Below are 144,179 nucleotides of genomic sequence, written 5' to 3' on the forward strand. Positions count from 1 at the left end.
AGACATATGTAGAGGAGAGATATACGCGGTGCATGCAGTTAATTTGGTGCACCTGAGGACGAATGGGTGTGCGCGTTGCAACATGAGGTTTGCAATGACAAACCACCAGTAATTAAGGGGAGAAGCGGGTGCAAACGAAGTTGAGCAGGTGTGCACGTTGAGGCAGGAGGTTGTCGCCGGGGAGACGGGAGATGGGGGGTGATGATAAGGGATTAATGAGGACACCAGGCGCCAGTCAGGCAGTGGCTTAAGGGGAGGCACGTGAGGACTCGGAATGAGAGGAGGATTGTGCGTGAGCAGAGGAAAGTTGCCCAGGAACCAAGAGTGAAGACATCTTGCCGCTGCCGCTCAAGCGGTCAACGAAGCCTCAACCCTCACACCGTCGCCGGGTGGGTGTTGGTTGAACCCCCAGCCCGGGACAGACGGGTGAGCGGGTATGAGGCAACGTAGGTGAGGGCAGCGGTGGAGATGCAGAGTTCTACGAGCTGCTGTGTGCAGAGTCGCTGAGTGCGGAGTTGCTGCGTGCAAAGTCGCTAAGTGAGGAGTTGCTGTTTGCAGAGTCGCTGAATGCGGAGTTGCTGTGTGCAGAACCACTGAGTGCGAAGTTGCTGTGTGCAAGTCGCTGAGTGCAGAGTTGCTGAGTGCAGGATAGGTGAGGTACAGAATAGGTGAGAGCGGAGAGAAGTCAAGTGTATGTGACAGTAAAGATAGATATAGGAGTGCCTACAACTGGCGTGTGAACAGGAGTGATAAAGTGTAAGCAGGTGACTTGTTACCACGTGCCGGTGTGAGTAATTTTTGAAGGCACTACACATAATGTAGCGGCAATACCTGCTAAGCGCAAGCAGGTGATGCCTTTGTGCACCACCAGTTATCTTCCGACTGGCGTCTGTCTCTCATTGTAATTCCCACCACGCATCTATATACATTTGTTTGGGCACTTGTATACTTTTATTAAATGTTTTGGTAGTCACCACATTGATGATTCTTGTCATAGCTGGCAACGTGCATCGATTTTAAACGCTATTCTTAAGGCACATTAGCTTGATTGTTTTCATTATTTATTCTTGATTTCATAATTTATCCTGAATTACAGGTTATATCCCTCCAACAATCATTTGACAAATAATAGACATGGCACATTTAAGATAAAAAAGCGTTTAGCTAATTAAACTAAATGTATGGGAGAAATTAGGCCAACTCAGCCTATAGACTCATTGTGCATTAATTTTGTTTTGCGCAAGTTGAGCAAAAAAACGAAAGTCAGCACAAAGCAGTAAGACACCCACTCGTTATGGACACTGCTGCAGGATGTTAAAATGCAGCATGATACATATCCACATCACCACGTTTTTTTGTACTGACAGGCTTTGCAGAGTTGTTCCATCTCATTCTGAACCTCCAATTGGCAGTGACTATTTTCAGGCATCATCGTTACGAACGCCATTCAGGGGATTCTTTCAGCACGCTGCACCTATTTCTCTTAATTTTATCTTCAGAATTGAAAAAGAAAACGTTCACAGCATTGAATCTTGACTTAAAGCTTTCGTAACTGCAGGAATGCATATTCTTGGTTCTTTCGGTAAAGTCACGTAGATAAAAAAATAAAATAAAACATGTTTTTATGTTATGTAAAAAAAAATTTGTAAGTTATTTTAAGTAATTATGAAATAAAGTTATTATTTTTCGTTAAAGTCACGTAAATAGAAAAATAAAATAAAATAAAACACGTAGGTAGAAACATAAAATAAATAAAATATGTTTTGCTCATTGGTTTTTTCGGTAAAGTCACGTATGTAGGAATACCATAAAATTATATTAGAACAAATCAATCACGACGTTTCGACCGCAGCACAAGCGATCTTCATCAGGTGTAAAAAACAAATCACGGAGGTAAATACAGCAAGAAGATGATTTGTTTTTTACACCTGATGAAGATCGCTTGTGTTGCGGTCGAAACGTCGTGATTGATTTGTTTTAATATAATGTTATGGTATTCCTACATACGTGACTTTACCGAAAAAAACAATGATTAATTTATGCAGTCACGAAAGCTTTAAATCTTTATTAAAATGTTTTATTTTATTTTTCTATCTACGTGACTTTACCGAAAAATAATTACTTTATTTTATAATTACTTAAAAATATTTAAACATTTTTTACTGTATATATATTTTTTTCTATCTACGTGACTTTACGGAAAGAACCAAGAATAATAAATCTTCACCTCGATGCGGGATGGGGGTGGTGTGATTGCGTTGTGACGTCACGCCGTGGATGTGAACATTTTGCTGAACGCGCGGCCGCTCGGCGCACTGCGAGTCAGTGAGTTGGGACAAGCGCGTGAACCAAAACAAAATCCGACTCGGGTGAGCAGCAATCACTCTCACACACTCTCACACACACACACACCGGCCTGCCAGTCACAGAGTGTAATAACTATAGATGATCGTCTCCGGGGAGAGAATAATAGTGTTTGGTGTTTACGACGTGAATTTGATTTTTTTGTTTTATCACCGTGTGTAAAATGTGTTTATTTAACATTCCGTTCATTCCACGTGATTATTATTATTATCGTGTGAAAATAAGGGACGCGTCGCGAGATCATTGGGTGGAAGTCATTCGGATGTCCGCGTGGATCGATGATGATGATGATGATGGTAACCACGTTTGCGCACCAGGTTTCCGTGTCAATTGCAACAGCTAACATCTGAGGCAAGTGCTATTTTAATTGTGTCTACTTCCCCTCCACCCACCCCCATCGTCCTCAAACCCCTACTTTTATTCACCAACACGTACTGCGCCTGCATGGTGAAGTATGGTCAAACAACCCCGCATGGCTGACGCGTCGTGCGGTAGGCCGTCACTCGGCGGTGGATTGACAAAAGGGGGCTGTGAAGTCGAGCGAAGAATACAATTCAAAAGATTACTCGTGTGAGAGGATGTGCTTTGAATTAGTCGCAGTGGCGTTTCGAGTGGAACGGGCTTGCTTGTGTCGCTGTTGCTGCTGCAAGGATCCTAAACACACAAGACGTGCACTGTGTGGATGTATTTGTAAATAGAGCGGGGCATACTGACCATGATTATGTTTACACCTGCAGCGGTCTTATATGTCAAGTTGTTCTTCTATTGAAAGCGCTGCAGTAGCAGGGACTGAATGTTGAGTGATATGCAACGAGTCAAAGCTCTCTCTACTCAGTGTGCTGAAAACTCAACAACCCGCACTGACCAGTGTGGTGAAGTATGGTCAGGTAACTCCCATCACCTGGGATCGGCAACCAAAATAACAAGAGCAGCCATTTTTTTCGAATTCGTAAAAAACCCCACAGGATTTCAGGAGCCGCAATGCATCTGAATACGAGACGGTGGTCCTTAATAAATAAGGTCACAAAGCAGTCCTTAAAGAGCATCACGCGGCTCCGGAGCCGCAGATTTCCAACCCCTGCACAAGGCCCTTCATCCATCAGTGTATGAGGACACACCAAAGTGTGTTGTCATTATTGCATAGTACAGCACTGTTGAGTTGGGGTGGGGAGCAGTGGTCCGCACTAGGCGCTATGAAGACCAAAACGATGTGACACAAATGTTGAAGCATGGATTCTGGTAAATACAATGGGAGAAATGCTGGAAAATAAAGGATAGAGAGATGCACTTTTTTGGGAGTTTACTGAGACATCTTTCCTGACCTATCATTGCTTCGATATCAACCGATACCTTCATTGAAACGTAGTACGTAAAAATCCATAATCTGTTATAATGGTGATTCCAAGATGCCGGCCAAGCGCCATGAGCCCTTCATCACCGAACTGTAATAATACTATTGATTGGTTTATTTTATCTCGTGTGATTCACGTAAATTGCATCTACCAATTGTCGGGAAACCACAGACAAGCTGAAAGGCAGCCAAGCAGTGGGTTTGCACCAACAATTGTCCAGGCTCTGCGGTTTTCTCTATATGAATACGTTTTCAGCCAATTAATGAGCGGTCATACGTAGTACAGCAGAATAGATCGTATATCAAAATCCCAGTAATACTCGGTGATATGGGAGGGACCATATCGCGGATCTCATAATCTCGGGTGCACCACGATGATTAGTCCTGTGTAAATGGTGCGCCGGTGTGATATGCCACCAATTACGGCAGGAATTAGACGCGAGATTCCATTAATCAATGAACAAAAAGTCTAAAAAAGCAAAGAATTATTTCACACTGACCCAGTGTTTAAATAGATAATCAAGGAGCAGTGGAGGCGAGGGTTGGGGGTCTCAAAAAATGTTTGTGAAACGCCCTTAGCCGTGGGCATCTAGGATCAGTGGAAGCGAGGGTTGTGGATTTCAAAAAATGTTTGTGAAACGCCCTTAGCCGTGGGCATCTAGGAGCAGTGAAGGCGAAGATTGGGGATCTCAAAAAATGTTTGTGAAACTTACTTATCAAAAAATACGTGTATTTTATGATGTTCAAATCTGAATTATTCTCAACGGTCAAAGATAGGAGCTTCTCTGCCCATGGAGTATTAAGTTCATTATTTTTGTCCTTTTTAATAAAAAAAAATAACGGAATATTTCATTTTACGGGTTTTTCCGATTGGTACGTCTTTAAATAGAACACGTTACATCAATTCGTCAACAATTTTAGTTTTTGTTAGCAGAAAAATGCACGGAATGTTTGTTTACATTTATCTGGGCTAATCAGCGCGCAGCATCATACTATATGTTACGGAGCTGTGGTGTTTGGTGGGCAATCCAACCTTATGGCTGCACCAAAGACTACACTGGTGAGTGTGAATATATTTAAAGCACAGCACACTATTTATTTTATCTAAGTCAGCTTTTAATTCCAATACTGTGCCGTATAAATATTGCATTTTTTTACAACTAGCTTTTTTGCCCGTCCAAGGACGGATGTATATTGCAGTAAATCTGAAAAATTCAATAGAAAAATTGTTCAGCTCATGATTATTAATGAGGGGGGTTGCCCCATGTGGAGTGACGTCACCCGTTAATGGTTATTGTGGAGGGGTGCGGCATGTTGAGTGACGTCACCCGCTCATGATTATTAATGAGGGGAGGGGTGCGGCATGTGGAGTGCGCGACCTTGTGCGTTCGTGCAAATTTCCACGCGGGCATGAATATTAATGATGTCACGCACGGATGTAGCACTGTGCTGCGTAGATTTATTTTTTACCGTCACTTTTTTATTTAATTCAGCTCGACCTTCCTCTGCGTTAGTGTAAAAATCCACCCACTCATTAATATTAAGGAGGTCAGTGGGCCTCATGTGGCGGGACGTCACACGCGGGACACACATTCTTGGCTCATCATAGTACTAGGCGTTGTTCGGGGGCACCTGCAACGCCCCTCACAACCATTTACGGCCTTTGGCCAGGAAAGTCACGAAAAAAATGTACACACGAACGACGCATTCACTCAAGCACCCGATGCTCCATTTCGCAGTTTTAAAATGAAACATCTTTGAATTGTTATTCTTAGCTCTTTCGGTAAAGTCACGTTGAAGGGAAACAATAAAATAATAAAATATATTGTTTCCCTTCAACGTGACTTTACCGAAAAAGCTAAGAATATAAATTACTGCAGTCACGAAAGCTTTAAATCAAAATCTTTGAATTGTATTATGTTTTTAATTAGATAATTTTATTTCTTCATTAAAAGCTTATATAATTTTACATCTGGAAGACTTAATTGAAAACGACATTTCGTGTGAATTTTCTCTCGTCGTTAAGTAGATGGCCTTGCTGGGGATTCGGTTCGATGCGGACTTTCACCCGTTTGGGATTGCGGGATCGAGATAAGGCAACATAGACCTCGCCGTGCAAGAAGACCGCCGTCTGCAGATCGATTCCAACGTAATCGAACGTCTGTCCCTGCGCCTCCGTCGTTCATGCAGGGGGAGCATAGGTTTGCACCACAACAAAACAGTTTGATTAATGATTTATAGTGATTGTTACAGGCTCGTACAGGATCATGAGTTTTAATGCTAATGTTTTTTAAAGAAAAAAATAAAACATCCAAGCATTGAGATTTAACTGTGCGTTTATATATGATTTGTTATTCATATGAAACTTTACCATTTCGATGATTTAATATAATTGTATGAACCGTATTACTAATAATGTACAGGGTGGCACAAAAGTTAGGAAACATAGGGTGGTATTTATTTTAATAAACAGTTTTATTAAATGTATTTGAACAAATGTTCAAACTGACTTCCATTAACATGAACACATTGAAGAATTTAACCTTTGAAATAAATGTAGGACTTTTTTTTATTACAGGTCTAATCTTTGAACATTGATCAATTATATTCGTTGGTTCTTTCGGTCAAGTCACGTAGATAGAAAATAAAAAAAAATCACGACGTTTCGATCGCAACAACAAGCGATCGTCTTCAGGTGAAAGAAACAGACTGCTGTGGACAAAGCATTATTTAGACCGAGGGGGGGGGGGGGGAGGGGTGGGGTGCCGCATCGGGCAAGAGAGTGGGGGCTAGAGATTGTGAGAGATTAGCATGGAGGGCATGTGAGAATGAGAGTGCAATCCACAGGGCATGTGAGAGTGTGCAATAAAATGAGACTAAACGAGTGTGCAATGAAATGAGGGCATGTGAGAAAGAGAGTGCAATCCCACGAGGGCTTAGGCGAGAGAGAAATGAAAGCTGAGACATCAAACTTAGCAAAACTTAACAATGCAATGCAACTCAGAGAGTCGGCCGACAACAGTTAAAAGTTTACCTGGTTGATCAAGTCCTTCCAATGATTGCTCAATTTGTATCCATCTTCTCGGTTGAAGTTATGTCTATGTTTGTATATCTGGACGGCTGAACAAATCTTTGGTAGCCAGGTTTGCAGAGCACCTCGGTCTTGGAAAAAAACTATTTCGTGTGTGCCCACCGCATTAAAACAGTGATCCGCCACAGCAGAGGTATTGGTTCTGCCGTGTTTAAGGTTTCAGATTTCAGTTTAATTTATCTGGTATAGCCCTGTGAGCCATTCGGCTCTTGAATCGGGTGCAACTGCAACAAACAAAAACATGAACAAAATAAACATCTTAAAGTGACTACGCGCAAACGGAAAAATCCAGGAAAAAACAGCAAAGTCTTCCAGAAAAAGCACCGTATATCAATGCTGTGTGCAAAAATCCCAGTGGGATGCAAGTCAAACAATAACAACCATAAAACATTTTGATTTAAAGCTTTCGTGACTGCAGTAATTCATATTCTTAGTTTTTTCGGTAAAGTCACGTTGAAGGGAAACAACAAAATAATAAAATATATAAAACAATAAAAAATTCTCACGACGTTTTGACCATAATTCAAACGGTCGTCTTCAGGTGTGGTGGTTTGCATGAATTTATTTTTAAATGGCGCATTTATTTATTTATAAAAACGTTAGCGTCACGCGCAACGATTTGGCAGTTTATTTAGGACTAGTCCATCTATATTCTGAAAATAGGAGGGGGGAGACGAAATTTTGTATAATGTATGCTGTCTGAAAGCCACTGTAAGCGTGAACAATCAATTAAGACCTGAAATGGTTTATCAAATCTTTCCAATGATTGCTAAGATAGAATCCATCTTCTCGGTTGAAATTGTCTCTGTGCTTGTATATGTGGATAGCCTCATGAACGAATCTCTCATGGAAGCCAGATGGCTTACAAAGAACTTCTGTCTTGGAAAAGTCAATGGCATGTGAGCCTACTGAATTAGAACAATGATCTGCCACGGCCGAGGTGTTGGTCCTACCGTGTTTAAGGTCTGCTTTGCGCCGTTTAAAAATAAATTTATGCAAACCAATACACCTGAAGACGACTGTTTGAGTTATGGTCGAAACGTCGTGAGAATTTTTTATTGTTTTATATATTTTATTATTTTGTTGTTTCCCTTCAACGTGACTTTACCGAAAAAACTAAGAATATAACCATAAGACAATTTAGAATAAAGTTATCAGTCTAACTCTGTACTACAACAAACAAATATGGCTAAACCAAGACGTTTTCGAAATCACCAAAATAAAGCTATAAAAGCAATGTAACAGTGATCATAGGAACTGTGATTGAAATTTAACAATAAACGATAAACATAACATGTACTACCAAACTTTTCAGCCATGGCTGGCTGCATGAGTCACTCCATAACAGCAGGAGTATCAGTAGGAGTATCAAAAATTTTCAATGCACCTTTAAGATCAGCACACTATAATCAAAATACAAGATCATACTTTGCAGCGGTCATCCGGAGCGAAACATTTGATTTCAGGCCACTGAATAGCAGTGGCAGCTAGGGGTGTACAACTCCTCTAGAGCAGTTTTGAGTGAAGATCTCATAGGTAGTGGTCCAAGTTGCAGTTTATTGGCGATAGCATTTCAGACCCTGGGGGCATCAACAGCAAAGGCCCTTCCTCCAGTATTTGTACGGCAATAAGGAATGTGAAGCTGGTAAATGACCTTAGGTCACATTTTTTCTTCGAAACAGAGAGGAGATCCAGCAGGTAGTCTGCAGATTGTTTTTAAGTACATAGTTAATAAATAAGATCTGATGCACAAGCCGTTGAACATTAAGAGATGTTAAGTTTGACCCAATGTAGAGATCACAGTGGTGGGTCCAATATGGGCAGGTCAATGCAAATCTTAAGGCCGAGTGATAAATTGAGTCAAGCTTCTTCAGTACAGTACTGGGTGCTGATTTATATACGATGTGACAGTATCATTAGACCTCCTTTGCCAGAACCAAAATGTAATAATAGGGTTTTTCCCCTTTTATCTGGCAACAAAACTGAAACCTTTTTACAAGGATTCATGTCTGCATTAACCACAATACCTGCAGTCAAACTGCAGGTATTGTGGTTAATGCAGACCAATATTATTCATAAAGGTTTTTGGGTTAAATCGCGTTATTTATAAATGTGTCGCAACCCTCCACCACCCGACACGGCCAATCAGCGAAATAAGTGTCACGTTGACAAAAGACAAATAGTTCACTACTTTAGCCCACCGGTGTGTTGAGTGAATCCACAACATTTACAGTTTGAGTACGACGTTTCGCTGGTAATTACATCCAGCATCATCGGGCAATTCGCCAGAATAGTAAAGCCCTCGCTTGCTCCCGATCTTAAATAGAGCAGCAGGGTGACGTCATCATTTAACTCATTTCAGGTGCAATGATTTGAGGCGTAGGGGGGGGTATTGTAATTCTATAATCGATTGGTAATCAGTCAATGGTTATGATTAGTAATGAGTTGTAGATTGATAATTAGTTAATAAAGTATTAAAGCTTTTGTGACTGCATAAAATTACTTATTGGTTTTTTCGGTAAAGTCACGTATGTAGAAATACAATAAAATTATATTAAAACAAAAAACAATCACGACGTTTCGATCACAACGCAAGCGATCTTCATCAGGTGTCAAGAACAAATCACGGAGGTAAATACAACAAAAAGATGAGAGACGAGAATTCAACAATCCTGAAAAAACATTATGTGAAGCACATCCAGTCAGGCCAAAAACACAGTTAGACACTCCCTGGCGGACCATGAATTTCAGAAGTGTTAAATTTCGTGTTCAACCTTTGTATTGCACATACCAGCATAGATAGAATGAAAAATACGAGGTACACGGTCAGTAGAAATACATATACAAGTCCACCAAGAGGTAAGGAGGGAGGAAAGACGAACAGGGAGGCAGAGAGAGGGGGGGGGGGGCGGAGGGATGAACAGAAGCTTGAATAGGAAATACGGTTGGAGGGGGGGAGGGGCCAGAACGAGAGCGGCAGCTCAAACACGCACATCTCACACATACAAAACGGCAGCTCAAAAAATGACCACCTCTTGTAAATACAAAACGGCAGCTCAAAAAAGGGCACATCTTACACATAATTACAACAGTAACTTCCCCGTAGAAGTGTGATAATAAAGTATTAAAGCTTTCGTGACTGCATAAAATTACTCATTGTTTTTTTCGGTAAAGTCACGTATGTAGAAATACAATAAAATTATGTTGAAACAAAAAACAATCACAACGTTTCGATCACAACGCAAGCGATCTTCATCAGGTGTCAAAAACAAATCACGGAGGTAAATACAACAAAAAGATGAGAGACGAGAATTCAACAAACCTGAAAAAACATTATGTGAAGCACATCCAGTCAGGCCAACAACACAGTTAGACACTTCCTGGCGGACCACGAATTTCAGAAGTGTTAAATTTCGTGTTCAACCTTTGGATTGCACATACCAGCATAGATATAATGAAAAATACGAGGTACACGGCAGTAGAAATACATATACAAGTCCACCAAGAGGTAAGGAGGGAGGAAAGACGGACAGGGAGGCAGAGAGAGGGGGGGGCGGGATCGGAGGGATGAACAGAAGCTTAAATAGGAAACACGGTTGGAGGGGGGGATGGGCCAGAGCGAGAGTGGCAGCTCAGCTACTGACCGTGTACCTCGTATTTTTCATTCTATCTATGCTGGTATGTGCAATCCAAAGGTTGAACACGAAATTTAACTCTCTTCTGAAATTCGTGGTCCGCCAGGAAGTGTCTGTGTTGTTGGCCTGACTGGATGTGCTTCACATAATGTTTTTTCAGGTTTGTTGAATTCTCGTCTCTCATCTTTTTGTTGTATTTACCTCCGTGATTTGTTCTTGACACCTGACGAAGATCGCTTGCCTTGTGATCGAAACGTAGTAATTGTTTTTTGTTTTAATATAATTTTATTGTATTCCTACATACGTGACTTTACCGAAAAAAACAATGAGTCATTTTTTGCAGTCACGAAAGCTTTAATACTTTATTATCACACTTCTACGGGGAAGTTACCGCTGTAATTATGTGTAAGATGTGCCCTTTTTTGAGCTGCCGTTTTGTATTTACAAGAGATGGTCATTTTTTGAGCGGCCGTTTTGTATTTACAAGAGGTGGTCCTTTTTTGAGCTGCCGTTTTGTATGTGTAAGATGTGCGTGTTTGAGCTGCTGCTCTCGTTCTGGCCCCCCCCCCCCCTCCAACCGTATTTCCTATTTACGCTTCTGTTCATCCCTCCGACCCCCCCCCCTCTCTCTGCCTCCCTGTCAGTCTTTCCTCCCTGCTTACCTCTTGGTGGACTTGTATATGTATTTCTACTGACCGTGTACCTCGTATTTTTCATTCTATCTATGCTGGTATGTGCAATCCAAAGGTTAAACACGAAATTTAACACTCTTCTGAAATTCGTGGTCCGCCAGGAAGTGTCTGTGTTGTTGGCCTGACTGGATGTGCTTCACATAATGTTTTTTCAGGTTTGTTGACTTCTCGTCTCTCATCTTTTTGTTGTATGTACCTCCGTGATTTGTTCTTGACACCTGATGAAGATCGCTTGCGTTGTGATCGAAACGTCGTGATTGTTTTTTGTTTTAATATAATTTTATTGTATTTCTACATACGTGAGTTTACAGAAAAAAACAATGAGTGATAATTAGTTGTAATGTGTTTTATTGTGTTTATATGCTACGTTAGTAATCCGTAAATTACTATGTGGTTCCCCTATAAGGAATTGTAATCTGTCTTATTTAATAATACGCTTCCAAGCCGCACTAAGCCTGTAGCTGTCAGTGTGATTAAAGATATTTTTATTCCTCTCAATTTCAATGGATTCTCTGATTAGTCTTTGCCAGTAATAATTAGTTTTACACAACACTTCAACGTTATCAAAATCAATTGACTGTCCTTGTTGGACACTCAATTGGCTACAATAATGCTCAAATTAACAGAGTACTGAATGCCAAATCGCGATCGCAAAGCAATACTGCTGAAAGCGATCAGATTGTTAAAACAATTAAAATTCCATATATCTCAGGAGTACCTGACAAATTAGCCCGTGTTTTGCAAAAGCAAACATTACAGTAAGATTTGGTACAGTACACAAAATTCAAAAACTAGTATCTTGCACTAAAGACGCATTACGTAAATTATCAACAGAAAGTGTATATCGCATTAATTGTTTATGTGGCAAATGCTATATTGGACACACGGGACATAACATCAGCATAAGACTAAAAGAACATCAAAGAAATATTAAATTATCTCAAACACAACTGTCGGCACTGGCAGAACATGCTTGTCAACAAGGACACTCAATTGATTTTGATAGCGTTGAAGTGTTGTGTAAAACTAATTATTACTGGCAAAGACTAATCAGAGAATCCGTTGAAATTGAGTTGAATAAAAATAAATTTAATCACTCTGACAGCTACAGGCTTAGTGCGGCTTGGAAGCGTATTATTAAATAATACATTCTATAATTCCTTATAGGGGAAACGCATACTAATTAACGGATTACTAACGTAGCATATAAACACAATAAGACACATTACAACTAATTATCAATCTACAACTCATTACTAATCATAACCATTGACTGATTACCAATCGATTATAGAATTACAATACCCCCCTACGCCTCAAATCACTGCACCTGAAATGAGTTAAATGATGACGTCACCCTGCTGCTCTATTTAAGATCAGGAGCAAGCGAGGGCGTTACCATTCTGGCGAATTGCCCGATGATGCTGGATGTACTTACCAGCGAAACGTCGTACTCAAACTGTAAATGTTGTGGATTCACTCGTCAACACACCAGTGGGCTAAAGTAGTGAACTATTTGTCTTTTGTCAACATGACACTTTTTTCGCTGATTGGCCGTGTTGGGTGGTGGAGGGTTGCAACATATTTATAAATAACGCGATCTAACCCAAAAACCTTTATTATGAATTGATCAATTATGTATTGTCTCAATTCATTAAGGAGTCTTGGCCGAGTTTTGTCAACAACATATTTGAGGTGGCCCCACAGGCAGAAGAAAAATATATATTAATACTGATGATAGATAAAATGTGAACTTAAAGAATAAAGATTTTAAAAAATTATGCCAGTGCTAAAATAAATTAAATAAGCCTATGTGTTCTGAATCTCGGTTGGATGATCTCCCAAAGCAATATTGGTCATGGGGATTCTTTCAATATACTTCACACTGGTCAGTGCAGGCTGGTCAATGGGCAGGGGGACAGGACCAGTTGAGGTATCACTCGCCACTGATAATAGCTGTGGCGAGATGTTAACTATCTCGCCTGGTATACAGGAGGTCGTGGGTTCCATCCCGAACCTGACGCCTGTATATTTGGAGTTTGCATGTACTCCTCGTGGTCACGTGTGTTTATCTCCGAGGCCTTCGGGTTTTCCCTCCACATTTAGAAATATGCCATTAGAGTATTTGGCTGCCATAAATTTCTACAAGATAAGCCACTTCGTTGAGCTATCATTTGTGGCCAGGTCGTTTCTCAAAAAGAGCTGGTAAAACAAAAATAGTTTCTAGTTTAAAAAAATAGTTTAAAAAAGTCGCATGATTCAGAGGACAGTGCACTATTCACTGTTTAAGTACCTGTTCAAAGGATACAACCACATTTGATTAATCTAGCCAAAATTATTAATCCATAAGTGGATTGACAAATTTATGAATAATAATCATAATTCATTTTTGATGGAGCACATTTTACGCTGGATGCCTTAGAGCTCTTTGTACATCATAAGCTTATTCTCTTTGGTTCTTTCGGTAAAGTCACATAGGTATAAAACAAAATAAATCACGACGTTTCAGGCGCAACATAAGCGTCCGTCATCAGGTGGGAAAATGCCTAAGTGTTGAGATATAAAATCCCACATGTTTGCTCTAAAAAATACTTTGTAAGTTTACTGGTAAACCCTGGCTAACCGCATTTCACAATTCGCTTATCAGGTTTTGCTAAGAAAAAAACCCATCTAAAATGAAAAAAATGTTAAACAATACAATGTTTTACATACTCTATACGTACTCTACAATTCAAAATGTGTTATGCAATCCTAAAACCCATTCGAACATTCAAAAAGAGTTAATTTAAAATGTACTTCATACGTTAGTGGAGGAGGGGGGATGGGTTACGGTTGAGGGCGATGGGGGAAGGGTGGGGAAGAGTTTGGGGAAAAGTTTGGGAAGCCGGTGTACCCTCGACATTATTTCACAGCAAACAGAACCGTGAGTTGACTTTGCTTTTGGCCTCTACGCGAACGGTGTTAGGTTAAAATGGCACAAGTTAAAATATATAAAACAATGACACAATGAAACGGGACCGTATTAACAGTACAGGTGACCCCCGACTTACGACGGCTTTTACGTCCTTTCTTATCGTAATTAAGACCCCCACAGTAACGAGCACAGCTCATATCTACGACCACCTAAACTAAAGACTGCCACTGATGCCGAGTCGATTGATGGCGTTGCTTTGCTCTTCTACCGCACGCGTATGTAGAGTTATAGCCCGATAGTCAGCAGCTGCGCTGACAGCGAACGCAGCGGCGTCTATTTCGCAATGCTCTTCACTTCTTTGTAAATGTCCTTCTACTTTTGAAACTTTTTCTCCTTTCGCTTTGTCCGAGAAGAGGAAATCTGATGCACGTGCAGAAAGTGTACTTAAGGATTTTCAAATGTAAGGGGCCGTCCATAAATGACGTCACGCGACTTTGGCCGATTTTAACCTCCCCTCTGCCACTCGTCACACGACGTCACAAAAAGTCAGACCCCCCTCAAATATGACGTCACAAAGCACTGCCCCCCCCCCCCCAAACCATATTTCCATTTTGAAAATAAAACGTGCTTCAAATCACTTTAAACTATTGTCATTGTAGTGCGTATTTAATGTGGTGCTGCACTGGGATGTTGTAGGAGAAAACATGTGTAGTGGAGTAAAAGATACGCATGGGTAAATTGGCCATATACAGTACATACAGACATACAAGCAGTGTGGGTCACATAAGGTTGAGCAGGTGGTGGAGTCACGGGTGGCGTAAACAAACCGAAGTAATTAAGGGAGTCATGGCACGAGGGCTGTGATTGGTCGAGAGACTGTTAGCGTTAAGTGGCGGCGTCACGAAGTCTGGACCGTTGGACAGGTGCGAGCTGGCGGAAAAATGCCAGCGAGACACGTGGCAATTAATTAAGGCTGATTGGAAAGGGGATAAAACGCTAGGTGATTTGGACGGGGAGTTGAGTTGTTGTTGGGGAGTTGTTGGCGAGAGGTGGAGAGCAGCTAGAGATGCGAAGAGGAGAGCCGGCAAATGTTAGGGAAGAATAGATTTTTCGTCTCCCCCCTCCTCTTTTCAGAACATAGATGGACTAGTCCTTCTAAATAAACTGTCAAATCGCTGCGCGTGGTGCTGACGGTTTTTTTATAAATAAATAAACCGCTTACAAATAAATAAATTAATGCAAACCGACACACCTGATGACGACCGTTTGTGTTGTGGTCGAAACGTCGTGAGAATTTTTATTGTTTTATAAATATTTTATTATTTTATTGTTTCCACTCAACGTGACTTTACCGAAAGAGCTGAGAATATGAATGACTGCAGTCACGAAAGCTTAAAATCAAAATGTAGCGATAGGGAGAGTTAGCGTTAGCAGAGGGGTAGTTACGGGAGAGATAGGTACAGGGAGAGTTATATATAGACAAGTCACTGTGTGTGAAGAGGTAGACGAGTCACTGTGTGTGAATAGATAGACGAGTCACTGTGTGTGCGGAGATAGATAAAGTCACTGCGTGTGTGAAGAGATAGACGAGTCACTGTGTGTGAGGAGATAGAGAGAGACCCACTGTGTGTGGGAAGACAAGGAGTATGAGCGGACGGTGCTGAGGGGAATTCGAGTGTTCGAGTTGGCGGAGCGCGGAGAGGAGAAATTATAGTGTGTGTGTGTGAAATTATAGTGTGTGTGTGTGAAATTATATAGTGTGTGTGTGTGTGCGGAACGATGGAAATAAAAGTGACGGTGGAAAAAAGGCGGTTGTCGTCCGAGTAAATTCACGGCACTACACACGTATTAAAAAGGCGTTGGAAAGCTGAAATTTAGCATAAAATTCACTAGAAAATATTCAACGTCTAACTAAAACTGCAGATGTTCAGAATATTATATTTAAATTCTCTTATAATTATAAAATATTAAAAATAATTATAACTATAAAAAATACTTGGAACGTTGTAGTAGAACGACACAAAATAGAGAGTACAATCATAACAATCACATTCATTCCACAGAATGAAAAGCCCTGGCAGAATCATTAAAATCATAATGTTTAATAACAATCATTTAAAAAAAATGTACAAAATTGATGCTTCTCCATTCTCCCATGGGGAAACAAAATGCTCCTTCATGGAATAAATAAAAGGTGACCTTAGTAAATTTAAATAATCAAATAGTGAATAATGAAAATTAATCAAAATTAGTGTTGTTATAACAATTATATTTAAGTAGAACGTGTTGTTATATTTAAAGTTGCGCATTTTGATGTGACGTCACATTTCTCAAACGCCCCCCTCGTCACAAATGTCTTACCCCCCTTCCCCCCCCCTAGGTGCGTGACGTCATTTATGGACGGCCCCTAAGTCTTTGTTTTTACTTAATAAATGTTGGTAAAGGTTATGTTAACTTACAATAAATGTCTGGGTTATTTTCAATTCTTTTCATGGTCCATTTTGGTGTTTTTTATGGTACGTAATGGGTTTCTAGGAACGGAACCCCAAATGTATAACATGTTGCTTATGGGAAATAAGGGTTTTACTAACTACGGCTCCACTTAGGGGCCGTCCATTAATGACGTCACGCACCTAGGGGGGGAGGGGGCAGACATAGCTCATAGTTCATTTATTTGGTATGGCCCTGTGAGCCATTCGGCTCTTGAATCGGGTGCAACCGCAACAAACAAAAAACATGAACAAGAAAACATCTTAAAGTGATTATGTTACTGTGCAAACAGAAAATCCAGGAAAAAAAATATCAAAATATTCCTGAAATAGCACCGTACACCAACGCTGCGTGCAAAAATCCCAGTGGGATGCAAGTCAAATAACAAAAACAACAACCACAAGACAACTAAGATTAAGGCCATCAGTCTAACTCCGTACTACAATAAACAAAAACATGGCCAAAACAAAAAAACGTTTTCGAAATCACCAAAATAAAAGCCATGAATGCAATGTAACAGTGATCATAGGGACTGTGACCGAATTTTTTACAGTAAACTACATAAATAAATTATAACACCAAAATCTAGAACCATATTTTAGGCCACTGAATAGCAGTGGCAGCTAGGGTTGTACAACTCCTCTAGAGTAGTTTTGAGTGAAGATCTCATAGGTAGTGATTCAAGTTGCAGTGTATTGGCAATAGCATTCCAGACCCTGGGGGCATCAATAGCAAAGGCCCTTCCTCCAGTTTTTGTATGGCAATAGGGAATGTGAAGCTGGTAAATGAGCGAAGACCTGAGGTCAAATTTGTTATTTGAAACAGAGAGGAGATCCAGTAGGTAGTCTGCGGAATTTTTTGTAAGTACATCGTGAATAAATAAGATCTGGTGCACAAGCCGTCGAACATTAAGAGATGTTAAGTTTGACCCAATGTAGAGATCACAGTGGTGAGTTCTATATGGGCAGTTCAATGCAAAACGTAAGGCCGAGTGATAGATGGAATCAAGCTTCTTCAGTACAGTACTTGGGGCTGATTTATACACGATGTCACAGTAGTCAAGTAGAGGCAGTATAGTAGCTTTTATCAATTCCAAACGGAACATTGGGGGGAAGCAGGGCTTGTGTTGATACAGAAAACCAATTTTTATTTTTGTCTTTTTACCAATATTATCAATGTGATCTTCAAAACTAAGTTTTGAATCCAGGATGACCCCAAGATACTTATAGATCTTGACTTGCTCTATTTGATAATTATTCAAGGAATGTAATTGGGGAAAAATAACTTCCTGCTTTAGTCCCGGAGAGAAGCACAGCACCTTGGTTTTGGAGGTATTCAGGACTAGTTTAAGAGAAACTAGCTGATGTTGTAGTTTGTTGAAATCACCCTGGAGCTTAGCAATCACGTCATCCGGAGAGCGGCCAGCAGTAATCAGTATCGTGTCATCTGCAAAAAGATTTACCCTGGAATGATCCAGTTCAGTGCCCAAGTCATTGACATAAAGAGAGAACAAGAGGGGGCCGAGGATGGAACCCTGTGGAACCCCTTTTGTTATCTTAACACTGTTTGACCTCCATCCATCTGTGAATACAGTTTGGGTGCGAGAAAAGAGGTAATTTTTTAACCATTGTACTGTGTTCTCGGAAAAACCGAGGCAACTTAGTTTACTAAGCAGGGTGTTGTGGTCTACTGTATCAAAAGCTTTGGACAGGTCAAGAAAAAGACAGGCACAGTACTGCTTATTATCAAGGCTATTGTAAATTTGATTCAAAGAGTCTAATGCAGCAGATGTGGTGCTGTATTTTTTCCGGAACCCAGATTGTTTTAGATGTAGTAGATTGTTGGTGGACAGGAAACTGCTAATTTGGTAGTTCAATAATTTTTCAAAAATTTTCATCAATGGGGACAAAATTGAGATAGGTCAGTAGTTATTGGGATCATCTTTAGGGCCCCCTTTGTGAAGTGGACGGACATAGGAATGTTTCCATTCTAGAGGAACTGATGCTTCTTTGATGGACAGGTTGAAAATATGGGCTATAGGTTTGTATATTAGGTGACCAACAGTTAGTAGAGCAAAGAGGGGAAAACTATCTGCTCCGGTAGAGGAGGACCCTTTGAGGTAGGACAGTTGTTTCAGAACATTACTTTCGTAGATTGGTTGGAAACTAAATTCATTTAATGTTTGGACAGGGGTGTAGGAATTTGCAGGAGCAGGGGTGACTCCCAATACATTATCAAAAAGATTACCAGCTTCAGAAAAATGAAAGTTAAAATTGTCAACTATTTTTTGGGGATCTGAAAAATATTCCCCATTTCGGTGAAGCTCAACGGGCAGATTTTCTGTTTTGGATGCCTTTTCGATAGATTTGATTGTTTTCCAAAAAATCCTGGCATTTCCATGTGATTCCAGGAGAGTGGAGGAAAAGTAGGCATTTTTTGCATGCCATAATTTTTTTACGCATCTATTCCTTAAAATCCTGTATTCTAGCCAGTCGTTTACCAAATTACTTTTCTGAGCACATGCCCAAGCCTTGTCCCTAGTTTTCATGAGCTTTGTAATCAAAGGATCATACCATGGTGGGCGGTTGCCTTTAGTTTTAAATCTAACCAACGGAGCATGTTTGTTAAGAATTTGGAGAAACGTGTACCTGAAAGTCTCCCAAGCTGTAGTCAGGTTGGGGATATCACAGACCTTATCAATATCCGAGTGAAGCACATCATTTGTAAATGCCTGAGTGCTGAAGTGCCTCAAAGAGTGCTTCTCAACAATTTTAGGGGGGGCTTTGGGTCTGGCTGATGATCTCACACCAAAAATAAAGGAGTGATCACTAAGGTTATTACCCAGAACACCAGTCAATGCGAAATTGTGAGGGTTATTTGTCAATAGGACATCAAGCAGAGTTGACTGTCCCGGATTTTTTAGGTTGGGTCTTGTGGGGACATTTATTAATTGAAACATGTTAAATTCATCTGTAAAATTTGTGGCCACGGCCGGCGGGTTTAGCCAATTCCAATTTAGATCACCCACTAAAATTATTTCACCTTTAGGGAGGCCCCCAAAAAGCTCTCTCAGTGCCGATGCAGCTTCAACATCCTTCCCACAAGGCGGTCTATAGCAGCACACTACCAATATCTGTTGATTATTTGGGAGAGTTATTCTGAGAGCCAGACCTTCAAAGCAACATTGTTTAAACAAGGAGTGAGCTGGTGAACATGCAATAGTGTTACGAACATAGATGGCAATTCCACCTCCTTTAGATCCTCGGTCAAGCCGAAAAAGGTTGTAGTTTTCAATCGTAATCTGCAAGTCATTGACGGCAGGAGTGAGAAATGTTTCTGTTAGGCAAAAAATGTCCGGGTCAAGATTTGCCACTTCTAGTTTTAGTTGACTTAATTTAATCACAAGCCCTCTGATGTTGACATGTAGAACACCAACACCTTTCCTGCCAGAAAAATCTACAGAATTATACGAGCTCTTTTCATTTGGGCCAGGATGAAGAGCGGCGAACCTTGGACGAATAGCAGCAGCTCGCAGATGGTGTTATTTTTAAGAGCAGAATTAAGTTTGGAAGGAGTGCTGGTGAAGTAATGGGACAAATATAGGGTTTAAAAGGATACAATGATGGAGTGTAGAAGTGTCTATGAGCTGTTTCATTTGCAGGTGTAGTGGCAAATCGAGCAACAAGTATTGACGCAGTAGGATACACAGCAGGAGAATTGCCATCTCTAAAATATCCGGGGTATACACAGATTTACACACAAGTGGAATAGAAAAATATATATACTTGTAGGCCGAGCGTGAGAAAAACGTCTTGCCGCACTCGTCACACATGCACGGCTTCTCGCCCATTTGCTAGGGTTTAACAGCGCCCACCCCCCTCTCCCAGACAGCAGATTCTTGGCTGTTGTGGGCTCGGCTGAAAAACGCTTGCACCGCCTCCTTTCCCCGCCGCAGGATGGTGCTCGAATTAGCCCTCCTTGAGCTCATCCCACGACTGGAATGTTGTTTCTTGGCCATTTGTGACGATGTGTGACGAAGCGGGGGGGGGCAAAAATCGTCAAAAATCGCGTGACGTCATTTATGGACGGCCCCTTACGATCGTCGTCCAGGGGTCAATTAGGTTGTAGGTGCGGCGGTCGCCTGTCCTGTGCTCGCAGTTAGAAGTACTGCAGTTATATACAGATCTGAATGAAAGAGATGATTATCCCTAACTCTCGATGATTGTTTGTTGTGCCTGCTTCCGTAGTGTTTCACCTGTGCCGTTTTCACCGTACACTTAAACGCACGTGCACTACACACACACCGATGTATTTTATTGCACATATACTGTATTGTACGTGTGCGACTGTCTTTAATTAACGAGTTTTATTGTTTTTACTCGGATTGTAATTGAAATTGTGGCTAGCCGATTTGTTTTCAGCTTGCCGCATCAATGCACCTGCCTCCGATTAGTCCCGCAAGCTGGGATTTTATTCAACGGTTTTACTTAACTTGATTCCTCTGTTTGTCGTGGTCAAATCTTGTAATCAAAATTTCGTCCACTTCCCGTTGTCCAATAAATTCCACATTTTGCACAACGTACTCAAATCCGGTGACAATGTATGCCTGCATCAATTAATCTATTAATTCGATACTTTAAAGCAATTTACATTTTGTATGAACGTTTTTTTTATTTATATATACTTGTGTTGGTCTAAAGCGCCGCGGCCCCTAAACTGTGGAATCGGCTCGCGCAAAAAACAGGCGCCACGTGTCTCAGGCGCCATTGACGTACGACCGTGAGTTAAACAAAGTTGTTAATAAAACCGTTGTTTTGAAAAAAACTTTTTAAAAGGAGTTTATTTAAACATTTAATTCGCATTGTAGAGTGTTTTTTTAAGAATACATATTTCACAATAATGTATCACAAATCTAGTTTTACATGCTGTAACAAATCCATGTTCATTAATCGTTAATACATTAAAGTACTAAAGTGTGTGAAATGTTAGTATATATAAGTAGAATTTTTTTTAATATTCTTTTAAAAAAAAAGTATTAATTACAACTTACCGTTTCAGATTTCAACATCCAACAAGCCACGGTTAGATTCACAAAATTTGCCTAAATGGCAAAGCAACCAAAATTCGTCTCAAGACTAAGGGTGCTTTTTTGCTTGTTCTTTTTATTATCAAGCGTGATACTTTTGGCAGTATTCGTATGGATGAGCCAAAGTTCACAGTCTCCAAAAGCATGCCCCACTAACTCCACTCATAATAAATGGATGCCCAACCACAAAGCCGGAGAGATTTTCTCTGACTTGTCCCCTGCAGAGTTAACAGCTGTACGCAAATTTCTGCTAAATCAAAAGCCGCTCAATATTGTCCCAGTCACAAAAGCAACCTTGAAAAGCAATTACATCTACATGATTGAGCTCCACAACCCAACAAAAAGAGAAGCCCTGAATTACTTGGACCATGGGGGACCAAAGCCTGAACGAGTTGCCAAGGCAGTGGTTTTTCGTGGTGCTGACAGTTCAGTTTCTGTTGCAGAATACTTGGTTGGTCCAATTCCGAACCCAAGATGGTACAATCTATACCATCCCTCAACAAGGAAACGTACAATTAATTACTGCTCACGACCAATATCAATTCCAGAATACAAATACTTGTATAAACAACTGATCCCCGGTATCATGGGCAAAATAGAACACATTTTGAAAGAGAGTTATGGCTATTGGTTTCATAATTGTGGAGACAAGTGTCTGATTGCAGCAGACCTTCCCATAAGAGGTTTTGAATCTAATCAAAGGCATTCCTGGCTTCAGTTCTTCAGAAATGTGGAGGGTTTCTATCTGCAGCCAGTTAGCCTTGAAATCCTGATCGATCACAACAGCACAAATACGGATGATTGGAGCGTGATGAAAGTAAATTACTATAGCCAGTATTTTGACAGTGTTGAAGAATTTGTTCGGAAATACGACGAAGGAACCGTCAACAAGGTGAAGCAATTGGATAGCAATGCGAAGTCTGCTGCGTATGATCGTCGCGGAGCCTTCAGAGTAGACACGTCTCAGGCGGGACCACGGCAGTACGAGCCCGAGGGCCACCGATACCGGGTTGACGGGAACTTTGTGCAGTACATGCCCTGGACGTTCGCTTTCAGAATCTCCTTCACGGGTCTCCAGCTCTTTGACATCAAGTACAACGATGAGCGACTCGTGTATGAGATGAGCCTCCAAGACGCAGTCTCCTTTTATGCTGGAAACACACCCGTCGGGATGCAGTTGAAAGCCATCGACTCGGGCTGGACCTTTGGTGCTGACAATTTTGAGTTGGTGAGGGGCATAGACTGCCCGGAGAGTGCGACGTTTTTGGACATCTACCACTTTGTGGACACGGACAAGCCGACGAAATACCCAAACTCCATCTGCATTTTTGAGCACAACACCGGAGTGCCCTTGCGTCGCCACACCGACAGCGACTTTCAAAACGGTTACACGTTCTACGGTGGCCTGGTCAGCTATGTGCTCGTGATTAGAACTATCGTCGTTGTGTACAATTACGATTACATAATAGACTACATATTTTACCAGAATGGAGTCATTGAAACAAAAACCCAAGCCACCGGGTACCTCCAGACGAGTTATCTATTTGGAGACGGCACCAAGTACGGCACCAGAATATCCGATCACGTCCTGGGAAATGTGCACACGCACATGTTCAACTACAAGGTGGACGTCGAATTGGGAGGTGGGTTTTCATGACAATTTCTTTCTTGTAAACTTTCATATTATGCAGTGTAATGTGTTGGTTTATACTTTCAAGGGCCGAGTGGTGGCACAGTCGTTAGCGAACTGCACTGTGAACCCAGCAAACCTGCGTTCAATTCCCGGGTTAGAGCGAACATAAGTGTTCTATTTTGGCCCTGGGCCTCACGTTTGCTAACCTGCACTGATCTCTGTGGTGAAGTGTTGACAAATGATCTTTATGACCAATACAGTGTCGAGATGGCTTCATACCCCCCCCACCTCCAAATAAGAAGAACATAACCGCTTTAACCTTGCACATATGCACCGAGGTTGTTTGCCCTGCGTTTTCCAGTGTTTGATATTTCCTTCAGTGACTTGACACTCAGTGACTTGGTGCTCTTTCAGTGACCTCCTCCATTGGGGTTCTATTTAAATCTCACACGAGCAGTCACTGCTGAGGCACTTCAGGAAGTCACTTTAAAAGTTTTGTTTTTTATTATGTCAGAAAGCCCAAAACACACAGCCCAGGTACGTATCAACAAGAACTAATTTTAGGTGGAATCTGTCTTCCCTAAAAAGAAGACGTGTAATGTTAAATTATTATTCATTTTTCCAAATAGCTTCCCAGAAATAGTTTTGTAGAAATGGTGTGATTCACTAAATGTATCATCATTGCCTAAAAACTAGGAATACATTCACCGATGCATTGAGTGTGTTCACTGTGCATGCACTTAAATGGCTGCCACTTTTATGGAATTGAGAAAAATAAATGTGTTGTACTCCACAATATCGTTTTTAAACCTCTCGATAGCTAAATAGTTATATTCTTAGTTTTTTCGGTAAAGTCACGTTGAAGAGAAACAACAAAATAACAAAATATATATAAAACAAAAAAAAATTCTCACGACGTTTCGACCATAACTCAAACCGACACACCTGCTGATGATGACCGTTTGAGTTATGGTCGAAACGTCGTGAGAATTTTTTTATTGTTTTATATATATTTTGTTATTTTGTTGTTTCTCTTCAACGTGACTTTACCGAAAAAACTAAGAATATGAATTACTGCAGTCACGAAAGCTTTAAATCAAAAGCTAAATAGTTCTTAAACTGGTAAGTGGCAGCCTTCTGCTATTTCCAGTGCAGTATTGGTTGTGCCCTCAAGGGGAGTTGGTAGTAGAGCAATGGATTCTTGAATCCATCTATGCAGATCTTTGCGTGTTATCATCTTCCATTGGTGCCTTTTCTCTGGGTAATCCAAATTCGTTGCAAATATCAAGTATACATTACATGATTAACGACTTGGTGAGACTTTCTGTGTAAATATTATGGAGGTGATGCTTAAAAGGTTTTATGAAGAAGCTACTGAATACTTTGCTGGACTTATCACAGAGTTGTATTTGTTCATGGTACTTTAAATATCCTGCAATGGAATACATTTGTACATATTTTACACATTTTCTATTGCGATAATATACAGTAAAGCGAAATATGAATACAAGGGACTTTGTTATCATGTTTGGGAAACTCTCAAAAGTGCTTTTTATTGCAGTAGGTCTTATTAGTATACATTTTAAACATTCCGTTTTTTATAATTGCAATTCAAGCAATTCAATCTATATACAAATAAATAATTCTACTTGAGTAATTTAAAACATGTCATGTACAAAGTATGAACGCAAGAAAATTATTTCAGGGGGAACACATTGGGACACAGCGGAATCGGCAATATCTATACTCTTTGGTTCTTTCGGTAAAGTCACGTAGGTAGAAACAATTATAGATCACAACGTTTCGATCGCCACACAACCAATCGTCTTCTATCCCACCTGAGGAGGAACATCGCCACCTCCATGTGGGGTCTTTCGGTTAAGCCACGTAGATAGAAAAAGGAACATCGCCACCTCCATGTGGCGATGTTCCTTTCTGATCTCTCTCTAGCTTACATTTACAAGCAAATTTCTCACAATACAATGGCCATCCCCACAGCTTAGGTTATCAAGATTTCTCATATCTTAAATTTACATGCAAATTTTATCTCTAGCCCCGCTCACTGACCCTTGGGCTACACCCATCTCAAACCTTTATAACTCCCTGCCTTAGCAATGCTCCCGCCATATATTTTTCCTGCCTCAGCAGCTCTCATTTGATGGCGATTGCTTGTGTTGCGATCGAAAAGTCGTCATATTGTTATTATTATTTTTATAATTTTTATAATTTCTCTATCTACGTGGCTTTACCGAAAGACCCAAATAATAGTTACTTATTTACTTGGAAAATCCACACTGACACTCTGTCAGGAGGTTCCTGCAATTGGGATGTTTGTCCATCTCCATTTCCATTGTATGCTTTCGTTATGGAAGTACACTGGATAACCCAGGGGGGAACAGATGGAGAATAGGCGAAGAACATAACAAACGCCACCGAGAAAGATGCCAAATCCCGCATCAAGCCCAGGGTCCTTGCTGCGAGGCAAAACAAAGTTGGCCACCGTGCCACTGCAATAACCTCCATAATCAGAGGTGCAGGGGAAGGACAACAAACCAGACCCGCTTTTTGTGTTTAGTTCGTCGTCGTCCTCCTTGCACCTCAAATTAACACTGTTGGATACGCACGGTGTGAAAGCAGTTCAACATGCATACGTAGCCATCTAATACACTTCATGCTTTGTGATATACTTGTACAATATTAAACCTTCACTTGTATTATGTCGACAGGGACTGAAAATAACTTTGAGACGGTGTCTTTACAAATGGAGAACATTCCCATTCCATGGGAAACAGGACGCACCAAGATGCAGCCCACGCTTCACCATAGCCTCAAGAGGACTGAAACTGAGGCGGCATTTAAATACGACTCCCAGCTGCCGTATCTTGTGTTTGTGAACTCTAAATCTAAAAACAAGTGGGGTCATCCACGGGGGTATCGGATACAGCTCACAAGCCATGGCAAGCCACTTCTGCCTGAGGATTACGAAGAAGAGAAAGCTGTTGCATGGAGCAGGTGAGTCGAGTATTATTCGTAATAAGCCATACAGTATTACTTATACCAGAAGAATAGATTACCTTTGCTAAAACACATTTATAATCATCTACAACCCTTTGTCCGTCCACTGCTGGATGAAGGTCTCCCCACACTCGGTGGTCATATGGGGGTTAGTTCACGATTCGCCACCCACACTACTCGGTGCGGGTTGGTGACACATGACGACCCAGGACCTCATGTTCTGCTGTCACTTGCCACTGAATTTAGCCATGGGTGTTACCCACTGTGCCACCGTACCAATGCCTCATCTTACCTACAAAGTTGTCCATTATTGGAACTGGAACCAGTCTTTCCAAAGGAAAAACACAGTTAATTTCCCACAAATTGGCACTCATTGTATTGATTCCTGGAGGAATCATTGGCAGAGTTGCACCCCCCCCCGCACCAATCGATATTTGAACCCCCAATGTCCTTCAATGCGTGCCACGCTTTTTGCCAGTGGGTTACTTGGTGGAACCGTGTGCTGTTGATGGGGGCGGGGGGAGGTACATTGTTTACAGCTCACGTTTCATTTTGCCAGTACAGGAAGTTTTAACATTTTCTTTTGTCTTGTAGTACATTTTATGATTCTCAGATATATTTTCTTCCTCAAATAGATACCAGATGGCAGTGACAAAATACAAGGAGACGGAGCGGTACAGCACCAGCATTTACAACCAGAATGACCCCTGGGACCCAGCAGTTTACTTCCCGGACTTCCTAAATGATGACGACAATATCGTGAATGAGGTGACTTCCCAATCGCAGCTAATATATGAAATGGTTGTGACCTGAATCGTGATGGCCTTTGACCAAGTCAAAGGTCTTTTAAGCTAAGGCAGGTTTGGGGCTGAATAATACTTGGAGATGGCTGACGACTAGCATGTGCTTGGCTGGTGGGGTTACAATGTGGGCAGTAGAAGGCAGTACAGCAATTTGCGTTGTTGTGCTGTCCTTCAATGCTTCTACATCTCTCCTCGGCGCCTTCATCATCCGCACCGAGCCGTGTGGTGAATTGTGCTCTATTTAACCCCCACGAACCGGATGTGGGGAGGCCCTCGTCCAACAGAGAATGGACAAGGGCCGTACGTGTCATCAAAATGCTTGCTTAAGTAGAGTAAGCAACTCCTAACATCACCATGCATGGGAAGTCCACTCCAACTTTTCTTAAGGGATTATTATAGTTGTTTCGTGAAATGTTTGTGCACTGTAGTGATCACTGTGTGTTCAAGTGTCAGTGGAAGAAAATTATTGTATTTCATACACGTCTTTGATTTTCAGTAACATAACCAGGGACACTGGTGATTATTAGAGTTACACCATTTGGTTCAATTGGAATTTGATACATCTGTAGTGTTGACAAAGGAGGCAGAGACTTCTTTGTAGGCAACACTGTTTATTTACTCCAACGTCAGAGAACGTCCCTAACACAGAGAGGTAACGGCCTCTCCCACCCGATAGCCGAGAGGATGATATGTCCTCATACTTAGTGTGCCCTCACACTATACCCTGCTTAACGGGTACCGCCACTGGGCCGTTCGGATCTGGCACTGACAAGGGCCGGAGGTCGGAAGTCCCAGGGCACTATCTCGATGTCTTGAGTTTTGAGGTGAGTGCGGACTGACTCAAGCTGGGAGAGCTGCTGCCCTTTATATCCTTCCTCTCCCAACCGTCCTGTCTCGAGAGGGTCTGGGTCCTACCGATGGCCCCCCCAGCCCCCTCCCTCAGTGGGCTGTGGCCCCCTCACCCCTGGTCAACGGTTATTGTAGTTGTGACTCATACAATACTGCTATGCAGGTAAGTATACATGTTGCGCGTAACAATGCCACTACATCACCCCTCCCCTCGTAGCACACAGCCATCTCGGCTGTAACAAATCTCAATAACAAGGTAACAGTAACAAACATACACAAAATAAAAACATATAAATTCTGCCTTTGAACAGTAAATGCCATAACCCACATATACAATGTAAAATACAACGTTTTAATAATGAATCAATGAACAACATGTTTGTGTGGTGTCGATTGCCACGTTGTGTGGGGGGTGGGGGGAAAGAGAGTCAGCGGGGTGTCAACGAAATCGCAGGGTCTTTGATCTTGTGGCTGGGCTCGTCATGTCAGGTGTAGCCTCCGGCTGTGCCTGTGGGGACGGAGCCGGTGGCGACGCTATTCCTGCAGCGTCTGTGGTTTGAGGCACAGGTGTCAGGTGATCCCCCTGAGCATTTGACGCACTCAGTAGCTTGTCGGGCACATCACAACCACGGCCAGAGCTAAGTATGCATGTGTAAGGAGTGCGCGAGTGCACGAACGGTTTCAGATGCGACGGGTGAATATACCAGGAACGTCGTCCCCAGCGGATCTGTATACATTGAGGCCGAACGACACGCACCACCTCGACCAGCCCCTTCCATGGTTGGGCCAACTTAGACGAAGTACCTGTTGAGATCTGGGGGCAATGGAGCCACGCAGTGTCTCCTGTCACCCATTTGTGGTTGGAGGTACGAAGACCTGTAAGTCGTTCGTTGGCCCTTTGTTTAGCATCTGACTTGACCCGGGATGCTTCTCGAGTCTCTGTGAACCTATCTATGTTGTAACGTAAGGATTCGTCAAATTTTGGCACATGTTTAGAGCTAGTCAGACCCAGCTGTGCATCAATTGGGGGACTGCTCTCCCGTCCGTACATGAGGTAGAAGGGAGAGAATCCGGTGGAGGCATGGGGAGACATGCGGTATGCTGCTAGAAACCCAGCGATACGCAAATTCCAATCCAATTGAGAATCGTTGACATGATGGCTAAGCATAGCCGTGAGTGTTCTGTTTAGTCGTTTGACCAAACCGTCTGTGGGTGGTATGGTGAGGTACGAATTTTGTGGGTACCCAGCAGAGCGCAGACCTGTTTGAGCAGTTTGGAGCAAAATTTTTTCCCTTGGTCAGTCAATAACTTTTCGGTCGCACACTTGTCCATGACGTAACCATTTACGAACGCGTCCGTAATAACCTGTGCAGATTGGTTGGGGAGAGGCCAGGCCACAGGCCACCGTGTGAGATACTCAACCACAACCAATAAGTATCTATTTCCCTGGGCAGTAGTTGGGAATGGCCCCAGCACGTCAAGTGCGAACAACTCATTAACGCGATACACTTTGATGGACTGTAGGGGCGGCCGACAAGGTGTAGTGGGATGATTCCTTCATGCACACTGGACACAGCTCCTGAGTATGTTTGCCACGTCATCAGCCATACCTGGCCAGAAAAAGTCCCTTTGAATGGTGTCCAGCGTCTTTTGTAGTCCCAGGTGAGCCAATTGCTCGTGAACGACACGCACCAATTTACCTCGCAGAATTCTGGGGACGACGATCACCTGCTTGTTTAGAGTGTCGTCCCGGAAAAATAGGAGCCCGTCCTGCATAACTGTTCTGGCTGAACGACCCAATCCCGCAGCCCCTTGGGAGTTTACAGCACGCCGGCGCAGTCTAAGCAGCGACGCGTCCTCCATCTGCGGACGCCCCCACTCGGCGATGTCCAGGTTGAGCACAGAGTCGCATGGCTTAGTACCCTCATCCTCCTGTTGCATGGGCGTTTGCGCTCCCGCCGCAGCCGCCAGTGGTGTGGTTGACTGGCAAGAGGGCTGCTTGCAGCGACCTGAGCCGGATAGGCAAGTGCAGAGCGAGCGCTGTGGTAACCGCGACAAAGCATCAGCATTCGAGTGCCGGGTCCCTTTCCTGTATTCCACGCTAAACGTGAAACCCTGAAGTATCTCCAACCATCTGGACAATTGGACAGATGGTTGGTTCACTCGCAAGGCGTACTGTAATGCCGTGTGATCCGATCGGACCCGAAATTCCTACTGCGTGACGCAGTAGCGTTGTTCTGTCGGTGAGAGAACTCTACTACCGTATGCAATGACCCTTTCCATGCCGTCAACGATTTGAGATAGAACAGCACCAATACCTGTATCACTGGCGTCGGTGTGCAAGATAAATTGCTTGTTAAAATTGCGGTAACTGAGTGTCGGAGCATCGGCCAGAGCATTTCGAAGGGTTTGAAAAGAAGATTCCTGAGCCTCGTCCCAATGAAATTTAACACCTTTTGCTGTTAAGGCGTGGAGTGGTTTGGCAATTGTACAAAGTTTGCAACGAAGCATCTGTAATACGACGCAAATCCAATGAAACTACGCACTTCCCCTACCAACGTAGGTGTGACCTATGTCCTCACGCGCTTCGTCTTCTCAGGATCTGTAGCAATGCCAGACTCGCTAACAATGTGGCCAAGGTATCTGACGGATATCTGCATAAGATGCCACTTCTGTGGTTTAAACTTTAAGTTAGCATTCCTCATTTTTCCGAATACAGCTCGCAGCCGTTCGAGGTGCTCATCGAAGGTGCGGCTAAAAACAATGACATCGTACAAATATATTAGACAAGAGTCCCATTGAAGACCGGCCAGAACGAGTTCCATGAGTCTCTGGAATGTTGCTGGCGCGGAGTGGAGTCCCATGGGTAACCGATTAAATTGGTGGAGACCTTGTGGCGTGCGAAACGCCGTTTTGGGTCGGGACGTCTCGTCAAGAGGTAACTGCCAAAATCTGGATAGCAGGTCCAATGTTGAAAAAAATTGAGCGCCGGCCAAGGCGTCAAAGGAGTCGTCCATCCGTGGTAGTGGGTAAGCATCTGCAATTGTGATTTTATTCAATTTGCGAAAATCAACGCAGAAGCAGAGGCTTCCGTCGCGCTTTTTGTCAAGAACAATTGTCGTACCCCACGGACTGTTAGATGGAGAGATAACATCGGCTGCCAACATGTCATCAACGGCCAGCCTGACCTGTTCCTTTTCAGCAGGACTCATTCTATATGGATTTTGGCGTATGGGGGCCGCGTCCCCTGTTTCAATGTGGTGACTGAGCAAATTGGTGCGGCCTAAGTCAAATTTACCTTTACTGAAAATATCGGAAAATTCAAATAGGAGTGATCTCAATCAGCTGAGTGAGCATAACGAATCAAGCCAGCGAAAATCTGTACTTGAGCTCGGCGTTGGATATGTACCAACCCCAACGCTACTAACGATGTGTGTCTCGCCAAGTGCCGGCGATGCATGAGCAACGACAGTACCTTCACAAATGACCGACGTGTGTAAACTCGTGTTCAAGACCTGTATAAAAGGTTGTCCCTCTGCCGATACCAGTGTCTGAGCCCTGACAAGTGCCAGTCCGTGTGTTGATTTCTTAGATGGTTCAAGCAAAATGCCAGCAGTAGTCGTAGCAGGATCGAGCTGCTTGCGCAATCGGAGAGGCACTAACATTTGCGCTCCCGGCAGGATTTTTACCGAAACTGCCACGAGTGCATGGCACTCGTGGCAGTTTCAACACGGCGACCGGAAGGCAACTCGATGCAGCTCTGATCGATCAAAATTCTGATAGGCATTTTGGTCAAAAAGTCCGTTCCAAGGAGACATGGAACGGCTAGCGACGTTGAAAAGAAAATCGGTCCTGCTAATTTAACATCCCCGATAGAAATTTCAGCATGAAACTGACCTATAATACCAAGTGATCCGCCATTGGCTGCGTAACAAGGCACTTCAACAGGGCTCAGAGGGTGATATTTCCCGGGCAGCATGTCATAAATCAACTGGGAAATGATGGTGACGGACGCACCCGTGTCAATGAGTGTTCTAATCCTGATACCGTCAATGGAACCCGTGACGACCGACGTCCCCGCGGTCTCAGCGATCACCCTATGGAGCAGCTCCGACCACTGACCCGGTCGAAGCTGCAGTCTATCATGCGAACGACTCGGCGCGGCGCAAGCCGACGCACAGCCCAAAACGACGCGGTGAGGTGTGTGAGGTGTGTGAGGTTTGCTATCTGGCCGGGTGTGTGTGGTGCCGCGACTCGCCTCTGAGTGTTGGGAAAAGGTGGAAGATCGTCCCGTCGGTGTTGGGGTCATTGGGAGCCGCCGTCAAGGAACCAGGCAGCCCTATGCGACGTGCCCTTGCAGGCCGCAGTTGTAGCAAGAGACGGTGCTGTAGTCCTGACGTTGAGGCGTCCTCTTGCGAGTGTTCTCCTCATGGCGACACGGACGATTTCCCCAGCTGGGCGCTCCTTGTGCAGCACACGCTGGAGGAAGATTTTCCGTAGCGTTGCGATCCACGGCAGTGGTTGCCGAGGCAACACAATTCGGCGCTGTGCCTTGTCGCTGGAAGAAGAGGTGTGCTTGGATGCTCTTCGTCACTTGTAGAGAAGAGAGGTCGGAGTTGTCGATGGCTTGCACCATCACACATAACTCACGAGCCAGCACCAATATTTTCTCCATGACTATTGCGTCAATGCCTTCCTCTCCCATTCGTGGATATGCAGCCCTTGCAAGTGCCAGCAAGGAGCTGCGGTAGGCGAGGAAGGTCTCGTTAACACCTCGCTTCCTGTCATCGAAGCGGTGGCGCGAGTGTGATGGAGGGTCGTAGACCGCCGCCAGCTGCTTCATCGCTTGGGGGAGGGTGGAGCGGTCCGCCAGTGGCACTGAGATAAATGCCGCCAAGGCATCGTCATCCAGAGCCGAAGTGAGAGCTTTGAGCGCGTCTTCCTCCGACCACCCCGCCATTTCTGCGTTGACCAGGAATCTCCTGCTGAAGGCAGCCCAATCTCCCTCGGCCGTGGAGAATGCCTTCATAACGGGCAGCCGTTATTGCAGAGGGTGAGAATTTGGCGGTTTGGATGCGGTTGAGTCGCCCGTGGCGACCGTCTCAGTGGAAATGTCCATTGATCTGTCGATGAGACTGGCTATAGCTTCTGTAGGCGCGATCGGTCGGTTTGCCACTCCTGGCTCGCCGACTTTTAGCCGGTTGAGAATAGATGCTGCTGTGTGCAGGAGCTCGGCAAGCTGCGAGTGTGCAGCGCGCATGTCGTCCATAAACGGCGGCGATGGGCTGGGCAGCCCAGCCGTGTGCACCGTGATGGACGGCCCTTCATCACTCCTCTCATACGAGGTTCCGGGACCCATGTGCAGCCCGTCTTCGGCGGCGTCTTCAGAGGTGCCCACGCGTGCTGTTTTGCTTCGAGTGTCCATGGTGGTGTGGATTCTTTGTCTCTTCTGACACCAGTTGTAGTGTTGACGAAGGAGGCAGAGACTTCTTTGTAGGCAACTTTTTATTTACTCTAACGTTAGAGAACGTCCCTAACACAGAGAGGTAACGGCCTCTCCCACCCGATAGCCTAGAGCAGGGGTCACCAAATTACGGCCCGCGGGCCGGATTCGGCCCGCGGCGTCAGTCCATCAGGCCCGCCGACGGTACTTGAATTTGGTTGATAAAACGTATGGAACACGAGACGTTGTGATACAATTTAAATATTATGTTTAGAATACTAGGAGATCTTCACACGTGCGGAGACCTCCTGACTGCTATGTTCCTTAAATTTACTATTTTAAATTATTGTATGTAGATTTTCTTGTCAATTGTAATGTTTGCTTATTTCGCGCCATCCCAAGTACTTCCCCGGCTCGTGGTAGCTCCGCCTATGCTCTGACGTTACCATGGTTTCCATGGCAACGTCATGGCAACACGTTACCATGGTTTCCATGGCAACACACACAAACACGCATCTTTCCCGCCCCAAGATTTTCCAGCTGTCAACACAGGTCCGACGCTCCAGAAATATTTATTTATTTATTATGCGGCCCTTGCGCTCGTCATTCTTTCAGTTATCCGGCCCACTGTGAAAAAAGTTTGGTGACCCCTGGCCTAGAGGATACGTCCTCATACTTAGTGTGCCCTCACACTATACTCTGCTTAACGGGTACTGCCACTGGGCCGTTCGGACCTGGCACTGACAAGGGCCGTAGGTCGGAAGTCCCAGGGCACTATCTCGATGTCTTGAGTCTTGAGGTGAGTGCGGACTGACTCAAGCTGGGAGAGCTGCTGCCCTTTATATTCTTCCTCTCCCAACCGTCCTGTCTCGAGAGGGTCTGGGTCCAACCGTTGGCCCCCCCAGCCCCCTCCCTCAGTGGGCTGTGGCCCCCTCACCCCTGGTCAACGGTTATTGTAGTCGTGACTCATACAATACTGCTATGCAGGTAAGTATACATGTTGCGCGTAACAATGCCGCTACACATCTAATGTTTATAAAATATAAAAAAATATATTCAGTGAAATTCTTAACACATTAAAAATGGTCAATTGCTGTGTTTTATAAATTGTAAAAAAAATCCCTCAAATGCCTTTTATAATTATGATATAATCTCATAGGGGGTTAAATATCCATGGCAAATTTTAAAAGATCAACAACAGGAAATCAAGTCTAATAAATCGTTTTTGGCCATGAAAACAGCATTCCTTTTGAGGTTACAGTCATAAGAATAACTAATAATTTTCACTCCCTTGTCAATGCATTGCTAGGTGAAGGGCCCTTCCATGACATTTCAGTACGGATTTATAAAGCCGGTGACCCAGAACCAGTTAAATGTCAGCTGACATTTATTCAAATTAGGTCGCTGGGTTCAGAGTGCAGTAGGCCAACCACCGTGCCACCGCTCTACACCTTGTATAGAGTACAGTACATGTTCATATGCATTTCTTATTATACATTATGTTCATTACAATAAAATGTAAAAAAAAATTATAACTATGATACTTGTTGACTTGTGCTAACCAGTTGACTAGGAGGAGTTGGACGCTTGGTCATGCTGAAAATTAAAAACTTGTATTTAACAAATAACCTTGTATATTTGGCCTTGTATGCATTTTTTATTCATTTTGGCAAGAAACATTGGTTAAACTTGTCCATATTTTTTTAAATTAAACAATAGCCCAAGATGATGAGGAGGGAGAGAAACGTGTCTGTTTAAAGTTGTGTTATACTGGTAGGAAACGTAGTGGACTGGAAGCCCAACCGGGATTAATTCACAGGAGGCAGTGGATTAATTGTGTATGTCTGTCCACGTCGGAGGGGTGGGGCTGGGTGGAGAGGGGAGGGTAGGAAGGGGCTGGGTGGGGAGGGAAGGGGAGGGGAGGGTGAGGAGGGGCTGGGTGGGGCTGGGTGGGGGTTGGGAGGGGTGGGGCTTGGTGGGGAGGGGCTGGTCACCCCGTGGTGCCCTTATATGGACTGGAAGCCCAACCGGGATTAATTCACAGGAGGCAGGGGATTATACACTGCACTTTCTGGTGCGACCTCTTTTACACTGCACTTTCTGGCGTCGTTTTATAATTCTGCTCACTTTTCATTTTGCTTTCTTCTGCGCACGACCCTAATAAGTTTGGCTTAAATATTCGTACATAATTACTTCATAATTACTTCTAAATTTCCTACCAGCCCCCTCCGCAGGAATGTGTTTCCAATTGTTTGTACTGATATATATTTTCTACTTTATTAATCCCATGTTTGCCTTGCAAAATATGTTTTGTTTCAGTGGGGGCTGCCACCTGGTTAAACTGTACACTCAAGTTTTGTTCATGTTGGATGGTGTTTACGACATAGTGCCCCTTTTCCTACTCACCTGCCACAACAGATGGGACAGATGAACGACCAGACGAAGATAGCATTAAATATGTAAAGTTGATTATGGATCAAATGTAGCACATTCCTGCGGAGGAGGCTGGTAGGAAATTTTTAAGTAATTATGAAGTAATTATGTACGGATACTTAAGCCATAGTTGTTAGGGTCGTGCGCAGAAGAAAGCAAAATGAAAAGTGAGCAGAATTATAAAACGACGCCAGAAAGTGCAGTGTAAAAGAGGTCGCACCAGAAAGTGCAGTGTATAATCCCCTGCCTCCTGTGAATTAATCCCGGTTGGGCTTCCAGTTCATATAAGGGCACCACGGGGTGACCAGCCCCTCCCCACCCAGCCCCACCCCTCCGACGTGGACAGACATACACAATTAATCCCCTGCCTCCTGTGAATTAATCCCGGTTGGGCTTCCAGTCCATTACGTTTCCTACCAGTAATATTATTAAGCCATGGGTGTATAAGAGTCATGGTGAACTTTTTTAGTGAAATTGATTGTCATCTAACACAATAGTCAACACCCTACCTGGTTGATTACGTTCTTCCAAAGATTGCTAAATTTGAGAGAGAGACACAACACAGACAGGTTGACACATAGACAGACACACAAGCAGAGACAACACAGAGACACAGAGAGAGACACACATAGACACACAGAGAAACAATGCCTCTGTGTCGAGGCCTTAGAGAGAGGGGGGGGGGAGAGAGGGGGGGGTAGAGAAATTAGCATGTCAATGAGAGAGTTGTGTGGAAAGCCACCCCGTAGCGGCCGGGGTACAGAAAGAGAAAACTGACCTATAGACAAACAAACTTGACAACATTTAGAGAGAGAAATAGGAAGTTTGAGAAAACAAACTTAGTAAAATTTTGGAAATGTAATGCAATGCAACACAGTCAGTTAACACACAGTTAACATATAGCCCGGTTGATTACGTTCTTCCAAAGATTGCTAAATTAGAAGTTAAGTGTGAAATTTGAGAGAGAGACAAAACACAGACACAGAGAGAGAGTGAGAGAAAACAAACTTAAATCCTCCCTGTAGGGTAGTTCAAACTTGATTTGAAGCTTTCCTGACTGCAGGAATTACTCTTTGGTTCTTTCGGTAACGTCACCGTGTCTGTGTTGTGTCTCTCTCTAATTTAGCAATCTTTGGAAGAATGTAATCAACCAGGTTGGGTGTTGACTGTTGTGTTAGCCGAATCTCTGTGTTGTATTGCGTTATATTTCTAAGCTTACTCGGTCTGTTTTCTACCTGATGACGATTGCTTGTGTTGCAATCGAAACATCGTATTATATTATTTAATTTATTTTCTTTCTACGTGACTTTACCGAAAGAACCAAAGAGTAATTCCTGCAGTCACAAAAGCTTCAAATCAAGTTTGATTGTCATATTTACCAATTCGTTTTTTTATTTGAATGGTCACGATACTTTGCGTTTTGATTACGTCCAACTACCTGACCTCGAGTCACCTTCCCTATGCTCCTCAGGACCTGGTGGCCTGGGTGACGGTGGGCTTCGTGCACATCCCCCACTCGGAGGACGTCCCCAACACGGCCACGTCGGGAAATGCAGTGGGATTCTTCTTCCGGCCGTTCAACTTCTATGACGAGGACCCATCGGTGGCTTCGAGGGACGTCGTGATCCTGCGGCCAGGGCCCCTCAGCTCTGGAAAGCCTGTCGTGTCCTGGTGGACGGAACAGAGCCCCACTGAGCCCAGCGTGTGTCTGCCCAACATTCAGCCGTTATCCTACAATGGGACGCGCACTCCCGTGTAAATAGTGCAAACACAGACACCACAAATCCATCTTGCTCATCTAGAAACGAGGGTTGTTCTGGAAAAAACTTTATAACCCACCCATATATTCCATATTACTGGTAGGAAACGTAGTGGACTGGAAGCCCAACAGGGATTAATTCACAGGAGGCAGGAGATTAATTGTGGATGTCTGTCCACGTGTATCCGGACACCCGGATATATAACAAATGCGCTCCTAGTGGGCATTACTGGTAGGAAACGTAGTGGACTGGAAGCCCAACCGGGATTAATTCTCACAGGAGGCAGGGGATTAATTGTGTATGTCTGTGGATGTCTGTCCACGTGTATCCGGACATTCGGATATAAAAAATGGGAGGGGTGGGGCTGGGTGGAGAGGGGAGGGGAGGGTAGAGAGGGGCTGGGTGGGGAGGGGCTGGGTGGGGAGGGGAGGGTGGGGCGGGGAGGGGCTGGGTGGGGAGGGGCTGGTCACCCCGTGGTGCCCTTATAAAACTCAACATTTAACCTACTCACTACGGCTTGTGCCCGCCCTCACAGTCGGGCATATTTGCGGAATACACCACACCGCCGTTGACCCTGGCCACTGACCGAGCAAACAACGTTCCTACCAGCCCCCTCCGCAGGAATGTGTTAAATATAATGCATACTATTTTAAATGGAACACTTTACAAACCTCTATAGTTTAGAATTGTATAATTTCACTTGCCAGTCACTTAATCTGCCGACTCCAATCAAATAATGAGATGGAATATGCTCTCCATTGAATGTATTCTATTTCAATGCAAATGAGTGTGTCTTATCTGGCTATGCATAATCACGGAAGGTCATAGAATCAGAATGTTGCAACTGCTATATGCTTTTATTTGGTGCAGTGTTTTTATATACTTTTATGTAAATTACACTTTTAGTTCTCATTGTCAAAATAACCGTTTGCTCAAACATCAATCAACTCGCCTTTTGCCCGTCCAAGGACGGGTGTATTGCAGTAAATCTGAAACCTGCAAGCGGAAATCGGACCGCGACGTGATATATTCATTGCATGAATGCGTGTGCAATTTGTAAGGGCGCAGTGACACAGACCTATTTCAGTTTAAGGTTATAATCCTTTGTTCATAATGACGTCCTTTTTACTTTAATGTCTCAATAACGTTGCGGTGATCGGTGAGGGTTCTGCCTTTGTAGTGAGGGTTGTAAGTTGACGCCGAGGAGGGGGGAGGAGGCACCTCGCCCCCCCATGTGGAGTGACGTCAGCCGCTAATTATCACTAATGGTGGGGGTGCCCATTTGGAGGAAGTCACCTGCTTATGATTATTAATGAGGGGGGCTGGTCGATGTGGAGTGACGTCACGAGCGTTAAGGACATTCCTAGGTGATTATAGGAGGTATGGTAGCAGATATGTGCTGCACACTGCATGTTTACTGAAATTAGTTTTTTTTTTAATGTGTTTTAAACATTCTCTGTTAATGGGGAGTTGCCTGCTGGTGTTTTAATACTGTAAACAAAAACCTTACATTCAAAGTATTTTTTTACAATGTCATTTTTTCAAATGTACTGTATTAGTCTACTGTAATCATGATGCGTGTTCTATTCACACACGCGTGGACCGGATAAAACAGAAAAAAACACATCACAAGACGACTACTAAAAGTTAACTGGCGTGCTGTCAGCTGTAAGAACATTAAGCAGTATTCACATTAATATTCAACTAATATGCTCAACCTGTCCCATGCACAAAACAAACTTACATTCTTCATTTGAAGCTTTCGTGACTGCAGGAATCCATACTCTTTGGTTCTTTCGGTAAAGTCACGTAGGTATATATGACCCTTGGGCTACACCCATTTTAAACATTTTAAAACAGTCTGCCTCAGCAGCAGACCAGGCTTTCCCACCTGATGATGGACGCTTGTGTTGCGCCCGAAACGTGATTTATTTTATTTTATACCTACGTGACTTTACCGAAAGAATAAAAAACTATTACATCTTGACTTAAAAGCTTTCGTGAATGCAGGAATTCATATTATTTGGGTCTTTCGGTAATGTCACGTATGTAGGTTCAAAGAAAATAACAAAAAAATAACAAAAAACTACGACGTTTCGATCGCAACGCAAGCGTTCGTCATCGGGATGAAAAAAGAGGGGGACAGCTGCTGAGGCAGGCTGTTTTAAAGGTTTAAAATGGGTGTAGCCCAAGGGTCATAAACGAAGTGGGCGGGGCTAGTTATGTTAATGTAAGAAATTAGCATGTTAATGTAAGATCAGAGAGCGGCCTCCACGACGAGGGCACGGAAGTGGCTATGTTAATGTGAGAGATTAACCATGAAATGCTAATTTATTTTCTTTGAACCTATCTACGTGACTTTACCGAAAGACCCAAAGAATATAAACTATTACATGTGTCAGATATGCATCATGTTCAATAACTTGTACTGCCACTGCAATTTAACTGTTTTTACACTACTAACCGTGTGTTGAATGTAGACTACTTTATTTTATTGCATGTACTTTATGGAATATTAATAAAAGCAAATGTGACCGAATGCTTTTCGTCTGATGTGGCATTGCTATTGTTTGCATATGTGTGTATGCTCATATTTGTATACGTACACGTCACACATTGCAGTCCCTTCACATCCAGTATTGGGTATTGTGGGCAACTCTCTGCTTTTTGTCAATTAGACTTAAACTTTTTCCCCACAATGTTTTAGTTTATATTTGAACATGAATATATCGCCTATGTATTTTTTAAACATATTCCTCCATTGTGTTAAGAAATACAGAATCTCAAGAAGTTTGCATGAGAGAATTAATATTTATTGGGCATATTGTAAGTCAAACTAGCTGGTGATGCCGATAAGTACTGTATTCAACCGTGATTTGATTATGAATATTCATTCCAAGTGGTAGATCTACTAAGGGAATTTGGGGCTTCAAGCCTTGCAAAAGTATAAAATAAACTAAAAATCCCACCCATTGTACAATTGGTGCTCCAACATCACAAGGTTATTCACCACCATTGCCATGACCGCAATTACTGTATAACTGCCACCACAATAATCATCAGTGATTCATTGAATAACCAACCCCCTAGACATCACAATATAGAGCAAACGCAGTGTTTCCATGCTCAAGGTAGCGATGAGGGTCACAATCCAGTGCATTAAATTTCACATTACTATCTTGAGGGTGAGTCTTCCTCTCTCCTGCTATAACCGACCATATTTCCATTTACATTGTTTAAACCTGATCAGATCAAACCAGAACTTAAAACCCATACACCGCAGGAGAGATCGTCGTGGATTATGGCTGATAATAACGAAGAATGCATCGCAAACTCAATGCGTTTGGCCTAGAAGAGGGTCCAAAAGACAACAATTGTATTCACATATTAATAATTCAAAGTTCGACTGAAATTACGCAATACTATGGTTGCAATTTTAATGTTGGCAGATGGCCAAATTCTGCCAAAGTTTTGGCAGAGCTGATAGGTGCTTTGGCATGGTGTTTCTCTAGGGAGCAAATGTCCATCTGCCCAAATTTCAATCTGTGAGAATAACAGGGCATGGTTCAGAAACAACATTGATAAAAGTTTGTAAATGTGTTGAGAAGTTCCCGACGACTCACTCGGAGGCTGAGGTAAGTTAAGGGCTTCCGCCAAAGGTTTATTACAAATCTTAACAGCACACAGGGGTGAACAACTTCCCAGGGGTTAGGGGTCCCGGGCTAGGTCCCGACACAGCCGACTGCCTTGTGCGTTCTCCTCTGCGCCGGCCGTGGGATCGGCCAACACGGCCGACCTTGGAGCACAGCCACGTCCAGCCTGGCACTGTGCTCTCTCCCCTATCCCTACCCTCTTGTCCCTGGCTCCCCGTTCCACCCTTCTCAGACCCTACTCTCCAGCTACGACCCCGCTGACGTCACGGGGTCCCCCCTTAATCCTTGAGAAGCCGTGACGTCATTCTGCTGCCCCGAGCGCATGACGTCACGTCATCGCACTGGACAGCACACGTGTCGCCACTTCCCCATTCTACTCCTCTACAAATGCATGCCGTACCTTTGTGTGTACACATTACTACATATGCTCTGTGGATGCTTTATTATCAAGCCAAACATCCTACCACCGCTTCATTTCATTCCTGACCCTAAAAATAGGGTTCATAACTATTGTTACCCAAATAATATTCCTCATGGAAAGCAAAAGTAATGAGCCCCATTTGTGAACACACTGTATAGTATATATTGTATTTTATTTAGATATCTTTGCTGGTTGTGCCTAATTAATCAAAGTAAACAATGTTTAATTATATATAGCGTTGTTCATGCAAAGTGTATCTCACAACGCTGAGGAATTACAGCTGACGCCAACAATTGCCCATGCTCTACCATCATCTGCATATTAAGATGTGCTTAGCCAGTTGAGTGCTTATGTAGTAGTTGAAACGAGGGCACCCTAGGAAAAAACCACACATTCTGAGTAGCAATCAACATGCTTCCCACTTAGCCACTTTGCAAAAGGACAACTCTTAAGTGAATTCCATCACCTTACAATACCAATAATGCGTTTACTGCATTCCTAAACTCCGTTGGGAGGTGGTCATTTAAGACTTTGTGGCATCATTCAGAAACGCTGCTTAATGATAACCAACGGTGCCACATTTGTAAAATTACCCAGTGTAATAAAAAAAAGAACACTACATGCTCCCACTCGCGGTCCCCACCTTGCTGGGGCAGTGAGCCCGAATTTCTCCCTCCCTTCCCTCTAAACCCAGGACCATAGAGTTTGGAGTTTCTGTGCCCCTTCCCCACGTCACGGTCGTGCTCTGTGCCAGGTTCACGTTTAAATACGATCAAAACAAATACAAAAATACCAACTGCTTGGAATGGACATTGCTCAAGATGTGTAAAATAGTTGTACAAATGTTGCAGAAAGGCATTCAGTTTCTACGAATACACGCTACAGCGAAAAGTAATGTACGGTTTTGTCCAGAGCGTTGACGGACAAGTGGGCTTCAGTTTTTAAAGTGGCGAACTAAGATGGCCGTGCTCCTACCGTCGACCGAGGAGAGCACGACAGGCTCATGTTATGGAGATCCCCCCACTCTTCCACAGGATACAGACGCTCTGCCTCGGCCACAAACTCTTCCGCGACATCCAACAACAGCAGGCGATCCTACGGGCAGGTGTCCCAGACGGGTGACAGATGGAAACCCAGACTTTATGAATGTTGTATTTAGTGGCATTTTAAAGAATGTATTATATGGTTTGTTCAAGCTTCCCCAATGCTTCCTTTATACATTCCGATTTCAGCTAGAATAGGCCGGAGACACTGCACATTGTATTACATATTGCTTAAATGGTCTCCTATGAAGTGATACAAAGTCTTTGGAAAATATCATGCCAAATTCCCAAGATATACTGTCTAACTTAACTCTATCCAAATATAAAAAAGTCAGGATCTAGCCACAATTTACATTTCTCCCATAAACTAAAAACAAAATATCGGAATGTCTCATTAATATTCATATCAGGCACATGTCATGGAAGTGAATGACAACTACTGCTCAATGGGCAAACAATTGTACTCTTCATTTTGAGGTCTTCGACACGTGCATAAGTCAATTAAAATTAATAAATGAAGTAAAAACTCCACACGTGATACATTTAATTTTGATAGTTCCAGGAAGAGGCATTCAGCTTCTGTTTGAGGCCAAGGTTATTGCGATATGCCTTCTGGTTGCTACAGCCTATTGAGATACAGAAATATTTCTGCTAATGAATATATAAATGTTTCCCTGTGGCAGACACATCCACTCTCACATACAAACACATAACACACTTACCAAAAACCCGAAGATCCCGTGTAGCCTAAACATACTTTTGGGGCATGTGCTGTTACCGGCATGGCACACGAGGGGCTGAGTGGCCGGTACCACACCCGGGCACCAATGTCTCCCTAGTGGCTATGTTTACACATTGTATCATGTACTCATTTGAGGCTTTGTCGACCTAGGGGAGGCCTAGGACCGGTTCAGTTAATCGTCACTGGTGGTGGCCATGAGCGGGTAGCAGAACACGCGTGCCAACAAGGACACTCAATTGATTTTGATGTTGAAATTTTGTGCAAAACTAGATACTGATTTGAAGCTTTCGTGACTGCAGGAATCCATACTCTTTGGTTCTTTCGGTAAAGTCCGTCATCACGTGGGAAAGCATGATCTGCTGCTGAGGCAGACTGTTTTAAAAGGTTTGAAATGGGTTTAGCCCAATGGTCATAAAGAAGTGGGCGGGGCTAGTTATGTTAATGTAAGAAATTAGCATGTAACTGTCAGATAGGAGAGCGGCCTCCTCGACGAGGGCACGGAAGTGGCTATGTAAATGTGAGAGATTATCATGCTAATGTAAAATCGAAGAGTTGTGCAATCCAAAGGCATGAGAGTGCAATCAAAAGGGTGCAATCCAAAGGACATGTGAGCATGAGAGTGCAATTCAAAGGCATTGGAGTGCAATGCAAAGGACATGTGAGCATGAGTAATCTTAGAGAGAGGCATAGAGAGAGAGACAGAGTGTCGGAAATTACAGCTGACATAGGCAGGTAGGATGGAAACATCACAGTCAGTTATGTGATGTTTCCATCCTACCTACCTATGTCAGCTGTTACTTCCGACTCTGTGTGTGCGTGTCTCTCTCTCTATGCCTCTCTCTTAGATCTCTCATGCTCACGTGTCCTTTGCATTGCACTCTCATGCCTTTGGATTGCACTCTCATGCTCACATGTCCTTTGGGAGAAAAAAAACAGTTCTGATTGAGTACAAACCAGACAGCGCTATCAACATTTTGGTGGTGAGTGTAACAGTGTTTTGCTTTAGTTTTTAAAATATAGATTGGATTCAATATATGTGCAGTGCCTGTTGTCACTGTATTCACAACACACACTCACCAGCACCACAAGGTAGCGCACCGGGGGCACATCGAGCGGGTGGAAAATAGCCGTGCGCACAGACAAATGGGTCAACATGTTCAGGGCCCTCTCTGCATTTGGTCCATCGCTCATGCTTCCTCGTGGCGTCACCGTGAGCAGCACGGTCGTCTCGCCCTCAAACCCTGCAGCACGGAGCACAATCCCACACCGGACCGGGAAGAAAACTCACGGCAATCCAGTAACGTAGCGCGTACCGCCGCTCGTTGCAGAGGTTCACGGTTAGGTTTTTAGCGGCCGCCCAAATAAATGCTGCGGGTGTATTTACCGTAAAAAAAAACCACTACGCGCCATAATAAAGGTTGTTTTTGGTTAGATCTGGTAAATATAAATGCATTGTTATCCCACAACCACACGACAGAGCCAACTAGCAAGGTTTATCACGTAAACAAAACGTGCCAATTAGTTGCTAATTCAACACACCAGTGTGTTGAGAGTAAACGACAACATTTACAATTTGAGTACGACGTTCCACTGGTGATAATAACCAGCTTGATCAGGCGATTTACCAGAATTCTGGACAAGTCCTCCTGCTTCGCGGTGGACTTGAACACATCCCGTGACATCGTTCGGGGTATGGTCCAAATATAACAAATTTGATATATGACCCGCGAAATACTCAATTGGAATCTACACAGCATTTGCAATCATTACCCCACACTGCAACAACCTCCTGAAAAAAAGTATTGCGACTGAGTGAGGCTTTCCTGGGTAAAGAAGCGTGATAATGAGTATGAACATTAAAAAAAAAATACTTTGGCCAAGGCTCAGCTTCTGAAAGTGGAAGTTCGTGAGCCTTCCTGGCACCGTCTTCTCGACTGAGCCGTTTCACATTACTGTGCTGTTATAAGCGTTGCAAGCCAGTAGCGTGACCCGCCTTGAGCAGGGGGCGCCTTGCCTTGCCCCGCCACCCCCTGCTGGCCAAAGCTACGAGTCGGGGCCCCCTTGACAACCACCATCAGATATGCTTTCAACGGTGCAAAAGGACAAAAACGTATTTAAAACGCGGTTTAAATGTAATTTTACGCAAATTATTACATTTACGTTCCACGACGTTTTCTGTTCATTTAATTAGAGCGGTAACTTCATACCGCAAAAGAGATACTGCGGAGCTGCTGCGGTGGCTGCATTTTCCAGGCACGACAGCTCGAGGCCATGGGCGTAATGATGGGATTAGGCCAAGAGGAGCTGCGACCTTTCACCGAGATGCGACCGCGCGAGACAAATCAAATATCGGTGCCCCACCTCGCCGATTGCCGCACCCCCTGAGCTGATAATAATAGGTAGCAAACACCGTGGCCATTTGGAATATACAGAAAGTCCTTGTGCTTTTCTGGCAATGTAATGAGCAACGCATGCAAAACACGTGAGTTATCGCATGTCCGCGACGCAGCGCCTTTGGAGGTCAGGGTTGGCGGATCGCGCAGATTTCCTCGCGAGCCGAGAATCCCACTAACGTTGGCCACGCGGTGGCCATGAGATGGCAGTCCAGCGAATGTAATTAACAAACCTCTTTGTGTTACCTTGTTAGTCAGTGGTATACCCTCCACACGTGTGCGATTTCTTTTTGTTACTGTACTGCAAGTTTCTTGCTACACGCAGACCATTCCTTAATAAGGGGATGGCCAAACATCGAAAAGTAGGACGTTTCTGAAATTGGCTTCAGGTATTCCTGGATAAAGATGAGATTGCATTGTCACTACTGCGGTAATGTGATGATTATTTTACAATTCATTACTTTCCGTTCGTACATATGCGATTCAATTAAGGCACTAAGAGAAGTTATCATACATCAGTGAACCCGCATTGATGGAAGATAATCACATTGCGCTGGAGAAATGACCGTATAAGAAAACCAAAGAACTACTCACCAAAGTATATGGCATAACTTCTGCTATGTAGGCGAGTGGATCAATGCTTGCAAATCTACCATTGCTTTAAGAAGTCCTCACACCTTGGCAAGATCAAGTTGGCCTAATCAATTTTTCTTATTTTGTGTGTAATGAACTGAAAGTTATTGGCGCTACCTTATATACTGCAGCCACGATACAATTCTGCAATCAGTATTTGCGTAACGTATGTTATCACTGGATATTCGGTGTTTTGTTTGATCAAGCATACCATTTGTGGTAGCACGTGCTTTTAAAACCACGATTTCAGGTGCTAAAATGATGGATTTGAACATCTGATTAAACCATTGTATTAACATAGTAATGTCACTTTACAGAGTGGTCCAGATATCTTGTGATCCACAATGAATTGCCCCCGAACAATTTTTTTTTCCATTTGCTTATTCATTTGAATACAATTGCTCAAGTGGACCTAGCAACGTTGTCAAATTTCTCATAGGACATGGCATCGAATCATCCTGTGCCAAGAAAATGCCGGCTCTCATACAAACTTACTGGACCCTTAATTAGGACATTGCTAACATTTAGAAATAGAGGGGGGCACGGGGCGGGCTAAGCCCCCCCCCAAAAAAAAAAACTGGACACCTTTATTAATTCATTTTCAGTAGTTTACAAATAGAGATAATAAATACATTCATTAATTACGTCCACCCACGATTCCTAATGTGAGGGTCAACCGAACCCCTGCCGCCCCCAAACATAGAAGTCAAACTCCGCCTATGTATTAACAACAATTAATTCTATTTAATACAGTTATTACACGTTTTTAAAAATATTACTTACATTACATAACAGACCCGTTGGTATATAAACATATTAAGTTTTAAAAAAATGTAATGGGGGTCACAAGACATCTGGCACCGGTCTTTTCATAGGACAGCCACTGGTAATTATCACATAGTGGTGCTGATTAACAATAAACAAGGTGGTCCAGATGTCTTCTGGCTCCTATTGAATTCTCTAAAACGTAATATTATTTTTAAAAATACATACATAAGGTTTATTTAAAACATAAATGATTATGCAAACGAAATTTTTTTTAGGGGTCAATCAATTTGGGGTCACAAGGCATCTGGACCACCTTGTACATTGCATTGCATCAACGGTATTTTGCCAATGATATTGCAAAGCTTCAGCCTGCCAACTAGTACCACTGGTACAACACAAATGCAATAATTAATCTATTATAAAGGAGCAATAGCATTCTGAGGTAGTGACAATTAAAGGGCAATAACCTAATTTGGACAGAATCATCTTCCATCGCCACTGAACTTCTTTGTGAGTCTCGTCGTCTGGCTCTTTTCCATATTGAAGCATCTGCCACGCCTGCAAAACACAAAACAAAGCGAGTGAACAGTCCGCAGAGCTGCAGTGAGAGACGACGCATCAATAGACTTATGTTTTATGAATGACTGGTATGTTTCATTGTCCCTGTGCCTTTAATCTTCATGTCATTTTTTATGAACCAGTTAGACTAGAATTAAACATTCAAATTAAAATCCTGGAAAAAAAAAAGTAAATGCTGAATCATACATCACCCCTGCAATGTCATACAATAGATACCACTTCGTGGAAAATCATAATTTGATTTTCCTAAAGGACGGACTAAGCTGCCATAAAAATGTGGAGTGTCCACAAATGGCTGCGTCGCTTTAACACGTAGGCTTTCACGACTGTGTGAATGATGGATATGAGCACTACCCCAATGCCGATGGATTAAATTTGCATGATAAAATGTTGGGTAATTTCTGCATAGACCAAATTCTTTTGACACACTCTTTAAGCAGTAGGTGTATGAAAGTGTGTTGTTCGGAAAAATGGAAGGAACCGGAAATACACGAAGACCCAATAGAGAAGGGCTTGACGGCATAAGAGATTGATGCTTAAAATATGTGGCACTATTAGGGGGGCGTCCATAAATGACGTCACGCGATTTTTGACAATTTTTGACCCCCCCCTCCCCCCCTCGTCACACGGCGTCACAAAAAGTCAGAGCCCCCCCTCAAATATGACGTCACAAAGCTCTGCCCCCCCTCCCCCCCCAAAAAAAACCATGCTTCAAATCGCTTTAAACTATTGTCATTGTAGTGCATATTTAATGTGCCGCTGCACTCTGGTGTTGTAGGAGAAAACATTTATTAAAAAGTATATTTATTTAAGTAGAATGTGTTGTCTATATTTATTCAAGTTGTGCATTTTGATGTGAAGTCACATTTCTCAAATCCCCCCCTCCCCCCCTCGTCACACATCGTCACAAATATCTGACTCCCCCCCCCCCCCCCCCCATGTGCGTGACGCCATTTATGGACGACCCCTTGAGAATATTGGCACAAGACAGAGGAAAGTGGAAACAAATTACAGAAATGTACAGTGGACACCTTGGGGGATACCTGCCCATGGATCGTGATGATCACGGTCCCCTGGTGGTACATGGTGGTGATGTCCCAGGGGGTTACCTTAAGTGATTTATAAACGTGTGAAATTATGTGATACGTGAGAAGCACTGATGAATAATCATACATGAATCTGCCTATACCAATGATGGCATGCATGCACAGAGCGTTCGTTGAAAACGTTTTATACGCTTGCAGTTACTAGCGAGTTAGGATACCTCATACAATAGACAATTGGTTAAAATATTGATATTCATTTATTCATATATTTAATTCTCAGAACCATGTTGGGTCACGCAAGGGGCATAACTCTGTTGAAACAAAAAAATTACGAGGGGAGTAGCAGTAGCCAAAACAGGTTGAGAACCACTGGTGATAATGATGATGAATGAAATACAATTGATCATCGATTATCCGGGGTCCAATATTATCCGGCGGTCCCGAGCCAATCCGACAAAACCCGCTCCAAAGGCTGTAACCAGTCCGGCGATCGTAAAACACGTGGTTGTGATTAAACAAGAGCGTTGTACTGCGTACATCAACCCAGATTAGTGGTAAGCACGGTATAGTAAATTCAGTAACTTTTAACAGTATAATGTTTGCCTTTGTGCGTTTATTCATAGGAATTTCATATTGCAAACACGTTTAAAAGACGACAAAAAAACACATAACACCTAAAACATAATGTTACGTGCAAAAAAAAAATCAGCTATTTTAAATTTTGTGCTTGATAATTATCCGGCGTTTTTCTAAAAATCGGGCGCCTCTTCTTCCCCTTTCCCGAAGCCCCAAGCCGCCGGATTAATCAATGATCGACTGCGACGACGACGACGAGGAGGAGGAGGCGGCGGCGCGTGTACACACAAGGTCGAGGCTCGTGTTCTCGAGGAGCGCTCCGTCAGAAGCCGCCGTGGCGTCGTCCTCTCCGTCGCCGAGCAGAGGCAGCGTCTCCGACGAGCCAGACGCGGCGCTCGAGCAGCTGCTCAGATTCTCCGTCTGCTCAAAAGATTTGTCCATCGTACGGTCGTAGTACACGGCCGCCTGGGACCTGCATGCAACGGGCAAGGGCAGCAACAAGAAGGGACATTTTTTTTTCTTTCGAATTCGGTAACAAACAGGAGCCGCAATGCGGTGTGAATACGAGACGGTGGGTCCTTAAATAACGTCACGAAACAGCCCGCAATGAGCCGCATGCGGCTCTGGAGTTATAGGTTGCCGACCCCTGCCCATAGTGAACTGGACTTCCGTGGTGAACTGGACTTCTGTGGTGAACTGGACTTCCATAGTAAACTGGACTTCCATGGTGAACTGAACTTCCATGGTGAACTGACTTCCATGGTGAACTGGACTTCCATGGTGAATTAGACTCCCATGGTGAACTAGACTTCCATGGTGAACTGGACTCCCATTGTGAACTAGACTTCCATGGTAAACTGGACTCCCATTGTGAACTAGGCTTCCATGGTGAACTGGACTCCCATTGTGAACTAGACTTCTATGGTCAACTAGACTTCCATGGTGAACTGGACTTCCATGGTGAACTGGACTTTCATGGTCAGGGGTTGGCAACCAAAATAACAAGAAGAGCCATTTTCGAATTTCCAGGAGGCGCATGGGGCTCCGAAGCTGCAGGTTGACGATCCCTGGGCAAGGGCAACCCAGGAAAGATGAGTAAATTCAAAATTAAACCGGTTCATTTGAGTCCCATGCTGCTACAAGAGAACAAGTATTCAGTTAAAGCATTGGACTATAAAATAGCGTATTAACTAGAGCTGGTTGTGTATGTAGAACTTATTTCGCACCACACATAGCCAAATGCCCAATTGGAGGTGCGGGGAAAGAACAACAAAGTAAACACAAAAATGAGTTCGAAAGAAATTACTGTTCAATCGAGATTTACAAGAGCATAGCTCCAGTAGCTTCCTAATATGTATCGGAATGCAGACCGTTCCAGACGGCCACAGAATCGCATCCGAAAGCGCGCGATGCGGTATTAATTAACTCGAGCTGGTTGTGTGTAGTATTTATGGACTACGAGGCGGGTGTACCTTACCCCACCATACGCGACCTGCTAATCGACTGTGCGTGTACTGTGCTTTAGAGACAGGAGCATTTAACATCGTTTCTCCATTTTCTTCCAATTAACCTCCCCAGGAGATGGAGGGGAACCCGGGTGACCTCTGGCTTGAAAGTGCAGTGTGAGAACCATTACACTACGGCAGATGAATATTTCTACCTCGTGGGGTAGAATTCTCATTGTTGCCATCCATTTCTTTTCAAATTGGCTTTCATTGTGAATGTAAAGTTAAAATTTGCTAAGTGTGTACAGTCGATACCTTAGTGTTTAACTAAAGTGTCAATGAGCTAGATCCTATCTTGATTTGAAGCTTTCGTGACTGCAGGAATCCATACTCTTTGGTTCTTTCGGTAAAGTCACGTAGGTATAAAAGGGGTGATAGCGCTAAAGTCTAGACGTTGAGCGGAAGGCAGATAAAGAAACCCCGATACTGTACATAATGGCACTACTGCAGTAAACCTGTGAACACCACTCTCATAAAACAGTTAAATCCATGCAATATACACAATTGTCAAGTGAACCTGTGTCACCTCAACTATTAGGTCTTCAACCTGGATGTTCAAAATACCTTTCGTGTTTATCATGATGTTAAATGTATTCGCTCGTCAAAGTGTTCCATTACATGGAGTATCCACGTTCTTAATGGTCAATGGTTTTCTTAGTCAAAATGTGCGCGCCACTTTGATGGAATTCAATCTGGATTCGATATGACATGGCACAACAAAAATTGCCTCTGGGGTGTTACAGTTTTTGTTTGTGACTCACGCGGCTACAGACAAGAAAACACTGCGGTCAGAGCATTTGGGCTCTAAACGTATTCAGGAACAAACTCGGCATTCAATAAACCCATCCGAGGACATTTCATTCGGTCTAGATTTAATACACAAGCAGAACGTTATCCTCGGGCTCAAGTTTCTTGACAAAACAGTGATGTTGGTAAATACAAAATAAAGCTTGCGGCATAATATCACCGTACAAGTAGTATAATTATGCTAATACATATGAACCAAGTGTTAATGTGTGTTGCGCTATAATATATACCCAGTTTCAGCAGAATTGTAGTTACAAAATACGTGGTATTGTGTGAATAGGCATGTAACAATTCACCAAAGCAATTATTAAATTGTCGTGAATTACCATGACTCGAAACAAACATTAAACTAATTTTCAGTGGTGCAGTATATTTATTCAGGTGGTGACATTCCAAACTTCCAGGGTGGTGTATTATCATCTTGAGCTAATTCCCAGCGTTGTGTTTTAGGCTAACTTCCTTTGCCAAGGCGTTTTCTGTTTACCCCCTCACAGCTTAAAAAAAAGGAGGCGACCTGCGCTTGGCTTTCTTCAAGCTCGTCATTCTCCGTGGTGCTAATCCCTCATACTAACATCATGCTAATCCCCCAGTTACATGCTTATTTACTGTTGATATGTAAACTGCTGCTAATCCCTCACACCAACATCATGCTAGTCCCCCAGTTACACGCTAATGTATATGTTAACTCCTATGTCAAGGCGCTCTGTTCCTCCCACACAGCTTAAAAGACGCGGTCCTTGCTTGGCAGTGTTCACTCAAGCGCTGTCTTCTGGACAGTCCTGTTTCTTCACCTGATGAAGGCTAATTGTGTTGTGGCCGAAACGTCGTGATTTTTGTTGTTTTATTTTTAGCTACGTGACTTTACCGAATAGAACCAAAGAGTAACTAATCTATTCTTTTAGCCTAATGTTTCGAGTCGTACTCACTTTCATGTTTTATACTGTTTCATACAGTTTGGTTTTCATACCATTCGCCTTCATGTAACATCATGCCACCTGCATATATAATCAATCGTCACACACACAATTGTATTTGACTGTTTCTATCGTGAGCTCAGGTAAATGCCAAACACGAGTAGTGGGTCATGCTTTGCAATCCACGGGACCCTGCCTCGCTCTGCACAGGGGTTGCGTTCTGAGCGAATCCGTGCAGAGTGAATCCGTGCAGAGTGAATCCGTGCAGAGCGAATCCGTGCAGAGTGAATCCGTGCAGAGTGAATCCGTGCAGAGTGAATCCGTGCAGAGCAAATCCATGCAGAGTGAATCCGTGCAGAGTGAATCCAGGTGTACAGAGTACAAGGGACACTGTGTTCCAGACCTCTTCAGCCGCCCCAGATACAGTATTCTCACTCCTACCTTCTCACGAACGCACATACAGAACTCAAAAACAAGGAATTAAATGCAATACTGTATAACGATGCAATGTAAAATTGTGCATGAGTATCGATTCAAAGCTATCGTGACTGCAAGGACGTTTCGGCCACAACACAAGCAGCCTTCATCAGGTGAACGAACAGAACTGTCGGGACGACAGTGCTCCAAAATTGGAGAATTTTATTGTCTTATTTTATTTTATTATTTTATTCTCATTATACGTGACTTTACCGAAAGAACCAAAGAAGATGTGCATGAGTACTCTCACCAATACAGGCCGCTAGTTCGTCAAGAACAGCAAGGCGACGGTGTCGGGTAAGTGTGGTTTTATTGCATCCGCACACTTAGTCCTAGGATGTTACTGCATTGCACTGCGATACCCACAGTACGGAGTGCAAGTTCAGCAGAGGAGCAGACGGGGATATAAGGTCACCGTGCTCCCTTAATCAACGATGGACCGCGAAGGGCTGCCTCGCTTCTCACTCGTGTATCCCGAAAACGTTTTCAGTTTACCTTTTGCTTGCGTCTATTTCACTTAAAGAAATATATATACTATGTACGTTGAACTTCTTTCGCACCGTACGTAGCCAACCGTGCTAAGTGGCCGTTCATAAATGACGTCACGCACCTGGCGGGGGGGGGGAGGGGTCAGACATTTGTGACTGTGTGACGATGGGGGGGGGGGGGGAATTTGAGAAATGTGACGTCACTTGAAGCATTTTTTTTGGGGGGGGGCAGAGCTTCGTGACGTCATATTTGAGGGGTCTGATTTTTGTGACGCCGTGTGACGAAGGGAGGGGGGGGGTCAAAAATCGTCTAAAATCGCGTGACGTCATTTATGGACGGCCCCTTATCGGAGGTACGGGGGGGGGGTTGGGGGGAAGACGACAAACTAAACACAAAAAGCGGTTCTAAAGAATTCGTTTTCAATGGCTAGGGCAGACTCTGGAGACTACAAATCTTGTTCGGGCATAGTTTATTCATCAAACGAAAAGTTACTGAGATGAACGACGAGGGAGAGGCGAGGCAGCCAGCTCTTCCGTGGCCCTTTGTTGCGTACGGGGGGGAGGGGGGGGGGGCATGGTGGCATTGTTTCCCGAACTCGACGGCTCCTCGACCACAGCCGATCAGCCCGCGGCTGCGCAGAATCCCACGTGGAGCGAGATGGAGCCGTGGGGGGGGGGGGGGGGGGTCGAGGCGCGCGGAGTCTGGGGACAGCCCCGGTTCGTGCGCGCCCTGCCCACCACCACGCCACCTTCCTCGCAACCTCCACTCCTAAATCCGTGCAGCTTCTAAGCGCACCCCGTGGTGCTTTCTGAATGTTTTTGAAGTGAAAAATAAAACACCGCGCATCTGCGAATGCGTGCAGAAAGAACCCATTCGGAGTGAGGGTCCAGGTGTATTAAAAAAAAATCAAATGTGGTCTCAGATGTGCAGCGACATGGAGAACACATTCCTGCGGAGGGAGCTGGTAGGAACGTTGGGCTCCTCGGTCAATGGCCAGGGTCAACGGCGGCACCACGTGGTGTATTCCGCAAATATGCCCGACTGTGAGGGCGGGCACAAGCCGGCGTGAGTAGGTAAAACGTTGAGTTTTATAAGGGCACCACGGGGTGACCAGCCCCTCCCCACCAAGCCCCACCCCTCCCACCCCCACCCAGCCCCTCCCCACCCAGCCCCTCCCCACCCTCCCCACCCAGCCCCTCCTCACCCTCCCACCCCCACCCTCCCCACCCCACCCTCCCCTCCCCACCCAGCCCCTCCCTCCCCACCCAGCACCTCCTCACCTTCCCCTCTCCACCCAGCCCCACCCCTCCCATTTTTGGATGCACGACGGACGGACACAATAATCCCCTGTGGGCTGGTGTAACTAGGAGGTTCCTACCAGTAAAAGGGGAACAGTTGTCCTCACAACTATTGCATGTGTAGGGGGCAAGCAATAATCTGTGCACCCCCCCCAAGTAAAACATTATTGACAGCCCCCTTAGCTATGTATGTTGAACTTTTTTCGCAATTACAATATACCAAATTACAATATACCCAAGCACCTAATAACCACCGATTTGTGTTTATGGAGAGCTGGATTATACATTTCCGGATACCAAACCTAGGAATGTGAAAAAGATTGCGATATTTTACATACGCAAACTGCCTAACTATTGTAACTCTTGCAATTTCAAAGCAAAACATAACAAATACACTTGTGAAAGGATCCTTAAAGTTGGAACAGTGAGGGAAAAAAGTATTTGATCCCCTGCTGATTTTGTACGTTTGCCCACTGACAAAGAAATGATCAGTCTATAATTTTAATGGTAGGTTTATTTTAACAGTGAGAGACAGAATAACAACAACAAAAAATCCAGAAAAACGCATGTCAAAATTATTATAATGATCAAATACTTTTTTTCCCTCACTGTAGTTGTTTTTGTGTTGATATTTTAAGAATGCATATGCCTGAGGGTTGGAGAAGCTATATGTGAACTCTCTGGAGGCATGGCATGCACTTTAACGTGCCACACAATTGGGGTGGGAGGGGTGGGGCTGGGTGGGGAGGGTCTGGTCACCCCGTGGTGCCCTTATAAAACTCAACGTTTCACCTACTCACGCCGGCTTGTGCCCGCCCTCACAGTCGGGCATATTTGCGGAATACACCACGTGGTGCCGCCGTTGTTGACCCTGGCCATTGACCGAGCAACCCAACGTTCCGACCAGCTCCCTCCGCAGGAATGTGTTATAGATCCTCGTGTGTCAGTGTCGCTGACTCAGCAGAGCGCTTAAGAGCACAGCGCTGAGCTGCATGAGCCACCCAGAGTGGAAGAACCACTCGGCCTCTTGCATGGCTTCTCCTGGTTGCTTTGCTAACATGCTTATTTCAGACTAAGCGGATCTAATGAACGCAACAACCAGGCGGAGAGAGCCAGTTTTTACAGAAGCTCAGTGCTACTGTACAATGGCCAGTACAATATATCAGAGCCATGCCTCTCCTCCACCATCTCTCATTAAAAGCCATATAATTACGGTCACATACGGCGGATTTATTTCTATATTTAAAAAGCTTCTCGCAAAGCACAAAGCTCTCCCTTGTTCTTTACTAGAGCCTCCGCGAGCACTAGCGCAGAAACTGGTTGGCGTAATGCAGACTGTGTCAAAAGTAGAGCATCAAAAATGTGAGTCAGGCTGCGCAGAAAAGGCGTGACTGGGTCACATGAAAACACTTAAAAGGCTTCATATGCCAGCACCACTCTCATGAGCTGCCATCTAGAAACCACAACCCAACAAAACTAAGTATCATAATTCACGGCAATAATTAAGTAACCCACAATGGCAGCGACAAGCTAGCTGCGGAAACGTAATCCGTAGAGGTATGCGATGCAAATTCTAAGTTGAAAATTTGTTCCGAATTAATATAAGTAGAAACCGACAAAATAAAATTAAGTGAACAAATGTGTAGGATTACAGTTTTCCCCATACATTTGTTGTCCGATGGAAATATTTGGAGCAGTGTTTCCCAATCAAAAAGCCATCTACGACGATTACCATACTTTTTCTGTGGTTGTGCTTGTTATACAGCAAAGAGTTGTCCAATGACCAGTGAAAAATATGGTGTTTTGTGGAAAAATGAATACTTGCAACAGTTCCGAAGATCACTTCCCACAGTATTGGACAGAACCACAGGTAGGGAACCACTGGTAGATAGCCTATTGAAGGGTCGCGCTCATTGCAACAGGCATTCATCTGACATCTCGATTTGGAGAGGTTTCATATTTGTCATACACTAAATGCAGCTGCATGTAATTCGTTACAACCGAGAACAGTTACAGTATATTTATCGTACGTGAAAAAACACTCAACACTTTTCATAACTGTTACATTCTATGTACTCGATTACTTTTATGAAATGACAGTAAAATTCTACTTTTACTGCATAATCAGGAAAAACATGTCACAGGCATCGTTTACAACTTTCACGATTGAGAAGTGAATTGTAATTGTTCCACAAGCTAAAATAAAACTGACAATAGCTATGCAAGCACACGGAGTATAATGTATGTCTACAATGTGCAGAGTAAAATCTATAGTATGTGTGCACACGTATACACACGGGTTCTCTCCGCTCGTTGCGCAACACGGCTGTTAACATTCAACACGATATCCAAGCAATGCCGTGCATTCATTAGAACATGCCCTCTCGTTTAAGCACAACCACGGGTTAACAATACAAATCCGGCAAAAAGCAGAAATTGTTCACCGAATGAGCGACTTCTTCTCGCTGGTCTCCAGGTCTCCTAAACGTGCAGAGCTCAGAAAGCAGCAGGGACAGCAAATGGAGCCCACCCTGGCCATCATTGTTAATTCTGTCCTCTCCCTTGCCTCACAACACTCCAAACCAGCCGCTTAAGCTGTCTGAAATCTCTATGCAAACCTCATTAATCCCCCCCCCCCCCGAGCTGATGGTTATTTCTGAAGTCTCTTACCACATGATGGGTTCCCTTTCATCTCGGTCGTTGTGCATTTTGGGACAGAAGCAGAGGGCACGCCAGATCGAGTGCGGCTGCTCCTGCATGGTTCTCGAGGCCAGAATAGGGGCCAGCACTGAGCAGCGATTTGTTACAAACTAAAAACCAACCCATTGTATGTAATTATGCACAGTGTTATCCAATGAAGTTACACTATATGGCTTGCATGTATCCACACAGCATCTACAATCGCAACCCCCAACCACCCAAGGGCTTTAATTGTTGCAAATTTCACTATATATCATATTCACAGCCCATACCACAAACAAAAATACATGCAAGCACAAGTTAAAACTGAATATAACAGGCCAATACTAAAACATACAGGGAGCTTGTAGCGCTGTGTTCTTTTTAAATTAACATGTCAATTATAAGGTCAATGACGTAGCAATTTGCTAACTTAAAATATCCGAAGACCCTATCGAGTAGCATGCAAGAAGATTCAGTAATTGCTTTCATAGCTTTTAAAACATCCATCTTCATAGAGTATACTTCCGTGCTATTATATTAGTGTTTACATCAAATTAGAATTGAACCATTCACTCCCGAATGCGTGTAATTGTATGTTATTGTATAAGATGCCCAACTAAGCATTTTACAGAGCAGTGCATAATACTCAGATCGATACAATAGTGTGCTCTGCATCGTTTTAAAGTAAAATGCAGGCTCTGGAGATTAAAATCATTTTATATATCATATATTTGATATAAGAGTGGACTCCAACACACTGAATTCATTGTTATATGTGAACATCGATTTAAAGTGTAACAGAAATAAACTGTAGAACTAAAAAATAGACTTTTGATTGTACAAAATGCGTGCAGATTTCTGTTCGCGCGCGGGGGGGGGGGTTATCTGAATGCATGCAACATCCACACTCAACACAAAGATAACACGTCATTATTAAAACAAGTCCTAGACTTCTTTCAATTTTATTTCCAAAATAAGCGTGTGAAAGGCATATCATGGAGCTTAATCAATAATTCCCTTTTTCAACAAAATCTTAAATTAGAATCTGTGCGCTGTGATTTATACGCTAAAACATGTTACGTTGCTTCATTGTGTGGGTTTGCTGTGAAGTAAATGTTTTGTTTGCAGAGCTAAATTGAATATAATATACCTCGATAGTCTACTATGTAGTAAGCTGGACAGTAATTACCGAGCCACAGCAATTCAATAGCTTTTCATCTACAACACTGGCCTGGTGTTCATATTATTGGTAGCATTAAATTATAACAAAAATGTACACACACACTGATGACAATGAAATGTCAAGAAACTGATGTACCGCTTCTAATATAGTTACTGCATATAGTTGCAAAATATAATTCCGTAAAATCAACAGGTATTAGTAACGGTTAGCGTTCTCCAAGAGTTGTGATAAGTATATTAGTTTGTGCACATCAAATAAATTAAAACAACAAAGACAAAGATCCCCCATACAGACTTAACGACTATAGCTTACACATTAACATACCCTTTAGGTTACACTGAAATTCCTTATGCATAAAGAGCGGGTGTGCTGCTTACAGATGAAAAAAAACACCTTGTGGACAAGATGATTTCTCATCCTGTTATCTGAGAAAATAAAATAATTGTATCCACTAAAAGTAAATAGCAAATATAAGTATTTAGCATGTGTGATCGGGCCGAGTCAGACAGCAGCAACAGCTTCATCATCTGCAGAATGACATTCCACCCTCAGACCATCGCAGAACAGATGAACCTGCCACAGGACGCCTCTTTATTGATAATTTTCCGAGAATAGGAATAATTTCTCGCTCGCTGGCAGGCAATTCCAGGTACTTCCTCTTCACACAATAAAACGATAGGAAGATGCGGAAGAGGTGTGGTGTATTTGTGTTCTCTGCTGCACCTTGCTGCTGTGACGGCATCGGCGGAAACGTGCCAACAGCAGCAGCTAAACATCGTAATTATCACCTTCATGTTATCATTATCATATGCTATTCGTTGTGCACGATTGCACTTTATTTTTGCGCGCGGTTGCAATTAACTTTGCTCAGTCATTGTTAGCCGGTGCGGTCAGGACGGGATTCTTTTTTCATTCCTCCTGCTCTATGCCCCTGTACCGTTCCCGTTCCGCTGTAATGTGCACTGATGCCTACTTTACTGAAGGGCGATATTGGCACATCAAATGAAGATTTATTGATATGCATTATTATTAATCTCTTCATAATCATGATGAAAAAATGAGTAGGCTTCAGCCTTTACAGCAAATGTTTCGTCATCTTCATCATCATTAGCCACTCTCTATCCATTGCTATATAAAGACCCCCACATGCAATCCCCATCTCTCATGATCCGGGGATAATCAATTTTAGTCTTGAACATTAGTTGATCTAAACTTGTTGTGGTTGTCCTCTCCGACACATTCTCTTCTTTCGATGCCATTCCATCGCTAGTGTCATCCACCCATAGGGCAAATGTCCACGCGAGTCACACACAAGCTGCACTGGAGGTGAGTGTGTGGATGATGCAGATTTGTGAAACTTCCAAAACCACGAGTGAGGAATTGGGAATTCATTAAGTGTGCATGTAAACCCATATATGCAGACATTTTAGCGTGATTTCATTGTGCTAGAATTCCTGTTATTGCACTCTGTGGGAATTCCAGTTTCCTTTTGCATGCAAAACAATAATAAAAATTCGACCTGCCTAATATTCTGATGCAGAACTCTCCAAAAATGTTTTGACACATTAGTTTTTCTTAAAAAAAAAATATTATCAGCGGTAGCAACAACAGCATTATAATAATCACAATAATCGTAAGTGGCATCAGCATTTCGATTTGAAGCTTTCGCGACTGCAAGGATTCATCTTCTTTGGTTCTTTCTACGTGACTTTACCGAAAGAACCAAAGAAGATGGCATCAGCACGATGACTGTCATTGTCATCCTCATCATTCTCCTCATTCTGTTATTTGTGGGAAATTTCGGACAATGGGATACATCAACCAATAATGGATTTGGATCCACAAATAACATAATTTGTCGATACAATGTTTGCAGATAATAAGAGTTTCATTACGCATCTGTATTAAACACAGTATGACCATATTCTTAGTTCTTTCGGTAAAGTCACGTTGAAGGGAAACAACAAAATAATAAAATATATATAAAACAATAAAAATTCTCACGACGTTTCGACCATAACACAAACGGTCGTCTTCAGGTGTGTGACGACCGTTTGTGTTATGGTCGAAACGTCGTGAGAAATTTTTTATTGTTTTATATATATATTTTATTATTTTGTTGTTTCCCTTCAACGTGACTTTACCGAAAGAACTAAGAATATGAATTACTGCAGTCACGAAAGCTTTAAAACAGTATGACCATTTACATTATTCTTTCACAAATCCTATGCAGCAGGTGTGTAAGATATTCATGAGATAGTAAATATATATGATCTGGAAATGACAACCTGAAACAAATACACCAGCCATTTGTCCATCCATTATTCCATCCATTATTACCCTTGCACATGTTGCAATTCATAGCACTTTGAAGCCCTGGCAATTCTCGACAAATCTAGCACTCATAGCAGTATTAAGCCCTGGCAATTCTCGACAAAGCATGTTATTTTTCTCCAATCACTGTGTTTTCGACAATGTCATCAAAGAGCCTTCACAAAACAAAATGGTATCCTTATATCAGGTCACTGGCTTGATACTATTTTTACAACTTAAACAAAGGAGACCAAATCATAGGTTTGAAAAAAGTCGAATATCAATCTGGCTAACACCTTGATTAAAAGTTCAATATACTATACAACACGTATTCGAAAGTCTGGCAAAGGACTGAAGAAATGTGTCCATATCGTCATTATCAGTAAAAATATTAAGTGTATTAAACACGCCCTTAAATGCACATTCACTATGTCAGACGACAAACCAGAAAAAAAACACTGCGGATAATTACTTCTGCGAGTCACATTTCATAATTCGCTGCAGATTTAGCTACAACGCTTTGCTATATTAGCACACGTACTGTATTAAGATAGGCTGATGACGTATCTGTTGTCCCTTTATTTTGCATGGGTCTTCTCACACTCTTGGTTTCCTCCGACGCAAACACAACATTCAATACACCTGCTCTGCCACAATTCCCGAGGAAGGAACATTCCTAAGATCCCCTGAATAAAATAGTATCAGAGAGTAAAGAACTGTACACGGAGAAGTGGGGGAGAGGTGTCGAGGATAAGGAGGGGGTTTATATGAACGACCGCGTTAGGAGTCAAATTATCAAGGCGTTCAAGGTTGGAATTTGACATTCATCAACACTGACAGAGGTTGGCAAACCTCAACTGGAATCCTTTGCCATGTTCTCCTCGAACATTGACAATGACACTTGACGACCTACAACACGCACAGAATGTACAACCTAAAAACAACACTTTCGTGGGTAGAATGTCTCATTGTTATCACTGATGCAACATTAACTGCATGGCTCTGAAAATTCAATGCACATTACATTCTTGTGGTAAGGCTGCTCAGGAAGTTCCTGCCGTCATGTTTGTAGACGTTCACTATCTTTGCACGTGTGGGTCAATGTATGACAGGTCAATTGAACCAAATTTGATCATCTTAAAATGTAGGGAGTATCTATTTAAAAGGACTACGTCTTGACTGCTTACACTGCACCAAAGTGTTTACCAAGCTGCAATACACAGTCAACCACGAAACTGCAATGCTTTTAGCAGGTGTGCTTCTTTGAATGAATATTATATTATTTATAGACTGTAGATAGGCCACAAGAGGTGAAATGATAACCACACTTTACTCCATAGCAATTAACGAGTTTTTAAGAAAATGTAAATTGGTTTAAATGGAAATAACAAGATGGCAATGTGTATTTGATCAGAAGTATACGCCTTATGATTGCCAATGGAAATGACAGAATTGTAGGTTGTGAAAAAATAATACATGTATAAAGACATCAATATTTTTAACACGTAGGCTTTCGCGACCAATATAATCCATAAGAGGTTTTTTTTTTTGGGTTAGATTACGTAAATATGTTACATTACATTATTTTTGTGATAATTATTTTCTAATTGCACCTTATGGATCAAATGTATTTAAATGCTTACAGCATCTTGAAATGTGTGTCGCGATGTGGCTGAACTTGTATGCTATATAAATCCTAGTTGTAATTTAAGAGCGATCCTACGCACATCCATTGAGGTGTTCTTTGCTGTTTACTTAAATCAGTAGATAATTTACTAAACATGATTAGCTTTTTTGGTGTAAACACTTAAATGCCAATCATTCACACTATATATAATCGTTCACACTAAGTGTAAAAAAAAACAATTATGCGTGATTTATCATTTGCACAAATTTAAAAAACCAGGCTCTGCACTGTGCGTTGCAACTGATTTCAGGAATTTCAAGCATAGCTTAATGAGCTTATTCATCTGCACCTTATTGAAGGGGAAAAAAAACAATAGCCCTAACAAAGCTATAGCTCTATGAGTAACTCATTCATACTTTCCTTGTCACACACACCTTGTTTGCAGCTTGCAATGAGCATCACTATGTGGAGAATCAACAGTGATTGTCCTATGGAGGGAATGACCCCTACCATAAGAATATGGAATTTCCACCACTGGCTCACAAGGACTGCCAGTGGAGACAAGCCCTTCCCCCTACTCGTATGCGCAAGGGAGAAAACGTTGACTTTTTGTTTAATGAAAGCCAAGCGCAGATAACCTTGTCTAGGGGGTACCTCATTTCTTCTCGTCACTCGGCACCTTGACATTAACCCTGTGCCAAGCGGTGGCCAGCACGCCACGCAGGTTCCAGATGGGTGCAAATGAGTCGGGCTGCACATTGTAAGCGCTGTCCACCGCCTTGCAGACGATCTCCAGGCTGCGCTGTCCGTTCGGGATGGGTGCCGTCAGGCTCCACAGCTTCCAGGCCCACGCGCGACCCTCGTCCTGCGGTGCTGAGTCGTTGGAGGGCGGTAGCAGCTCCGCCGTCTGCCACGTGCGCCCGCCGTCCAGCGACACGTCCACACGCACCACGCTGCGCCCGCCGCCGCTCCATGCATATCCGCGCACCGTCACCTCATCCGCATTCTCCGTCAGCTCCGTGCCATCCACAGGCTCCGTGATGGCCGACTGCACCGGCAGCTCCTGGGCCGGCGAGGATCGGAGGGTGGGGTTGTGTGGGGGATATTAAAGGATCGAGTGAGCAGGGCAAAGGGTGCAGAGGCAAATTCCTCATCTGTCCTTTTCAACAAGTGAGAAACAGCATTCATAGATATTTATTTATTCAGTTAAGGCCCACTGAACAATAAAACTCTTTTTTCAGAAGCGACCTGCCCATACATGATAGCACATGCAGACTAAAAATATATATAGGTGTCATAGTCGGGATCGAACCCACGACCTCCTGCATACCAAGTGATGTAGTTAACATCTCATCACCCTGGTGCTCCATAGGGAGGAAGTGCGCCCGAGCGGTCGTCCACCGCAGAGATCGAATTACGGAATCTGCTCATGTGTAAGTGCTAGGTGGATTGTTGCGTGTGGAATTGTGAGAGATGGCGACAGCTTTGCCAGGCCTTCATCCAACGCTAGATTTATGATGGCTGATGATGACGATGAAATGTTATGCAAGGGAGATATGGGCGTGAGGTTTAGAGAACGTCTCAAAATGAGCCAACGCCAAATAAATCACACCATCTTTGTCAATAACAATGCCTCATAACTAATAAATGTCCTGATAGTACATCAGATTTAGGCAATAGTCCTTCTAAGATACAGAAAGAAGACTGCCCAGACTGATTGAAAGAGACCAGATTTTACAGTGTGGTACCTTGACAAGGCTGGGAGATCTGAAGATAGTTGACATATAATAATTTTATTATCAGATGTTGGGTAGAAAGCAAATGCCTTTTGAAAGTGATTGGTTAAATGTCACCATCTCCGAGACTCTCCTTGCTACTCAGTAAAAGTTTCCTGGATTAATAAATTACATCATGACATCAAATGGCCACCCCCTCACACTCTACATACACATATTTCTGGCTTAATATAAAAAAATACTAATATAAAAAAAAATACTATTTCACTCTAACGTAGGCAGCAGAGGGCAGTGTGGAAAAATAAATTTTCATACTGTGAAAAATAAATTTTCATACTGTATAATAATAGGGTTTTTCCCCCTTTTTTCTGGCAACAAAACTGTAACCTTTTTACAAGGAATCATGTGTGCATTAACCACAATGCAAAAAAAACACTGATAATATATGCATTGTCCTTGAAACTGATTGGTCCACACCAGATACGGCTTTCTTTTGCGCATCATCTCAATCGGACCAATCAGTTTCAAGGACAATGCATACATGATTGCTTGTAAAAAGGTTTCAGTTTTGTTGCCAGAAAAAAGGGAAAAAAACATATTATTATATTTTGGTACTGGCAAAAGGAGGTCTAATGATGTCATACTGTACTTTTATACTCCTATGTCTATGCCCCTTGCCTTCAGTAAACCCGCATTTATCAGCATGAAGTGTGGTCACATAACCCGCCATAACCCACAGAGTGTGAGGATGCCCTTATCCAGCAGTGGACAGACGCGACGACCGACGATTTAAAGGTCAGTGGAACATCAAACAGCTCGGCTGGCTGCAGATGGAAGCTGTGGCGAAGCTGCGACGCACGACGGGCTGGACTCGGGTATAATGCCGGCACCTGTATGGCTGGGGCAGTTTTGTAGTCGACGGTGTCCCAGTCGACGGAAGGTGAGAAGCCCTTGTAGTCGTTCTGCTGCCAGTGGCTGAGACTCTCGTCATGACTGAGCAGCACGCGGCCCAGCCATTTGACGTTGCGGGCGCCCACGATGCCGGGCACGATGGCGCGCAGCGGGAAGCCGTGATCACGGGGCAACTCCTCGCCGTTCATCTCGTAGGCGAGCAGCACGTCGGCACGGCGGTCCAGGGCCTTGTGCAGCGGCACAGACGCCCCGTACGCGCTGCCAGTCACGTCCTTGTCCAGGCCCTCAAATTGCACATGCCCGTTCTGACACACGCACAAAGCAACGCAGTCAAGAATGGTTGGCGACAATGTATATACGTACAAATGTCTCCCAGCTCAAGCGAGTATTTGTGGGAGAGTGTCTTTGTTAGTGGAGGGGGGGGGTAATTCCACATTTCTATGGAAAGGGTCAAATCTAACTACTTATTTAATAAAGCCTGGAGAGATGATGGGTTAAGTAAACTGCTGATGGAGATTCGAACTCGCAACCTTTCAAATGAGAGTAAAATTCTCATACTTGGCTAAATTACAACTGCAGTGAAAAAGTAAATACAAAGTTCCGTCAGTTGGACATGTTTTGAGAAGGAGAAAGAATGGCAGGTGAATTAAAATACATTAGGATAATCTTTAGCATTTTGTGATTCATATGTTTATTACTTAGTCACATTTAAATTATAGAAGACTACTACCAAACCACGAATTGTAACATATTAAGGATACATGTCAATATTTTTACGTAATATAATTTAAATAAAATGTATTTACAAAATGAATCATTAAAGTTGGTCAACGCTTACAAAAATGAGATTTATTGCCATAACATTTTGTGCGGTGCTTGGTCATCTGCCTAATGGCACATTAACCTTGCTACATTTGCCAACCCACTTACACCACAAGTGCATTTGCATAATCAAACCCCAGCCCTCAGCACTCCCAACAAGAACGTTAACCCTTTTCCGTTCCGAGATGTCTACAAGTCCCGTTCACCTCAGAATCTCGGAACGCGCAAGCGGCGCAGAGTTAAATTTATTTAGAGAGGCATAGCGCCGCTGCTATCGACATTGTACTCACCGCATATAACTGTAGCATAAGGACGCACGCGATGATAGCTGGCGCCAAACTGTGCCGCACACCCTCCCGCATGGCTTTGTGGGAGCCTCGGTACCGACAAAGTTATTTTATTTTGCTTTCATTTTGATGATATACAGGTACGCCATCAGAACGGAATCAGAATAATAACTGATGACGTACACGAACGTCATCGGAACGGGAAAGAGTTAAGAAACCTTGACGACCAACTTAGCACCGCCACATTTTCACCTGCGGAAGCTGATCTTCTTTCACGCCGGCATAGAGCAGCACATCGCGCAGAAGCACCCCACCCCAGCGAGCCGTCCCGATAGCCGCTATGCCCCACTCCAGGCCCTTCACTTGCCGCACGCGGTTCATCTCCGTACGGCGGTTTCCCGCGCACTGAAGCGTAGCGACCACCTCGTGCTTCTTGAATTTGCTCTTCAGGTCGTGCAGCGAGAGGCTGATGGGCCTCTTCATGCCAAGCCCCTGAACCTCGAGGCGATACGTCTCTGGGTCGATTACGGGCACCGGCAGGTGGTTGCGCTTGAAGAAGATCGCGTTCGGGGTGAGGTACGTGTCCGCCAGCAGCTGCGACGGCGGCTCGGCGTTGAAGGGCTTGAGGCTGTTGATTCGGAGAATCGGTAGTCGCGCAGGATCAGTGGAGTACGGGTCAGAGAGGTCCAAAGACGCCGCCGTAACGGAGCTCTGGTCCAAGCGGCCGATGCGGTACTCCTCCAGGATCTCCAGCACGTGTTCGTTGTTGTGAACGGCGTACATGGCCCAGAACGGCTCCAAGGCCCCGCCGGCTGCCAGCAGAATCTTGTCCCCGCCCGGGTGCAGCTCCACAAAGGCGGTGATGTCATACACACCACCCTTGTAGGACACCCAGATCTTGTCCGAGGGAGTGCGGTGCTTGGCCACCTCCGCCTCTGTGTAGATCGGCAGCTCTGTCACTGCGACCGATTCGATGGCTTTCACAGGCATCTCTGCATCTGAGCTGCTGGGCATCAGGGCTGCCTTTTCCTTGGCTTGAGACACCTGCTTGTATGACAATCAAACAACCGACGCGATGACGGTCGCTGAATGTTCATTTTCACTGAAGCATTTGTTCCCTCTGTCTGTAAAAACACCTCTCTAGTACCACTAAAAGTACCGCCCCATCTTTTATGAAAGCAGAAAGACACTCTTACTAGGCTCCAGCATGGTACTACTCACGTAATTAAGATCATATTGAGAATGTGAACCCTAATTGAACTGATCCGATCCAAGATTCTATGAATCATAGCTGGATCAATAGTTGTTGTATTTGAATTCTTGTCCAATAATTTATTTGATATTATTAGGAAATACTAAGAAAAGAAACGTGCATTAGCAATATTATTGTATTTATTTACATTATAAAATCACGTATTTATCAAGAATATTCTGCTTCGGGATGTTTAGCGAATTTTATTCATGAATGTTTTTCAGGTGCAAGGAAAGTAGAGCACCAGACTAAAACTGACACGTGATTTAGTTTAACGCTCAAAGGTCCATTCAGACAGGTTTATGAATCCATGTGCCCTACTGATATCCACTTGCCACTTCACAGCCCAGCAAGTTTTGGAATCGCAGACAGAAATCTACCTGATCCATCAACCCTTGCCTCCAAAGTGTTGAATTTTAAGCATTGACCAACATTTCACAATGAAGGGGAAACAATTCATGAAATGTATCGCAGCCTCTGTCCCATCATAGATCTCACGTGCTCCACAAAAAGAAGCACATACATTGGATAAATCTTCGCTGCAATGGGTAAAAATTAAGCTTAATTATTTTAAACCTACCTACCTAACATTGAGTTCTGCTGCACGCACGATTGTAACATTGATAAATAGGACCACAAACATCTAACAGATGGTGCTTTGTAAACATTTGTTGTTGGCTTAGATCATTGCTGCTGGTAAGTAGGAACACTGTGTCAACTCATCTCAAAACCCCTGTGTTCATGTTCGAGCATCAGATGCCAATCATAGGCTCTGAGAAACCTCAGTTAAAATAAATGAAGCTTACTGTTGCCTGCGTTACACAACCAGCTTTCACACTTATGGAGTTTCAAGAGCGGTGTTTACACAACGTCTGCCCTAGATCAAATTTTCAGTTTGATCTCAGATATAACAAATGCTCCTACTGGTCATCACTTTTTTTTCCTGGGCTCAGCTATTGCACCATCACCTACAAGTCCTGCATTTTGTTTAGTGTGGTGGCTAACCTGACCTGTCAGTCCTGTTAGAGAAATAGGTGTGTATTATTACATTGATATATTCCATTCGCCGAGGTTATTACAAACTGCGAGTTGTCAGCATGAAGTCAGTGTGTAGTTTGGAATAAAGATTTTCAGGTAGGGTCAAAGTTCACCTGTCGACGTGAAGTGTTTAGAGATAAAAAAACATACTTGCCTTTGTCAAAATATCACCAGTTTTTTTTAAGTTTTGCACTGGAAATGCATCTGTATATTGATGCGATGCTACGCATATATTATTGACAAGTGAAACATTGAGACGTATTAATGCACTCACATGTAAGTTCTGATACAGTCCCAGAGCCATAACTGTACCCACACCAAGGGCAGTCCCCAGCAGGATGACGTGACGCCGTGGGCCTGTCCCATGCTCCGACTCGGCGCTGCCTGTGCTGTAGTGAGCTGCCGATGCCTGCATGCCAGCAGTCACCCGTGGAGAGGCGGCCGGAGCCAAGCACCTGCAATCACAGTCGTGCTACAGTAAAGAACGAGTCTTTGTGGGTATAAAATAATTGGTACGGTACACGGAATTCAAAAACTAGTATCTTGGACTAAAGGCGAATTACCGAAATTATCAACAGGTGTATATTGGATTAATTGCTTATGTGGCAGATGCTATATTGGAAAGACGGGACGTAACATCAGCGTAAGACTAAAAGAACACCAAAGAAATATTAAATTATCTCAAACACAACTGCCGGCAGTAGCAGAACATGCTTGCCAACAAGGCCACTCAATTGATTTTGATAACATTGAAGTGTTGTGTAAAACGAATTATTACTGGCCAAGACTAATTAGAGAATCCAAAAAAATTTAGAGAAATACAAATAACTCTAATAGCTCTGAAAGCTCCAGGCTTAGTGCGGCCTGGAAGGGTATTATTAAATAATACATATTACAATTCCTTATAGGGGAAACACATACTAATTGACTGATTACTAACGTAGTATATAATTACAATAACCCCCTCTCCGCCACCTCTGATTTCTGCACCTGATTGGGTATAGTGATTGGGTTCAGTTATTAAATAATACACAATGTTGTGGATTCATACTCTTTAGTTCTATTCGGTAAAGTCACGTAGGTAAAAATAAAATAACAAAAATCACGACGTTTCGGCCACAACACAAGTGGCCTTCATCAGGTGAAGTGGCTGTCTTCACTCCAACGCTGTCCTCTGGACAGTCTGGTCCCTTCACCTGATGAAGGCCACTTGTGTTGTGGCCGAAACGTCATGATTTTTGTTATTTTATTTTTACCTACGTGACTTTACCGAATAGAACCAAAGAGTATGGATTCTTGCAGTCACGAAAGCTTCAAATCTAGAAGTTGTGGATTCACTCTTCAACACACCGGTGGGCTAAAGTGGTGAACTATTTGTCTTGTCAACGTGACACTTTTTTGCTGATTGGCCGTGTCGGGTGGTGGAGGGTTACGGCACATTTATAAATAACGCGATCTAACCCAAAACCTTTCTTATAAATAATACACATTACAACTAATTGCTAATCTACAATTGATTACTAATCATAACATTTAACTGATTACTAATCTGTTATATAATTAAAATACCCCCCCTCCACCTCTGATCTCTGCACCTGATGGGGTTAAATCATGACGTCACCCTGCTGCTCTATTTAAGACAGGGAGCAGATGTAGGGCTTCACTATTCTGGCAAATTTCCCGATGATGCTGGATGTAATTACCAGCGAAACGTCGTACTCAAAAATTGAAAATGTTGTGGATTCTCTCTTCAACACACCGGTGGGCTAAAGTAGTCAACTATTTGTATTTTGTCAATGTGACACATTTTTTACTGATTGGCCGTGTCAGGTGGTGGAGGGTTGCAAGACATTTATACTGGTAGGAAACGTAGTGGACTGGAAGCCCAACCAGGATTAATTCACAGGCGGCAGGGGATTAATTGTGTATGTCTGTGGATGTCTGTCCACGTGGGAGGGGTGGGACTGGGTGGAGAGGGGAGGGTAGGGAGGGGCTGGGTGGGGAGGTGCTGGGTGGGGAGGGGAGGGTGGAGAGGGGCTGGGTGGGGAGGGTGGGGGGTGGGAGAGGTGGGGCTGGGTGGGGTAGGGCTGGGTGGGGAGGGGCTGATCACTCTGTGGTGCCCTTATATGGACTGGAAGCCCAACCGGGATTAATTCACAGGAGGCAGGGGATTAATTGTGTATGTCTGTCCACGTGTATCCGGACACCCGGATATATAAAAACATCGCCACCTAGCGCCCATTTATACTGGTACTGGTAGGAAACGTAGTGGACTGCAAGCCCAACCGGGATTAATTCTCACAAGAGGCAGGGGATTAATTGTGTATGTCTGTGGATGTCTGTCCACGTGTATCCGGACATTTGGATATAAAAAATGGGAGGGGTGGGGCTGGGTGGAGAGGGGAGGGTAGGGAGGGGCTGGATGGGGAGGGGAGGGAGGGGAGGGGCTGGGTGGAGAGGGGCTGGGTGGGGGGTGGGAGGAGCGGGGCTGGGTGGGGAGGGGCTGGTCACCCCGTGGTACCCTTATAAAACTCAACGTTTAACCTACTCACGCCAGCTTGTGCCCGCCCTCACAGTCGGCCATATTTGCGGAATACACCACGTGGTGCCGCCGTTGACCCTGGCCACTGACCGAGCAACCAACGTTCCTACCAGCCCCCTCTGCAGGAATGTGTTAAATTAACACGATCCAACCCAAAAACCTTTATTATGAATAAAATAATTACGCACACGAAAGTACAGCGTACACACAATCTGTGCATGCAATAGGGCGCTGACATTGGCCTACCAACTCGAACAGCCTAGGGTCAAACTGGTGTGTACATTTTGACAGGTTTCAATATTTAAGGTCAGGGTACATTTCTTGAGTAAAACACTTTGTCATCATGTACTTGGAATGTGCCTGGGGTTTTATGATGTATTATTTTTAACTGCTGCGAGTTTAGACTAGTCGAATACACATTGTGCTAGGCCACCCTTCACTGAAATTTTAAGATGATGGCTGCCAACTGTTCTTCCTCAGTGCACTGCTGCCTCTAATATTTGACATGATTAATAATCATCCTCGTTCAGATGAGTTAATTTCATCCCGTCATAGCCAGTCACGCTTTGGTCTTTGGTGGGTAGTCGTGGTCATCATCATGCTTGATTATTTTTGTACACTCAGTCACCAGAAACTAAAATAAATAACTACACGCTAAGTTTACAGATATTTTTTATGACTAATTTAATTTGCAAAATGAACATTGCCGAATACAGATTGCCAAGCTTCTGAAACGCAAGAGACACTATGCGGGCACACGAAAAAAGCTGAATGCGCAAGTCTCACACCAAACACATGACCATTTCGGGTCTTAATTGATGGTTCACGCTTACGGTGGCTTTCGTCTCCCCCCTCCTCTTTTCCGAACATAGATGGACTCGTCCATCTGAATAACTGCCAAATCGCTCTCCGTAGTGCTAACGTTAAAATAAAAAAACGCCACTTTTTTCAAATTTTCTTGCTGTGGTTTTCACACCTGATGATTGCTTGTGTCGCAGTCGAAACGTCGTGAGAATTTTATTGCTTTATATTTTTATTATTGTATTGTTTCCCTTCTACGTGACTTTACCGAAAGAACAAGGAATATGAATCCCTGCAGTCACGAAAGCTTTAAATCAAAATGTACCATGTTATTTTAAAAAGGAGAGACGTGTTGTGCAGGACTCGTAATATTAGTATTCTTTATGTGGTTTTAATACCTCCACTTTTGTGCAGAGATCAACACCACAACCAGTCATGAAACATCGTACAATCTTGAGAGCATTAAGTAATATTGTGTCAATCAGAAAACAAATCACAGAATTGGTATGGAGAGTAGAATTAATACGTGAATGTAAATTATATTTAGTTAATACAATCACTGCAAAGTTATTTAAATTTGCAAGCCACACTGGTAAAATGGCCAATATAGAATTAGCTGGCCCTCATATTTTTAAGTTAACTTCACGCAAACTTTAGTTGATCACTCACTGATGCAAAAAATATGGTTAAGAGTAAAATTACTATTATCTTTAAATGTTTTTATTTGCAAATTACGTCAAATCAGTGTTAAATGACAAAATATACAACACGCCACTATTGGATGAAACAAAACTATATGTCCAAATATTTGATCCTGTTTGAAATATTGACCATTGGTATAATGTTCATGGGCAAAAACAAATAACAGGAAATTTTAAATATTCCTGACAACTAACAGTATAAACCCTTACTGTACCCCTTCTAAGTATGAACATGGTTCCTGATATTTATCCTCCACTGTCATGTGAAACCTGTAAAACAAATATTTAGGTTTAGTCGCTGTGGTCTTAGAAATCAGAGAGAACTGAGTAAGGCCCCCATGAGTGGTGCACTGTTACAATAACCCATTTCAAAAGTGTTCAGAAGAAGTCGTATTACTAGTTTTCGTCCTAAAGTAAAACTCAGCAACATTTCCCAATAACATTGCCTCGAACGGAAAAACGTGTAATAGGCGACATTTTTGGCAAAAGCTCTCTTTCCTAGCACGTGAATGACGAATGTGTTGCGTTTGTGCTATCTTTGCTTGTGCACAACTGCCAATGCAGTATCAACAAATAATGTGTTCACCTAAAACATTTTCCCTGGTCAGGTCCATGAGCCACATCGGAATTGATATTCACTGACAAAACCCTTCAGACATAAAACTTCCATGATGGGTACAATCAAGCCTGCCTTATCTAAATGTCACTTAAAACATGTAGTTGGTTCAAATAAAGGAAAAGTGGCCAGACACTACAGGGTCTCAATAATATATCAGAAGAACAAGCATAAAAAAACTCTGACCAGCTCAGTCAATTCCACTTGTATCAATATAGGATAAAACAATACTTTGCTAACTCCCATTTTTTGTTGTTTCATTCTGCTTCAAAGCTTTTATTCCACGGCCACCCACATCAGAGGTGTGTGAAATTTGAACTGATCTTGGGCATTCCCCTTTATCAACCTACATTGACCAGTGTGGTGAAATATGGTCAAAACAAAACCCACGGCCGACATGGTATGGGGGGGTCTTAATCATAAGGTGGATTAAAGGGATGTAGATTATTATTCGTTTTGTATAAATGACAAGACTTTAAATTGCAGCCCTCCCCTTTTCCTCCATCCTTCACAATGCCTCCACCCACTCTTTACCAAGACGCATGTAAGAATGAAACGTAATGCAATACAATAATGAGGATGACTTCGGAGTTCCTTACCTAATTGATGGTCCACAGACTTGTCCACTTACAAGGCGTGCATGCTTCAATATCTGCAGCATGGCTGTGCTAAAATATGTAAAAGATACAAAATGTTATTTTCGATATTTACTTTAAATGCAATCTTCTACTGAACTGCCTGAAATTTGTATTTGAAATAGAAGATGCAAACGTGGCTAGATACCAGAGCAATTCCAACACTGTCTGAAGATAAAGCCCTCAATGCTTTCGTGAATGTTATTCCAACACTCTTTCAGTTTGGCAATTTTTCAGATAAGACTCCATGTTTCTTATGCAGAATACAACATAGTGATCGTGCAGGACTGTTTATCTCTAACACCACAGTATAAATGCACGAAGGTGCAATCTAAAATGAAGTATTTTATTATTGTCAACGTGTCTCCCCATACAGATGAGCAGTGAGAGATGCTCTGCTTCATTTGTGGCTCTGAACCGACACTGCAATTTCACATTTCTTCCAGTCAACCACTTCCCAAAAGGGGGTACTCATTTGTCGACCCCCTAAAACAAATGGGTTGAGTTGTACCCTGGTCAGGATTTAAATTTTTGCTGCTTCCGATCGTTAGTTAAGCAATGCACAAAGAGATCATTTTGGCCAAGTTTGAAAATACTTATAGGATACATTCAACCTTTATCTGTTGCACATGTGAAACTCTGTATGTGACGCTCTATTTGTCATGTGCACTTATTTTAGAATGTATGCAGCTACACTCGTTTAGTGCTTGTCAGAAAAGGCCAAAACTGTTCTGCGTCACGCAACCTTGTTCACAACAGGTCTACACTGCACACAACCAGTGAAAAATAGAAACAAAAGCCAGATTCCAAAATTACTGCAAGAGCAAGGGTAAATGCCATATTTACACAAACGAATACCTTACCTGTTTAAGCAGGTTACGGGGGTCTCTGTGGTGGCTGCACTGACTGGAACGGAAAAAAACACAAGAATGCACTTCCATTGTGAGCCATGCAGGAATTTTATTTCACAGCCGAACTTTGCACAGCAAAATTAAGAAAAGCTTCTGTGTCATCCCACCAAGACCTGTCGAAAACAATGTGGACCATTGCACAATTAACTGAATGCATTTGTAGTGCGCAAACTCTCAAAGATTTACACACCTTTTTGTGAGGAGCTGTCTGGAGTATAATAATACAATGAAAGAGAAGATGGAAACGATGGGATTGGGAGCATTGGGCAATTAATTAAATTGAAGTGTCAGAGGATGTAAAGAAGAGTGATCTGAGCATGGAGAGAAGACATTTTTTATGACAACTTCCCTACCTCTGTCCAACTAAGTAGTACAAATGGGTACACCAGTCAATTCATTGGTAGGTTGCAAGTGTTGGGGTTTAGCGTTAATACTCCCACCTATTCGAAGATCTCTGGCCAGCGTGCAAGAGTATGGGCTCTCTATATTAATGTATTGGTGGTACATCAGTGTGCAGTATAAAAAAGCTAAATTTTCGCAATTCTTTTTTTATTTCCCCGTGATTTGCAACCCCGATCAGAAAATCTTGCGAGGTGTGTCAAAATCAGTTCTCGTGATGTTAACGCAATCGGAAGACGAATGGTATGAGCAGCCGAACACGAAGCTTTACATTATGTTGCCGTATAGCTTTTGCCAAGTCTGATGACGATTAGCCCCATATTCCAAGGGCAGACATGACTCGTGCCTTAGGCTTGATCGGACGGTTCCTCATTCAACGGACCCAAATCAACGGTCAATATTGACCTTTTTTAGGAAGTCTCGGTAGATTGAATAAACTTACAAACCACGTCAAACTTGGCGACAGGGTCAATTAAATACTGATAAGAAGATTTGCCATTCAAATTTAGGTTTTAGACTGTTTTAGGAAGAAAGGTGTTTTATGCTGCGCCAGTATACCGTCAACATGTCCATATGTCCCTCTATTGGAGGCTCTTCTGCTAGTAGTGGCATGAGTAAGACATTTCAGGGGTGCACCTTTATCTTTTATAATATAATCAGTATGATCACATAAGTTGTAAATTAGATTGATACTACACGATTTGTATTTTATCCAACTAAAGTAAAACCTAAGGTTAGTTTGTCATGTATTTAACCTGGGTTCACAAACCTGAATTAGAATGCATTTAAAAACATTACTAAAACAAGCACATCAGGGGTTTTAGAACACCAATCGCAGCCAAACGCGTGATCCCAAATGTCAACATGAAGCTATCTATGTTGTTTCACTGTTATACAGTTCTAGAGATACAAGGATGGCACTTGTGAACTTAACATCACTCACAATGCATCCTCAGAATGGCCCTGAAGTCTGAACTTAAACACTTCGGAGCACCGAGGGCTCATGGATAAGGGCGGGTACTCAATTGGGGACTTAAACCAACTTCGAGGCTCTTCAGCTCTCTCCAAAGTACACAACATGCAGCCAGTGGTTCCGCTTGAGCAACGCGCAGAAAGGAAGCACCTAAGTCCCAAACCATTTAATCGTGTCCTATACTCGCTTCATTACAACGCCTCCAATGTTTTAAACAGTCTCAAGTTAATTCTGTAGTCCATGCATTTTGCCCAAATGCTCGACCGCGCATGCACACATTGTACAGAGCTGCAAACAATAACTCCGTGGTATTAATACGGAAAAACACTTCGGTGGTGCACAGGCTTGATGCTGAGTAGGGCAGTATCCTGTTATTGTCAATAAACATGAATCTGCCAGTTTCACTAAAAATGACGTGGCTATCTACGGGGTACAGTACGATACCGAGTGCTGTCAGTATTCATTTGCTAACAGTGTAGACTGGAAAGGTACAAGGCTGTATAATATAGTCACAATGCTTGTGTGTAAAAAGCAAGGCTTTATATGCCACATGTACAGCCTCTGTGCACTGTGGGAGTTATATGACCATACTTGACCACGTTGGTCAGTACGAACTGATAAAGGTGGGGAGCATGAGAGAGGTGGGGCCATATAAGTATAGTACAGTACAACTATGGATTTTGCTGAAATGCCCTCCGCTGCACAAAATAATGCGTGGCGTACAGACTGTGAAGGGACCAGGAGACGTGGCGTCCGTGTGAGTGGAATGCAGAAATGTGTAACATTGGAATTCATGACTGGAGTATTGTACCTTTCTCATGCCTACTATCAAGTCTACGTGGCAGACTGCAAAGTAAAGTAATTTACAAAGTGGTACTTTATAGCCTACACCCAGAAATAACACGTAACGTCACTTCAAAAGTTGCAGTCACATCAAGAAGCATAGGACATAAGGTTTGCAGTTAAAGCAAACATACTGTACACAACTTGGGTGACATCTGAAGCTGAGTGGTAACTGAAGTAGAGTGGTATGTGAATCAGTGATATCTGAATCAGTGACATCTGAATCAGTGGTATCTGAATCAGTGGTATCTGAATCAGTGGTATCTGAAGCGGAGTAGTATATGAATCACTGTGGTATCTGAATCATATTGATATCTGAAGCTGGGTGGTAACTAAAGTAGAGTGGTATCTGAATCAGTGATATCTGAATCAGTGGTATCTGAATCAGTGGTATCTGAAGCTGGGTGGTAACTGAACCAGAGTGAAACCCGAAGTAATAGCTGAAGCGTGCACACTTCCACCTATCCACGCACTTCAGTCTGAACAGCAGCAGCGTGCAACGTGGACACACAGTACGCACGTGGACACACAGTACGCACGTGGGCACACAGTACGCACGTGGGCACACAGTACGCACGTGGGCACACAGTACGCACGTGGGCACACAGTACGCACGTGGGCACACAGTACGCACGTGGGCACACAGTACGCACGTGGGCACACAGTACGCACGTGGGCACACAGTACGCACGTGGGCACACAGTACGCACGTGGGCACACAGTACGCACGTGGGCGCTTGCTTCAACAATGCTATTACAGGTACTGTAGTATACTGTATATAACCCCGCAGGCGTAACCCTGGCAGCGTTGAAGGATACGTTGCAAACAGAAAGAACAGCCGCAATTGGCGAATGACGTCACCACTTCGCTTGTGCCAGGCTAGGTGCACCTTGAGGCTACATGAAGTGTGGAAGGCTCGCTGCTGGCAGGTCACGGAACAGACCCAAGTGTCATGGGTTTGAATGACTGAGATGACCGTCAGACATTCAACCCGTAACATCAACTTGCTGCGTTGTATCCGCCCGGCGCTCCGCCCGTTGTCGTGAGCGTCGGTCCTCGGCCCTCCGTTGTTGTTGTTGTTGGGAGGGCGACTGCCTCCACAACTCCCCAGTGCCTCAATGTGCACCTAGCCTGGCACTGCCCCGTCAGCGTCCTTCACGAGCCTTCTCCACAGAGGCCGAACTTGTCACCGCTGGTCCCGGTCATAGTCAAGTCAAGTCAGCTCCACATCCTTCATGTACCACACGAGCCCTCATCTAGCCCATGCAATGCCTGTTTGGGCACCCCCCCCTCTATCCGGCCAAACAAGAAGCTGAAGCTTCTGACACAACGACAAACATCCCACGTATAGCCTTAACAGACCTGTTGAGGCAAGTGATGTAAGCGACGCACAGACACAAGACACGCGCCTTCTCCACCCCGCTGAAAGTATTATTTGCGCTTCCTCCTGTATTCTACGAACGCAGCCCAACAGCAGCAGCAATAACAACAACAGCAACCTAAACCCAACAACAACAACAACAGCCGACACGTACCGGCAGTCTCGTGTGCAATGCAAATCACGTAATGAGTGCGACAAAGAGGGTACTCACAAGGCCCCTGTGTGACCGTATCACACTACTGGTACTGTGTGGTCAGTCCCTGGCAGTATATCCCCACAAACAACACCCCCCCCACCTACCCGCATCGTGGTTGCGCTCACTGCCACCTAGCGGTGGCTGCCACGTGTCGTGATTGGTCAATTCAGACTGCGGCCCCCCTCTCAGCCAGATTGGGAAATACCATTGGCTGGGGTAGGCAGGGGGGGGGGGCTGCCTTTGGCTCATGACCTTTAGTGAAAGGCCCAAAACGAAGATGAATGGGTTTGATTTTCCACGAAGTTCATGTGTCCACCCTAAATCGCATGCACTGCACAAAACATGAAGCTAGTTTTGTTTTGCCAAGTAAGACCCACTGAGCTATATAGCTCTTTTTCAGAAGCGACCTGACCACAAATAATAGCTCAACGAAGTGGCTTATCATGTGTAAATGTACAGCGGCCAAATTCTCTAAACACATGTTTCTAAATGAGGAGGGAAAAACCGGAAGACCCGGAGAAAAATCCACATGACCACAGGGAGAACATGCAAACTCCAAATATGTGGTCGTCGGGGTCAGGATCAAACCCACTGGTTCCTGTATACCAGGAGAGGTAGCTAACATCTCACCACCATACCGGTAGGTGCCTGATGCACAAATGGAAAAAAAAAACTCTCCAGTAGTGTGCGACTGTGGTCATCCAGAACAGACCATACAACATATAAAGACGCAATGCCCGATCCACAAATATGAAGGAGACATCACAGCAATACACTCAGCTGCTCCTGACGCGATTAGCTGGCCTTACCACCTGAAAGTTAAATTGTAGTTGTTCTTCCGCATCTACATCAGCCATACGCAAGACGAAGATTACCTTATTCTGTTTAGTAGATGATTGTTCGTTTTCCGTGGTTGATCTTTGATCTCGAGAGCTCGCAGTTATTGTTTTAGAAAGTGTTGGTGTGGGTGGAAAGTGGCACCGCATATAGACAGGGGCATTTGTCGTGATTGAATTAACTTTTTCACTGTGCTCGTACACTATTGTGTATTTTTTTTCATTGCCCGCCACTGTTGTTTGCCCTTTTAAGAAATTACATTCCAGGTATTTTGTACTGCAGCGCAGTAGGTTTTACAGACTTTGCAACACTGATTTATAGTAGTGTAAAGCCTGTACCTCCGATTGACACGGTTGGTTACGTACGGTGCGAAATAAGTGCAGCATACATACGTATAGGCTCCTGCAATAATAGGATGTGAGAGAGACCCATTGTACCCGGAGAAATCCCATGCATACGAGGGTATAACTCTCAAAGCTAGCTCAGGCGTGATCACGAAGCAAATTGTTGTACTGCTTTTTGTGCACATTGGCCCCCATGAGACCGGGATCTCTTTTAGCTGCCTTTTCTCATGACTTTCTCAGTTTAGTAGATGATTATTGATGAGTTGTGATAGTCTGTTAAAAATATATACAAGTGGCAGTATATTGCATATAGAACTCTGAATTTTAACAACAATAAACAGTCTTGATTTGAAGCTTTCGTGACTGCAGGAATCCATACTCTTTGGTTCTTTCGGTAAAGTCACGTAGCTATAAAATAAATCACGACGTTTCTGGCGCAACACAAGCGTCCATCAGCAGGTGGGAAAGCATGGTCTGCTGCTGAGGCAGACTGTTTTAAAAGGTTTGAAATGGGTGTAGCTCGAGGCAGCAGACCATGCTTTCCCACCTGATGATGGGACGCTTGTGTTGCGCCCGAAACGTCGTGATTGATTTTATTTTATACCTACGTGACTTTACCGAAAGAACCAAAAAGTAACAATAAACAGTTCAATTATTGCCATAGACTACATTGTGTCTTTTTTCATGCAACAATGTGTCAACATTCATCCACCAATCCTTGCCTTCTCCACGTCAAACAACATCGGTCAGCTGAAGCAATTTTAGTAAAATAAGTGAATTCATATATCGCTTTAATTTAGTATACAATACAATGTCTACAGGATGCCGGTTGTACATTCGAACCATGTTGTTGCCATAACCTAAGTTAAACAGTTGCCTCAAGTGAATTGTACTTTGAGCTTTGGGCACACTGCCAACGCATTGTCACCAAATAATATAATAAAATGTGGAAGAGATGCCATTAGTGCTGCTAACCACAAGGCGGCACTTGTGAGCCAGGCAAATGATACAATTGTCACTTGCAGATTAGAGTAGCAACACCCATGATCTTTACTCTTTGGTTCTATTCGGTAAAGTCACGTAGGTAAAAATAAAATAACAAAAATCACGACGTTTCGGCCACAACACAAGGCCAAGAGTATGGATCCTTGCAGTCACGAAAGCTTCAAATCTAGAATTGATAACCCCATGATCTGTCTATGACTATTGACGTATCGATCGCCTTTAAAAAAATAAGCTCTCGGAATGTGGAGTGTCTTTGCGCATTCAGCGATAATTGTAATACCCGATGCACAAAAAAACCCATATTTCTATTATTCCAAAGTACAAATAGTCACGCTCTTCGAAATGTTGCCTTAAAATGCACGTTTAAAGGCCTTTACACGTGAGCGATTCCGGGAAACATAAAACAAGCCTTCGCAGTTTCGAATACAAATGTCAGAGGAGATAGGAATAGACACGCGCATCGAGATTCCTCGGGACTTGTCGGTGCCTTGAGTCTGCCCAGAGAGGGCGACTCGGCTCATCGGCTGCGCTATTCCCGGAGAAACATTATCCTTTGCGCTCCACGCGTCACCTCGTGCTGAAAGGAGCATTGGGGGCTCTCCTGATTTGGAATGTTTGGCCCATTACTCTTGTGTTTCGCGTGAGAATGAACTCCAAACGCGCGGAGGAAGAAACCGACGCATTCTCTGGCGTCAAAATTCCAACGTCGTATGAGCCATGACCTTCATCCACTGCTGGATGAAGGCCTCCCCAAGTCGTCTCCGTCTCTGACGGCCTCGCGATTCAGCTAGTGCACACGAGCGAATCTCGTCGCTCCATCTCCGCGGTGGACGCGCCCTGGTGCGTGTTTCGACATCGTCGTAAGTCTCGGCTATCAACAGTCATCGCTTCTGGAGACGTATCCTGCCCAAGCCCACTTACTTTTATTGCCAAGCGGTATCTCTCCCCCTTGTGTATGTTCGCCCATCCGTGTGTTGCCCTTTCGGTTTTAAGTGTAATCCCAAACGTGCACATTCCCACGCTTCTTTACGCACTTTTCAGCCTTTGTCCCAATATCCATGTCACTGTCCGTGTCTCCAATCCACGTCTCATAGCAGATAATATACACGGCTTTGCAGTGCTGCTGTATTTTTGAACAGCTTTAGCCAGGTACATCGGCACTTTACGTCGTACGTAAAGTGTGGCTGTTCAAATTGGAGATTTTAAGTGATGTAACCCATTATCATCAATTTACCCCGTGCACAAGAAGACTCCACAAAACCCATTGCAGGGATAATAAACCACTCTCTGTTCTCCACGTGACTGGGACCAGACTTCTAGCTCACACCCATTAAACACCACCACATCACTGCGATCTTTATATCCCTCTGCTGGCTCCCAATGCAATCCCGGATCTACGACAAGGTCCCTTCCACACAGACTCGCCCAGCGTCTCCCTCTCTTCCACCATCCCCTCTCATCTCGCTCTTCCTTTCACTCCACGCACTCTCTGCTCCAACAAACGGAAACCTTCCGCAGAACCTCCACCTGGAACTTCCTCCCACTGGTCGTCTTCTCGACCAGATACCTGCCCTCGTTCATATCCAAGACTCTGACTTTCCTTCTCGTCTCTGGCTGTGATTGACTTCCGTCCCTCTTGTAGGAAACGTCTCTTATAGTATCTGCCTTCAACGCAGTTGTTCCGTTCGAAGCCACGTAGGCTCCGACCGCTTTACTCCTTTCTTGAGTAACCCCTTTCTTAAATGTTTCCATTTTCCAAGTCACGTGCACGCCCACCTTTCTTTTAGAGTTTGCTGAGATTCTGTCGCACGTAAGGCGCTGTTGTAAATCCAAAGATGCATCGTATTGTGTAAATCAGCTCGTGTGCAGCTGGATTATAGCGACGACTTGGGGAGGTCATCATCCAGCAGTTGAGTGACCATGGCTGACGGAGATTGCATTGCATGCACAGATTGAGAAGCTGGTTTCCGAGTTAACAAGCTGCCTGCCATTGGTGATATGGAATGGTTGTGAGCACCGTTGGGATACATTGTTTATCAAGCTTAAAATCTGACCTCCACGCCGCGTGACCGTATGTGTGCTGCTCATAGCAGGTGTTACATGCTATGGAGATCTTAATCCAACGCGGTAGATACATGGACACCTTACGTTCCCCTTGACATTTCTATTTAACGCGCTGAATAATGTATTTGGGGTTGAGTACACAAAGTCCAAAGTGAGTTACACAGCTCTGCCGATCGCAAACTATTTACGTACTGAATTCGAATATCCTGATTAACGGAACCCGCGGACAATATATGCCCTCTACTATATACACACACACACACATGCGAAGCAATATCTTGATGAGGTTCACGAGTCCACTCGATTGTACATACAGTATTCTACAAAAAGCATGACATGCACGCACGAACCTTAAAATAGGGACGTGTAAAGAGAGCGCAGCGCAATTAAAAATTTAAGTCCATCGATTCAAAACCCCGGATCAAGTGGATAGGGGGGGGGGGGTGGTGGTGGTGGCTGCCTTGGCTGTTCTTGCGCTCTTGGCCACACATAAGAAGCGTCCCGGTGGCTCGCCCTTTGGAGAAGAGTGTGGGGGGTGTTCCGCACAGGCAAACGAATACATTAATGCGAGGAGGCGCCGCTCATTTATTTACATGGCTGTCGGCTCATCGCACTCTGGGCGTCCGTCACCGCGCCTCTGCTCGCGTAAATTGACTCGGGAACCCGTCTCCGGTTTTGCTTTTACAGGCGCCGAGTTCGTGCAGAGGTGCGCACACTCACGCACTCTCACGCACCCCATCCCCCCCCCCCCCCCCCCGGTCCTGTGTGAGATGCACACAGGACCCCTCCTACCGGGCGAACGCCGCCCTTATTAGAGTGAGCAACGCCACGTGTCTGCCAACGAGGAGCCTGAACTGCGCCAAACGAGGACCCCCGTGTGTCCCCCCCCCCTCCTCCTCCTCCCGTCCGTGGGAGAGCAAGCGGCTGCCTGGGTTCAGCGACACCCGCCTCTGCTCCTGGGAATCTCACAGCCCGTTTGCCCTGCAACACGCAACGATGTTCGCGTGTGGATCGACCACAAGGCGCGTTGTAACTTCGGGACGACCTCTCTTCCTCCTCCTCCTCCTCGCCTGAACGGGCACCCGAGCAAGTTTATTCTCGCAGCATAAAAAAATCCTCAACGCAAGAGGCGTTACGAAACACCGGTGCTTCAATATTACACGGTGTTCCTGCATAGTGTCAGATAACAGACCCTTTTTTTTGGCTTAATTCCTGGTTCGCGCGCTCAGCCTGTACTGGCGGTGGATTTTTGTTCTTTAATTTGTGAGATGGGCTTGGAGATTTTGGCCGATTCATCCGGACCGTTTTCACCTGGCGGATAGAGATCGCAGCTGTCATGGCTCAAGGCTCACCTGCGCTCAGGACTCTGGCGGTTCTAGCCTTGCTGGGTAAGTGTGTTTCTGCCGTGTACTGAAATTGCACACGGGGACGTGCTCATATGTGCTTCTGTGACTGTCGTAGACTGCACAGTTGGCCACTCTTGGCAACTCTCCGTGCTTATATTCACGTCTGTCTCGTACACGGGCGTTCAAATAAACTAATTTTCGTATGGATAGAATGTTTGTGGAAAGTGCTGAGTAAACATAGTATACAGTATCCGCGTTGATTAGGCGCACTACCCTATGAATATGTCCACTCGAGTTCGATTCCTGGCCACGGCTAACATCTGTAGAAGCTGCTATGCGGACCGATCCGTAACGGTGCCCTTTATACCAGCCGTGATACAGCGCTGTCAAACACCCACGAAGGCCGACACGGCGTGGGGAAGTCTCCATCCAGCAGTGGATTGGCAAAGGTCTACAAAGTATCACAATGAAGCATATGTTATGAGGCCGCGTGGCTAATAGCGGTATGAACGAGATAGACGGATGGATACCCGTGGTACGGTAGGCAATTTATTTTGGGAATGACCACAATGTTTAATCTATTTTAAGGTAGACGTTATACGTATTTATGAACGGCTGAATGGAGCATAATGTGCATTTAAATTATATTTTGCACAACTATTAATGTTTACTTGAGGGTCCCTTGAGAACAGCCAATTAGGTAAAACTATACAAATGTATTACACATGTAAGTAGATTACGGTGTACATATAAGATATGTGTGTGCATGCATGCACGTGAAGACGATGCTTAAAATAACGAACTTGAATCATTGGCATTGCTAATGTAGCTTGTTGCCTAGCAGATGTGTACCCACAGCTAAACTGGATAATAATGACACATTCCGTTGGATGCACATTTAAACAAAAAAACAGCGTCCTGAATATATACGTTATTCTGTTTCTCCATTATGCATGGCAAATATTAGCCTTTTAGCGTAAAGTAGTAGGATTACATATATTAAATACATCTGAAGTTAACCTTGGATTTATAATTTTTTAGCTCTGTATAGTCTGGCCAGCTGCTTATTCACGTCTTTAAAAAAGTAGGTTACCAATAAATTATATTTGGGTTAGTGGTGGCCTAGTTCTAGAGCATGTTCCATAACATTAACACATTTGGGTACGAGTCTGAATAAATGAAGACATTTAGAAAAAGGAGTGACCTCCAACCTGCTTTGTTCTTGACCCCCTATGGTTGATTTTCTTTCCCACTAATTGAAAGATGCGGCTGATAAATATGATGGGAATTCACACATAATTGGATACCTAGACTTTAAAGTAAAGGTACTGATGTCGAGGGGGTGAAGCAACAGTGGCGTAAAGAGCATTTAGGTCATAGTTTGTTTGAGGCTCTTGTAATTGTTATACTAACCAAGGACAAATGAACGTCAATGAGAACATTGGAAAGGAGGTCATAACCAGATAGAAGCTGACTTCTGACTCATTAGTCATAATAGAAACCTAATTAACGGTTAAATAATGCTTTTGTAATTTTCATAAACATCATGAACCATCATCTATCCTCTGATGGATGAAGCCCTCCCCAAGTCACTTCAATCTCTCACTGCCTTACAATGAGATCATTCATGTAGCTCCTGCACACGAGCTCAACTCTGTTTCCTCTTGTGGCTATTGTCCTTACATTTTTTTATTCTAAGACAAAGAGTACAGGTACTGTGTTATCATGCATTACTGGTAAAAAAAGACGCACACTTATACATTAAATACTGCCTTCAAGGGGTGCGCGAGTAGATAACCTCTTTGACCGTGACGTAGGTACGAATGCAGTGTAAAACGCGTTCACATTTCTGGGCTCTTTTAAAATTGCACCCCCAAGCGGCTGTGATGGCAATCTGCAAATGCTATGGCAGTCACTACGATGTCCATTGAGAATTTCCGTCACTCCTGGATCTTGAGTGCAGCTCTTTAGCTACTGTATTGCCTTAAAAGCATTGTCGATATGTAACACTTTTGTCGGGTCTGGATTGGCACTTTCACTCCAATCCTGACAACGTCGACAGCTCTTGGCATCTATGCTCATGCAAATGTACTTCTTTTTTTGTTTCTCTTACCTTCTTACTCAAGCTAATGTTGAAAGGCTTGTCACATTTAAATGCATACGTGCATACATGTACCGTATGCACGTGTGTATTGACGTGCTCCTGGATTTTTGTATAGTAAATAGATTAATCAAATGCACTGCGTTCAATGCAAGCTTTTGTTTATTTTGTAACCTGGCACAATGGTCAGCATACTGCACTATGAACCCTGGTGACCTGAGTTTGTTTCCGAGCCATTGCCGAAATCAGTTGTTAGATAAGTCTAAAATGGTCCTGGTTGGCCCCCACACCCCTATTCCTTTAACATCCACCACTGACCAGCATGGTGAACTATGGCCAAACAACCTCTATAACCTGCACGGTGTCCAGAGGCCTTAATCCTGCAGTGGATTGACAAACGTATATACATGATGAATGTATTGTCAAGAGGAATAACTTTGCATATACCAATGCAGTATCACAGTACATTATTACGGAACACATTAATTTGAAGGTCGGCACATATTTCAAATGAGGCCAGTTTGAAAATGACACAATACATTCGTTTTTAACAAGGACACCGATAACAGTGCAAGTGTAATACTAAATGACATTCCTTCATTTGTGCAGGGTGGCCTTTCGCCCCGGTCCGTATGTGCAATGAGCTGGAGTTGAAGAACAACCTCGACATGCAGTGCCTGGTCATGTTCAAGAGCCACATGGAGGAGCTGGGATCAGACTACTGGTGCGACTGGCTCATTATCAGCAGGTGCTTACTACACCCTCTCTTTTTCATTCAGCCAGTTGCGCTAATCAATCTCTTTCGGAGGTAGCACTCAGTACTTATTCATCATTTGCGATACACACTCGCGCGAGCGGTGCACAATTTTATAATAAAACACTGCATATGCCAGCAGGAGTAACATGACGTCCATAATGATGTCTGTGTGTGCACACCAAACACACATTTGAAAAGGTTCTGACACAGCCATGGAGGTGGTTATCCGCAGTTTTTATTTTCCAAAAATAAGTTACGTTTGAAAGTACATAGATTTTACAAAAAATAAAGTTTTCACTCAGTGAACAAAAGAAATATCTATAGAGAACTCTTCGACAACATATTAACCCATTGAATGTTTGCAAAATAAATCCGTTGCTAAAATCATGAAGTAAATAATGATCAAATGCAGTGAGCAAATAAGCTACTGCATATAATTTCGAAAAAGAATTCTTCAACCACCCATAATACTCAAAAGATATTACATTCTAATAATCAAGTACTGTTCATAGGTCATGCAGCAAGGACATTTATTTGTTTACATTCCACATTTTCTTAGATTAATAAAAAAATCTAATTGTGCGACTGGGGGTTCTTAAAATGTGAACACTCTTTTTGAAGCCCAGTATCCACATACAAATTGATATAAGAAAACAAGTAGTATAAGCAGCACAGCTCATCATTGTTTGAGCGTCAATTATATCGCCAACAGTTACAGAGGTAGGTTTAATCATGGGAATACTGAAATCTGATCTCCCTTCGTTGAGAGCAGTGTGACATATCCTGACAGAGAACAGTCCTTGAACAAGACACAGCAACTTGGCTTCCAGTGTTTCAATCATTCTATTTCCTGCTCTCTTGACAGCAATAATTCTATCGGGTATGAAATGGGACTCTAATGTCTTTGACTTCCTCAAAGCTGAATACATGTAGATCAAATATCAATTTAGGATGGCTACATTGTCAAACCATCAGTGGTCGAACTGACTTTAATAAAGTGATGCACATAAGTTAGATTGTTTATGAAAAGTATTCCTTACTCTGATTGAACTGCCCATAAAGCAAGTGTTGATATAATAAATTTTTTAAGTGGCATTTATTGCAATATAATTGTTTTCCACAACATTGCGATTTGAGAAATTGCTTTAATGTCATAAAACACCAAACCAAGAAGATGAATCCCTGCAGTCACGAAAGCTTTAAATCGAAATCTCTGAATAAATCAATTGAGTGGCTAAAATGGTTAATTAAATCTTTTTTATTTATTGGTGCTGAAAATTGGAATACCTTGAAATTGCTTTCATAAATATCCATGTCAGGTGTATATATTAATAACGACAAAACAAGGCAAATACACTTCTCTCCAATGTACTGCTTGATTAATGAACCGTGTATGTTAGGAACTTACAAGATAAGTAGAAAAAGGATGAGCTCCATTAACTTTCTCAGGCTCCGTGCTGTAAGGCTCTTTAACTAGTACAGCTGCTATTGCATCATAATACATGCTTTTAATTTACAAGATGAAAGTTTTATTGGATATTATCAGGATTAGTCTCCACAAGGTCAACATTGTACAGCTAATAAAACTGCTGCTCGTAAAAGACAGTCTATTTCATATGGAAATAACATCCCTACTTTGAGTCAATATGTATCAGTACATTTAGTATCATTGACACATAGAGCCAGTACAGATGGCACTTAACAACTGATGTCTTCAAGAACCAACACACAGGGTTGCCTGAAAGTCAGTTTACCGAGAATATAATTAAATTTATGTCTATCTCCATTAATATATGTTGTGATACCCTGGGGTAGAGCAGGGGCTAAACTATGAACCCCTGTTTCCTGAGTTTAATCCCTGGCCATAGCTAACATAAGATATGATTGAAAACCTGAACTGATCAATTGGCAAGGTCAAGCAATCTCCATGACTGACAAGGTGTGTGGGGAGGCCTTCATTCAGCAGTGCATTGGCAAAGGGCTGTACATTATCACGACTGCATTTGGCTTTCAGTGCATGAGTAGTATTGACAAGTCACATTGTTAGTATTGAGACAAATAGCTTTATATTAGACACACACCATTACTATATGATAATTGCATTGCATGTTATGGTGTGAATACTTTAATGGAGCTAAGAACTCAAAACAGCAATGCCTTAAGCTATATAAAATGCTTGGATATAAAATACTGAATAACTACAATTCCTTATTATTAAAGTATATCTATAAAGTCACTGCTGCAAAAGTTTGTGTTTCATTATTGTGTTTTAACATGTACCTTTTTTCATGATACGAGTTGAGTATTTACACGTACCAATGACATTCGTATTATGTATGGTACTCTTGCCTCGCAGTACATTGAGCAACATTGCGATAACGTGAATGTTATGTATCAATGCAATTGTGGCTGGACAAATTTTATTTTCGATATTGTCGTAGACAAATATTATTTTGGAAATTGCAGCAGCCATAAGCAGGGAAATTTGCTAAACGTGCAGATGCACGTACACAGAAACACATCTACCCAGTAATATTTTCTGAAAAGTTATTCAGCATATAATTTATGTATTAACTTTTCATAACTTCCACATTGTATATCCTGATAAACGTACAGTATAATGCTCTCCCATCCATGTATGGGGAAAGTGCAATATAATGGAGAACATTCGGATGCATTTTTGTCATCTTGTGTTATTTTAATCCAATCTAACACATTTGGCACATGGATGATAGATGATGAAAGTTATCATCAAATTTGCTTTTCTCAGACCCTTTTCACCTCTGAAAACCCATCGCTGCACAGGGTAAAGTGAAATGGTCTATCGCACGCAGCTTACATGCTGGCTTGGCAAAGAACGCCCACTGGGGCACAGATTGTAAGCTTAAGTACCTTCTCTGTCTTAGTCACTGCCAGAAACCCTACTACCATAAATAGAAGAGTAAACAAAATCATAGATGCGTAATCAGTAATTGTGAGGCGAGAGAACAGCACGTGTTGGTGTTGAGCATCCTTTGAAATTCAACAATGCCATTGCGTGGAGCACAGGCTATGTTATTGCTGCTTTACTCATTAAAGTTGATATGTGGACATTGTGTGCCACGGGAGGAATGGAAGCAATACTATGTTTTAAACTGAAACGTTCGCATAGCCAAGTGTTGGTTACTGCGAGTCACACAAATGGCGCAATTCACACATATTACACAAGTTCAGTATTAGCAGGGTTGTGATGAATGTAATTAACTAAAAAAATAAGCAGACACTTTGTCTCCTTCCAATGTCTCATTTTGTCTACTTATGTATTTAGTAAAATGTCGCCTTTTTTTTACACATAAATCCACACTGGTGAGAGGCTTGCCCTTTCCTGTCAATTGCGTGGCAGCAAATATGGACAGTTATATTGACATTTATTGAGCACACACAGATAAGATTCCAATAGGCACTTGGTGAGGTGAAGAGATTAACGCTCTCCAGAAAATGTGTACTTTACTCCAATAACTTATATATGTAAAAAGATTCAAACAGCATGAGTAATCTTGCGATGACTTTATAATAATGTTTACTTTATTGTGTACATTGAATCGCTGGAAAGGCTCTAGAGCAGTGGTTCTTAACCTGGGTTCGATCGAACCCCAGGGGTTCGGTGAGTCAATCTCAGGGGTTCGGCAGAGCCCCCGCCACGGAGGTCCGGACACACTTGAATTATTGTGTAAATTTGTGATGACACACACGGCCCGCTTGGCCATCACTGGCTGCAGATGATCATGCTACACTGCTTGGCCAATCAGCGCTGCGGGGAATTTAGTGCGTACTCAGTAGTCAACGTGTGACTGTTGTTGTCGTACGTCGTGTGATTTCTTTAATATTTTATCCATACTAACTATGTCGGGCAAAAGAAGAAAGTGGTCGGACGAATATGTACAACATGGATTCTCATGTATCACGGAACGTGATGGGAGTGAGCGTCCTATCTGCATGATTTGCAACGCCAAGTTGAGCAACTCTAGTCTTGCACCGGCAAAACTAAAGGAACACTTCTTGAAGCTGCATGGAGACGGGGAATACAAGAACACAACACTTGCTGAATTCAGGGTGAAGAGAGCCAGATTCGATGAAAGGGCCACTCTGCCTGCTCTTGGATTTGTACCTGTTAACAAACCGATCCTGACAGCATCGTACGAAGTTGCTTACCTGATCGCAAAGCAGGGCAAGCCACACACCATTGGTGAAACACTTGTGAAACCAGCTGCATTAAAGATGGCGAATCTGATACTCGGAACAGCGGCCGAAGGTAAATTATCCCAAATTCCCCTTTCAAATGACACCGTCAGTGACAGAATAGAAGACATGAGTAAAGACATCTTGGCTCAAGTAGTCGCGGATCTGATTTCAAGCCCGGCAAAATTCAGCCTTCAACTCGACGAAACCACAGACGTTTCTGATCTAAGCCAGCTTGCTGTTTTTGTACGCTATGTGAAAGACGACATGATAAAAGAAGAGTTTTTATTTTGTAAGCCTCTTACAACAACAACGAAGGCAGCCGATGTGAAGAAGCTTGTGGATGACTTCTTCAGAGACAACAATCTTTCATGGGATATGGTTTCTGCAGTTTGTACGGACGGAGCTCCAGTCATGCTGGGAAGAAAGTCTGGTTTTGGTGCGCTAGTAAAGGCCGATGCACCACACATCATTGTGACGCATTGTATTCTGCACAGGCATTCGTTGGCAACAAAAACCTTACCTCCAAAAATGGCAGAAGTATTAAAACCTGTGGTGGAATGTGTGAACTATGTGCGAAAAAGTGCTCTGAGGCACCGCATCTTCAGTGAGCTGTGTAAAGAAATTGGCTCTGAATTTGAGGTACTTCTGCTCCATTCTAATATTCGGTGGTTATCCCGGGGACAGGTGCTGAATCGTGTTTTTGCCATGCGTGTGGAATTAGCCCTGTTTTTGCAAGAGCACCAACACTGCCATGCAGATTGCTTCAAAAATCCTGAGTTCATTCTCATTTTAGCGTACATGGCTGATATATTCGCAGCTCTCAATCATCTCAATCAGCAGATGCAGGGTGGTGGAGTCAATATCATGGAAGCAGAAGAACACCTGAAGGCTTTTCAAAAAAATCTACCGTTATGGAAACGACGAACAGAGAACAATAACTTTGCAAACTTCCCGCTTCTGGACGACTGTGCAAGTAAGATCGAAGATGTGTCTGGAATCGGAGATATTTCTGTATCCACGGAACTGAAGCAAACAATTGCCACGCACTTAGATGAGCTTGCAAAGTCTCTCGACGGATATTTCCCTACAAGAGAGTCATATCCAGCATGGGTGAGACAGCCGTTCACGTTTGCTGTTGAAACAGCAGATGTCAATGATGAATTCCTCGACGAAATCATTGAAATTCAGCAGAGCCAGGTTCAACAGCAACTCTTCAGAACAACAACGCTCTCAACGTTTTGGTGTCGACAAATGAACAAGTATCCAGTTATTGCTAAGAAAGCCCTGGATTTTTTTTATACCATTTGTTACAACATATCTTTGTGAGCAATCCTTTTCGAGGATGCTGGACATAAAAACGAAGTAAAGGAACAGACTTTGCTGTGAAAATGACATGAGAGTGGCACTTGCCAAGGTGAAGCCACGCATATCTGAACTGATCTCTCAAAGGCAACAGCAGAAGTCACATTGATTTCCAGGTATGTAATTTGTTGTGAGTTTATGCATTGTGTTGGTTTTATTCTTTGAACAAGGTAATGTTCATGCACGGCTCATTTTGTGTACCAGTAAAAAACATATCTACGTCTTGAATTTGAAAAAAAATCACATTTTATTTTTCACTAAAGAGGGGTTCGGTGAATGCGCATATGAAACTGGTGGGGTTCGGTACCTCCAACAAGGTTAAGAACCACTGCTCTAGAGTCTCAGAATTGAAAGCCCAGACAGGATTGATTTGGCTCGGCAAACCTCAAGAGTTGGTATGATGAACAACAGTGGGTGACCATAAAATCACTGTCATATATATGGGCTGCTTATATTATGCGCCTTCGATCTCATCCAATGAATGCATCCGATCTCGTCTGATCTCGGAAGCTAAACAGAGTTGAGCATTGGATTGGTGAGTGCCGGGCACAAACAGGTGCTATGGGCTGCTGTGTGACTTTGTCGTGGGCAACAGAGGACAAGAACTATGTAGCAAAAGGTATTGTTGCACTCAGCTTCAGTGCTTCCACAGCTTGGCTCCCTGTCTTCAATTTGCACGACCCAACGTGGTGAACTATGGTCAAATAGCCCTGACGACACTCACAGGTATTAGAGAGGCCCTCATCCAACAGTGGAGTGACCACAGGTGTGTTCGTGTAAATATATATGCAAGGTTGGTCCCTGTAACAGGAATGCGAATTTTCACCGCAAGAGAAATGTCGATGCAGTTTTTTTATTGGTGACAATGTATTTACTGAACATTTGCATACCTTTGCATTATTAATATAAAGATTAAAAAGAGGTTGGCTAGTGGACAGCATACATATTTACAAAACACACACACAAAATAACAATTGGCCTTTTACTATTAAGTATGCATTAGTTGTTGAAGGAGATATTTTATCGCACACAGTTGCTCTGTGGGTGATATATTTCTCAGTGTGTGCAATGTCCCGCTGTATTTGGTTCAGTGAACAAGTCTCGGCAAATTGTATTCATCGTTCCTTTTGTTATTTCAACAAACCACGTGTGCATTTTAGGATGCACCAACAAATGAACTATTCATTATGAAATGCACATACATCAACTTCGTTGACAAATAAATGGCTATTTTGAGCACAATGTTTTCAACAGTCATAGCTCACGCCCTCTAGACAATGTGCATTGCCATAGTTATGTATTCGATGTGTATCATTTGAAAATAATGAATGTGATTTAGAAACATACGCAGTTGCTACACTTCCAGTAATACAGTGAAACCTTGGATTGCGAGTAACTTGGTCTGCGAGTGTTTTGCAAGACGAGCATTTTTTAAAAATAAATATTGATAAACGAGCGAGGTCTTGCAATACGAGTAGTACGTATACACTTTATCTGCCAAGCGTCACGTGATCACAACTGATGTACGAGTGCTTTGGATTACAAACACGTTTCCGGAACGAATTATGCTCGCAATCCAAGGTTTTAGTGTATATGCAACCTATGACTTTTAAGCAAAATTTGGGTAGTTAAAGTTTTATTGGCATTAAAATGGTTAAGAAATGCCGACCTGTTTTCCACATATCTAGAAAAGTGGAGCAGTCAACATTACATTGTTCAGTTAAAAAGGTCATGTTTATAGAGCTGCCTCCAATCAGCACGGCTTTCTAGATACAGAAGTCAAAATCGGAAGTCAAAATCGTAATGAATTAATTTATTTTTGGCGACTCCGTCCCACCGCACACATAAACGCCGTAACCCACCTGGCGCGGATCGTTCTGTTGTCGTGTCGGCGTCCAAGCACAGCAGCGAGGACGAATGCGCAGAAGAGCTGAGCAAGCGAATGCACTCCATGCTCGGGTATGGACAGGATCATAACAAGTCTTATCCAAAGCTGCTCAAACTGTCATAACGGTATGCATAATACAGTGAAATTACTCTTATCTTACTCTTTGTTTCTTTTTTCGGTAAAGTCACGTAGGTAAAATAAAATAAATGAAAACAACTAAATTAAATCACGACGTTTCCGAGGCAACACAAGCTTCCGTCTTCAGGTGGAACAGACACAGAAAAATCAGCTGTATCAAGTGAACATCTCTGGGACACACGAGCGGCATCTTTTGAGGAAGGTTAGCGTCTCGATGAGCTGTGACTTCTTGTCTCGTCCGTTAAAAGCTCTAACAGGTAGGTGAAATTCCTCCCCGTAGAGGGCATTAATTCTAGATTTGAAGCTTTCGTGACTGCAAGGATTCATACTCTTTGTTTTTTTTCGGTAAAGTCACGTAGAGCTTTTAACAGACAACGAGACAAGAAGTCACAGCTCATCGAGACGCTAACCTTCCTCAAAAGATGCCGCTCGTGTGTCCCAGAGCTGTTCACTTGATACAGCTAATTTTGCTGTCTGTTCCACCTGAAGACGGAAGCTTGTGTTGCCTCCGAAACGTCGTGATTTTAATTAAGTTTTAATTTATTTTATTTTACCTACGTGACTTTACCGAAAAAACCAAAGAGTATGAATCCTTGCAGTCACGAAAGCTTCAAATCTAGAATACTCTTATCTTCATTATTATTTGTGACATGCCAATATCTGTAGCCAGGATCAATCGATGACAATCCTAATACCTGCAGATATTTAACAGATGAGATGCGTTGCACCGTTAATTCCTCCTGTTTGATAATACTTCTCTTGTCCGTATGTATCTGTGCAGATAGGTTTTCTTTTGCGGTTAAGCCATAGTCCCCACATACCGCTCGTATTAATACGGATAAGAGGAGCGGCGATCCACTACTCTGTCTAGTAACATTGGTATAAACGTTTGTTACAATATGAACAGCGCATTGAAAATGCGTACTATTTAATGTACTGTTTACAAAGTGTGTTCACAAATCCACACTGAGAAATACGATGATTGACAGAGGGGTGTAAATTATTTTTTCGAAAGTGTATTTAAATAGAGATACTGCAGGTAAGTAGTTTTCAGTTTTAAAGGCATAGTTTAACAGGACAACACTTGCCACCGTCCTTCAAACCCATTGGTCAGAAAGAGCAAAGTTTTTGTTTACATTATAATATAATGTTTATGCGAGAGCCGGGGGCTTATGGGACCCCAGGTGTCCCGCCATAAGGTTCATATATACATCACACTGGACTGGTCATCCAGAGGTCGTGGGTGTGATTCCATCTCCTGGCACGATGTGACGGCGGCGCTGCGATCTTACATTGACATGCAATCTCTGACTTTACATTAACAGGTTAAATGTCTCACACTTACACAGCCGCCGTTGCTCGTGTCCTCGATGTGACGGCGGCGCTGCGATCTTACATTGACATGCTAATCTTTCCGATCTTACATTTACATGCAAATTTGTCAGTTTAACACGTAGGCTTTCGCGACCAATATTATTCATAATAAAGGTTTTTGGGTTAGATCGCGTTATTTATAAATGTGTCGTAACCCTCCACCACCCGACACGGCCAATCAGCAAAAAAGTGTCACGTTGACAAAAGACAAATAGTTCACTACTTTAGCCCACCGGTGTGTTGAAGAGTGAATCCACAACATTTACAGTTTGAGTACGACGTTTCGCTGGTAATTACATCCAGCATCATCGGGCAATTCGCCAGAATGGTAAAGCCCTCTCCACTTGCTCCCGGTCTTAAATAGAGCAGCAGGGTGACGTCATCATTTAACTCATTTCAGGTGCAGTGATTTGAGGCGGAGGGGGGGGTATTGTAATTATATAATCGATTGGTAATCAGTCAATGGTTATGATTAGTAATGAGTTGTAGATTAGTAATTAGTTGTAATGTATGTTATTGTGATTATATGCTACGTTAGTAATCCGTTAATTATATGTATTTCCCCTATAAGGAATTGTAGTATGTATTATTTAATAATACGCTTCCAAGCCGCACTAAGCCTGTAGCTGTCAGAGAGATTAAAGTTATTTCTATTCCTCTCAATTTCGAAGGATTCTCTAATTAATCTTTGCCAGTAATAATTAGTTTTACACAACACTTCAACGTTATCAAATTTCTCACTTTAACATCACTAGCCCCACCCACTTCGTTTATGACCCTTGGGCTACACCCATCTCAAACCTTTAAAACAGTCTGCTTCAGCAGCTTTCCCCTTCTTTTTTCTCCTGATGACGATCGCTTGTGTTGCGATCGAAACATCGTGATATTTTTGTTATTTTTTTATTCACTTTATTTTTATTTATTCATTTTTCTATCCAAGTGACTTTACCGAAAGACCCAAAGAATATAAATTCCTGTAGTCACGAAAGCTTGAAGCCAAGGGTAGATCATTGTTTGTCGATTGGCAGGTCATGGCGTGGTGGGGTAATGTGTGGAGTACTCCTGGCCACTATGCAAGAGGAGAGCAAATTCTCTCTGAAACTCCTTCTACACGGAGACCACCGCACGCAGTGGCACGAGCAAGCAACTGCAGGGCTGGACCTCTAGCTTTTATTAACCCATATATTATTTCTTGATTTATTTACCCATATATTATTTCTTGATTTGTTTACCCATATATTATTTCTTGATTTGTTTACCCATATATTATTTACCTCCAGGTCTGCCGCCCGTGCAGTTGGTACGTTGTCAACACAAGTGCGAATCAGTGCTTTCGGGACGAAAATAGCATTGGAATCGATTGCCAGTTCTTGACTTTCGGAATCGGTAATCAATTCTGAAAATGGTTATCATTTTACAACGCTCCCCTTTGTTGAACATTAACACGAGGAATGAGTGTTTATTCTCTGCTGGAAATACATCCCGCTTTACTTTTAGAATTTCTATTTTGAATTCACGAAATGCAAGTTTTGTTTTGTGGCAAACTAAGTAATTAATCAAATATGAACACTGAACACCTTAGGCAGCTTTTGGCTGACATAACTTGATATCTACATATAGTGTACAGCATACAGAGCATTGTAATTAATGCAAGTTCATGTACATTGGAAGTGTGAATGTTACCAACATGAACTCTGTATTTCGTACCTTGTATCTGCATTTTCCTCACTGTACCTTTGATCATTCTTTATTGTCTAATGGGTCAGAGCACACAATATATTTGTTTTAAACATGTTTGAGGCGATATATAAAAAAATGAATACGCATTCATATGAGGTGTACTGGGGGTGGTGGATGGGGAACGATATTGCTGACGGGGGGGTCTTTGGATGGGGAGCGGTAGTGCAATCTTGTTCGCTCGCTGCGCTACGAACCTGGGCACCCGAGTTTATATCCCGCTTACGGCCAACACCAGTGACGAATTTATTTGAACCGCTCCTGCGCTTCTCCCTAGGGAGACAAAGGCGGCCGGGCGTGGTGCTGGCCACCCACCCCCTCGTGTGCCATGCTGGCCTTCATAGGTGCTCGCTAACAGCACTTTGCCCCAAAAGCGTGTTCCTGGGGGAGCTTTTTGCTTTGGATGGAGCTATTTGTGTATCTTGGGCGGTGGACTGGGTTGTGTGTGCTTCTCTTTGTGCTGCGAGATGCCATGGAGGACGACACTGCGCTTCCTTCAGGCGCTTATCTTTACAATGCAGATGTCTATTTAGAGCAAAGGAAATGCAGTATTTATTCCATGTTTATTAAGGACTGACTGGAATTGAAAATTAGCCCTAAGCTTCGGTTCAAATGTGATGAAGAATGCGTGAAGATATGCCCCGTAAAATAAGACAAATTATCATTGGCGTCAAGGATGCGTACAAGATTACCAGAAGCCATCAAAATATCAGCAAACAACTAAATGAGAAGGGTTTTTTAAATTATATAATATGTGTAGTGACGTCAGCCGATAAATATTATGAAGGGGGGGTGTCTATTTGGATGACGTCACCTGCTCATGAATATTAATGAGGGAGGGTGGTCGATGTGGAGTGACGTCATGAGCGTTAAGGACAGACATTCCTGGGTGATTATAGTCGGTATAAGGCAAACATTGAAGTGGGCGTGCTCAGGAGGAGCATTACATGAGGTGCAAAGAAACATTATGTTCGTGTAATGCTAAGATATGCTGAGCACGCAAATTGGAATTTAGAATGCAAACTGAAATGCCTCACGATGGAGATGTGTCTGAATTAGTATATGGATATAAGGGCAAGCTGAAACATGCACTAATTTGGTTTTACATGTTATTGGCAAATTTTAATACTGTCATGACTGGAAACACTGCATATGCATGAATAATATGATGTATTCCCATTATGCACACCCATACTGTGGAATACTCGCCACAATTTACAGCGCTTCGTCAATCCTCTGAAATTACGGCCTCCCCATAGAGAGAGGGGTGGGGGGGGGCATGGGGATTATTTTACAATGCTTAACCATGATAATGAGAGGTAGTAGAAGTAGAGATACGGGAACGTAGAAGTACAGTACAAATACATTTACGTTGCTCCTATTCATGCTGTTTTACCGTAACGTAGCGTCGTAGCCGCAACGAATTAGAGAACGGAATTCGATTTCAAAATACATTGATTCGCTACAACGTTGTAAACAAACATTTAAGAGAACGCAATTGTTTGGGCAGCGTGTGTGACGACGCGCTACGTCACAGGGCCCCCTAACGGGCGATCAAGTCTCAGAGTCTACAACATTTCCATGCTCGATACATTATGGATCCTCCATTATTTTTACACGTTACGAAATACGACGAAGTAATGTGTTTTTTTTATTCTATATAACCAGCTACATAAATACTTTGCAGTAATGTGCATCTCCTCGAATCATACGTAGAATTTAGCATTGAAATAGCTGAGTGATTAGCTTGTAACTGGTCGCAGAAATAGCTATGTTAAAGTCAGAGCATATACATTCACCGAGGCACCTAGTAGAAATCAAACAGGAGAATTGCTATGCTAAATCCTTTGTCAAGGGGTGCCTCTGCGGATGTGTATACTTTAACTTAGCTATTTCAATGCTAACTTCTATGCTAATTCCTTTGTCAAGGGGTGCCTTTTCGGATGTGTATGCTTTAACTTTAACATAGCCATTTCTGTGACCAGTCACAAGCTAATCATTCAGCCATTTCAATGCTAAATTATATGCTAATTCCTTTGTCAAGGCGCTTTGTTTCTTCTCACACAGCTTAAAGGTCGTGATCTGAGCATGGCCTTTTCACTCCAGCGCTGTCCTCCAGACAGTCTCGTCCCTTCACCTGATGAAGGCCGCTTGTGTTGTGGCCGAAACGTCGTGATAATATTATTGTGTTATTTTATTTTATCAATTTATTATTTCATTCTCATTCTACGTGACTTTACTGAAAGAACCAAAGAAAATGGAATGGCTTTGACCAGTGTTCGCCATTGCAAGGCCCACGGGCCACTGGCGGCCCCAGGTGGGGTTTCGTGGGGCACCTGACGCGCGGACCCCCTGACAATACACAACACGTGACAACAACCCCAACGTGCTGTCAAAAACAATCGTTTCAAACGTGTGGCGGCCCTCACATCGATGTCTTATCAGCGAAAGTGGCCTCCCTCTGAAAATGAGTGAACACCACTGGTGTACACAGTACGCCCTTGTTTAAATGCCATCGTCTCCGGTGAGTACTCTGTATTTACTTATATTATACATTTTACATTGTTACATAATATGTTGGTTTTCTTTTGTGGCACTTGTCATATTTTTCTGCAAAATTTCATCGATTCCTTTTGAATATATAGTTGAGACAATGATGAAATAGGTTTCAATTTACATATAATCGGTAACATGTACATACACAAGTCACGTGAAAGATATTACATAACAACAAATGGCAAGGTAATTTTTTGGTTACTATTTTGAAGGGGCACTAAATTCTTTGCTTGCCCAGGGAGAAATGTACGTGAAGGCTGAGCTTGAGGCCACAGGACAGTTTGACGTTCTACATTGCCACAGAGGCCCCTTTAGTCCATGAGTCCAGACCCTATTTCTCACTTGTTGGGACCAGCTAAGGTGGCATAACTTCAATTGCTGCCAATTTCTCCATGGGGGCAATAACAGTGAATTGTGTGAGGACCGTTTGAAATGAGTGGGCCATCAAGTGATCAAATCTTTTTGCCAAATAAATAATTAGCTACGATTAAATTTTTGCTATCTTAGGTGGTGCCTATGTCTTCTTTGGTCTATGGACTGCTTGTAAATGTTGGTTTGGCAGGACAGTGCGATTACTGCCGATCCTGTTGCAGTGGTGATGGAGTGGATAGCGCACTCGTGCTGTGAACTTGACAAGCCCGAATTTGATTTCCAGCCACGGCTAACATCAGTGGCGAGTGATATCTAAACCTGTCCAGGGTCCGGGTCGCCACCCGCACTCTTCCCCTTCACTAACCCGCACTGACCAGCACGGTGAAGTACGGGCAAACAACTAAAACTGAGCAATTTTTTATTTTATTTCATTAGGTCAGGCCCACTGAGATATAAAGCTCTTTTTCAGAAGCGACCTGGTCACAAATGATAGCTCAACAAAGTGTCTTATCACGTGTAAATGCAAAGCAGCCAAATACTCTAAACGCGTGTCTAAATGTGGAGGGGAAAAAAAAACCAGAGGCCTCAGAGAAAAATCCATGCGACCACGGGAAGAACATGCGAATTCCAAATATCCAGACGTCAGGGTTGCGGTCGAACCCATGACCTCCTGTATATCAGGCGAGGTAATTAACATCTCGTCACAACCGACATGGTATGGTGAGGATTTCATTCAACAGTGATTGAAACGAAGCCTCTGATGCATTCGATAAGGAATTATGCCAAGAGTAGACAAGCCACATTGATCAAATCCCCAGCAAAAAATGTTGATAAGACTCCTTTTACAGCACAATAACAATCACTTGTTTAAACAAATTGCACCCAGTTTGAACTGTTACAGGGGGAAACGACTATTGACGAAGACTTATGCATGCAGCTGCTGGCTGAAAAGTAGTGTGGGTTTTGCCAAATTCTGCTCTCTGTATTGACACAAGGAAGGTTTTCAATTATCTCGACCAATGCAGCCTCTGGCTGTTCCTACAAACCATAAGCACACCTCTCAAGGCCATCGATCTTAACTGCGTGCTGCACCCCGTACATGAATTCAAGTGTTGTTCGTGTTTCGCCATTACATGTCTTTTTGGGAGCTTTTCTACTTATTCTACACTGTGTCTTTGTTCTAAATTGTTCTATGCTACTCTATACAACATGTTCCAACAGTGCTATGACGGAATATATATATACACACACACACATATATATTCCTGGCAATACGCTGTCTTAAAGTATTTTCAAAGAGAGGTCAACCTGTCTCCACGCTCAACCAGGCTTGGTGCACAACTCATCTTCTCTGGTGGCCCAAGGCCAGTGGTGGAAATTCCATATTCCTATCGAGGGGAACAGTGTCGTTTTAGGGCAATCACTGTTGACTTGTAAAAAAAATGTTTTGACACATTTTATCAGCCTTGGGTTATGAGCCAAACCTTGTGATTGGGATTTTTAAAAAAAGTCACAGCCTTTCGATTTGGAAAGGAGTGCTCGAACACAAGCTGAATCTAACCAGATGCTGCACTGTATTGGATAGTGACTGCAATATACTGCAATAAAGTGCAGTGGTTTCTTTACTGTCACTGAGGGGAAAAGAAGACATTGATGGTTTGATTGACTGGCCTTTTTGAGTGAATTGAAAAAAAAATGGCTGAAAGCCATCATTAGTGCATGCTTACGCGAGTGCAGTACATTATTGGGTTTACTTGTGTTTTTGAAACACAATCCAGTGCTGTTTTCCACAATAAGCTTTATACATTTTAGAGGGATCCTAATTACATTTTGAAATAGAGTAATGCTAACGTTTGCGCACACGTGCTCATTATGTGGATTTAGTAATGTATTCAATTGCAAAGTGGATCAATTTAGGCTGGAATGTGGAAAACCAAGCAGAATGAAATATAATAATTGACTAAACAGATTAGTTAATAACACTCAAATATGCTGCGTTTACAATACTAAAAACAACTGCGGAGGGCTGTCGACTGCAGTCGTTAAACATTAGAAATGTAATTGTTCTCGTAAGGCTGAGCAGGTTTTAGAAAATTAAGCTCCTATTAAATGTAACCAATGCCAATGGACTTTCTAAATCTCCGATCGCCCACCTTCAGATAATGTGCAATGCAGGCTACTCGTGTTAACTGTTTAAGAGGATCGCATTGTAAAATAGCCAGGAAACTGACTTAACGGGATAATTCGTACAACAAATACATCCAATCTAAGAGATGCCAACTTTAATCTAGTGACAAGACCTACCACAAATGTCTTAATTTTGAAACACGCGAGTGTGAGTGTCTCTTCTGCTGCTCCTGTAGTCTGATATGGTCTTCTTTCTTTCTGTATTTTTACTTCGGTGCATTCATATGAATCAATAGCGGTTGTTCTTGGATAGGGAATTTCCACCACTGGCTCAGGGTCACAAATGGGAGAAGAGTGCTGCTTCACAATTATTTGATTTGGAAACCAATTTTATTCTGCTACTCGAGCAGCCTGTAAATGTATTTCATTGATACGTATGAACAAAGACACGCCATTGCTCCATTGCATGCATCCCTTATCTCACTCACTCGATGTCTATGCCTGCCTTATCTGTAAAGCCTCTTAGACACAATTTTGCATTCAGATGCTTTATATATATAAATATCTAATTTCATTACAGCATTGTTTTTGCACGTCGTACAAATGCAAATAAATAATTTGCTCGTGACCACAAAACGGCAGCGCCAGACAGATATAAGACAAGCTGCTCCCAGGCTCCGGCAATTCTCAGTCCACGCTAGTAATTTTGCCAGCAGCCAACTGAGCTGCCCCTATTAGCTCGGTGTTATATTACCTACGCTGCCACTCCCCCAGCATGCACTTTTGAGTGGAATTTTGGGCACGTCTCCAGCGTGTCCTGCATTGGACAGCCGAATGATAACTGCCGCTCTATAATTCAGTGAATGTTTCAGAAAGAACCAGCTGCATTGCACTAACAAATCTTTCTGAGAGATTCTGTTTTTTTTTAATGAACGCAGCAATGTCTATTTAATTTAAAACATACTTTTGATGTCTGTTTAGCAGGGCCTATACCGATTTCCAGCCGTGTACTGGTTAGCGGCACAGCTGGTCTAGGCTGCCCACACGGATGAGTTTTTTAAACCCACGGTTCAGGGTAACCCATTGGTGTATACAGGGTGCTTACATTTTTTAAAACATTTTTGGGAATGTGCAAAAATACCACAAGAAAAGCGCAGCTGGACTCTGGAGACCACCTGGAGAAGATTCCAGGCATGTGTTGACAATGATGGCGAACAAGTTGAGACTCATATTCTTGGTTCTTTCGGTAAAGTCACGTTGAAGGGAAACAATAAAATAATAAAATATATATCATTTTATTGTTTTATATATTTTATTATTTTATTGTTTCCCTTCAACGTGACTTTACCGAAAGAACCAAGAATATGAATCCCTGCAGTCACGAAAGCTTTAAATCAAAATTTAAGTGGAGACTCTTTGACTTTTTGAAGCGATTAACATACATTTGTTATCATCTTTGGTTCTTTCGGAAAAGTCACGTAGACAAAAAAGAAAATAAATAATAGAATACGACGTTTCGATTGCAACACAAGCAACCATCATCAGGTGTGAATGAATGCAAGCTCGGAGAGAGACACATATACAGAGAGAGAGAGAGAACACAGACACTGAGAGAGACGCATACACAGAGAGAGACACACATGGGGGAGAGACACATAGAGAGAGACACGCAGAGAGAGACACACACAGAGACACACAGATAACTTATCTGCGTGTATGTCTCTCTATGTGTCTCTCCCCCATGTGTTTCTCTTTCTCTGTGTGTCTCTCTCTGTGTGTTTGTCGCTCTCTCTCTCTCTGTGTCTCTCTCCGAGCTTGCATTCATTCACACCTGATGATGGTTGCTTGTGTTGCAATCGAAACGTCGTATTCTATTATTTATTTTATTTCTACGTGACTTTACCGAAAGAACCAAAGAGTAATTCCTGCTGTCACGAAAGCTTCAAATCAAATTTGTTATCATTTTACAATGTACTATCCGTTCTTTTTTCCATTAAAAAACGACAGTCCCATGTAAGTGTTAACATTCTTTTGAAGCAATTCTAGATTTGAAGCTTTCGTGACTACAAGGATCCATACTCTTTGGTTCTATTCGGTAAAGTCAAAAGTAGTGGTACCCCAAACTTTCGCAGCTCTTAAAATTCCCTTTTCACACCATCAATATGTAAACTCCCCCTCCCCCCCTCGCCGACCTGCACATGTTCACCCCCTCTACACCGTTCATCATGCTAAGTCCGCCAATTAAATGCTAATTTTTATGCTAATTCCTTTGTCAAGGCACCTTAATTCCTCTCACACAGCTTAAAGGACGCGGTCTGAGCTTGGCTGTGTTCACTCCAGCGCTGTCCTCGAGACAGTCTGGTCCCTTCACCTGATGAAGGCCACTTGTGTTGTGGCCGAAACGTCGTGAATTTTGTTTTATTTTTTTACCTACGTGACTTCACCGAATATAACCAAAGAGTATTCTTTTGAAGCACCCTGTTATTTATTAAAATTCCTTAATGTCATCTTGTCAATACAGGTACACAACATGTTGAATAGACTTTCACAGATATAATTTTCCTTATTATTTTACAATAACAATGAAAATAATTGCTTCTAATATAATTGTATTAATCATGCAACACATTTCATTACGTGATAGATTGCCTAGTATTGTAATGCCATATAAACAAGTTTTCATCTTCTTTGGGTCTTTCGGTAAAGCCACGTAGATAGAAAAAATAATAAAAAATATCACGACATTTCAATGGCAACGCAAGCAATCGTCAATCCTGCAGTCACGAAAGCTTTAAGTCAAGTTTTCATCGTCATGAATTGTGTTTTATTTTATTCACAGTGGAACTAAAGCATCCTATCATTTAACTTGACAATTTCACCTCCACCTGGTTAAAGGTTATACTCCAACAGATGCAGATGCGAGTTTGGCTTCTCTGTGACATAGAGACCGTTTTATTCACTGATAAACGCATGAATGTATCTATGTATGAATGAACTGTTTTAAATGCCAGCTCCGTCATCAGAAGTTACCGTATTCTCTTTCGGAACATCATAATTTGCTGTAAGCATAACCTGTAACTGCACGATTTCACTTAGCGTATGCCATTTACTCTATTTAAATGCTTACGTATCGATAACGGAATGTGACCTTATGCCATGACTGTAAATGAGAATAAGAATTTTCCAGAAAATTACCTTAAATAGGTTTATAATATAACAATCAGTAATGACTCGTAACACAGAGGTGCATTTGGATCATGAATGATGGTTCCTTGGCAAAAATGACAATTTCCTAAAAGCATACTTTCAATATCCCAAGGTTTGGAACCAAAGCTGCGTCCTCTGGTCATACTTCTGTGATCTTATTTTGTACATCTTATAACATATTACTTTATTGGCTGGAGATGTATTTCAAAATCACCCCTTGATTGGCTGTTCTTTACTGTGTCTGTATTCCATTGCCTGGTATACTGCAGCAATGTGTTTTGAACTGTGGTGAAAATTTTTGCAGTAAACAATAGGAAACATCTTTCCAGTATAATGTTCTGAAGCCTTAATAATTTAAGAGTCAAAGGGCCCTTGTGCTCAAATGACCTTTGGATGACCTTCACCCCTTTTGGCGACCCCAAGGGAGTGATGAATGGAAATTTGACATTGAAATGGAGTGGTCTAGTCACTGGATAACTACTGCTCACTTCCCACAATAAAACACATTAATTTGTTTTTAATCAAACCTCAAGGTGATACTCAGGTGATTCTTGTAAATAAGGCTCTCCTGGTCTCTTGACTTCTCCCCTTGTTAAACAAGTAAATTTGAACTTGATGACTGTCTCAGTTGTTCTGTGACCCACAATTCATCATTTTCAACAGTCAGCCAAGCGCTTTATCACAGTGCCACGTAGCTAGTTGCTATGCATTATGTGCTGTATGTATTTATGTTGGTGCTTCTTTTGCACTGTGTATAGCTAACCGCGCTAATCGAAGGGAACATTTAAATGCCACATACAGCGAACGGAGAATACCGTGCTAAAACTCTACACGTTTCCAGGCTCAGCACAACCGTTGGCAGGATATAAAATGCATGCGCGAATGAACCTTGAGCAATGTTCCATCTAGCCCTGGCACTGTCCATAACCAGTGTCATGTGTCTTCACCCACCCCCCCCCCCCCCCCCCCGAACCCAAACGACAACCCACGGGCAGCCTCTACAACGCGCTGACCAACTGCACGCAGGAGAAGGCAGGGCAGAGCGACTGCTTCTGGCCCAACTCGGTGGTGGACGCGTTCTTCCTGGACGTCCACCGCCGCTTTTTCTCCAACTGCTCCCGTGACGAGCCGGTGCTGGCCGACCCTCCGGACACTGTGCTGGGGCTGCTGGTCGCTGGCCCCGCCGTGCTCGCTGCTGCTCTCACGGCGCTCATCGTCTGGCTCAGCAAGCGGCGGGAGGGAGTGGCCTGAGCGGTGGCGTGGCTTGTCGAGCGTGCAGGCAGTGCAACTGCACTGGTGGCCGGGCTGCGAAGAGAAGGGCAGGGGCAGGCAGACAGGGGACCCTGATTAAATTCCTCGCAGTAGAGCGCATTTCAACCATGCTGCACCTCTGGGTCTGACCTCCACCTACATTCTCCTGGTGGTTGAAGCAAGCGTCCTTCCAATATGAACGTACTTTCTCAGCATTTTTCCTACACACGAGAAAGCTAAACAAGGCAATGCCAGATTTAGGATTTTGTTGGTGTATCTGCACAGCAAAAAAAGCCTCGTCTGTTTTTTGCGTATACGTTTGACTGGGTAATTTACATTTAAATATTGAGGCGATGACCTGGGAGTTTTATGTTTGGAAAATGAGCAGAGAAAATAGGGAAAGGTGGAAAGAGCAATGGTAAGTCTGCAGTGGAGCTGAGCTATAGCAATCAGTCACACTCTGTGTCCTCTGGCAGCCTCCAGTGGCCTTGCTGCTGCTGTTTTGTTAGATTTCACATGGTCTGTCAATATGCAGCAATGAAGAGTATATATGGCAAAAAGTACCAATTTGCTCACTGTAATGTGTTGCTGGGATTGTTCATGTATTTCTGGCTTGTATTTAAACCACATGAAGTCGATTCATATTGTTGACCATTATAATGTGGACGCAAAGTAAAAAGCCACACTGTTGTATACCGCAAGTCATCCATCATCAACAACAACAAATGATACAGAATCTGCCGCAGCACTTCTCTAACTTTTGGAACCCAAGTTAGCGAACAACATGCCCTATTTGCTGAAATTCCAAATGCCATTTATATTTTTACACTTTGTGATGCCATTACCAGGCATTTTAAATTGTGCAGCCATGAAGCTGGGTAATCGATATCACATATATTCCCCAACACAACTGTAACCGCTGCCAATGTTTCATTGTTATCATAGTGACCACAATTCATGGGTCCAGAATTTATACCTGTCAAGGCAATTGAAAAATCTCAGCATACTCTATTCAAGTGTTCAAATACCAAGCAGTAAATTGGTAATAATTTACAATCATTCATTTTGCAGTCCTTTTCGATGCATTGGCAGTTGAAGACCTCTGCATATCATGGCAGTCATGAGGAGTGTTTTACCATACTTCACCACACTGATCAATGCGGGTTATTGATATCAGATATCACTCGCCACTAACGCTTCCCTTGACCGGGAATTGAACGGAGGCCACTGGGCTTATAAAACGCTGTGCAAACCCCTGTGCAATTGCTCTCACCCCAGAAAGTAAATGGGTTTACTGCATTAAACCCATGGGCAGATTCCTTGTGGTGGTAAGAATTGTGCTATCTTCCGACTGGCTGCACCACAAGAAAGAAGCGGCTCAACTTATTTTAAGGCAGGACCTTTGACTCAAAATGCATGAGCACTCTATGCACGGTTGAACATTCTCATTCATATTTATGCATAAACGTAATTTAATGTGCTGAGGATAATAAAATTGTATGCCAATCTCTGCGTATTACAAATCCATTACTGCATTGCATCGAGGCACGTTGCAACAGGCGTTGGGCATCTGTTAACGTTCCAGAGTTGGTGGTGGAAATTTCTCAGTCCTTTGGTGGGGGTTGTCTCACCAGATGACAACCACTGTTGACGTCCCACCAAGAGATGCTCATTGGATGTTTGTGAAATGTATGGAATCAGGAGGAACGCTGGGCTGAGCAGACCCCGGTGTGATTTGCACCTCGTCTCATGAGTAAGAACCCGCTGCTGTGCCCACTAAGCCTCGGCACAGCTGAGCCCAGTTTCTGAATAATTAATTACTAATAAGGCAATTAATTATAAAACATAGAATCTGAATCGCTGTACTGCATATGAAGATTGTCTGAGCAATTTAAATGGCCTCGTAAACAGAAAAAACGCACAGTATGTGGTGTATACTTTTTTTGAGAGGCAGACATCAAAAACTATGACACGGCTTCTGTCAATGTGAAAGCCCAGGGGTTTTGAGATACTGCACATGACTTTTTCAATCAGTTTGGGGCTGCAATTCAATCGCAGAATGTATTTATTGGTTTGTCTCGACGTTGTAGTGCATGTAGAATCTCTAGTCCTTTGTAGGGTTTACGTGAGGAAATTGCAGTATATTACAATTTGCATTGAGTATATAGCGTGCACATAAACAGTGGGCGTATTTATTTCAGAGCGAGAGGAAAGTTAGTCATAAGGCAATGCAAGGATGAATCTGGACAAAGGCAGGGGTAGGAGCATGGGCAAAGAGACATCTGTGAAAACTACTGGATATCTGTGAAAAAGAGCTTCATAGCTCATCGTATTCCTCCAGTCAAAATAAAGATTCTGATTCTGATTTCCGGACAATGGAGGCGGCAGACGAGAATGATTGACGTCCCACTAAGTGAAGGTTGCCTGAAGGCTTACGACAGGAAGCCTAGAGCGAGAGTGTGTGAAGGGGAGTAGAATGAGATGAGAAGAGATATATAGGCAGAGGCGAGGCCATTGCGGATTTTTAGGAGGGCGAGCGTGATGTTGAAATTCATCTGAGATTTCAGAGGGAAACAATGCAGTGATTTGAGCATTGGGGTGATGTGGTCTCATGTCCACGTGCAGATGAAAAAACTTGAGCTTTGGATCGTAAGCATAACAGCTCACGGCATTTTAATGATGAATCATTGCATCATGAATTAACATAATTGATGAATTAATGCATTGTTACATCACATGGCTGATTGCGAAGTGCACTTAGGGAAATGTAAGTGGAAGCGACGATGATAATTAAGTAGTAAATAAAGACTCGCAAATACAATCAAATACAATTTGTATGATACTTTAGCTAATAAACACCTACGTGTTAACTGGAATTCTGTCTTACTGTATATGATCGTTTCCATTGGTATGATTTTGAATCAGAGTTAGGGAGTGACGTGGGATGTGTGTTGTGTTCATGCTAAATATTGTCACCAGATCCCTTGAGATCGTGGAGTGATGTGGTATTTGTTATTTGTCCTTAAGATTAGCTCTAGTAGGATGAAATATCTCAACATAGTAGGTCAATTATAAATACACACTGGCATTCTTTTTTTGCGTGTGTTTTTTTATATTTTGGCCCAAAAAACTATATTTTCCAAAAAATGTACAGCCAAATCTATTGCAGCCCAAACAAGATTATCCTCCAATGCCTACTATTGTAATGGATTGGCTGTGTTATGTGATAAAACATCACAAGAGGGATATGCGGGGGCCACAAGCAAATCCGCAAAGTTTTATAGGCTTCAGATTCAGTGGGATTGGTGATCTGGCACTGATTTTGCCGTTTTTGTACCACCTGTAATTGTTAATAAACATGACTATATATGCATCCCTACATGCAATGTTGTACAAGTAAATAAAATTTCAAAATAGCAGTACTATAGTAAAATGTCAAAATGATCAGATTTACAAGATATATTCTGTATATGATCCTTATGGTGGTACCCCAGGATACCAAATAATACAAAATGGCCGAGGCAATAAAATATTTTATTTCTGGTACACTTTTTTTGCCAGGGGTGTACTTAACTCCACGACTGGGATACCAATCAATCCGAAATCAGTGCTACTGAGCGATTTCGAAACAGCGATGACGATTGCGCTGAAATCCTGAACGCTCGTATGCACCGTAGTGGCGCATAGTGCACAGCTCGTCGAGATGAGTCGATTACCGCATCACCGACCATCAACAGACTAAAAATGACTGCATCACGGACATTATGCGAGAGCCGGGGTACTATGGTACCCCGGGGTACCGCCATAAGGTTCATATAAACCAATTATCAAGGCGACTTGCAATCTCTTTGTGAAGTGGACGACATTCTGCAACAGTATGTAATTTAATAAGTGGCTTTCATTTATCACCGTTTATTAACGCAGACATGGGCAATACTGCCGAATGCGTTGAGTTTTCATGGGGAATTGGCAAGGTTGGTGAGTTGTGGCACACAGTGCATTTTCCACAGTTGGAAAGCTGACTTATATATAAATGTTGAGTTTCTTCAGCTTTTAATTTAGTTAAATTAAGAGTATTAGACTGTAGTATGCTCAATAGTGAACAGAAATGTTACTTAGAGCCTGAATGCATTTGCAGGGTGTAAACAGTTGCTCCAGCCAATGTGTGGCATGTAACGTGTAAATATAAAGTGTGACAAATTAGAAGTTAGTTTCTCGGTGAGATGTATAATATCGTTAGTTGTTTTATGAAGTTTAATGTAAAGTGCAATAACCCTTCTCATGTGTGATGTCAGGTCTGTATCTAGCATAATATGCGCACAGTATAACCATACTCTAGCGGCCTTTATTTTAGGCAGAAAACTAATACCCAGAGCTGGATTTAATTTCTCTTTAATCCTGATCCACACAGGCCCTTGCCCAGCTGCCCACTCCGAGTAACTGGGCCAGAGCGAATGGGGCTCACTAGAGCCAGATGGGTTTATCTTGGCCTCGCACTAGTTTGCACAGTGTGGGATGTTTGAGGCTTGGCCACTATTATGGCCTTTGAAGAGATCAGCTCAATGTCAACATGCAATTAACGCTTTTGATAATCCGAAACTGATTACCATGCAGTTTGTTGTCATAGGTTCTGCAAGATCTGCTTCATATTTTAATTATCTGGTTGACTTGCTGCCAGTTTTCCAAAATAAATATGCCGCTGTGGTGGTGAAAAGAGAATGAGTTTAAGTGGCCATACTTGTTGGAGATAACTTCAAATGCCAGTGTGGGACCATCGGTTGTTTTCCAAGTTAGAGTACAGTCTCAGTTGGAGACCATCACGAATGTGTGAAACAACATTATCCCCGTGCTGTTATGCTGGTATAGTTTTATTATCGTGTCAGATGGAAACATTTTCATCGGAAAAGTTGAGGTTTTTTTTTACTTAATATTAGAATTTCAATTTTGATTTATTGCAGCCTGAAAGTCACCTTTTTCAAAAATATTGCAGTCTGAAAGTAACTTATTTCAAATGTTAATTTTCAGAACGTTGCTTATATTGTTCTTGTTATTATTACTATGTTTAGCTTTACACGTGTACAAATGAATGACTGCGTCTAACATTATTTAGTATATTAAGACTCATTGTAATTATTGAATTACTTTATCAACAAACAGCTGAGTTTCATATATTTTGCCAATACTTCATTATATGAATTGAATTGTCTAATATTCCTTCACACAATATTCAAATGAATGCCACTGTTGTGTTTGGTTGCTTATTAAAGTGTGATCACATACACCATTACGGTCACAAATGGGGGCTTACAATAATTGATTTAAATATGACATGGCAGGCGATTGTATCAGATGTGTGACGAAAATTTACTTTGATGTTGAAACAAAAAACCCCCTGCATAGTCAGATGTTATTTTCAAACGTATTTTTGCATGACTACTGCACTTCTTACTAAATTATTCATGGTCAATAAAACAAAAACAATGAAAATCAAAGGCGCACGTGGCGATTGTATGACCGCACTGAGAAAAGAAATGGTGAACTCTCACGCGATATTGTCAAATACAAGTGCGCGTTCATTAACAGTGGACGGCACTGTTATAATGTGATGGGTATGGATGGGAACAGCTGGACATTGCACAGGCACAGAAATAAGCATGGGCTGCATGAGCTGAAGTGTCAGCAAGCAAACCCTGGAACGCCACTCGATTATGGAGAGTTAGTGTCGACCTATGCAGTAGTGCACTATATATCTCAGCCTGAACAACCACATCCATCATCCCTGCTTGGATAGCCCTTCTATAGCTGCTATTTTTTTTATGACAGCATCCTTGATATACTCGGGCATCTCATGTTTACAACAACAAATAATTGCCCCAACACAGCCATAGTTATTTTGTGTGTGTAAGCACTCAGCAAGTGGTCAAATAGTTGTTTTTTTCATTGATCCATTGTATATGATGCACTCGAACAAAACGATGTGAGCTAAAGTCAAACACAGGAATGAAATGGTATGTGTACAGTGTATGATATATAGGGTATCTATAAGGGTATCATACATTATTTTAAGAATTACAATTAGACATGAGTTTGAACTGCATGGTTGAAATGTTAGGAACATATACACTTGCATTGTTAAACCGAAAGGCTTGCTAAATCTTGAATGGAACATAACAGAAGCAAGTCCAGGCTTGAGACTTTTCCGCTTGTTTCCCTCTTGCCTATGTCATTCTACACTATCCATGTACAGTGTGTGTTTGATGCAGTTACATTTAGATGCCATATAAATGTAAATTGTATCGTATTTGATAGCATCGTACCGTCGATGATGGTGAATATTTGAGAGTCTTTCATCTCTTGATACGATGTGTGTCGCCAAGGGCATGGCGGACATCTGGAGGTCGAGAGGAATGCATCTCACGCGATACAATCTTCAAACTCCCGCACGCATAGTTGTATTGATCTAGCTTAAACCGCCCTCTAATTACTCTACAATTATTTAATAAGGAACGCTTTCTTTATGGATACCATGTATTTGTGCTTTTACGTGGAAAATTCTGAAACTAAAATGAGACAAACACTTGAAATAATTCCACATGAATTACCATCATATGCAGCATAATATAACACAGTTCGAGTTTCCTGTCATTCTAAACATAGCATGTGATCATAAATTCAACAAAACAAGACCATATCCTGGCAATTCCCTTGATAAATAACAGCTTATAATAGCAGAATAATACTGAAACATAATGGATTTTTTTTCTTTTCAAAAGTTGTTCTAGCTAGAGTCAATATTTGCATTCAGGGCGGAATTCATTGCCGATGTTTTCTATTCCTTTTTGTTCTACTCTTCACCGTTTTAAAAACAAGGAGCCTATAGGAGGTTGCAGAGACAATGATGCATTCGTTGTAATAGAACAGAATGGTAATCACCAAATTTTTGAGCCCATGGGAAACAACTATTCTGGGGGGGCTTCTTCACTGGCCTATAGCCAATAAAATTGATGACACCATACTGAGAAGTAAATTCCATTGTTATGAATCCAAAATTGTCTACTTTGTTTTGTATTCTTAGCTCTTTCGGTAAAGTCACGTTGAAGGGAAACAATACAATAATACAATATATATAAAACAACGTGACTTTACCGAAAGAGCTAAGAATATGCATTACTGCAGTCACGAAAGCTTTAAATCAAAATTTACTTTGTTTTGCTTTTTACCGTATCCAATTAGGTGATATTTAAAAAAATATATCATTTAAATTTCTCCAGAAATTTACAGCAGCATGTGGTGATCAGGCCAAGGCTGGACTAATGCCCCAGCGAGACAGGTTGAAGAGCCCGATTGCCTCAATAACTATTGTAAGCTGACCCCTATGGGGCGATACTCGTGGACGATAGACCCCGAGACAAGGAAGGGTACCTAAAGTTAGGGCCCCAGTTTTCGCTTAGGGCCCTAGGAGGATAGTAATCATTCCGCGTCTGAAGTTCCCACCCTTCTGCTACATTAACATCATTGGTTGATCACATAAATCAGTTGAAGTGAAAAGTCTCCCTTTGTATACGCTCGTGTAGAATGCAAATGAATTAAACAGATAGCCTTTAATTTGTGTAATGAAACTGACAGGGGATCTACGATCACATTAATTCTAAAATAAACCATCCCAATTACCAGAATTGTTTTTATTTCTTGTCAGATAATTGTGCGGTAACAGTCTAACGGAGGGAAAGGAATTGAATGCGTACTCATAAAATTGACCACCTGCTTTACTCGCCCAAAACTGTATTCGCGTTGCTGATCACAACTCAGTAGGAATTACATTAACCCAGGACTGTTAATGCAGTTATATTTCGAGGGCATAGCAATATTACTCCTTATATTTAATTGTATAAACTATAACCTACTTATGTCCCATCCATAGTAACTGGCAAGGCTTGGGGGTACGTCTATTTTTATTTTAAAACATGCTGGTCAGCCTTTTAAAATATCTCCCCAAACATCTCAGTCCACTTAAAATTATGGTAATCAAGATATGAACAAGATATTCACAAGGTTTGCAGCTGTACCCTTTTCCATCTTCTAGACATTTACAATGAAGTGACTATAAATGGTATATAATGTTTAAATGTAATCGACATTGCCATACACACGCACTCTATCTACACCAATCGATCTATGTAATGTTTTGACGAAGAGTTTAGCCGTTACTGCTTTGATGTCAAGGTTGCATTGTCGTTTCTGTAGCAGAATTTCAATGCATTAACTAAGTGGTTTTAGCTGAACTCTGTGTAATATTGTTTTCCAGTTATTTTGAGCGTGTAGTTGCAGAGTAGAGGAAATGTAACAACAGCCATTGCTTCTCTCTCGTATAGGATTAGTGTCATTCTAACCATTGATCGTTTTTGCTTCTAATGATACACTGCACAGTTTGAATGTATTTCTTATACAAACACCGATATATAAATACACTAAAAAAATATGACATTTTAAACAATGGCCTAGCTTGAGAAACAATGAAGATTGCAAAGGATTGCAGTTTACTTAAATCATAAAAAAAAATTTTATAGTGACCATGAGATCTGGAAAGCATGGGTTAGCATGCACAATGTAATGTAGGAACCGGTCTATGTAAGCTCAGAAAAGTATTTACAATGTGATAAGTAAATAAACTATACATTACTTCGATGCACATCATGTATTGCATATTTTTTTCTTTTTCAAATATTAACTTAATTCAATTTAACTTGACATATTTTTCTTTTGGACATGTTACTCCATGGATACATCTGGGTGCTTCATTAACCAGGACCGTGTAAATTCAAAGCCTCTTCATAAAACTAAAATTGGAGTTTCCTATACAGAATAAAAGTATACTTTGTTTACAACCCACAAATGCCTAATTTTCTCAACCCTTTACCAATTAACGGCTTGGGATTGTTATTTTTTTCACATTGTCTCTGATGACAACTTAAAACAGCTTGGATCCAGTTCACCGCTGCTTTATGTTTAAGCCTTGATCAACATCACGCTGCAATCAATGTGGCGTTTATATTAATTTAGTTTTTTTTTCTCCCATTCGTCGTGTTACAAGAATTGAAATGAAAGATGCCCATTGGGCCGAGATGAGGGTATTCGTTGTGTTTAAGGTAACACGAAACAAACCTAACAGGTGGGCTGCGAGAGGGCTATTATCTCCCACGCAGACCTCAACATCGGCATTTAACTCCTGAACTAAGATCGGTGCTGTATGACATCTGAAAACAGTGGTGTCGTTAGTACGAACACCTTGTGTTGCGCTGATAGAGGCATGGGGAGGCACTCGTCCAGCAGTGGACTGATCATGAATGATGGTGTTAATTACGTAAATGATTTGACTACTCTACTGTTGTTAGTTTAGAATTAGATAAGGAACACATTGTGTAAAACATTGCAATTACCCACGGTTATAATACACGCAGTGCAAATGCATTTTTAAAGTAGGTTATTATAGCAATTTGGAGTGGGAAAACTGCACATGTGCACAGCAATTTAAACTAAAACATTTCCCATGTGTTGAATAATGAACATGGTGCCTTTCAATTGGCTCTATCAATATGATATACACATTAATTAATAATCTTTTGGAATATTGTCTCACCAGTTTGTATTTATATATAAAAATATCATATACGGCATTAAAGTTAAATATTTGTTTTTCCACTCATGATTGTAATCATTTTATATTGATGTTATACTATATCAGCATTTTACATTTTTTTAGATATTTCATGAATATACATATTTTGGATGCCACCCACTCAGTGTTCTAGCATTCAACTAAAATAAAGCAACAGTCATTTATATTTTGATTGCGCCTGCGGTGCATACAGTACATGCCCAATGTCGCATGGCATGCAGTGTTCCATACATTCTGTTGCATGGGCTATGTTATTAGTTAGTGTCTTAAAAGAAAGTTTAATTTGCTCTATATTTTTACTGCCACTTACAGACTAATTAGCATGTTCTGAACGGTGTTCATGAGCTTATTTTAATAAAAAAAATTATTATCACAATGTTGCTGGAACAGCCAATTTATACCAGCTCTCGTATACATTTGTAGACCAGATATATTTGGTGTGCATTCATCCTGAACAGCAGTCAGAGCTTTGATTTAAAGCTTTCGTGACTGCAGTAATTCATATTCTTAGCTCTTTCGGTAAAGTCACGTTGAAGGGGAACAATAAAATAATAAAATATATATAAAACAATAAAAAATTCGCACGACGTTTCGACCATAACGCAAACGGTCATCATCAGGTGTGATGATGACCGTTTGCGTTATGGTCACACCTGATGATGGCCGTTTGCGTTATGGTCGAAACGTCGTGAGAATTTTTTATTGTTTTATATATACTTTATTATTTTATTGTTTCCCTTCAGCGTGACTTTACCGAAAGAGCTAAGAACAGCAGTCAGAGCATTAAGGAATCATAAATATGAGAAAGAAACCTTTACGGTTTGGAATTAAATCTAAATTAACCATAAATTATAGCCCAACAATAATAATCCAAATCCAATGTTGGATGACGAACTCTCCACATTACGTCAGTCACATTGTTGTTGTTGTTAAACCAGTACCGGTTGGTGAAGAACTCAGGACCGGTTCAGATATCACGAGTCACTGTTAGCTGTTCGGTACTGCTTTCAGATGAGGATTTATAGGTAGTCTTTTTTGGTGTTCATGGGTAATTAAAACAAAAACAATTCGAAAAGGCAATAATGTTTTCAGTTCAGAGTTCCTCCAACGGTGTTTCTCATGCCTCGCCATGATTTTCCCTTGAGCAGTTTTCCCTTTTCATATTAAAATACGTCATTACCCACCACCCACATTTGGTTACTTCTAAAAACATAAACCTGTGGTGTCGTGGGGCACCAGGAATGGTATGTGAGATACCCTGTAAAGTTGTATATATATTGGTCCACACATCGACATGACTCCGTGCTACATCGAAGGGTTGCCCATTCTGTCTTTAACAGTCCACCAGACAACGTGTAGTTAACATCATAATCATTGTTGAACAAATACCTATGAAATTACCATGCAGATTATTATAGTGAGGAATACATATACGGTACACATTGTAAAGTACACTAGCTTTATTTACACATTCCAAAAGCCATAGCTTTTCACATCCATTAAGCATAATAATGCCATTTATTTACCCAGAAGAGCCTCACTGAGTCTCAGGGCTACTTTTAAGAGGCTACAGCAATGCAATGTTGGGCTGATTCCATGGTTTTGCAAGTGGTTAGAAGGCTTAAGAGTCTCTTGAAAACCCACATTTGACTGGGGAACTCTCAAAGCCCCCTGCAAAATGGTTCTAGAATGCATTGGTTTGCTATCATCTCCTGCCCATCTCACAGCTCAAGTGTCCAACGCCTCCCAAATCCAAATAGTAATAAGGCTCATCATCCTGTCAGAGATAAGGAGATTTAATCTGCATTAATCGTAATTTTAGTCATTGGATATGATCAATAGATATGAAGCTAAATCAAGCTAATACAAATATATTAGAAAATTCACTGATAATTAATCAAAGCTGAATTGTATTAAAGAGTTGTAGGAGTGAAACAGGTGGTGTTAAATTTGGAGCTTTGAATAACTGCACATTTCAGACCATTGTCCATAAAAGCTGTTACTCTCAAGTGAAATGGCGATTCATGCAATATAATAGCTAGCTGAAACACAATAACGACTAAGTCGAACGTTGAGGAAAATTATATATACTGTATTACAAAGGGGGGATACTCTTACAATGAATGGACAAAGTAAAAAATTATTCCATGTGGATTCCAGGACCCAGCTACAAGCCAATATTCTAAATCAACAATCACGTTCCAGTTCTTTTTTTTCAGGGGGGGATAACGAGGCAGCCTACCATGAGTTTCAACAAGTGGATTCCATTTGGTTTTGCATAATTCCATCCTCATCCCTCCCCATAGGCAATATTTCCATTTTCTCCCATACACAGGTGCATACAGTGAGTGATTACTTGATTTACGTTTGAATGGGGGATATAAGAGGAGCACATGGAAAGAACCATGAGGGAGGGAGACATGTAGAGGTGTTGGGATAACCACTGCACTGTGCAAATAAAGTGAGTGCAACACTATTATGCAAATGATCTGTAATAGACTTTTACCACGTGCACATATTTATTTGCAAAGAATGTGTTTTTTTGTTAAATAAAAACACAAAAGGAAATATTTTACATTGAACTATCCATGAGAAGTCATGGGTCCCATTTACTAGAGTGTACCAATGGGGGATGGCAATTTCAGCAGAGATGTGCTTCAAAATGCTTACTCACGATTATGATACACATGCAAAGGCAGGATAAATAGAAAACAAATCCTCGTTTTAGCCTGCACAGATTGTTGGGCGCGACGATGGCAAGATGTTGTATAACTCACCTGGCAGATAGCAAGGTCGTGGGTTCAATCCCGACCCTGCCGCCTGTATATTTGGAGTTTGCGTGTCTCTCTCCCCGTAGTCGCGTGAGTTTATCTCAAGGTACTCCCCTTCTTCCCTCCACATTTAGAAGCAACATGCGTTTAGAGTATTTGGCTGCTATAAATTTCCACGTGATGATAAGCCACTTTTGTTGAGCTATCATTTGTAGCCAGGTCACTTCTGAAAATGAGCTATAAAGCTCAGTGGGCCTCTCCTAGTAAAATAAAAAAACAATTTGTTTAAACAGTTTAAAGATTCACTGCTTTTAGTGAGCAGCTAGTGATGATTTCTTGGCACATAAGAGATGCTGATTTTAGGGTCACCACCATTGTCTCCCGAATGTTAGTGTTGAAACCACACACCAGGTCCTCATGTTACAACAAGTAAACATTAGGGGTGCAATCTTGATGTGAAGCTTTCGTGACTGCAGGAATCCATACTCTTTGGTTCTTTCAGTAAAGTCACGTAGGTATAAAATAAAATAAATCACGACGTTTCGGGCGCAACACAAGCGTCCATCATCAGATGATTTGCTTGTCAGTTTCGATTTAGTCTCTCTGTTCACCAATGTACCTGTACTTGACACCATTGCAATCATTGTAGACTTGGTCCAACAAGGACTGAATCCAGATGTACCAACTTTGGTAAGGCACTGTATTACCAACACATACTTCACCTGGAATGGTACATTCTACAAACATAATGAGGGGACTCCAATAGGTTCTCCCTTATCGCAAGCGGTAGCGAATGTTTTCATGGAAAATTATTAGACAGATGCCATCCAGACATCCACCCTACGTCCTTCCTTGTGGAAGAGATACGTAGATGACACGTTCGTCATCTGGCCACATGGCCTGCCAGCACTGAACCAATTTCTCAACCACATCAATTCCATACACCCGTCTATCAAATTCACCATGGAAGTGGAATAGGATGGCAAGCTACCATTCCTGAATGTTTTGATCGAGAATAGACCTGATGGCTCGTCGGGACATTCGGTCCTCAGGAAAGCGATCCACACGGATGCCTATCTAAAGCCTGACTCCCTCCACCATCCAGCCCACAAGAATTCACCTCATCAAAACAGTACACCATAGGGCCCGTTGCATCTCCGACCAGCACCACCTAGCCAGTGAGTTGGAGCACGTACACCAAGCCCTCAGGATGAACAGATACTCGGACTGTACAATCCGCAAAGCTGTCTCCCCAGCCATGCGGAGACAACCTTCTGAGGATCCAACCATAACCATCACTTTACTGTACATAGCAGAGGTTACCAAAAAGATTTCCAAAATCTTAAACAAACACAAGATCCAGGTTTGTTTCAATACAGTACACAAAATCCATGATTTAATCCCATCTGTAAAATATGTGATTCCTGACATGCAATACCCTGGTGTCTACAAACTGAGCTGTGGTTGCGGCAGCAATTACATTGGGGAAACGAAATGACATGTCTAGGACCGCGTCCGTGAACATAAGGCAGATCTGAAACACGTTAGGACAAATACCTATGCCATTGCCGATCATTGTTTTAACGCTGTGGGCTCATACGAAATAGATTTTTTCAAAGACGGAGGTACTCTGCAAACCTACCGGCTACCTTCAGAGATTTGTTCATGAAGCCATCCAGATATATAAACACAGACACAACTTCAACCAAGAGGATCGGTATAAACTGAGAAAACATTGGAAGGACGTTATTAACCAAGTACAGTCTTAACTGACTGTGATGTTTCCATCCAACCTGCCTATGTCAGCTGTTATTTCGACTCTCTGTGTCTCTCTCTCTATGCCTCTCTCTTAGATCTCTCATGCTCACATGTCCGTTGCATTGCACTCTCATGCCTTTGGATTGCACTCTCATGCTCACATGTCCTTTAGATTGCACTCTCATGCTCACATGTCCTTTGGATTGCACTCTCATACTCACAGGCCCTTTGGATTGCACCTATTGGGTTGCACTCCCTCGTCAAGGAGGCCACTCTTCTTCTCCTTCATTACTACAGTTACATGCTAATTTCTCACATCAACATCATGCTAATCCCTCACATTAACATAGCCACTTCCGTGCCCTCTAATATCTCACATTAACATCATGCTAATGTCTCATATTAACATCATGCTGTCTCACATTAACATAATGATATTGTCTCACATTAACATCATGCTAATTTCTCACATCAACATCATGCTAATCCCTCACATTAACATAGCCACTTCCGTGCCCTCTAATTTCTCACATTAACATAATGCTAATCCCTCACATTAACATAGCCACTTCCGTGCCCTCTAATTTATCACAGTAACATCATGCTAATCCCTCACATTAACATAGCCACTTCCGTGCCCTCTAATTTCTCACATCAACATCATGCTAATCCCTCACATTAACATAGCCACTTCCGTGCCCTCTAATGTCTCACATTAACATCATACTAATGTCTCATATTAACATCACGCTGCCTCACATTAACATAATGATATTGTCTCACATTAACATCATGCTAATTTCTCACATCAACATCATGCTAATCCCTCACATTAACATAGCCACTTCCGTGCCCTCTAATTTCTCACATTAACATCATAATCTCTCACATTAACATAGCCACTTTCATGCCCTCGTCGAGGAGGCCGCTCTCCTATCTTACATTTACATGCTAATTTCTCACATTAACATCACTAGCCCCGGCCACTTCTTTATGACCCTTGAGCTACACCCATTTCAAACATTTTAAAACATTCTTCCTCAACAACAGACCATGCGTTCCCACCTGATGATGGACGCTTGTGTTGTGCCTGAAACGTCGTGATTCATTTTATTTTATACCTACGTGACTTTAACGAAATAACCAAAGAGTATTAGGGGTGCAGTTCTACAACTGCGGGTATACATTTAAAATGCTTTGAAGTACTAGATTATCATTAGTATAACTGTGAAGTTAATTATTATTTTACAAAAGTATGTCAACCAAATAGGACTATAATTCAGATCCACATATTTGTCCATGTAATATATATACAGGAGACTGCTCCTTAAATACCACAGCGTCTAGATAGACGAAGTGACCTTTTCATCCTCGCTTGGCACGGTGATGGCGCATTTAGTTTCACGTCTGTGTGAAACCATTGGCTTGCTCCACGAGTTAAACATTTCATGAAACTCTACATGCTTACCCTTTAGATTCTTCCCCCTGTGTTTGTGATGAGGACGATTTTGAAACGTTAATAGCTAGGTGCCTAATTTGTGGGGATCTCCATGGAGACACAAGCCAGGTCACATCACGTACCACTCGTGGTGGGCACAATTGCGCACTGAGTTGCTGTAATCATGGCACAGAGTACAAACGTGCATTGTAAATGAACTGCACCATGATAACGTGCACACATGTGTTGAGGTGCAACTGACAACGCTGACAGGGTTCTTGAGTAGGGGAGGATGCCAAGGTTTACTAAGGGCTACTGCCGGTAACTTATTAAAGGCTTACACCTAACAGGTGACAACCCTAATATCTCCCCAGGGGAAAGGGTACTGGGAGGTCCCTAGCTCCACCCAGGCTATACATGATCTTCCCCCAGCACCGACCGAGGGATCATCCAACTCGGTTGGCCGGGTGAAGTATCACTCTCGCCTGGCGCTGATTCCCCCTACCCTGGATCCCGACTCCCTAAACTCTCTCCATTCCTGGCCCTTCGCGACGACCCCCTCTACGTTACGGGTTCCCCCTTATATATGTCCCCCGTAACATCTGACGTCATCCATTCTCACCCCCCTGAGTGACATGACGTCCTCCACTACTCGTCTACACATGTATACGATTTTACCAGCAAACACTTTTACACGACACAGAACAGGGGAGAGGGTAATAAGTAAGCACTTTACTAACATTATTTAGAGCACCTTTTAAGGCCGGCTTTTTGCATTTTTAACTCGGAAATGTCGGCTATTTATATCTTTATTTGACTGAATATATCATTGTCTACTGATGTCAGCCGTTGCTGGGAATCAAAATCAGTTCGCTGTGCTCATAGCGCAGTGCACTAATGCGTCACTGCTCCATCCCATAATTACTGTATTCTAATTTCTAAAAGGTTCTGACAATCTATATTTTATGTTAATCATTGCACAACTGCACATTTACTATTACCTACTGAGTTAATTGATGCAACGTATTATGTTGTTATTTTTTTTCTTCTGAAATCTGCGCCACAGCAGAGTTACACGAGGAGAGAAATCTGAATTTTGATTTAAAGCTTTCGTGACTGCAGTAATTCATATTCTTAGTTTTTTCGGTAAAGTCACGTTGAAGAGAAACAACAAAATAACAATATATATATATTTATATATATTTTTATTGTTTTATATATATTTTGTTATTTTGTTGTTTCTCTTCAACGTGACTTTACCGAAAAAACTAAGAATATGAGAGAAATCTGCTTAAACTTTCAATGCAAACTGCAACCAAAACTGCAGCAATGCGTGCTTATTTTCTCAACTGAGAGATCAAGGCTACTCCCAATGGGGGTTTCAACAAAACCTCCTGGGCGGTCATGGGCGACCTCACAAAGTGCTGTTCCAGCAGTTGTGCAGTCTCTCGTTATTGTATATAGTCACACCGTGGGGGGAGGGCTGCGTCGGCTCAGATGCTTTAACTTGAAAAACACAAAAATTTAAGCCCGGGTGCCATTTGCACTGTTGGATGAAGGTCTCTCCAAAGCCTCGTCATCATGGGAGTTGGTTGACCATACTTCCCTACGCTTGGCAGCGGTGGTGATTGAAGAGGGGGCTGATGTCCGGTTGGCTTCCTGCTGCTGTTAGCTGGCGCCCAGTTTCGAACTTAGCTTGCTGGGTGTGTAGTGCAGTACGCTAACCATCGCACCACGGTCCCACCTCGCGATTTTATTTATCATTCTGCAATGTCTACAGGACCATTTTTTTTTCTGCGATCCTCTTCAAAGCCATTTGTTTGATTTTGTTTTCACAGAGTTGCCGAGCAAAGGTCCAAAGGGCCAAAACGTCACACAGCCAAGGGGGCCGTCCATAAATGACGTCACGCGATTTTGGACGATTTTGACCCCCCCCCCCTTCGTCACACGACGTCACAAAAAGTCACACGACGTCACAAAGCTCTGCCCCCCCCCCAAAATAAATAAAACATGCTTCAAATCTCGATTTAAAGCTTTCGTGACTGCAAGGATTCATCTTCTTTGGTTCTTTCGGTAAAGTCACGTAGAATGAGAATAAAATAATAAATTGATAAAATAAAATAACACAATATTCTCACGACGTTTCGGCCACAACACAAGCGGCCTTCATCAGGTGAAGGGACGAGACTGTCTGGAGGACAGCGCTGGAGTGAGAAAGCCACGCTGAGATCACGACCTTTAAGCTGTGTGAGAAGAAACAAAGCGCCTTGACAAAGGAATTAGCATATAATTTAGCATTGAAATGGATGAGTGATTAGCTTGTGACTGGTCACAGAAATGGCTATGTTAAAGTTAAAGCATACACATCCGCAAATGCACCCTTGACAAAGGAATTAGCATAGAATTTAGCATTGAAATAGCTAAGTTAAAGTATATAATTTAAAGTATATTATATTCTTAGTTTTTTCGGTAAAGTCACTAAGAATATGAATTACTGCAGTCACGAAAGCTTTAAATCAAAATTTAAAGTATATTGTCAAGGCGCTTTGTCTCTTCTCACACAGCTTAAAGGTCGTGATCTCAGCGTGGCTTTCTCACTCCAGCGCTGTCCTCCAGACAGTCTCGTCCCCTTCACCTGATGAAGGCCGCTTGTGTTGTGGCCGAAACGTCGTGAGAATATTATTGTGTTATTTTATTTTATCAATTTATTATTTTATTCTCATTCTACGTGACTTTACCGAAAGAACCAAAGAAGATGCTTCAAATCGTCTTTAAACTATTGTCATTGTAGTGCGTATTTAGTGTGGCGCTGCACTCTGATGTTGTAGGAGAAAACATTTATCAAAACGTCTATTTAATTAAGTAGAACGTGTTTATATTTATTTAAAGTTGCGCATTTTGATGTGACGTCACGTTTCTCAACCCCCCCCCCCCCACCTAGGTGCGTGACGACATTTATGAACGGCCCCCAACACGAAACAAATGCCGATACACTCTCGACATGCCGTACAAAAGCGGTAACTAAAACAATGAAATCTCACACTCGAAGCAATCGTCACGGATTCATTGATATTGTAGCAGCACTAACAAGCAGCTAAGAATGTGGCGGCTCGTTACACAACACGATTTTGTCGTATCACAGTCGCAGTTGTGGAAACGCCTCGGGGGTGGATTTAATTTTTTTTTGTCTATGACGATGTGCAGATTTTGCAGGTGGAAACAAATGGGCAGTTCATATTTTTGTACAGCTGTTTGTTGTCCTATATGATGTGCGAATATGGAAATGCCACACAAATTGCCACTTAGCTTCTGAGGATATGCACGACTCTCTCCCTGTAAACCTCAATATTTCCTGACGAAGGCCGGTGGGCCGATCTAATGAGATGTTGCTTCCCTCTCGGTGACAGTGAAAAAAAAAAGCTGTTATTATTTTAATTGGCCTATTAATTTATTAATGTCATATAAAAGCCTGATTTTTGCTGATAATTTTAATTGCTACCTCCTTTGCAGAGCATGCACCCCGAGACTACAAAAGCACGCGTGTTTAATTATTTATTAATGAATAATTGAGGCCATTTTCAAATGAAAAAATGATATAATTTCTGCAACGACACACAGTGACTTTACATTTCAGGTACGGTGAGAAACAATCGTATGGGTTCCCTTCATAGAGATTGGAACATTTTGGACGTTATCATGCCGCTTTGCCAAACTGAATTGTTGATCCAATGCTTAAAGGGCTTTGAGGCAGGTGCACTGCCAAAACACAACCCATCAATCGTTATCCATTGCAGATGGTTACTTTAGGCAGAAGCATTTGGACTTATGGGACATGTTGAGGTTAATAAAATGATAAATACACATACAAGGTACTGTTTAAACACCAAAGTAAAATAAAAAAAATATAATTAGATCTTTCAGCCCTATGGGCTTTATTGATCATCATTGTACATGAGCAGACAAGATACATTGTGAACAGATGTGAGCATGTCAAGTCAGCTCGATGGAATCTTAGGGGGTTGTCTTTTTCCATTTTTTGCCCAGGTTTAAAATTCATGAAAATATCTGCAATCGAAGGAAGCAGCCTTGGTAACAAGATAACTGGCCCGATGTGTTTTGGTATACGTGTTAGAGACTTCCACATGCCCCTTTACAAGACATTTAATATCTAATTACATCAATGCATCAATACTGTACATCATGTTTTATGTGTAACAATATTGCACGTAGAGAGCTTCCACGCCTGGCCATTGGAAGAGTGCAGAATATTTCAGGGGGCTGCATTTCATGGGTAAAAAGCTTTACATGTATTATTTTTGTTGCTTCTTAATAGTTTAACATTCATGAGAGAGCCATACAATTGCTGTGTATTGTGACAAACCATTCTTCCATTCCCTGTTGTGCACAATGTCGTGCTAGTTGCTCAATAACGCACAAATGCCAAATTACAGTATCGCGATATATTACCGTGTAATATACTCTTATATTCAATGGGTTCATGATCCGTGGACTCTGAAATCCTATACCATAGCCACACTCTAGTACGTACAGTCCAAATCATTGCATAAATATCATACATCAGTGCATCTCATGTCGTGTGGCAAGCCTCCACAAGGGTATAGACCTGTAATCAGAAGGGAGGCCAGATGGCCTTGTATTTTTAGGTCTGAAATACATAAAAAGTGTTGGGGTTTTTTCTTTAGATTACAGAAGCGAAATTGAAGAGCTACCTGCTGAATGACTGCCATTAGGCAGGATATCCAAACCTAAAGTCGTGGTCAAGTTTTGAAGCTGGTAAAAGTGCTGGGAAGGAGACTCTAACAAAAAATACAGTAAAATTAGCTCCTGCATGTGTATATATATTTCCTCATTTGAAACAACAGTGCAATTAAATTCCATATATTAAATGTGTGGATAATATAAACAAATCGCTATTTGCATTAACTATTCACTTATACTTCTTTTTTACATTTTAAAATAATAATTCAACCATTAAAATAATTGAAATGCCACTAAATGTAAAACAAATGCAATTACCCTGGACTGCATATAAAAGCAAGGACGAGTATGGCAGAACAGAGACGCATACAGTTAGTTGCTATCTCCGTGTGAATAATGTTCTCATTTAAATCACATTCGTATTTTGAATAAAGCTCATGTCTGGGTGTAATTCTTCAACAATTTGTTATAGCTGGGAGCGTAGAATTTGACAAAAAAAGTCATTTTCATACATGGCAAGGTAGCCTGACAGCATACCGAAACCGGCAGTGCGAGATTAATTGGTTGCTAAAATGTAGTTATGGTTTGTTTTCTATAATCTTGCTGCTTGTCAGCTAATGCAGATTCCTTTGCCCTTAATGCCTAACGTGTGGGAAATAATTGGAAGAGCAGGTCTGAGTGTGCGTATGTTCTACAAAGCACTTGACACTCTTTATATAAGCAGTTGGTAAAGGTGTGCATTGCTGGACCAAACAGGTGATTACAATAACAGAGAGATAATGTATGTTCAATGAGCATATTGTGGGTTTTGCATATGAGCAGGAGTGGGCTTGAGTTTTAAACGCAGGTACAGTATATTAAGAAGAAATGTGTTCGTGTACAAAAGCAAACTGTGGCTTTTTATTATAATGCATCCACCACTTACAATATAACTTTCATTCGCTGTGTGTAACATTTAAGTAAATTGATGTAATCAACACATTTCAATACAATAACTATTTAATTAAAATTAAAAATTTTCATTAAATTATCCACTTCATCCCCCAATTCGTCTTTTTAATAAACTCCGAATTTCTAGGTTCCCGATCCATTTGTTGCTGTGTGATGTGCCACAGGATAGACAATTTATCACTCGGTTTGAGTTTCAAGTGGACAGCAATTTGAAAAGAGATTAAATGTATTGTTCCTCGCACGATTTGCATGTACTCTCACATAGTACCGAGACACCCAAAGACGGTGTTTATTTGTAATCATGCAAATAATTCGGAACATATTTGTGGCAAAAGCTCTTGCTTTAATAACGTGGTGTATACCAAACACAAAGGCACACCCGCCATGAAAAGGCGAGACACATACATAGACTAAACTCTCAATAATCACGATAATGGTAATTACCAGCTTCAACATTCCTCTATGTGCTGCCCGTGATGGTGATGCTCCTTCACAGCCAGGCGAATCTGTCCGTGCATTCTGCACTTCGTCAATAACAAAGACAAAGATACCCCCCGTATAGCCTTTAACAGACTGTTGGGGCCAGTGCTGTTAGCGAGTAGCACCTATGTTGGCCGGCACGGCACACACGAGGGGGTGGGTGGCCAGCACCACGCCCGGCCGCCTTTGTCTCCCCAGTGACGATACGTTTCTTACACACCGCACCAGGTACTCGTTTAAGGCTGAGCCGACCTAGGGGGAGACCCAGGACCGTTTCAAATAATCGCCACTGGTGTTGGGATCTACACTACCGCTCCCCACATTAGTCAATGGCAAAAGATAAAGATCCCCCATATAACCTTAACAGACTGTAGGGGCAAGTGCTGTTAGCGAGCACCTATGAAGGCCGGAACGGTACACGAGGGGGTGGGTGGCCAGCACCACGCCCGACCGCCTTTGTCTCCCTAGTGGCGATGTTTACTACACAACGCACCAGGTACTCATTTGAGGCTGAGTCGACCTAGCGGAGGCCCGGGACCGGTTCAGATAATCGTCACTGGTGTTGGCCGGGAATCGAACCCGTGTCGCCAGGTTCACAGCGCAGCGTAACGCTAACCGCTACACTACCGCTCCCCACATTAGTCAATGACACACACGCGCACGTGCGCGCGCGCGCCTATCAAGTGCACGCTTGACTTTACAAGTATGGATTGTGTTACGCTCTGAATTAACGCTGGCGAAAAGTTGTCAAGGTTAAATTGTGCCAAACGAACTGCTAATACTGGTATTGACTCCTTTTGAAACATGCCGCGTTGCATACGTTGAATACAAATAATACGGACAAGCAGAAAAAACTCAACGTAAACTTGAACACGCGGCACGATATTCAATCTATCACAAAAGGGTGGCGGCTGCGATGTGTGGTGATTTCGCAATACCGGTTGTCATTTCTGCAATTTCGTGGTGCTGGAGACGCCCTAGCATTAGCTTTCAAACTTTTGAAATGTGCGGGAACCTTCCCGTTTCAACTCGGGATTATCGTAACAGAAAAGCATTATATGAGGTATGGTTATTAAACGCGTTTTGTGTTGCTTCATATATATAAATGTTTTCTCCTACAACATCAGAGTGCAGCGCCACATTAAATACGCACTACAAAGACAATAGTTTAAAGCGATTTGAGGCATGTTTTATTTTCAAAATAGAAATATTATATTTGGGGGGTGGGGGCAGAGCTTGTGTTGTGGCCGAAACGTCGTGAGAATTTTATTGTGTTATTTTATTCTATTAATTTATTAATTTATTCTCATTCTACGTGACTTTACCGAAAGAACCAAAGAAGATGAATACTTGCAGTCACGAAAGCTTTAAACCGATGGTGTTCGTTAAATAAAAGAAGTGCCTCCAAGTCTTAACGTCTCCGAGTTAGTCACTACACATGTATGTTGGGCGTCTTTTGCACCGTGCTAATCAACGGTGTGCGGGGTAAGGGCAACAAACGAAACACAGCAAGCAATAGTACAATGCCGTCCTAAGTGGCTGCGTTGTAACGTGGATAGCGGATTAAAGTAACAGTTATTACGATTCAATTCCACAGCCCACCCCACATATGGATTGCTATTTGCAAAATGAAATGAAGGGAAAGCTTTCATTAGGCTGCTAGAGGGTCACATGTTACATGTTCCTGTGCATATTACGAGCAACATGCGTGCGATCGGGGGCTTTGCTTTTAAAATCGCTCAACAGGCAATGTAATGATTAGTTCATGTGAAGGTAAATCTATTATTCATGCCACTGGCCATTTGCAAGCTCCATCCGTGGCCAACGGATAAAAGCATTAATTTACGCTGCAGTTCAGTCGATTCACCTTGACATCAAATGATTACGTGCATACGTGTCCGCGAATATTTTCATTTGTCGTTGAATCAAAGCTGCATTCTCTGAAAATTGGTGAGGAAGTGACCACCGGATTCCACATCTTGGGGAAGGCATTTTTTGTGTGTGCACTGTACTACTGCTTTAAGCAGTGGTTTATTGTGACAAACACAACAGATCCATTTACGTATGTTTGTTTTATCTTATTCTGCGTACAAGTTTTGTTTGAGGCTCAAATAAAAGTTGTAAAACTGCACTTCGCACAACAAAACTGCTTAATGTCAGTGTTTTGGTGGAACATTAAGCGGTTGGTACAGATAATAATTAGCAACATGCAACATAACCCCCTCTCGCCTAGCTATCTGGAGAATTGTTATCATTCTGAGTCACAACAATAATCCGTTCTTTATTTGCTCCTTTTAATTGTTTCTCATTGTCACTTCTTTACAGTTTATTCACTCCATTGGCATCAATATAACTTAAACATATGATGTGGATATCATTTTCACAACATAAATAATGAGTTCTCAAATGCATGATTTGACGCATTGACCATAAACATGAAAATCGCTATTCATCAATAAACGAATTGACCGTTTGATTAATTTATCCATGCCTCATGTTGAATCATCTAAGAAGGGCTAAAGGTGAGACCTATTTATGATTGCAGTGTTAAAACAAAATAATCTTCGTATGAAACAGTCTTCAAATTGGCGGCATTTAAAAAATACAATCATACTGCAGTTACAGTGAAAATAACAACCGTCATCACAATGGCAATGATAATAATTGTGATGAAAATTCGGATATTTTTTGACAACCATTACAATGACACTGATAATGGGCACAGCATTAATGTTTACCGTGTATACTGTAAATGCTTTAAACGTAATCACCCTTATTTTGATTACGTGGCTATTGCAGTGTGGCCCAAAGAGACCGATAGAAATTACCATTGTCAGCACACTAAAGAGACTGCTTAGCCATTCGGTATGGAAACATGTTGTCCTGCGATGTGAAACCTTATCCGTCAGCAGTATTTTAATGCTGCCTTGTTTGCAAAAAACGTCCAGACTCATCCGTACATCATTTATGGAAAGATATTTTTGAACTGTGTAGTGATAAAACAGAACTGCCCTTATTGTGGCTTGGTAATGACAGAATGACAGAATATAATGTGATGGAACACAAAGGAGCGTATAAGCTCAAACATTATCCGATTGTTATGCAATGGCCAGGCCAACCATGTGATATATGAGCAACTCATGACAGGTACTCTCAAAACTGCTCTTCGTGAAGGGGCATGCACATAGAAGTGGATGGGATTTCAAGACTAATGATCTCTTCTTATGGGTGAAAAGCCATAACTCTGACATTCCAGACTCTCCGTTATAGGCCTTTGAGTTGTAAACACATTTTCCTTCATTATGGAGTCAACACGACAGTTGGAAAATATTTGAAATACGTGGCTCTGCAATTGTCACCATATATATTCAGCAAACCGAATACGTAAATTACAAATGTGTCCAATAACCATGTGCTTTCAAACATGACATCAGGAAAAACTTTCAAATGTATAAGGAAAATAGACTAAACATTAAACATTTTCTCAGTTTCAAATACTTCAGATGTAAACGGCGTGATGAACTGATGGCTCTCGATGGCAGGGCCGACCGTCATTTTCCACTTTTTTTTACTTATTTATAGACGTGGCAGCTGAAACAATGGTGCAAGTTTCTTAAATCTCTCAGTCTCAGTCCACCCAGCAGCATAACAAACAGATACGCCACAGGTAATCGATGTGGAAGAGTATATCAAATACCTTCTAGAGGGGGGCTCTCGAGAAATACCTCTCATGGAGGCCATTTCCCCTGCAGTGGTATGAGCAAGCAATGGTAGTGCTGCACTTTTACCTATTGACGTCGGCAAGAGAGAGAGGCATGAACATTTACGCAACAATTGTGTGATTATTTTTTTTGCCCTCAGTATGTTGGATTTTAAATACGAAACAACGAATTACAAAATTACACGCATCAGCATTATAATGTTCACAATTAGGCGTGAATTAAATTAACGTCTTAGGAGAAACGTTGGTAGTCGATGCAGTGTGAGCACACCGTGCTATGAACCGTGCAACCTGAGTTTGATTCCCGACAAATGTCCTAACCCCACTTTCCTTCACCCACCGCCTTCACCAGCATGGTGAAGTATGCTCAAAAAAACCCCATGACTGATACAGCAGCATGGGGTGACGTCCATACAGCAGTGGATTTAAAAAAAGTTCTGCATGATTACTATTTTAATTGAGTACAAATAGCACAATTCTCAGCGTTACAAACATACTACAATTTAATTGCATACATCAATTTGCAGAGGCGTTTTTGTTCATGTTATTTTGAGTGAGGCAGTAATTATACAGAATACATGTAGGTTTATTTACATTGCATGTAACTGGTATCGTGAAGTTAGTGCGGTAGACAACACAGTTCATACATTGGTCGTGGGAAACTTCACAGGAGATACTGAGTAAATACATTTTCCAGTAGGCAATAGCTTGGCCTTTTGTGAATAATGAATCAAAAGATCTCCGGTATCCTAGGGCTCTATTTCTTGACACTTGATGGCTGAGAAATATCACATCTTTTTCCATGAAGTATAGCACCATTCATTGTCTATCACTCTCACTGAAAACAAGACCCAAGGGAATTCTCAATTCCTGATTCATGACAGCCGATTTAGGCATTTGAAACAGAAATACATGTGCCTCTAAGACAAGATGATTAAAATGGAATTACCAAAGTGGATGCGCTACAAAAATGTGAGTCCAATTGTACTGCGTAAAAATACACTTTTATGTTGTCGTTACAAAAATGACCCTGGGATATTATTTAAGTTGAACTTCTTTCGCACTGTATGTAGCCAACCACACTAATCGGAGGTGCGTGGGAAGGACAACCAACTAAACACAAAGTAACGGGCAGTTCGAAAGAAATTCGTTTTCAATCTAGATGAAAAAGTGCATAGCTCCAGTGGCTTTTTAATATCGGAAGGAAGAGCGTTCGAGATGGCCTCAGAGGCGCATCTGAAAGCGCCACACGATGCAGTGACCGTCTCTGTTTGATGGCCAGCCAAAAGCCGCGGCAAGGATGACTGGATAGTGCTGAGGCATAAAGAAATATCCACGGAAGGAAAATTTCAAATGGCATTGTAAATCTCTGGTCATAGTGTGGGCATGGAACTCAATTACACGCATCAAAAAAACCCCATCAAAGGCTGCAAAAACCGCATGACAACAAAGCAGCTTCGTATACACGATATTTTAGTCTCTTTTCTACAATAGTCGAATTTTCAACAATGGTGGGAGATTGCACTGTAACGAAGGAAGACTTTTGGTGGTGACCGGATGATTTGTTGGTGTGCATTTACAATTCCGGCAGCAGCATGTTGCCCTTCAGGAAAGAATACTATTTTCAGTTGAATGTTAACAAAATCATATCACTCCGTGCTTTGCTGATAGCCAACAATTGACATGAAATATTTACTCAATTTACGCAGCAATTACATTTCCAAAAAGGTCACCTTAGACTCTCGATATAAAACAGAAACTGCAATGAACTTTGAGTGCTTCAGATTTCATTAAATAGCGCCCTGAGAACGATTGTTTAAGGGCGCTTTACAAATGTAAGTTATTATTTTTTTAAAGTTACTGAATATGCATCACAAAGTAAATGTGTTATAAATGTAAGTTATTATTTTTTAAAAGTTACTGAATATGCATCACAAAGTAAATGTGTTATTATTATTATTAAAGTATACCTATTCTCATTCACGACACACTGATATACTGTATCACTCATGATGCAATATGCAGACTATTGTGATCAGAGATTAACGATACGCGTTTATGAGGCCGTCTATTCAGTTTCTTGCAAAAGTTTAGCATCAACAAGAATGGAACACGTGGATGTGAATGTGAAGAACAGTATTTACAGTATATATTTAATGTATATTTTTGTATCACTGGATTGCTGCATGAATGCATAATTGATGAAGATGCTAAATGGATCTATTAAACTTTGACTCGGGATTTATTGCGTGCAAAGTGAAATTGCACATGCGTAATGCAATAATGCGTTATCGTTTGCAGCCCTTTTTGTCAGTCCGCTGCTGGATGAAGGCCACGTCATTCATGGGGATGGATCCCGTGCCAACATGGGTCAGTATGGGTTTGTGAAGTGTGGGTCGACTCAGGTTGACCATGGCCTGGAATCGAACTCAGGTTTCATAGCACAGTGACAATTACCAGTAAGATATATCACTCTTCTACCGCACGTGTAATGTAAACATTTTTGTTTTTACATTTCTTTAGCAATGCATATGTATACATTTATATTAATCATCAGAAAACTACGCATTAACAATTAGCCACTTAGTGAATGGATGCTATTAAATTATTGTTGTTGTCTGAAATCCACGCTACAGCAGTCACACGAGGGAAGACATCTGCTCAAGCTTGCAATGCAAAAATGCAACAACACTCAAAGAACGCGTGCTTATTTGCTCAACTCTTTTCCCTACTGAGAAATCAAGGTTACCCAATGGGGGTTTCAACAAAGCCCCTTGGCCAGTCATGGGAGGTCTCACGTCATGGTTTTTCTCTTCCCCCAGCAGTCGTGGAGTCTCTTGTTTTACGGTCCCACCCTGAGGAGGGGCGGCCTCAGCTCACAAGTCCGCCTGCAGGCTTCCTGAGGGCAGCGCTCACACGGATACAGGAAAAGTCATCAGGAGGCCCAGCCAAGATCGGGTCATTCCCTTTCCTGTCCACAGCTGGGAATCTCTATCTCTGCATGGTCGCTTGCATGTATATATATCTATAAACACACTCTATTCGTGCAGTGTATGGGAAAATACAGTATGAAAAATATGGTGGAGTGCTGTTGCTTGCAGAACCCACTGGCTTACAATTGCAGGCTCGTGAGGATACATCTCTGTCAGGGAACACATCAGCCACATCATTCCTCCAACGTTGATACAATTGGTACCACTTTGCGGAAGTTCAACGGTAGTCAATTTGTGAACAATCTGGCTCGTACCATACAAATGTCTGTGCTATTGTGATGGTCATAGGGAGCGGTGGTGTAGCAGTTAGCGCGCTGCACTATGAACCCGGCGACCCGAGTTTGATTCCCGCTCACGGCCAACACTGGTGGCGATTATCTGAACCGGTCATGGGCCTTCCCTAGGTCGACTTAGCCTCAAATGAGTACCTGTGTAAAAACATCGCCACTGGGGAGACAAAGGCGGTCGGGCGTGGTGCTGGCCACCCACCCCCTCGCGTGCCGTGCCGGCCTTCATAGGTGCTGCTCGCTAACAGCACTTGTCCCCAGTCTGTTCAGGCTACACGGGGGATTTTTGTCTTTGTCATAGAGTTAACAAACAAGAGGCAACATTTATGGCCATTGAATGCACGTGTAGGCAGAGCATGTTTGGGATTTTAGAAGGGGATTTGGTAACTTCATACATAGTTTTTCTCAACCAATATTATCATCATTCATAATTTGATGTTGGGGTTAGGTCATATGAGTGAAATGCAAATCCGAGCAACACATGAGGATAGGGTAAGCAACTTCAGAGTTTGGAATAGATTCCCAGTAAAAAATAAAATACAACGTTGTGCTAATGTGAGCATGTGGTTGGGACCGTTGGCCCAACGTTGGCCTAATATTGGTTCAATGCTCCGTATTGAGGTGATAGAAAAGCGAGATGTTTTGACTTGAGCAAGGTGATCGTCAAATTCCCAACTTCTCACCTGTTAAATAGAAGGCCGGTCGTGTAATGTAACTTGTTTCCATGCATCGTCATATTCTGAGCTGTACAAAATGTAGAGTTAGTGTAATAGTTAATGTCTCACTATCGCATCCTATGCTAGGCCCCAAAATTGTTTCAATCTCCGAGAGCTCGCCCCATTGCCTGTCTAGGTAACCTATCCTCCACTGCACCTCTTCTTGCTGATTACATCGATAACAATGTATTGCCGTAATCGTATGTAAACACCTTATTGTCCATGAGGTGAGGTTGAATAAATGGCATTGGTTGTGATGACCTCTTAAAGTTGACTTTGACCACAGAAATGTGGGATTTATACTACTGGCTGATGACTTCCAAAAGAGGTGAGTGCTGCCCCACAAGCAATTTGAGCAGACAATGCGGTAGTGGAATGTTCATATTCTGCAAAAGTGTACACAAACTGTTTCATGAAGGGCTAAAGTGATTAATGTTCGTAAAATTCCTCACTATGCATTCTTAGTGTATATTCTTAATGAACAAAGTAAAATTAACCACCAGTTGTGCTACCCATTGTGTCACAGAGGACCCCTACAATCTGCACACACAGCACTTCCCCAAGGACGTTGGCGTTTTAACAAGAAAACATGCCATATACCAACATTCAATCTGTTTCCTATATTCAGCTGTTTAGGGAGATGACAGTAATCATACAATGCAGATACATTTTTGTGCAGTTTAGTTATGTTTTCATCACCATCAGTCATTGCCTATACACGTGGACGAAGGTCTCCCCATTCGGTTGCAATCTGTTATGGTCCTGTGAAGCTACAATCTTTCTCACTCCTGCATGTGACCTTATCTCATCGCTCCATCACAGTGATGGGGCTTACTGTCTGGTATGTTCTCCCCTTTTGCTGCCATTCCATCACCAGTTTTCTCCACTAGCCATTATTCCTTCTAACCATGCGTTTAATATTTAAAATTTAAATATGGGCTGAGATATATATATATATCTCATGAAACCCTATATATACTTTGTGTCTTTGAGAGAAATCTAATTTTGCGCTGCCTGTAATTGATGGGCTGACGAAGTGGGTTTACGTGACAAACTGGCCGAATGAAGTATACGGCTGTCAAGTACAATCTAGGTTACATTGTTGGACCACTGGTTTATACAGGGAAACTCCACTGTGTCACTATCTGTCATCTGACAAATGACTCAAGACATGGCTTATTAGATAAGCTGTATTCTGAGGTCAAAATTGTGAAGTTTAATTGCCCAAAGCCCTTCCAGTATCATCAAATATGCACACAATTCTGTCATTCTTTATAGTTTAATCACTTCTTGTCCACAGCTTCGTGTAATCAGCTATGAGAGAGTTAATTAAATTAGGATTGTTCACTCCAATTTTGTTAAATGCCATTGCCTTCTGGCAACACATAAAGCCATTTGTTGTGGGTTTGGTCTCTGAAGGCAATGTCAGTGGTTTCATTGGAGCCACCTCATGTTTGACACCACAACGCCATCCCACGTGATAGTTTATGGCATTGAAAGTCAATGTGAATTAATTCCTAACTCGGTTATCGCAGAAGTGAAGCTATCCACATTATTTACTAAAACAAGGAGAATATAATAAAAGGGTCACATATAAAATGTTATCTTTAAAACATGTTATTGGTTGAATACCACATTATTATCAAAGTATGGCACGTGAATGCAAATGTTCTTTATTATACATATCACTCAATATAACATGTGAAATATTCTATAAGAGCGCCGATATGTTGGATTACAATTTTGGCCAATTTGATTGATAACTTATGCTGAAGCTACGTTTTGTGCAAACACAATCTAAAAAAAATGCCACATTTGCAGAAACACAACCGCAAGTCACCTCGAGCAACACGGGGTCACCGTACTGTGCACAGTGCGGGCCCGTCTCCATCACTGAAGCCTTAAAAGTACTTCGATCTCACACTTATTTCCTGAAGTTGCTTTGCTGTTATTGCAGAAAGTCAATTTCATGTGACACATTTGATGTAAACGTACAGGTATAATGACGTTTTGAATGCGTTAATAATGACACATTTGGTACAAAAAATCACGTGTTCCGAGTGCTGCATTACACCCCATTTCTAAAGAATCATTGACCCGACTCAAAAATATTCCTCCCTTCTTTGCTATAGAATCATACCGTTTGAAATATCTGAAAACAAATGAAATAATGTATATATTCTGTCCATATATTGAAAGTAGTTTCTGTTTAAAATCTTGAATAAATTAGGTATTTTAAAGTAACATCCTGTATGTTGTATACAAAGCTGTCAGTATATAACAACAACTGCCATTCGCCACTAAGTGGCGGTGACGTCACCACGACGCTTGTGCCAGGCTATGTGCACCTTGAGGACACGTGAAGTGTCGAACGCCCGCTGGCAGGAAGTCACGGGGCAGACCCAGGTGCCATGGGTCGACTGACTGAGACGACTGGCTGATGCACCACCTGTGCCCCCTGTGCCAACTTGCTGTGCTTTAGCCACCCGGCGTTCCGCTCGTTGTTGTGAGCGTCGCTCCTGTGTGCCTCCAACTGCCCAGTAGCGTCCTTCACGAGCCTCCTCCACAGAGGCCGATCTTGACATCGCTGGTACCAGTTATCGGCAAGTCCACTCAGCTCCACGTCCTCCTGTACCACATCACTCCATCTCTTCTTTAGCCCGTGCCGCAACCGTTTAGCCCCCTCGATTCGGCCGAACAAAAGCTGTACAGGCATGCTGTGGCTGGGCATGCAGGCTACATGACTCAGCCAATGCAGCCTTGACTGCCGGAGGAACTCGCCGATGGGACTTTGTCCACATCTTTCAAGGATTTGTGAGCTCCTCACACAATCCAACCTGGTTAAACGCAGGATGGATCGTAGGCAGGCCAGCCTAAATATTTATAACCGGAAAATATGTTCCATTAGGGGGTCCACGTTTCGCAAGCGTAGAGAAGGGAGGGAATGACCGTGGCCGAGAAGACCTGAAGCTTCGTGCGGAGTGATAGACCAGGTAGCTTCCACACAGCGTTACGCAACCGAAGAAAAGATAATGCCGCTCGACTGATTCGGAGTGAGACCTCTGCTGTTAAACCAGAGCCGGTCATGAGCACACTGCCAAGGTATGGGAAACTCTCCACTCTCTCCACAACTGCCCTATCACCAATTGGGAATTATGGGGGTGGAGTGTCCGATGGTACAAAATACCCAGGCAGGTGCTTAGTTTTTGTGGGGCTGATGGTAAGGCCCCACCTCTTGGTGGCAAGCTCCAGGTTCAGCAGCAGCGCCTCCAATTCCTCCTCTGAGTGAGCAGCAATTACCAGATCGTCGGCATACATAACGTGGTTGAGCAATAGGGAGTCATCCCTTGACCGCACCCGGGCATCGATCAGCCTCTAATTGTATCTGTACCAAATGGCAATTCCTCCGGTACAGCTATTGAAGGCTTCACGAACTACGTGGTCAAAAAAGATGCTAAATAATGTCCGTATATATGTGTACATGTGACAGACGTACGCATGAAACTCGCATGAACATAGTGACCGTGACACTAAACAATGACTAGTGATGCATTTATTTAAAAAAAACAATAGGGGTTGCAAGATCAAAGCATTAGCATAATAACGTAGTTGAGGAGGTGGGGAATTCAGACTGCTTCTAAGCAACATATTTCAATCTCTAGATAAGCAAAATGGTGACGCGAACGCCACCGCGTTAATACACATAGCTAAAAGACATGGAGGGAGGGCTGAACATCGGACACAAGGCGCAACAAACGATAACGGGGGGCAAGCCAACTGATACTGCAAACTCTATTTTGAGAAAAAAGGAGAGATATGAGTGTGGATGGAATGTAGGGCGATTCGATGGGCCAACCATTGTTTTACAAAACACCACTGGCTATACTGAATACATTAAATGCAAGAGGATATCAGCTCTGCTTTAGCCTGAATAGCGGACGAACACACTGTGCTGTTTTCTTAAAGCATAATCTGAGTTAAAAGTTATTTGTTCTGAGGGCCGTTAAATCAAGTTTAGAACATCGTGCCTTTGTGTATAACTATTAAAGGACGAGTTGTTGCGACACCCCCTCACAACCATTTACGGCCTTTGGCCGGGAAAGTCACGAAAAAAGTTGCACACGAACGACGCATTCACGCAAGCACCCGATGCTCCGTTTTGAAGTTTAAAATGAAACATCTTTGAATTAATCTAGGATTGAAGCTTTCGTGACTGCAGGAATTACTTTACTCACTGGTTCTTTCGGTAAGGTCGCGTATGTATTATGTTATGAATTAGGTAATTGTATTTCTTAATTAAAAGCTGATATCATTTTACATCCGGAAGACTTCATTGAAAACGACATTCCGTGTGAATTTTCTCTCGTCGTTAAGTAAGATGGCCTTGCTGGGGGTTCGGTTCGATGTGGACTTTCACCCGTTTGGGATTGCGGGATCGAGATAAGGCGACGTAGAGCTGCTGGCCGTGCGAGAAGACCGCCGTCTGCAGATCGACTCCAACGTAATCGAACGTCTGTCCCTGCGCCTCCGTCGTTCATGTAGGGGGCGCGTGTAAGTTTACAGCGCCCCCTGCATGAAAACGATGGAAAGTGCAGCGTTCATCACAGATAGATAAAGTTGTGCGCTTATATAAGAGTATCCTTGAAGGCTAGGCTCATGGCTAACGGAGTTGTTGGAAGCGATCAGTCAACGTGCTTATGAAGCAACATAATAGCCCAGAAGAGTGTACATGAAAGCATGTGGTGATGTTCCATTATACCGCTTATCTTCGACAGCTCTGCTTCATGTTGAAGACACATCTCTCTCTCTCTCTTACTGTCGGCAACCAAAGGAACGACATTCATTGCCAAAGACATTTCACATGGCTCCGGTGGGCGGTGTTGGAAAACAAAGATCAGTTATGCAATCCCCCACAGAGGTTTGTTTTACTGATGCTCCCTTATTATAATATTTACAGAAGGCTTTTTTTGCAATAATAAACAAAACATATTAAATTCGGAGGACAAGTCCACACCATCGGGCAACAATGTCACGTAACCAATTCTATAAATACGGCAGTGGGAGTGGTAGCTTCCATTGTTAGTCGTTCAAATAAGCACCTGGCCCTATCATGTCCACCCTTCAGAGGAGCCCACTGAGGAACCAGGGATTGTGACACACGGCAAAGGGTCATGACCTTTGTGAATAGCATCGAGTAGATTAGAAGAGCGAGAATGTTGCAACATATGCTTCCATTATCACAATCCATTCGGCAAGATGTACTATTCTGAACGTTTAAAAAAAATCGATTTGCTTTACTACATTCATACAAATATTCAATGATATATTACACAACTCTGTTTATATTGAAATTCAATATTGCTTGTTTTTCAGGCTGGTGGAAGCAAGTCGAGCAATATTATGCCAATAAAATATAGACAAAAATCGTTATACTGTACAAAAAAAGTTGCCAACACACTCAAGTGATTATTGGGTAGTACTCATCTCTCTTTGTAGTCCGGAGCCTGGGGTGAAAATTATACGCAAATTACGATACTGGCACTCAAGTTCCTTATGCTTTCAAAGGAGTCTAATATCTGTTTTACAGCAATATGCCCTGAAACAATAAACGAGCAGCTGCAGGATCAAAGATGTCAGCTCCGTTAAAAATCAGTTCAGTGGCGAGGGCCCAACGCGTGGTTTACGCTGGCGGTTGTTTAAACATCGCAAAATATGGAACGGTATCTAAATTCAACTCTGACACGTCTGTGTCGTAAGGTCTGCAGAAGCTTCATCTGCATTAAAGTGGATGCAAAATATGCTAAGGAAATGTGCCATTCTGCTGATTGGTCACAGTTTTTATTTATTTCTATTTGCTGGCAATGTTGCAAACATTACAATGTGTGGCTTTAATTTGTATTTTGTGAGGCTTTAATTTGAATTTTTATGAATGTAGAAATGTGATTTTAACATATAGTAACGTTTATATTTCTTCAGTCTAATGGGCCAAGTAGCAGTTATATTTAATGATGGGTAAAGCATTTTAAAAATGCAACATTACATCATGGTTTTTCAGCTATGAAATATCTAGAGGGCTTTGTCTAAAATAACGCACCTTTTTATCGTGGCTCCTAAGAATAGTTAAATAAATTAAAACAACATTAATTTAAGTGTAGGGACCACAATATACCTATAGCACATGGGAAATATGTAGAATGCAGGATTATATAGAGATGTTAGGAATTCTTCTTTGTAAAATTGCTTTGCTTGCAACAAAATTAATTAGACTATCTATGCCACTGCCGTTGCTGCTGCTGATGATGATATATATCCAGAAAAGCACTATCTGAGTCTTAATAGCATTTTGCATGTGGGAAGAAAACTCCATTAGCTCATTTATACCACAACTGCTCACTTCCCGCCATTGGAAGGCCGATTTCCAGAAATCCCAAATTCAGAGCCACCGTGTCCACTCTTCCGCCACTGCTTGGGCCACGACGCTCCTTGTGCACTGGCGACGCGCAATCCACCATATTACTGAAGTGGGATGTTGGTAGACAGCCTGTGGCGGGGATGGTCACTGAATAGGAGCGAAAGGCAGGATTAGCCCGAAATAAACCACAAATCCACCACTAAAGGTGCTGGTGTAAAGCGCACACACAAAAACCGTGGTCCAGATTTGGGTCACGATAGGATCCGATTGTGATTGGGCACACGAAACTTTATTCACGTGGCAAATAGTGGCACCAGAAATAATTGGAAGGGTATAATAATCTCTCTCTCTCCTTAGAGGGTGTGGCAAGCCCACAACACGCACCCATGAATTGCACATTCTGCACACCATGGAACCATTACCGATGTTTTCTCCTGTAAATCAGCACGTGTGCGATGTGAGTTGTTGCATTCAACATTCACCATATTTTGACTCTGGAGACATATGCTCATTCACAATACAAACATTTGTCGAAAGTTAAACATATGCTGCTGAAATCTACACGGCATTTTGTTCACATGGGGCTTTGACAAGGAGTGCATTCTCATGTTATGGTTATGACTGCGTCAAATTTCTGGAAACATTGTGCAATTACGTACCATAATGGCTTTCCCAAAGAGATGCCAGATATTCCATTACTATATGCATCAACCTTAATTGATTAACAATTATCTTTGTTCACCATTAGTCTCTTAGAGGTCGCCAGACAGCTCAGAGGTCAGAGTGCTGAGCTGGCAACGCTGAGTCCCTGACAGT

General features: G+C 42.4%; 4 protein-coding genes across 6 annotated transcripts; 2 read left to right on the top strand and 2 right to left on the bottom strand.

Annotated features, from left to right (window-relative positions):
- The first annotated feature begins 21,227 nt into the window (after window positions 1-21,227).
- LOC116938772 (diamine oxidase [copper-containing]-like) lies at window positions 21,228-37,926 on the top strand. The gene is made up of 5 exons (XM_032946385.2): window positions 21,228-21,316; window positions 21,596-23,266; window positions 25,983-26,268; window positions 26,907-27,039; window positions 37,271-37,926. Exons 2-5 carry the CDS (start codon window positions 21,643-21,645, stop codon window positions 37,556-37,558), a joined length of 2,331 nt encoding a protein of 776 aa, XP_032802276.1. The 5' UTR covers window positions 21,228-21,316; window positions 21,596-21,642; the 3' UTR covers window positions 37,559-37,926.
- Window positions 37,927-41,195: 3,269 nt separating this feature from the next.
- Window positions 41,196-58,390, bottom strand: LOC116938771 (uncharacterized). Its single transcript, XM_032946383.2, has 5 exons — window positions 57,574-58,390; window positions 49,702-49,885; window positions 47,680-47,770; window positions 44,496-44,659; window positions 41,196-42,728 (listed from the first exon to the last, which is right to left on the bottom strand). The coding sequence occupies exons 1-5, from the start codon at window positions 57,660-57,662 to the stop codon at window positions 42,588-42,590; spliced, it is 669 nt and encodes a 222-aa protein (XP_032802274.2). The 5' UTR covers window positions 57,663-58,390; the 3' UTR covers window positions 41,196-42,587.
- Window positions 58,391-58,531: 141 nt separating this feature from the next.
- On the bottom strand, window positions 58,532-78,881 carry SUOX (sulfite oxidase). Of its 3 annotated transcripts, none has more exons than XM_032946381.2 (7): window positions 78,770-78,881; window positions 74,914-74,956; window positions 74,015-74,083; window positions 69,030-69,210; window positions 66,718-67,509; window positions 65,335-65,661; window positions 58,532-63,771 (listed from the first exon to the last, which is right to left on the bottom strand). In XM_032946381.2, exons 3-7 carry the CDS (start codon window positions 74,074-74,076, stop codon window positions 63,364-63,366), a joined length of 1,770 nt encoding a protein of 589 aa, XP_032802272.1. In that variant the 5' UTR covers window positions 74,077-74,083; window positions 74,914-74,956; window positions 78,770-78,881; the 3' UTR covers window positions 58,532-63,363. The 3 variants fall into 3 exon arrangements, with proteins under 3 accessions (XP_032802272.1, XP_032802271.1, XP_032802273.1); XM_032946380.2 differs by having other exon boundaries at window positions 66,718-67,512; XM_032946382.2 differs by having other exon boundaries at window positions 66,718-67,512; window positions 69,030-69,227.
- A 4,576-nt stretch (window positions 78,882-83,457) lies between these two features.
- On the top strand, window positions 83,458-112,933 carry LOC116938768 (receptor activity-modifying protein 1-like). Its single transcript, XM_032946379.2, has 3 exons — window positions 83,458-84,392; window positions 87,061-87,199; window positions 107,186-112,933. The coding sequence occupies exons 1-3, from the start codon at window positions 84,341-84,343 to the stop codon at window positions 107,439-107,441; spliced, it is 447 nt and encodes a 148-aa protein (XP_032802270.1). The 5' UTR covers window positions 83,458-84,340; the 3' UTR covers window positions 107,442-112,933.
- Window positions 112,934-144,179: the final 31,246 nt, after the last annotated feature.

This window comes from Petromyzon marinus, chromosome 4 (assembly GCF_048934315.1).
Source record: "Petromyzon marinus isolate PM22_M1 ecotype Great Lakes invasive population chromosome 4, UKy_Petmar_22M1.pri1.0, whole genome shotgun sequence".
NCBI lineage: Eukaryota > Metazoa > Chordata > Hyperoartia > Petromyzontiformes > Petromyzontidae > Petromyzon > Petromyzon marinus.

Bases quoted from the DNA above. Each gene is read 5' to 3' on its own strand.
- LOC116938772 (XM_032946385.2), top strand. From the start codon at position 21,643: ATGGCAAAGCAACCAAAATTCGTCTCAAGACTAAGGGTGCTTTTTTGC. The intron at 26,269-26,906 runs GTGAGTCGAGTA...TTCCTCAAATAG, and splicing joins AAAGCTGTTGCATGGAGCAG to ATACCAGATGGCAGTGACAA. The intron at 27,040-37,270 runs GTGACTTCCCAA...TATGCTCCTCAG, and splicing joins ACGACAATATCGTGAATGAG to GACCTGGTGGCCTGGGTGAC.
- LOC116938771 (XM_032946383.2), bottom strand. From the start codon at position 57,662: ATGCAGGAGCAGCCGCACTCGATCTGGCGTGCCCTCTGCTTCTGTCCC. The intron at 49,886-57,573 runs GTAAGAGACTTC...CGTTGCATGCAG, and splicing joins GAAAGGGAACCCATCATGTG to GTCCCAGGCGGCCGTGTACT. The intron at 44,660-47,679 runs GTTATTGCCCTT...TCCGTGCTGCAG, and splicing joins GATGATTCTGTCCAAATTAG to GGTTTGAGGGCGAGACGACC.
- SUOX (XM_032946380.2), bottom strand. From the start codon at position 74,076: ATGCTGCAGATATTGAAGCATGCACGCCTTGTAAGTGGACAAGTCTGT. The intron at 65,662-66,717 runs GTGAAAATGTGG...TGCGTGTGTCAG, and splicing joins AAGAAGATCAGCTTCCGCAG to AACGGGCATGTGCAATTTGA. The intron at 63,772-65,334 runs GTGCCGGCATTA...TCGCCGGCCCAG, and splicing joins AAACTGCCCCAGCCATACAG to GAGCTGCCGGTGCAGTCGGC.
- LOC116938768 (XM_032946379.2), top strand. From the start codon at position 84,341: ATGGCTCAAGGCTCACCTGCGCTCAGGACTCTGGCGGTTCTAGCCTTG. The intron at 84,393-87,060 runs GTAAGTGTGTTT...TCATTTGTGCAG, and splicing joins GGCGGTTCTAGCCTTGCTGG to GGTGGCCTTTCGCCCCGGTC. The intron at 87,200-107,185 runs GTGCTTACTACA...ACCCACGGGCAG, and splicing joins GACTGGCTCATTATCAGCAG to CCTCTACAACGCGCTGACCA.